Genomic DNA, 115,519 nt, shown 5'->3' with positions numbered 1-115,519 from the left:
TCTATGCATCATATAACAGAGAATTCATAGATGCTTTTTTCATCTCAATTTGTTTACTGTAGAAATCAAATTAAAATGGAATTAAATATATATTTCCTCCTATGCCACAGTGCTTCCTGAGGGGCCACTTACAAAATATGTGACATCTGGAGATCAAATGTTAATTCTTTATGTTCACACGATGCTGAAATTAACTTTTTTTCTGAATTTATTTTTATCCTAATTCTGAAGTCAACTTAACTAGTATAAAAAAGAAGGCTCGCCATAGCTTGTAGTTCACATGTTATTTTTTCTTTATTGACAACCACTGATCTTTCTGGAACGCTGGGTCTTTGGGGAATGTAAGGATATTAACTATTTGGTGAATGTGGCCTTGACAATAAGTCCAAGTTGAAAACTTAGGCTCCTTGCTACTTTAGTGATTTTCCTGGTAACTTTCAGTCTCAGTGATGGGTTTTCATTATTTATCTTTAGGACTTCATTATCTTTTATTGTTACAGGGCAGTGGCAGGAGCACATTGGTATCAGATGGTGCCCTACGTGTGGCAATGTGATGGTGTTTGGAGGTGGGGCCTTTGGGAGGTGATTAGGTTATGAGGGTGGAGCCCTCACGAATGGGATTAATGCCTTTGTAAAAGGGACCCTAGAGAGCTCCTCCACCCTTTCTGCCTTGTGCCCACACAGTGAGAAGTTGGCTGCCTATGAACCAGGATGTGGGACACACCAGACACCGAATCTCCTGGAGCCTTGATCTTGGGCTTCCCACCTTGCAGATCTATGAGAAATAAATTTCTATTGTTTACAAGTCACCCCGTCTATGGTATTTTTGTTATAGCCGCCTGAATGGACTAAGGCAATGGTCTTAGGCTAGTCGGGCTAGGACAATTTGGAGATTCTACTGAGGTTTGACCTAGACCCTCACTGCAGTGAATCAGGACCTTCACTGAATTTATCTTTATTCTTATACATTATAAAATGACTATGAATTAACAGAATGTGTAACTGCTTTGAATGATATAATGTATGTGTATTTTGCCACTTTAAAACCTAACAGAAGTAATCTATAATGTGTACTCATATAAAAATTTAGCTAGACAGTTCTTGGCTTTTTGTCCTCTAGTTTCCTCTGTGGAGAAAACAAGTTTATTACTTTGGTTAAAAGTGGTGATTAATAAAAATAATTAGGAATATACTTGGTATAATAATTACAGAAAAATATGAATATATATATATACACACAGAGGACAATGAGTATGAATTTTTACTTCAGGAAACTTAGTTTGTTAAAGTGGTAATTTCAAAAAGTAATTTCAAAAGTAACAGATACACTTTTTTATTTAACATAATTATATATTAAAATTAAAGTAAAACCTTAATGTTATTACTATTTACATAATTATTACTTAATTTACATATTTTAAACAAATACATACACAGGCTTATAAAGACTAAATTTTTGAAAGCCTACAAATCAAAAAGTTTACTTAAAAGTATTCAACATTAATGGATTGATTCATCAAAGTAAATCCTTTACTAAAAATTAATACATGGATGATATACAAAAAATAAGTACAAAATTCATCATTGAATCTCTGGTTTTTCTTTCCTTGTATCCTGTAATTTACTCTGATTTCCATTTATTTGACCTTATTCATTTAACAAATATTTATTGAGCACCTAGCACAGCAAGGGGTACAGCAATTAACAAAACCAAATCACTGTCCTTGCGGAACTTACATTCTCATTGGGAGAGTCAGACAACAGACAGCTGTGTAAAATGTCCGGGTGTATCTAAGAAGAGCTCTGAAGGAAAATGAAGCAGTGCAGGAACATAGGGAAGAGCTTGCTGTTTTAGAAGAGTTGGTCAGGGAACACCTCACTGATAGAGGATATTTGAACAGAGAGAAGAAGGTAAGGGAAAGAGCCATGCTGGTATCCGGAGGAGAGCACAGGCTCTGGTCATGTGAGGATCAGCAAGGAGGCCAATGTGTCCGGAGGAAAACGGGCAAGTGAAGTAGAGCTACACTGGTGTGGCTCCTCAAGCAAGACCTTGTATTGTAGGTGCTTATTCTGAAGGTTAATTTTTTTTTTAATTTAGTTGTTTAAGGGCATTAAAAATTTCAGATTAAAAAAATTAGTTATGAAAAATTTCAAGCCTACACAAAAGTAGAGATGACAACAACAGTGAATTCACTGGTTGAGTGATTTCAGCAGAAAAATGACATGGCCAGGCTTAAAAGGATCCCTTTAGTTACTGTGCTGGGAATAGACTGAGCAGTCGCAAGGCAGAAGCAGTAAGGTCAGTTAGGCTATTACAGTAACTCCGTCGAGATAGCAGCGCTTTGAGAGGTGGAGAGAAGCTGCCGATTCTGGATCTATTTTTGAACGTAGTTCCCATAGCATATGCTGACAGACTGGACCAGCAGAGTCAAAGAGTGGTTCAAAGTGACATTTTTGGTCTGGGCAACTCGAAGAACGGAGTTTCCATTTATTGGATGAAGAAGACTGCAGAAGAAGGTTTTGGTGGAAGATCATTAGCTCCTTTTTGGACATACTAAGTTCGAGATGCCTCTAAGAGATCCAAGTGGAATCCTCAAGGATGCTGTCTTCTATGTGGACTGGACATATAATGTTTAACATCGAACAAAGATGGAACATTTTGAAAGGAGAAAAAGCACTTGTAGATAGTTCATTATTTTTCCACGTTCTTTACAGGTCATCCTATAGATTAATTATTTTTTCATATTTCTGTAGTAGCATAGATAACAATTTTGCATTTTTTTTTAACGTAAATTCTATTATAAACGTCTCTCCACTCTGCTGTATGGGGAAAACCACCACGTTTAAAGGCTGCATCTTTCTGGGAGCGTGCCAAAACCCTGATTAGCTCCGGAAAGCGTCTGCACTTCCTCTTCCCCGTCGGCAGAGGGCATCCTGGCAGCGGAGGACGCTGCTCGGCTCTGAGAACCGGAAGCTTCTCCCTCTCTCTTTTTTTCTCCCCTCCCTCTCATCCTTCGCCCCTGAAGTGCTCTTCCGGCCCTGGTTGCCGGCGTGCGTTTGAACGCTTCTAGTAGTGGTGCTGGTTGCTGGGCAGAGCCGGAGCTGCGGGACCTTCGCGCCTGTTCTGCGCTCGCCATGAGACTGCTGGGAACCGCCGCCGCCGCCGCCGCCGCCGCCGCGGCTGTGGAGAGCCGGCCGCTCCCGCGGGTCCCCGCCGCCCTGGGCTGGCAATGGAAGCAGGTAGTGGAGTCCGGCGGGGCGACACCGCACCACGGACTGTCCCCGGGACCTTGCGGTGTGTCCGGAGCCAGGGAGGAAGTGACACTCCTACCCTCCCTGGCACCTCCTTACTGGCAGCTCCGAATGGGAGCTGTCGACCTCAGCGCTGAAAAGCCCCTCGGTATCTGCACAGCCGCTGGTTATTAATGAGCAGCGTCCCGGTGCGCTGGGAGGTTCGGCGGCCTCCGATTTACGGTTAAGCCTCTTATTTTTGGTGTACCTTAGAGAGGAGTGAAGGTCGAGACAACGGAAAAATTAGTGTGTCCAGGGCTCGAATCCAGAGCTTCTGACTCGTTATTCCGTGCTCTTTTCACTACAGAGTGTCGTTGGCCTCTGACTGATCCCTCTTTCAGCTGACCCTGGGTTATTCGATTTGGAGCCCGACCCTCCCAGTACCTTTCTTTGGTTCTGTGTCTGCCTTTTGTGGGGGGCGCGGGGAGCGCAGAGTGGACTAGGATTAGGTAGGAGTTGAGCCTTTCCTGTTATGCAAACCTCCTTTGCTTTGCTCGCTGATATCCGTGGGATTTAATCAACCAAGTGCCGATCACCCGGATTCCATTTTACCCAGGTTTTCCAAGTTCTTCCCTTTTCCCAGAAGTGGCTGCAGTGCATTTTGGATGGGCAGTCCTATAGAGAGAAATTTATATTGTGTCCTGTGTATATTGTGTCCTGTTTCCATAAATGGAAACATCCATTCCATCACCACCAGAGTAAAATAAAGTTGTTGTTGTTGTTTTAATGTTACTAATTGTTTTGGGGTGGAAAGGAATTGGAAACCTTTTGTGGGCTGCCTTGAAGCTATTGGCACCACTGCATAGAGCATATAAGTCCTCAAACATCCTTGCTAGCTGTGAACTACAGTAAGGAGGAAGAGGAAAAAAAGTAAAATTTAGAGTAAAAACTATATTTCCTATTAAAGTAGTTGTTGGGAGCTGTTTTTCTGATTTTATCAGCCCCAGTGTATATTTTCAAACCTGTGCCATTCGGTAAAAGTATCTGTCCCCTTTTCTTTATTTAATTAATTTATTTGAATATATCTTTTCTGACTTATTTATTTTTAAGAGTATGTCTTTTCTGTCCTCTCTTGCAGCCTCTTCTTTGGTTACAGGAGTTGCAGGTTGAGACGTTCCTTCTTTTGCCTTTTCAGACAATCTCATATGACGTTTTGTGTCCATTGAGATTTCTTGGAGGAAAGATGTCCACTAAACCCTTTCTAATTGTCCACTGTTTTCTCATGAAAAATGCATTGAATTGAGCTCTCTTATTTTTTCAGACTAATTGGAAGATTTGCCGATGGTGTTCATCAGGGGTGATTCCTAACGAAAAGATACGAAATATTGGAATCTCAGCTCACATTGATTCTGGGAAAACTACATTAACAGAACGAGTGCTTTACTACACTGGCAGAATTGCAAAAATGCATGAGGTGTGTGGTTCATGGTTGATTCCATTAGTTTGACCTTGGTTTTAATTGTTTTATAAGGATTTAAGAAACTTCACAAACCTGGAAGATTAAAAGAGTGGTAACAGTGGATCTTTAATCAGAGTCACAAAATGGATAGATCAGGTTGGCTTGAAATGTTGCTCTGAGGAATCTTTCTAGAGACCATCACTGTGGGTATCCTGAGTAGGCTGTTTTTCAAGAATGTTAAGTCAATATGATGTACCCTTAAGCAGCCATTAAAATAATGTTTACATACTTTTAAATGTTATGGAGAGATGTTTATAATGTTAAGTCGAAAAAGGGTTTAAAATGAGCTTAATAGTTAAAAAATACATATGTCAGGAAAGAATTATTTTAGAAAATCTTCAAACTCTCCTGAAGACATTACATATTATTGAGTAATTCTACTCTCCACTTAAAAATGTTACTTCAGATGAAGATCATCTCATTAAACCACAGACTTTAAAAGCTGAATTCTTCCCACCCAGACCTCAAAGTCCACACGAAACACAGCAGGGAAAAATCTCTTCTCTGCTCACAGACTAACACAGGGCTGGTGGGCAGGAACAGTGCAGAGGGAGCAAGGATGGCTCTAAGACCAGGTAATGCTCAGTGGTAGCAGCTGCTAAAAATGGCAATGAAGAAAGGGTTAGGGTTAATAGAGGGCAAAACCTGTAATCAATTTTCTACTCCATGAGATGATATGGTTTGACAATTAGGTTTCTCTGAAAAGTGCATCAGTTAACTATCTGTGTTCTGGTTCCATCTGTGAAGATTTCTTTCCTTCTTGGAATGCAGGGACAGAGAAATCTGAACTGCTGTGCTTGTGTTTAGGTAAAAGGTAAAGATGGAGTTGGTGCTGTCATGGATTCCATGGAACTAGAAAGACAAAGAGGAATCACTATTCAGTCAGCAGCCACCTATACCATGTGGAAAGATGTCAATATCAACATTATAGATACTCCTGGTGAGCTAAGTTCTTGGTTTTATTGCAGCTTGTTTTGGCAGTGGCATATTTAGTTCTTTCCTCCACCATGATCTAGCTCATTTTTGAGTATCAAATAATACTCAAAAGTGTGACTGTGAATTTCCTATTAGAGAAATCTAACTTGGGACCTAGAATACTTAATCTTTAAGTGGTTTCTTTGAAAAATAGTGCAAAGAAATTGTGAATAGGAAGGTTCTTGCCTTTTACATGTTGCAGCTGATTCCAAAGATGCCCATGCCCTAGTATCTTTTGAAGTGATTTTGTTGAGCCCCTAAACCTTATGTTAAGTGAACAGTATTGGTGGTTTAAGGAGTTCATATTTTAATTAGAAGACTTACGTAATGATCAGAGATAGAAGAACTTTTACTTGTACACGTTGTAAAAATTCATACTGCTTTTTAAGACCCTGACACAGTTCTCTGTCTCATTTAGGGCACGTGGACTTCACAATAGAAGTTGAAAGAGCCCTGAGGGTGCTGGATGGTGCCATCCTTGTTCTCTGTGCGGTTGGAGGGGTGCAGTGCCAGACCATGACTGTTAATCGTCAGATGAAGCGCTACAGTGTTCCATTTCTAACTTTCATTAACAAACTCGACCGAATGGGCTCCAGCCCAGCCAGGGCCCTGCAGCAAATGAGGTATACTGAACCTTAGAACAGAGTGGGGGTAATGATCCGGATAACAAACCTTACATCCAGAAGGACAGTTAATTCAGTGTCATTAAGCTTTATCCCCTTAATTTTTTTTCCTTTTTAAAATTCATCTATGTGTATGACTTATCATAGTAAATGGAACACTGAGGTCCATAGTTTGGTTTGTGATGTGATTTCATCAACTACTTTCTCTGTAAAATGGAAGAAATATGACTTAAATTTTAGGGAGGTTGAAGGTGAATTCAGAAAACCATCTGGCAATTTGTAGTGTTTTGCTGTAATTAGAGAATTTATAATCTAGGGTAGATTCTAAAAGTACTGTGCGTTTATTTAGACAAACCTAGAGGATTATCTTCAATTTTAACCTTCATTTGAGGAATTTTAATTAATGACTTAAATTAGTATGCTATATTCTCTTGCTTTTATTTGTTAACATATTTGTTAAGACAACAGCAATACTTCCTTTCTGAATCAGACATAACCCAGTGGTATTGCTATGATTTTACATTTTGCACAATACTACTTGTTTCACACAGCCTTTGAAAAGAGTCGGAGTTTCACTTTTCACCTTTTGTAGATCTGTAAATGTAGCGGTAGAGTTCCTACCCAAGATTCACATGGCGGAGCTGATGGATGTAGGCAGTAAGGTTTGTGGTAGTGGAGAGACTTAAGAGTGATGTGTCTGATGACAAAAGATACCGTGTTGAGGAACTTTAACTGACAGTATTGCTGTGTGCTCTCTGATGGAAGTGACGTTTTTGAGAACATGAGAGTGAAATTTTTCTTTATTGGGCATTTGTAATACTTTCTTGGGATAACGAAACGTTTTCACTGTTTTTTTCTAATTATATTTTACTTGTGGTTGGCAATAGATGGTCTCTTTGCACCAAGTTTTTTCCTGAATTCCAGGCAGATTCTGTTTCAGCATTTATTTGACTACTTTGGTTCTTTCTTTGCACCACTCCCTTTTACCTGTTACCTCATTCTGTAGCTCCCATTAAACAGATCTTGAAACTTCTGAATCTGGCCTCTGTGTCTTAACTTTTCTACCATACTTTCTCATACTTTCTGTCTCCTTCTAATTTTTACTGGGTTATGAGAGAATTTTTGAGGTCAGTCTTCCAACTCACTAATCTGGTATTCATCTGCATCCCTTCTGTTATTTAGCCTGTTTTTTGTTCTTTTTAATCCCAGCAGTTATGTAGTTAATTTCTATAAACTTTCCCTTTTATTGTGACATCTTTATTAATAGAGGTAATTCCTTTTTAGATCTTTACATTTTATTTTCTTCTAGTAACTTTCTCCTTGGAGGTTAGTACCATTTCTTGAGCTCCCACCTCTCTTTCAAGCTATTGATTTCCTTCAGATATTTGGTGGTTCTTAGTTATCAATCCATAGTTATAGATGGATACCTAGAATCTAGAGCATAATTAGCTAGAGCATATTTCTACTTGAGTGTAAATCCCTGCCAGTGAGTGTAATTTCTCTTCGGTGGTTGTGCCTGATTGAGCGTACAGGCTGATGATGAATGTCTGACTTTAATACCCACTCTAAGGGTTTTCCCCCTAAGGAACTTCCTTTTCAGATAGCTATACTCAGGTTCACTAGAGTCAGCTGATCCAAGAATGAGATGTGGGTACAATTATCCCACCATCCTTTAATTTCCTGGCCAACCACTCAGTGACCTGTTTTCCCCTCTTCTGTTTCTGATCCAGGGTATTCTGGGAATCTGATGGGAAAATACGTATCTTACAGTTCTTTTTGTTGCCCGAATAGGGTTGAGGCTTCCTGAGCACAGTGAGTTTGGCTGTCAGTCTGTTCCCAAATGCTTTTGTATCCTCCGCTCTGACCTGCTGATCAGTTCCACAGATCTGCCATTGATTTCTTTTTATATTTATTTTGTTATTTCAAAGGGACTTGGGGAGAAAAAAAGGGGTAAACATGTATTTTTATTTTTCAGGTCTAAACTAAGTCATAATGCAGCATTTGTGCAATTACCCATTGGTTTGGAGGGTGATTTTAAAGGTATTATAGATCTTATTGAGGAACGAGCCATCTATTTTGATGGAGACTTTGGGTAAGTGTTAAAAATATACTATTCTATTAAAATCTTATATTTTAAAAAGTATCAAAGAAAGGAAAAGGATGAGTGCTTTAAATACAAACTTCTTTTTGAAATGGGGCTGGAAGAATATCCTCTAAGATGATTTTGTTTTAATACTTTTAATCCTAGTTACTTCCCATTTTGCTTAGTATTCATTCCAAGGGAGAGTATGTTACTCTTTGGGTGATATATTTATATCGCATTATGATATACACGGTGTGGTGAGAGGAGACCTTCAGCTTGGGCTAGTGATGTAATATCTCTTTTTCTACTTGTTCATGCATTCATCCATGTATTCATTCATTCTGTAGACTTTTCTGGAACAGCTGCTATGTTCTGGGTATTATAAAAACTGGGAAGAAAATAAGGATCATAAATATTTCGTCTACCTACTTCATGGGATTACAAAAATAAAAAGATTAATATATAAAAGAAGTTAAAACTTGTATACATGTGGTTTAGGCAATACAAAAAGCAAATTGGTAACTTTTGACATGGTTTTGGTCCGTCAACCAACTTTTGAAGAGACCTTTGCATACAAAGCAGAGTAACTGCGCAGTGGTTATCAAACCATGGCATTCAGAAGAATCACCTGGAGAGCTTATTAAAACACAAATCTCTGGATTCACCTCTGGAGATTCTAATTCAGTAACTGTAGGGTGGGCCTGGAATTTGCATTTCTGGAAAGCTCCCAAGTGGTGCTGATGTTTCAGGTCTGCAGACCACAGTTTGAGTGGCACTATTCTAGACAATTTGGGGAGTCATAAATGAACCTTTGTTCTGAAGTGTGGACCCAGTAGCCTGGCAGTTCTCTCCGAAGGTCCTTTATTAGGGGTTTCCTTTTTCTGCTATGGAACTGAGATTGCTGGTCTGGCAGGTGGGTGAAAGGCATTGTGATCAGTTAACTGTATAGAATTTATCCTTATCGACCGTCTTGTAGGCAGGGAAAAGATCAAGCCTATTCAGTGGACAAGGCATTCCTCACTCTTACTTTTTGTTTGACAACTAAGTAATGACAACAAAGTTTATCTCTCACTCCTTAGAATGTAAGGGACAAGGATTTTTACCAGGTTTATTCGCTGCTGTGTACCCAGCCCTAGAACTGTCTGGTACAAAATAGAGACTCAAAAAATAATTTTAAGTAAATGAATAAATCTGCTTCCCCAGAATTACCAGGGCACACATTTCTGTGTACTGAAGCAGAGGCTTTTAAACATTGTTGTACATCAGAACCACAGGTGGAACTTCTTAACATACCTGCCCCCTTTCCCAGCCCTAGACCACTGGGTATGTACATTTTGAAAGGAAGATTCTGATGTGAAAGACTAAGAAGCAGGGAGCTTGCCAGAATGGAAGAAATTAAGTTCTGAAGGCTGTGAAGAGCATTCTTTAGGACAATAAGAATTATTTTCTGACTACTTGCAATTATTTGCAGTTGGCTTCTTTTCCCTTTTTTTTTTTTTTTTTCAGGAATGTGTTTTCTGAAAAGCTTGTTATTTTTCGACATTAGATTCCATTTTTAAAGAAATACTTTTAAAATGTTAAGACTGATGTTTCTAAATATCAAATATATCCATTTCTCTGTTGTGTATTTTATTTGTGACTCTTACCTATCTGGCCCCTAGAGGAACGGAGAACTGAGGTCAAGGTTGAAGAGTCTGTCATAATTAGTAACCTTTTTTTTTTTTTTAACTACAGAATGGAGTGTTCTGTGTTAAAAATTGCTACTAATGAAAAGGAATAGTCAAGTCTCTAATCCTGCTTGTCAGAGACTGTGATATTCTTCTTTTGTTTTTTTTTAAAGATTATGAAAACTACTGATACATGGAGTTGTTTTTAATAAATTTTATTTATTTATTTTTGGCTACATTGGATCTTTGTTGCTGCACGTGGGCTTTCTCTAGTTGCGGCGAGCAGGGGCTACTCTTCCTTGCGGTGCACAGGCTTCTCATTGTGGTGGCTTCTCTTGTTGTGGAGCACGGGGTCTAGGCGCGTGGGCTTCAGTAGTTGTGGCACGCAGGCTCAGTAGTTGTGGCTCGCGGGCTGTAGAGCGCAGGCTCAGTAGTTGTGGCGCACGGGCTTAGTTGCTCCACGGCATGTGGGATCTTCCCGGACCAGGGCTCGAACCCGTGTCCCCCGCATTGGCAGGCGGATTCTTAACCACTGCGCCACCAGGGAAGTCCCGACTGTGATATTCTGATTAATTTGGTTAATAGAATTTTCAAGTACAGTTGACCATTGAACAGTGTGGGGGTTAGAGGTGCTGATCCCCCCGTGCACTTGAAAATCCAAGTATAACTTTTGACTCCCCCAAAACTTAACTACTAATAGCCTACTGTTGACTGGAAGCCTTACCAATAACACAGTTGATTGACACATATTTTGTATGTTACATGTTGTATTCTTACAATAAAGTAAGCTAGAGAAAACAAAATGTTAAAGAAAATCATAAGAAAGAGAAAATACATTTATAGTGTTTTACTGTATTTATCAATATGGAAAGTAATACCTACATTTATCAGTATGGAAGGTAATACCTACATGAGTCAAAGCACTGTAGATGTTATATGTATTACTAACACTAGATATCTAAAATGAAAAGATAAAATATGAAAAGAAATTCATATTTATATACAGGTATTACAGTTCATACATTGATAAGGAAGAAGCAGCACTATATTGCTTTAGGGTAGCCTAGTGTAATTGATGTAATGCAGTAGCCTAGTCTGTATGCTAATGAATGAGTCGTTATAGAATTTTTTATGGCATATCATAAAATCATATTCATAATACAGTATTGGAAACATTGTGACTTTAAAAAAAAAATTACTTACCTGTGATGATACACAATTTATTTAATTATGTGAGAAAGGCATACTGTATGGTGATATAATTCTTTGAAAGCAAAGTTATAAAACAGTAAGAACACTAACACATTATTAATTTCATATTAAATATCACTCCTACATAATGATAGGCTGTCCACTTCAATACAAGTTTTGTACACAGTATTATACACATATATTTTTGCATGTTTATTAAAAAAAATCCGTGTATAAGTGGACCTGTGCAGTTCAAACCTGTGTTGTTCAAAGGTCAACTGTACTCATGGGCTTTGGAGTCAGTTTAGCTTTGAATCATGGCTCATCTGTTTACTAGTAGTACAGCCTTGAGCAGTTTGCTTTGCTTGTTTAAAGTATTTTGCCCACTATTCTGAATTTTAAAGATTCACATTTTTCTTATTTGTGATTTTAATGCAAATATATCAGAGCTCTTATCTAAAAAAATATTTTGGCCATTAGTTTATCTTTTTCATTGGTGCTTATATGTTTAATTGAATATTCTTTTTTTAAATTAATCTTTATTGGAGTATAGTTGACTTACAATTTAACTGAATATTCTTAAAGTACCAAAATAAAACATTTCTACTTTTAGTCAGGTTGTTCGATATGGGGAAATTCCAGCAGAATTCAGGGCAGCGGCAGCTGACCACCGGCAGGAGCTGATTGAATGTGTTGCTAATTCAGATGAGCAACTTGGTGAGATGTTTCTGGAAGAAAAAATCCCCTCAATTTCTGATTTAAAGGCAAGTGCTCTCAAAATTAATCTTCTATTAATAAGAAAAAAGAGGGTTTTTGGTTTGTTTTTTTTTTTTTTTTGCAGGGAGGGGACATGGTGCTTTTATGCAGGGGTTTTATTAATGAAATCTGAGCAAAGTTGTTTAACATAATTGGTTTCTTAAAAAAATACTTGACATGGCAAATTATTCTCTTTTTTTAAGTAGTGAGTTATGTAAAATGGGAAAGGAGTCATAGTTCTAGGAAAAAAGATACTTACACTGCCAACCTCTTGGACATAGTCTTATTAAGAAGAAAGAAGATAAACTAGAAATGTACCCTGTTGTACTATTTGGAAGGCTGTATAGATTTTTTTACTTGATTGTTCAGCTCTTAAAAAATAAAGAGAAGATCCCTGCCTAAAACTGATATTCAGTTTGTAAATAGACAGTTCTCCATAGAAGGTAACAAATGGCCAAGAAGCACATGAAAAGATGCTCAGCATCACTAATCATTAGGGAAAGCAAAGCAAAACCGCAATGAGATACCACTTTACTTATTAGGGTGACTATTATTTAAAAAACAAAATAAGTGTTGGTGAGGATATGGAGAAATTGGAACCCTTGTGCATTGCTGGGGAATGTAAAATGATGCATGTGCTGTGGAAAACAGTGTGGTGATTTCTCAAAAAAAATTAAACCTAGAACTACCATATGATCCAGCAATTCCACTTCTATATACCCAAAAGAATTGAAAGCAGGGACTCAGATATTTGTACACCAATGTTGATAGCAGCGTGATTCACAATAGCCAAAAGTTGGAAACAACCCAATGTCCATCAATGGATGAACAGATAAACAAAATTGGTATATTCATCCACTGGGGGGTATTATTTGGCTTTAAAAAAGAATCAGCTTCTTATACATGCTACAGTATGGGTGAGTCTTGAGGACATTACGTTAAGTGAAATAAGCCAGACATAAAAGGACAAATATTGTATGATTCCACTTCTGTGAGGTACCCAGAATAGTCAAATTCCTAGAGACAGAAAGTAGAATAGTGGTTACCAGGGGCTGGGGGAGGGAAGAGTGGGAAGTTTAATGGGTACAGAGTTTCAATTTGGGATGATGAAAAGTTCTGGAGGTGGATAGTGGTAACAGCAATGTGAATGTACTTGATGCCACTGAACTGTACATTTAAAAATTGTCAAGATAGTCAATTTTGTTATGTATATTTTATCATAAAAATAAAAATCATAAAAAGACTGATATTTATTTTACCAAACCACTTGGTGCCCTTAGCAGAGTTCAGATAAGTAATTATTGTGTGTAAGACATTGCACTCAGGGAGTTTATAGATCAAATGCACAAGGAAAGAACCCTACTGAAGCTGAGATGCTCACTAATATATCTCATAGCTTGAGTTCTTTACCATTCACAAAGGCCTTATCACCTCAGCTCTCTGATGAGTAAGGAACACCACGTAGGAAAGTATAGGTCTGGGCCCTGATTAAAGTCAAGCACTGTATCCCAGGTTCCACAATAGAGAGTTAGGTTTCGATCTATGAAAGGGAATATGTCAGGGGTTCCCAGGACCACTCCCAGATTCTGTGATTCACTAGGAGTAAGGACTCAGCACATAATCACACTCATGGCTATGATTTATTACAGTGAAAGGAGACAAAGCAAAATCAGCAAAGGGCAAAGGCACATGAGGTGAAGTCCAGAAGAAACCAGGGGTAAGCTCCCAGGCATCCAGTGCAGTCTGCAGTGCTTGCCTGTTTCCTCCAGCAGCAAGTTGTGAGTGTGCCTGTGAAATGACATCTACCAGGGAAACTCATTAGAAACTCAGTGCCAAGGTTTTACTGGGGACTGGTCACACAGACACCCCCTGCCTAGCATGTACCAAATTCCAGACTCCCAGAAGGAAAGTAGGTGTTTAGCACACATCACATAGTTTGTACAACAGTATAGGCACAGTGAACCAGTCTTACCAGTTCTGGGAATGCTGGGAACCTCCCAGAAATCCAGATCCCCAGGCCTCAGCCAGGGGCCCAGCCTTGCAAGCAGGCCTTTATAAGGAGGACAGTTTCAGGCCTGCTATGTTTACTGTTTTCTGCCAGGATACATGGGTGTACTTTAGTTTCTGTGTTGTTGTTGGGTATATTGTTATTAGGGACAGTGGAAAGGCAACGGTTTTCAAGTGTGAATGTGATTCTTATAAAAGTAAGGGAAATTTTCGGGAAAATAAAGCTTTTGTTATGCTGGTATAGGGTTAGCTTTAATTTCTCCTTTTTTCTATTTATCAACCACCCTCATGTGTTTCTCTATTCAATGGATGTAAACTTAAGCATGGTAAGATTCATATGTTCCTACTGTTGCATATAGGGAGGGTTGGAAAGTCAAAGACGTGACTTTGTGGCCTAGGGTAGCCTAAGTGATTAGTGACCAAGCCATTTCTGGCTCCTAGCAACAGCAAAGGCAAGTGTTTTAAGATAGCTCCAAATGGTAATTGCTTTCTTACCATGCCTACTTTCTCCTTTTTATACTCCTTTTATTGTGCTCAGCTGTTATCCTACTCTTCATTGTGATGTTTAGAAATTGTGGTTATAAATGTTTTGCTTTAAGCTTTTTAGGATAACTAGTTTTCTGTTTTTCCTGAGGACTGAGAAATAATTGTATGCAGCTGCATATTTCTGGAGTGGTGGGTTGTGGCCACAGCACAGCACTGCTGTTGGCCTCTTCCAGCTGCTAGAGCTAAAGGTCCACTGCTCCCTCTGAGGCCAGTAGCCAGTAAGGAATGAGGCTGGGACACATGGACAGTGTTTGCATGAGGGGTTGGGACATGACCAGGAGGTCGTTATTTTAGAGCCTTGTTACTATCATGGCCCTTAATTTATGAGCAGTTTGTACTGTTTGGCTTCCTGTATGTATATCCTTTAAAAAAAGGAAACAAGTCAGTTAAATGTTTTTTAATAGGTGATACTTTCATATCGTTTAAACATTTAACAACTGTACAAAGGTACACAGGAAAAAGTCTCCCACCTGCCCAGTTCTCTGCGCTGTCCCTAAAACAGATTGCCAGTTAATAGTTTCTGGTGTATCTTTCCAGAGACTTTTGTGTGTGTGTGTGTGTGTGTATATTGCTGTTCCCTCTATTTTACACAATTGTTAACATACTGTTTACACTGTTCTGTGTGTGTGTTTATTTTCTATGTATGTGTGTATATATATATCTTTTTCTTTTTTTTTGCCAAATTGAAAGTTAGTGACATTCCAGGAGTGTTGAAAGCAGTTGCAGTGTTGAAAGTTAAATAGCCTTTTTTCTTTTTTTTGTATTTTGATCTTAAGTTATAGAGAACCTGATTCCAGTCTTCACCAGAGCCAGTACTCCAAAGACTATCAATTCATTTCGTTCATTTGTTGCTTTGTAATTGATCTGAAACACAAAATGTAACTTTAAGATAAACTAATCATTAATTTTTTTCGTTTGTAGCTCGCAATTCGAAGAGCCACTCTAAATAGGTCATTTACTCCTGTCTTTTTGGGAAGTGCCTTGAAGAACAAAGGAGTTCAGCCTCTTTTAGATGCTGTTTTAGAATACCTCCCAAATCCATCTGAAGTCCAAAATTATGCTATTCTCAATCAGGAGTAAGTCTTGGAAATTGATTTTTAATTTATGCACAAAGACTTTAACATTTGTGCACTGGGAAAGTATTTAAGAATGGTTCTTGTAGTTGTGATTGTGGAGTTTTCCCCATAATTTACAAAAATCAATCTCCATTTCTATTTGGGTAACAATTTTGGCATAGAGAAAAATATTTATTATACCTTCCCATATCATATTCTATTTGTAAGTTAGAAATATGATTTATTTCATTATCAAAGTTTACATCATTAGAAAATTTACTCATTTGGAACCAATTGTATTTTTTTTTAATGCTTTAAGAAACAAAAATTTTGAAGTTCTCATTGATAATTTTTCTTTTTCTGCCAGACTATTTTTGTGTTTTTTATTCTGCTCTGGTCCTGTCACAATGCAGTAATTAAGGCCAGAAAAGTTATTCTTATTGATCCCTTTCAGTGAAATTTCACTTATGAATCAGCCCAGAAATGTTTACTGCACATGTGCTTCTTCTTAGATAATATTCTGATGAAACAAATTGATATAAAAGAAATATCAAATATTGCATCTCATAAATGTGTATTTCTTTTATTTTAAGTGACTCACAAGAGAAAACCAAAATCTTAATGAACCCCAAAAGAGACAATTCCCATCCATTTGTAGGCCTGGCTTTTAAACTGGAGGTAAGTTGCTTTCTAATGTATTTAACTGCTATATGTAGAAATTTTCTTTTCTATTAGGCTTTTATTCCTATTATAAAATGACTTAGGAAATATTTGGTTACAGGTTTCTCCACTGTAAAGTTACTTTCCCCTCTACCCCGTTCCATATTGACTCTTTAGAAGAAGGTTCCTGGGCACAGCCCACACTTAAGGGCTGGGAATTATTTTCTTCCTCCTTGAGGGAGCAGTATCTATGTAAGTTATTTGAGATTCTTCTGTATAGGAGAATTGTCTTTTCTCCCCCGTGTATTTACTTATTCAATCATTTATTTTTATCAGTATGGACTCATGGATATTTATTTTGTACTTTGAGTTATAATCCAGTGGTATGTTACTTATTTTGTTGCCAGATTGACCAGTTTTGGCCATTGGAGCTGTTTCACTTGGCTTCTGTGCCCCTTAGACATTCCACCGTATTTTGCTTTTTTGAATACTTCCTTACTTTCTGGCACTACAGGATGCTCCAGGCTTATGTTGTATATTCCCTGCCCCAGCCCTAGAATCAGCCATTTCTCTAAGAGCCCTGATTTCTTTTAATTGTGAATGGTATTAGAAACCAAGATTTGGGGACTAGGTGTGCTTTTTGTTGTGTTATTGCTTCTGTGTATAATATTTTAAGTGGGAAAAAAGTTGGATAAGTTGAAAATGTTAAAGAGTGGTTATTTCTGGGATGGAATTATATTGGGGGGGCTTTTTCCTAGTTTGTATTTTTAAATTTTTACAATATGCTTTTTATTACTTCTAAAACCAGAAAAAGTAATTTTAAATTAAAAAGTAGAAATAACATTGCAGTGACAATTTTTATGCATAAAGCTTTTGAAAATATATATTTAGGAATAGTTTTCTTAGGATCCTCAGAATTGTAATTATTGTGTAAAAGGTATGAAATATTTTAATATTTAATGGTTTATATTGCCAGATTGCTTTCATACTGTCAGAATTAATGTACATGTTAGATTATTTCATTGAATCTTTATCAGCATTGAGTATTGTTTATTAAAAATCATTACTGATTTCATAAATGAAAATAGTATTTTAATACCTCATCTTGCCTTAATTCCTAATAATAGAGAACATTTTTCCATATATTCATTATGGAATTGTATTTCCTCTTTTGTAATTGCCTCTTTATTTTTTTTGTCTTTCCTTTTTTAAAATTAGAGTCAAAGTGTTTTACTTATTTGTACGAGCCTTTCTCTAATAAAGTTTTTAAAAAAACAATTCGCAGTTTAAAATTTACATAGACAAATATATCAGTGTTTGTCTTTAGTCATTTTCTCATTTTTAACCTTATAAATCTTCCTCTTTGATTATATTTTGTAAATATTTACTTTTCTTTCTACTTTTTTGTGGTGGGGTTTCTTGTTTTTTTCATTGTTAATCCAGTTGGAATTTGTTTTGCTGAATGCTGTGAGGTAGGATCTAAATGTATTTCCTCTGCCTTCAAACAGAAGACCAATTGTCTAGTTACCAGTTTTTGAACAATGTTATATTTTTTCATTGATTGTCATGTGTCCTTTATCTTCTGTTGACAAATGAATTAAACATTTTAGATATTTATACTATACCCTATGGGCTGTTCAGTTTAATTTGTGCTAGTTTTATACTATTTATGTTTTGGAGTATTTAATATATTCTTATATCACTCAGAGTTATTTTCTATTTTTATCCATTCTTCTAATTAAATATTAAAGTCACTAATAAAATGTCTAAAAATTCCTCTTCGGATTTTTATTGCTATTGTGTTAAACCTGTAAATTAACATGGGAGGAATTGGCAACTTTTAAATACTTACCTAATAAGTTAGTGTTACTATTCAGGAGGACATGATCCTTGATTATTCATTTTATATTCAGTCACTTTACAGAACTCTTATTTGTATAGCTTTCCAGGTGACTCTCAAAGTTTCTCTAACACGTAGTCTAACTAACAATGTTAGTTTCTCCAACATTGTTGTCTTTCTAATAATTATACCTTATTTTTATGTCTTCTTGTATTAAACTGAACTTATGGAATAACTTCCTTATTATATAAATTTTAAAACTTTTTCTAATAACTTTTATTTCAGAGGAAGCAAAAGTAGTATCTTGGGTTTTGATATCAGAAAGAACAACCATTTAACTTACCTATATTCAAAACTAGTATTAAAGTAGTTTATGACAACAAACTGAAGCATGTATATATGTTGTACTACTAAAACTGATAGCAAATATTTGAAGGTAGTTGTGAAGTTTTCCTCTTAATTTTGATTCCTGGGTTTCTTTTTTATTCTTTCTGCCCTTATCCCATCTTGACTTCTAGGCAGGTCGATTTGGACAGTTAACTTATGTTCGAAATTATCAAGGACAGTTGAAGAAGGGTGATACCATCTATAATACGAGGACGAGAAAGAAAGTACGGGTGCAACGACTGGTTCACATGCATGCCGACATGATGGAGGCGAGTACCTGGGCATTGTTGTGAGATCAGAAATTTCTCTAATGCAAGTGAAATATATCTACCTTCTTGGTATCCTGAGCCCCACAAGAAAATCACTTCTAGTTGAATGTGTTTTCCTAGCTTCTTCCTTTTTAGTTAGGTGGGCTACAATTCTCATGTGGCACTTTGGTGTAGGCTAAATTAGCACATGTCAAGAACACATTTTAAACCACCATTTGTGAGTTAGCTGTATTTCCTCGGTGGCCAAGGTTAAGGAAAAGGGACATTAGTTCCCTAAGATTCAGAGCACAAGATTCAGCACTTTCCTCAAGAGCTATCCTTATGAAGAGTATAATAGGTTCTTAGGACAGTGGAACTGTGGTTCTCAAAGGTAAATGAGAGTAATAAATTCATACGTAACTTCCCACATTGTTCAGTAGATTTACTTCCTGAAATATGGAAGTAGAACCAACCCCCAGAAGGGCCATGTTGATGCCAGAATTCATCTGAGCATTTAAAACCTCTGAAGGTCTAGTCTGGGAGATAAACTTTGGCTTATGGCTTGAATTCTTGAATTGGCTCTGAATCTGTCCTAGCCTTCTGTGGTCCATAGGGTTAAGGCTTGGCAGGATTACCAAGTGTGTGAGGTTGTCTCCTTCTTGCACCCTTTCTCAGTTCAGCTCTATATTCCTAGAGAAATTTATTAGTCTAAGCAAAATGTTATGATATTCAGAAATTTTCAGTGGCCATAACTTTTTTATCTCCTGGAAAATGAATAGGCAGTCTTTCAAAATTAGACATCATTTCTCTTTTTTGAGATAGGCAGCAGGGGGCAGGCTAGAGGGATTAGTGATTGTCACAGCTCTTTCATGGGCCAGAAGCTAGGAGATCCGTACAGCTGTGTAACCATTAAAGCAAGACACACACACTTGCTCATTCACAGCCACAGCTGTTATTAATGAACGTCAATATAAAAAAAGACTAGGAAGTTTAGAGGCACCAATGCTTTATTCTTAGATTTCCTGTGTTTTTTTAACTGCCTGCATCTGTGAGAAATTAAGATTATTTTAAGTACAGTAGACTCCATTCTCCTGCCTTTGTTTTCCAAAACTTCCTTTGCAGGTTTTCCTTGTATGCCTTTGTCATACACATCTCATTATTGGACTGTGGCAGCACATGTAGTACTACATGTTTTTTGTTTGTTTTTCTTTTTTTTCTTTCTGATAGAATTTTATTTTTTTGAATTTATCTTTTTAAAATTTATTTCTTAATTGAAGTGTAGTTGAATTACAATGTTGTGTTAATTACTGCTGTACAGCAAAGTGACTCAGTTATACATATATATATACATTCTTTTTCATATTCTTTTCCGTTATGGTTTATCACAGGATATTGAATATAGTTCCCTGTGCTATACAGTAAGACCTTGTTGTTGTTTATCCATTCCATACTACATGCTTTTTAATTCTATAGAAATAACTTTAGAACCATGAGGCTCTGTGTTCTGTCAGTAGTGCAGATCCTCCAAGTAAAGATGCCATAGCTCGGAGCTTCCATTTAAAGTAAAATCTTGTCAGTTGAGATGTGGTTTAAATAAAGGCCCTGTTGAAGGTATATCTTGCCGTGGTTGATTGTTGGTGTTGCATTGATTCTATCTAATTCCTTCTTTGTGGAATTCATGGTGAGATTCTGCCACATTTGTTTGTGTACAATGTGTTTATTGTGCAATTACTTTTTAGTTATGATGTCCTGGTTTGTATTACTTGCAAGTATCATATTGTGTTCTTTCTTTAGGATATTGAGGAAGTGTTTGCCGGAGACATCTGTGCATTGTTTGGCATTGACTGTGCTAGTGGAGACACATTCACAAACAAAGATAATAGTGGCCTTTCTATGGTAAGTCATTTAACTTCAAAGCTGTTTATCACTTGCGTTTCAAAAGTCTATGTTTTAGTACTTCAGAAAAACAACCACAGAAGTTTTCATTGAGTGCCATGGGCATCAAGTGTAGATTGGTTGTGGCTCTTTTAATATCAACTAAACAAGTGCTCTGTTAGCTAACTTACCTGGTTTTTCTTAGTAAAATCATTCCACCATTCTCCAAGGTTTAGCATGGAGGGAAAATCTCCACCAGGTAACCTGGCATGTGTAGCGCTGACTCCTACCCTGAGATCTGCCTCCCCATTGTGGGCACACCTCTAATTGCTGTCACCGTCATCAGGCTAGTCCCAACCAAGTGCTCCTTCCTTATTAACTCGGCAGCTGGAGATTGGACCCTTCCCTCAATCCCCTAGAGAACTGTAAGAGCAGGCTGTAACATTTAGGCTAGACTCCAGGGGCAGCATGACAGAACGGAACCGTGCCCTGCAGGCAGGATGCAACTAGACAGTCCACCTTACTGTACACAGCCTGCCTTGTGGAACTCACAGGTCCCTTTTTGTCACTGAGGGAGACTGAAGGGAAGAGCATGCTCGGGCAGTTCCCGCCTTTCAGTCCCCGCCTTTCAGTCCCCTTTACTCCTCCCCTTTTTGCCCCCACAGGACAGCAGGCTCTTGCACAGCATGACCATGTGTTCATGTGGGTGCTCCCTCTCCTGAATTCATTCAGTAAAGGACGAATATGAGTACGCAGGGGATAGGTGATTTGCAGTGAAGGAATTTACAGTGGGTTGTTTATATAAGAACTGGTCCAGCCTAACAGATGAGCACTATAATAGCTCCTGTATCTTATGATGAATTCTTGATTTTATAATTTAGCTTTTTTGTATAAAATACTCTCTAATGTCTATGGTTTTACATGTGGAGTTAGGACACTGCAAAAATCATAAATCTGTAAAGGTTTTTGGGTGATCTAGATAAGGGGACTTTTTGATAAGTATTATTGATAAGGCTTTTTCTAAACTTGTCATTACCAATATGAAGGGACTGGAGGTTGTGGGAAGTACTCAGGCGTTGAGGCAAGTAGACCCTGGTCAGTCTTACCTCTGCCCTGAGCTACCTGCTGGCCCTTGGCCAAGTTAGTTATTCTTCTTGCCAAGCCTTTGATGCTTCTATTTGTAAGATGGGGATAATAATATCTGCCTCTCAGAGTTGTGACTGATTAAATGAGATGTCATATGTATAAAGAATCTAGTCCCTTTCTCTGCTTCTCTTATCAGTGATGGCAGTATATTTTGATTAAATAACTTATCAGAAGATAGCTATAGCAGATGTAACCACGAGCTAATAAGTATTCCACATCTCAGCATTTGAATTCATTATATGTAATGATTATGTTAAACTGAAAGTGTCAACAAACTTAAGGGCCTTAAACAGTTAAGTAAGTAAATAGATGCTTTATTTTTGTTATTTTGGGAGGGAGGAGATCATATAAGTGGACACCTTTATATATTAATATATTCATTTATTTAAGGAAAAACAGACCAAGATATATTTGTCTACCCTAAGATGTTGACTAGTATTTGTCTTTTGTTCTATTGTAAAGGAGAACATTAAAATTAATCCATCCCTGACACATACGGTACTGTATTTGAATTCTTCTCTGTTCTTTGAAAAATACTTTAGGAGTCAATTCATGTTCCTGATCCTGTCATTTCAATAGCAATGAAGCCTTCTAACAAGGTAGGAGTTTGATTTAACGCTCAGTATATCACAGTAAAAACTTGAGCTCTTTTTTGTCTGTCTCCACAATGCATATGGTGTCTTGTGATAACCAGCAGTCTTATGGTCTCTATTTGCTCTTTTGGTATTGAGATCACCTTTTAAAATTTACCAATCTATTAGTAGTAAGTACTTCACAGTATATTTGAAGAAGTTGATGGTATTAAAGTATTCATGAGACGGTGCTTTATAACTCTTTACTATAGTAAAAGTATATCATTGGCTCTGGAGTGTTAAGTGTGAGTAACTTCCTAGATTGAGATCATAAGAGATGGAAAAGAGGCAACTGAGGCATTTGTCCTAAGTTGCAGAAAAACCTCACTGTAAAGTATATTAAAATATTGCATAGATTAATTGCCTCATGGATTATAATACATCTCTACATCTGTAGTAGTTATGAAGTAAATGTCTGACTATAACATGGAAGGCCTGCAAATAAGACTGTTTTGACTCACTTTCAAATATAAAGTTTTATGATTGGATTTGATGTCATTTAGCTTTTTAGCCAAAATTGCTTGAATAGGTTCTGCATTTGCATTGCTTGTCCTTGGAATTAGTCCTGATCTTGAAATATAATTGTTTAGTTCTTAAGTTAGTTACATTCATAATAATCATTTTAACGTGATATATTGACATTAACTCATTCATGCACTGAGGGAACATTTTATGATCTCTTGTCATCTGGGTACTATCCTTTACAGAACGTATTCTGATTTATTGTCTTGTGGATATATTAACAGCAACTACTTCATCTATTTTGAGGAACTGAGATTTTCCAGGCCCTTCTCATTATAGAAAAGAGAATGTTGAGGTGGCAGGAAACGTTCAGTCACTCTATCTCAGAAAGTTGAAAGGCGAGCTTTACATCTTACCACAGTGAGATGCCACAGTTTGCTCCAAGTACTTTGCCAGATTGGTTGCTTTTCCCTTCAGAAGATGAAGGACTAGAAGTTAAAGATATTATTCTTCTTTATTCCTAACTCCAGAGTTTATGTAAGACATTTAACTGTTGATAGTTCACAATCATGGAGGGAAATCAAATGCATCAATATTCAAAAGGTTTTTTGGTGTCTTGGGGTTGTCTGCTTCCTGGAGAATTAATATACATCAAATAATGAAATCACTGCATAAAACCCTGAATCTCAGTAGTGGGGCAGGGGTGATCTTCTAGTAAGTTGAGAGTCCCTGGCTAGTGCAGGGCAAAGGGAAAAGACTTTGGAGATAGACTAACCCAGGATTCAAGCCCAGCTAGCTCTGTGGCCTTGAGCAACTTGTTTGTACCTAGTTTCCTCACCTGTAAAACATGGATAATTCTGTCGTGCAGCCTTGTGGTTAGAATTTGAGATAACGTATACAAAACACATAACACATCTTCAGCCACATGTGATAGCTGTTAATATTGGTGATTGGAGCGTGTTAGTTTTCTATTGCTGCCTAAGAAATTAGCAAAAACTTAGTGGCTTAAAACAGCACAGATGTATTATTTTACAGTTGGGTAGGTTACAATTCGGACATAGTTCTTAATGGGCTAAAATCAAGTATTGGCAAGGCTGTGTTGTTTCTTTCTTGGAGGCTCTAGGGGACAGTTTAGTTCCTTGCTTACTCAGATTGTTGGCAGAATTCAGCTCCTTGTTGTAGGACTGGGGTCCTCATTTCCTTGCTGTCACCTGAGGGCTGTTTGTAGCTTCTAGAGGCTGCTCATAGCCCCCTTCCTCCTGTCTTCAGTGCCAGCAACAGCAAAATGAGCCCCTCTCATGTTTCAAATATCTCCTGTCTCTTCTTTCCCTCTTCCCATCTCTCCACTACCCTTCTTCATTCAGCTCCCCCTTTTTTTTTTTTTATTCAACTCCTTTATTCAGCAAGTATTTATGAAGCATCTGCTACAAAGCAGACACTCTTCTAGGTGCTGGGGACATAACAGCATCCCTTTCCTCGAAGAGCTCACGTTCTAGCGAGGGCAGCAAACAGTAAACTGAGAAGGTGTGATTTATTACATGGGAATGATGTCTCGGAGACCACTGCAGGGCAGGGGAGGTGGGAGAGGAAAGGGGCAGTTCTAAATGCAGGCTCAGCTTCCATTTTTATTTTATTTTATTTTATTAAAAATTTTTTTTTTTTGCTGCATTGGGTCTTCGTTGCTGTGCATGTGCGGCGAGCGGGGGCTACTCTTCATTGCGGTGCACAGGCTTCCATTGCAGTGGCTTCTCTTGTTGCGGAGCACAGGCTCTAGGCATGCAGGCTTCAGTAGTTGCAGCACGCAGGCTCAGTAGTTGCAGCACATGGGCCCTAGAGCACATGGGCTTCAGTAGTTGCGGCTTGTGGGCTCAGTAGTTGTGGCTCATGGGCTCTAGAGCACAAGCTCAGTAGTTGTGGCGCACAGGCTTAGTTGCTCTGCGGCATGTGGGATCTTCCCAGACCAGGGATTGAACCCGTTTCCCCTGCATTGGCAGGCGGATTCTTAACCACTGCACCATCAGGGAAGTCCCTCAGCTTCCATTTTTAAAGGCCCATGCAATTAAATTGGGCCCGTCCAGATTATTCATGATAATCTCCCCATCTCAAAGTCTGTAACCTTACTCACATCTGCAGAGTCCCCTTTACCATGTAAGGTAACAGTCACAGGTTTGGGGGGATTAGGGCATGTCCTTAGAAGACCATTATTCTGCTTACCACATAAGGAAGTTACATCTAAGGAGAATAAAGGTGCATCAAACCACATCCAAGCAGATTGTTTTGAAAGGGAGAGGTCTCAATGTGCATTTGCCTAGTGTTGGTCTTAACTGCCCTCTTGAATCTACAGTAGAAACTTGGTAACCATGCTGATTCCTTTGATTATGTATAGGATTTCTAAGATATAACACAGTAACACAGATTCTACTTTCTGCTTTATGGGCAGTTTTCCACAAATGGACAGTTTTTGTCAATATAATAGGAAAGGGCATAGAGTTAAGTCTTGGACTCCTGTATCTTGGTGTGAAAAGAAAATTCTATCAGTTAGCTATTCCCTGCTGTCTTGGTTGTGTGGTATTCAAGCTCTCATATTAAAAGGATATAGCCTAGAAACTAGATGGTAGATCATTTTTATTTTTTAACTGTTCATGTATTTGATTTCATTCATTAAAGTTTTTTCAACAGTTTCATTGCTTATCATGCTTAGTAAAATGTGTAATGATTTTCTTTTTTTAAAGAATGATCTGGAAAAATTTTCAAAAGGTATTGGCAGGTTTACAAGAGAAGATCCCACATTTAAAGTCCACTTTGACACTGAGAGCAAAGAGACAATTGTATCTGGAATGGGAGAATTACACCTGGAAATCTATGCTCAGGTAATGAATAACAAGGAAGTTAAATTCACTTTATTTATGTCTATATTTTGTTAAAAGTCGATAATTCTCAATCTAATGGTTATAAACTAATAGTGGTTCTTCAAGCTTCACTCTGGTTTTTGTATCTAGATGTGGTATACTGCTTCTTCCAGTGTGTGTTACTAATTAATTACTTTTGGTTTCTAAATCTTTTTATTCGTAAAACATTGCAGACTTCTAGAATCAAGGCTCAGGGGATTTGCAGTAAGACCATTCATCCATCCCTAGGTTATGGTTCCTTGGGTCGAGTGTATCCTGGTCTCAGCCTTAGGAAGACAACCTCAGGGAGAAACCTGCTGAGAAAGTCGGCCCACCAGTACCCACTCTTCAGGCCATTTCTTGCCTGTTTTCTTCTCAAGTCAGTACTTGAAGATCATTATAATGGAGATAAACAAGTGGGTAGATGGGGCCCCTGCTTACCTAGGAAAGGTCTTGTGTGTATATGAACGAAAACAAAATATATATGACTTATGATTAAAAATTCTGGTTGTGATTATATCTTTGAAGTTGAGATAGTAGAAAATTATGACAACAGATTCATATACTATTCCAGTGAATATGTAATAAAATGGAGCAAAGATAAAGTTTTATTGGATAGATTAATTGGAGGTAAGTATAAATTAATCAATCTAAATTAGAATTCATTTATATAAAATCTGTAAAAGCAGTTTTATTGTTTAATATCATGTATTTATCCTCATAAGGTACTTAAGTGATTTAAGATTTATCATTTGCTTATCATATTTAAATGAATGCTTCTAAGGTAGTTGAGATTCTTGGGATTTTTCTTCCTTTAGTTCATTATTTTTTTAATTTAAATATATCAAAAAGATCTCTCCTGCTCTTTTTAGAGGATGGAAAGAGAATATGGCTGTCCTTGTACCACAGGAAAGCCAAAAGTTGCTTTCAGAGAAACCATTACGGCCCCTGTCCCGTAAGTATGCAAAACGATTAAACATAAACTATGAGGCTGGAATTTAAAGCTTTTTATTAGGGGATATACATAGCACTGTTACTGTTGATAAGACACTTTTACATTGTGATGCTCTTTATTATGGAAGCTATATAGTTCTGTAGTTCAGGCCATTTATACAAAGGGACACTTATGAGATTTGTCTGACCCTTTAAGCTAGATATCAATGAAGACTGGTATACACATCATTAATAAGCATGTTTATACTTCATCGAATGTTACAGTCTTCATTTATTCCAATTGTGCTTCCTTTGGTAGACGGCTATTATGTTTTACTTTAGTACCATATTGTGGATGCCAGAGAACTTGCATTTGCCAAGGAATAATCTCCTGCAAGTAAAGGAAACTGATGCTATGATAAAATTCAGAAAACATTTAAGAAAACAGAGTTGGGTTTATATTTTGTTAGAAACAAAACAGTCCTCATAAAGAAAGCACAAAACAAGTTAAATTGCTGCAAGTGTAATATATTTCAACCTGGTGCCTATTTGAATTTATATGAATTCTGATTTAGAGTCAAAATTAATAAGGCATACTGTGGCTACAAAATGAGTCTCAATTTTCAAAGTAGCATCAAATAAAGGAAAATGATACTCTACCTGAGATGCAATATCATGAAGTAGAATGGTGTAGTCTAACTCAATGAAGTCATCATTTCTTTGCTATAATAAAAAATAAAAACCTGTGTTTAAAACTTGATATCATTGGCAAAAATGATAATTTTAAGAATCAGCTTTCATTAGTAGACGACAGTAATACTTCCACTTAAGTAAAATTAAAAATTGAATGTCATAATTTATTTAGCCTGGCAGAAAAACTATTCTCTTATAAATAAGATTTCTTTCAAACTACATTTTAAAATCATGATTTTTAAAAAATTTGTTACTCTAAAAATCATTTACCCCTTCTGTTTTTAGTTTCTGAGTTGTGGTAGCTACTTAAGAACATTACAGTCTATAATTTGTCATTTAAGATTCCTTAATGTTTCCATTATTCAGAAAAGCATCGTTTAAGGGATAAACTACTGAAATGAGAGTTTACACTAAAGGAAACCAATTTTATAATAGGAATTCTCTTTTAAAAAACTGAAAATAATAAAATGTAATGTTTGATTTTGTAACTAAAGCTTTGATCTATGCTGCTTATTGCTTTGGACATATAAAGTATTTATACTATCAGCTGCACAGAAATATTGCGTCTACAGAGTTTCAAACCATGGTCATCAGAAATTTGCTGTACTCACCCAAGGCTCTTTAAAGCTTATAACTGATGTATTGAAACAAGCCCTAGACTCCAAGAGGCAGCACAGACTCCTGTGGCTCCTTTGGTTGACAGTAATTATAAATATGGCCCCAGGATCAAATAAAACTATGCTCTTCTCTCCTTAATAGTATCTTGAAGCAATCCCTTCTTTGACTATATCAACAAAGAATGTCCTTTAAGGATAAGGTAAAAATCAGGAAGGTTTCTTACGTGTTGGATCATAATAGGTAAAGATATATAATATATTCACGCTGAAGCAGTGGTTAAACTCTTCTGTTGGGATTTTCATTAATGCTTTAAAACTGCAGTTTAGTGAAGGGTTACACGAAATTTCTTTCATAAAGCAGTAACACTGCATATTTTGCTATAAAAACATGGCTTGAAAATCATGATTGTGATTGTAGATCCTCTGTAACGTGGACCCAGCTACTCAATTATCTGAGCCGCAATGCCCCTATAGGAGTGTTGTAACCAAGGTTGCTATCTACAAAAATGCATTAGAAAAAGGCTCTCTTAAAGTGTTATAAATAGTGATGCTAGGTATTTGGCATTACACTCTGAGTACTGTAATTGGTATCCTGTCCTCCAGTGTCCAAAGGTATCTAATAAGTGGCTGCAAAAGCTTGTGGAGTACAGGTGCTCCAGCTGCCTTGCAGTTTGTTATCAACAAACTGAAACAAGCCAATGGAAAGTGCTTTTCTCTTACAGAGTATTTTTCTTGTATTCCATTAAATACTACTAGTTGACATATTTTGTTTTTCTTTTAAACCTCTTAATAGAGCTAAACTCAAATAATTTATTTTAATCTCTTTAAGGTCTAGAAAGAGGCAGTTTGGAATAGTCATATCAGACTTAAAATACAAGGCTAGCAACAAGTAAGATATGAGGTTGTCAATTATGACTAAATGGGTTATAAAAGATAATTATATACAGCAAGCTTCACAAAGACTGAGTGCTAATATTTTTGTTCCAGCTGATCCTGGGGGAAAAAATGCCAGCCATATCTTTAGCTCTGACACTACCATTTCACTAGAGGAAAAAAGCAGAGGTGGTTTCAGTATCACATGATTATAATAATTTGAACACAAAACTTAGGTTGCAAAAGGAAATAATCTGTATTAAGCTGCACACAAAAACCACTGCCAAATTATTTATAATTCAAGACTTCACTCTCTTGAAACTGCAGCTTCACCTTCTCTGGCCTTGATAACTGACTTCTCCTTCAAATACTGACTTCACTATCTTAAATACAAAATGACTAAAGGGGCACTATTTATCCAATCATGAATTATAACACCTTCAGTAAATATTAAATCTATTAATAGTGTATTTTATAGAAATTACTTACCACTTGCTTGACAGTTTGAATTTTTGCCATTTTATACCATGTATTTTCAGTAGAATTTTGCCATATTATATAACCACAGGCAACCCAGGCTAAATGTTGAACTGGCTTCATTTCCGGAGGTACATTTCCAAAACTGTCTGGTGAGGGAAACATTTATATGATAAATGGAATTATTTTATATATACAGTATTGACCTTTAAAAAAAATCTAAATTCTAAGTCATGTCTTAGTTTTCTTCAAATGCGTACAGAAAGTAATTAATTTAATTAAGCCATAGATTGATCTATAAGGTTCCAAGGCTTTTTTTGTTGTTGAATTAGATTAGTAATAAATATTTTTGCAAAAGTCAATATATTGCCAGCATAATGTTAACATCTAACAATTTTGAGCATAGGTAATTGATATTATCTTAAAGTCGAAAAAAATATTTTTCCGTGCCATATATTTACATACCTGGAATATTTTGTGCTTCTAGTGGTTCCTTCATAGACTTGAGTCTATGATAAAATGTGGTATCTTCCTCATCTGGGTTCTTTCCAATTTCTCCTTCAAATGTGAAGTTGACTTCTGGTGCAGTATCTTGTCCCATTGGAGGGTACAGTACTTCAGCTGTGCAATTCACTGTAACTTGCTGTTTGAAACATTTTGTGAAAGATCTTTACATGTAGATGGCCATCCATTACTAATTATTGTTCTTTGAGATATAACATTTAAAGCATTGCCCCCCTAATGGTGTTGTTTCAGACTTGACTTGAGTGTACCTATTCCAGAGGTATCTAATTGGTGGTGGCCCAATAATTTTCTTAGAGGTATCTAAAATAGGTAACTTATTTTATAACATATAAGGTCTCATAATCTTGTAAATTCATTTTAAAACTATGTATTTCAGTATTAATGGGAAGTCCATTTGTAAGGCAGATTTTAGTCTTTATATACCAACTCTAGACTCTGGTTACTTTTTTAAGTCTGTCCATTACTCTTATTCTCTCCTCCTGAAATAACAGAAATTTTCTCAAACTCAGATTCTGCAGTCTATATCCAAATATAAAATGAGAAGATTGTAGCGTTGGTTCTGCTTTGTAAAGATGACTATCAAGCAGCTCAAATGCCTTTTAATGAATCTCCTTATGTTAGCCTGTATCTCTTTTTAATTATGCTTAACAAAAGGGCAAGCTTTTTTAAATTTCAAGGTGGTTATGGTACAAGTGGCAGTTCCTTCCTTTTAAGTTTGTCTCATTAATAATTTGACAGGTGTATAATTTTTTAAAATTTCCCTGCCCCATTACTGAAAGATTCTTATCTGAACAGAGTGGTACCAGTTGGCCATTCTATTGCTCATAAATATCTAAAAGCACTTGCTTTCTTTAAATAAAAGAAATGAAAAACAGAATGAAACAGACATAAAAAAGTGATGATGATTGTAGAGTTAATTATTACACTTGTTCATATTAGGCATAAATTCATACTGGCCTATGAGTACATAACATTTTTAAAGGAAATTTATTTGAACTGAAGTATATAGAGTCTCTTTTCTAAATAGCGTGATAGAAATACTAAGTGTATCTCAGAATACACAAAGAGTAAAAACTGACCTTTGTATGGTGATCATTTTTTTTGAGGCAGGGATTTTACAACAACTTTTTTAAAAACCAAATTAATCCTATGATTTGATCAACAGAGGTGATATGGAATATTAGGAATCAAATTTTATTTCATAATAAAATGACATTTCACTTACTTTTTGGATAATTTCTTCCACAGAAAATTTAAGGTGATACTTATGTCCTCTTCCCGGAATATCCTAAAATTAAGAAAATGTTGTGTTATTATAACAATAACTCAATTCTTTACATTGTTAGAAGAATCCATTCTCATTTGGTTGGGCGTGGTGCTGACTGTTGGGGGTAAATGGTTAAGGCCTTACACCTTGACCAAGGCATGTCACCATGTTTGTGACATCTAATTTAGCAGGTCCTCTAGCAGGGTTATTTTGGATGAGAACAAGAGGGTGAGATAAAAGCATATATAAATAAAATCGGTTATAATTCACTTTCAATCATCAGAGTACTCTAACCTCTGGATCTGTGATCCTAAATTCCACATGAGAAATTTTGAAAATTTTAATTCTAAAGGTGACAAATAGGATGCACCATTGAAAAGCTTTTTCATAAAGCCTTATGTACCCTGCAAATAGTGTTCAATGAAGATGAATTCCATTTTGAGGCAGCTTACTGCGAAGTGGTTAGAGAATGTTAAGTACTGCTTTTACTTGTATGTTAGTGGACTTGCAAAATGATACGTTAACAAATTTTATAACAGTAAGACAGACGTTTAGGTATTTCACTTTTGAATCAAGATGTAATTGAGAATTTGTACCTAATTATGTTATCTGGTGTGGTTTTGAAATAACATTTACTCCCTGTCAGCTCTTAAAGACTGTTAGCAGTTAAACTTCTGTCAGATAAATAAGGGACAGTCGCAAATCTATTAGATTTTAGTAAAACGGAAACAAGCTTAGTGGTTGCTGAGGTCTTGAGCGTTTAATTTAACTCCTTAGCCAGAGGGGGCCCATCATTCACAGCAGTCAGTGGCAGTAGTGTTTGGATGGTTGAAGTGAAGCTTCAGGCCACAATACTTTTACTCTGCTTTGTCAGTTTCTGTTGCTTTTTGTTTAACCCTTCATTTTGGTCAAAGAGTCTAATAAAGGATTGATCTTAAAATTCAGGCAGTGAAGAATCTTTTGCAAGACGGGAGCTTTTGTTGGCCCAGATTGGAGTAGTATATGCTAAACATAGCGCCAGTTTTAAGATCCTTTTGAAAATGGTTCCTGTAGGTTTCACTTGGGGAAAGGGGAGAAGCCGCCCCAATTGAGAACATTTACCGATTTCCTTATAGCAGGGCTCATAAAAACTACCAGTGTCTCTGCCTTCCCGTAAAAACAACAAACATTCCCGGGGCTGTCCCCAGAGACTGGAGTGTAGCCCAATCCCAGAAAAGCCAACTCCTCTAGAGAGACAGCCAGCCTTGAGGCCCAAAACGGGCATGGGGTGTGGGGGGTCAGAAGCAGGTGGAGCTGAGACCCTTGGCGGTGGGGGGAACGCTAGCAGGTGCCGCCACCACCCTCTGCCCGACTCACCTGCAGGCTGGCTTGTTTGACTGTCTGCACCAGAAACACCTTGTGGGGGCTGCCCTGCTGGTAGTTGATGCAGCTCTCTACCACCGAGGCCGCCCTGGAGGCCGGGTAGTGGGTCGGAGGGATTGCCATTCTTGGTGAGCGGCGGCTGGGCTTGCGTGGGGCTGCTCGAGCTTCACAGGAAGGGAAGGGCACCCCCGTCCTGCCTGCTGCCGAGTCCCCCAGGCGGAAAAGTCAGCCCTCCTTCTTCGGGCTGGGCGGGGCCTGGGGCGGGGCCGCCAGCTCCTTCCCTCCCTGTCTCCCTCCTTCCCTCCTTCCCTCCTTCCGATTCTGCAAGCCGCTGCCTGGGAGCTGGCTCCTAAGGAGGCTGCTCCTGGAGCCCCGCCCTGCTACCGCCTACTGTTACTCTCTGGTCCCTGTTTGGAGAGAGCCCCCTCCTCCTTTAAGGGGGGGTGAGGAGTGAGTCGTTGGGCTGGGTTGTTAGAGACTACATCCTTCCTTTTATTAACCTTTACAGAAGCTTGGGGAGGGGCTTTCGGGCCTTCGCCTTAGTGGAGTCTCTGGGGCTTCAAGTTTCCTCTTCGTGGAAGGAGGCTGGTTGCTTTACTTGCAGACTGGAGCGCAACTTCCTTATACACCACCCGCAGTGTCCGGCACGGGGCAAAGTACAAAGGAGCGCCAGGTAGTGAGTCATTGTGAGTCCTTCTTTTCTCTTCCCTGTCCAGGAACAGGCTTGCTCATACCCAGCTTTCTGTGGTGGTGTATCAGTTCTGCCCAAATCAGGGTACGAGAGACTGCAAACGATAGCATTAATTTGGAGGATTATGTAATTTAGGTCAGGAGAATTTTAAAAGGTACTTGCACTCCTCTCTCCCTTTACTGATCTTCGAAAGATGAGGTTTTGATATCACACCATGCTTCCAACTTTCTGAATCACTTTGAAAATTTTACTTTGAGGATTAAAACTTACTTAAAAACTGAATTTATACAAAGCACTACATTGAAGTAGCTTCTAACAAAAGCAGTTTTTAAAAGCTCCTTAAGCAAGCACAGACTTTTAGTAGGCAGTGCATTTTTACTCTCCAGATCTCTTAATTACCTCCTGTGAGCTTTAAAGGAACTGTAGTCTAGGCTGTTCTTTGGATTTGCTGTAGATCTAGCAGCTAAGATTTCTTTTCATCAAATGTATAGCCAAACTGACACTGTAGCTGGTTGGCTTAGAAATAAAGACTCTTTGCTATTTTTCCCAAAACGGGTTTTGAAGGTTCCTTGGGTAGACATATATATTGTGTTGCTTTTTTTAAAAAAGTTAACAAAAATGTATTTGTAATGTGTTGTTTTCCTCAAATACCCTTTTTATTTGTAAATAAAGTCTTTGGAGTAAGTAGATTTCTAAAGAACAGTAAGTAGTAAGGCATTCCCATTCTTTCTAATTATATTAGCCAACAACCATCAAGTAACTAGAGGATGAAAGGGTTAGTTTCTCCTCAAGGCTTTTTGTAAAAAATTGAAGCTTGTTTTTCTGTTTTTGGGCGGTGTTTGGGGGGGTGTGAGTCATTCATCTATCAGCCAACCTCTTAGTTTGTCACTGTATTTGTGTGTTAGTTGTATGAATTATGTGCTCCTTTGATAGTGTCCAAGAAGGAGTGGCGGAATACATTCTAATTACCCAGAAAGAGCTTTTTTGCTGATAATGAAATTTTAAAGTTTTCACAAGTAGCTAGTTAACATCTGTTTTATTACCAGTTAGAGTTGTGAGGAGTACAATATGTGAGCTTCCTAGATGAAATCACCCTTTTGAAGCTTTACGAATACAGTTAACATCTCTGTAGATCAAGGCTAGTAACAGAGGTTGTGACGTATCAGGCATTTATTTACTAAAAGTACACATACCAGTTTAAGTTCTTTTAAAAATATAATTATTATATTAAAATTTTTAAACTGCTTATTTAGATGTTAAATAAATAAACTGCATTGAGAGAATCTTATTCCTATACTTGAGTCCTTGAAATCTTACTTACTTACTAAAATTTCATTAGTGGTAAGTCAAGAGATCATTATCCGCAAACTTGAATAATGTATGAGTTACCTTGAAAGTAGCAGAATTATTATGGGTCTCTGGGATCGGGCAAATTAAATTATTATTTTAAATAATTGTATGGACATAAAACTTAAAACGCCTATGGCTTGCAACTTTGATAAGACTATGAAGTCAAAATAAATCTACAAAATAGAGATACGCAATAAAACCAACACAATTCTAATTAACAGTAATTTTAATGTGAGAGATGATGATGTTTTGTCAAAATGAAATTGTCTTTTATAAAATTCCAGTGGTCTGACCACAGGAGCATGGATTCTTTTGCCTTCAGCACATCTATTCAGTGCCTACCAAGTGATGTCTTAGTTCTTCCACTTCTCTATTTAAGCTACAGTAAAATCTCTCTTTGTGCAGTGTCTTCTAACAGCTTTTGAAGTGAATGCATCGTGTGCAGATTAAATCAGTTTATGTTCTTACTAGCCTTTTAGAAACATGCTTGATTAAGAGTGTTGGTCTTGGTACAAATCCTGGCTCTGCCACTTAAGAGCTGTATCACGTTTGGCAAGTTACTTAGCTTTTCTGACCCTCAGGTTTCTCACCTGTAAAATAATAATAAAAAAATAGTGCCTACTTCATGGGTCTGTGGTGAAGAGCAAGTAAGACTGTTCATAAAAAGTGTTTAGCACAAGCCTGGCACACGAGTGTCCTGTTATTTGGCATCCACTTGATTATAAACGCAGCCATGGTCCCTGAAACCGCAGGGATTGCTTGTCTGTGAGCTGGCCCTCCAGGGCACTGCTGTCCAGTAGCAGTTTGTGCAGCGATGGAAATGTTTGGCTCTGCTGTCCCGGACAGTAGCCACTCTCCACACCTGCCTGTTGACCACTTGTAATGTGACTAGTGCAGCTGAGGAACTGAATTTTAAATTTTATTTAATTTCAATGTAAATATCCATGATTAGTGATTACCATATAGACAGCACAGATCTAGAGTATGTTGTATGTCATATTATTGTCAAATTGAAAACAAAATTTAAAATGTCTCAGAGAACTTGAGCATACTAGAGAATATGTCAATGGACCACAGTTTTGGAATCCCTTCAGTAATTCTGTGGTGATTTGGCAGTTGTTTCTCTTCTCCTTTTCCTGCTCTTGGTGGTTCTGATGGCTGTTTGTTTCTCTCCCGGGAAAATCAACCATTCAGCATTGTTTCCCAGCCTATCCTGAAGCTCTTGGCTGCTGGAAGATTATTTAAAGGCAGTTCATCAGGCACATTTCACGCTTAGGCTCTCTATGGAAACTGCTTATTCCAAGCTGACATCTACTGAAATTTGCTGTTTACTTCTTCCAAACCATTCACAGATCTGTACGCAGGAACACACACTCATTAATGTCCATTTACCTGCAGTTATCTGCAGACACCTTTGAAAGCAGCCAGCTTCTTCCATCTTATGACCTTGAGGAAGGTTTCAGTTGACAGGAAAAACGCCTTCCAAACAGTAGATACTCATGAAATGTTGTTGTTTTTTTTTTTTTTTTAAATTTATTTTTATATTTATTTTTAGCTGTGTTGGGTCTTTGTTTCTGTGCGAGGGCTTTCTCTAGTTGCGGCAAGCGGGGGCCACTCTTCATCGCGGTGCGCGGGCCTTTCACTATCGCGGCCTTTCTTGTTGCGGAGCACAGGCTCCAGACGCGCAGGCTCAGCAGTTGTGGCTCACGGGCCCAGTTGCTCCGCAGCATGTGGGATCTTCCCAGACCAGGGCTCGAACCCGTGACCCCTGCATTGGCAGGCAGATTCTCAACCACTGCGCCACCAGGGAAGCCCTCATGAAATGTTTTTTCAATGATATCGTAGCCTGTGTTTACATATATTTAGTATGCATGTAAGATGTTTATTTCATCCTATTTATGTTGTCATTAGTAGTTTCAAGTAAACACTGACCTGTGTGTCTATTTGAATGACTTATGTTAATCATGATCATTTTGCCATTAATCATTTTCAGGTGTTAGTTATTCCGCCTGAAACTCCCTTCTCTCGTATTTTCTCAGTCCATAGTGTACAAGTTGTAAAATCAAATAGCAACTATCTGAATGAATTAACTGCATAGCTCCTATTTTCAGGTAATTGTCCTCATAGAGATTTAAGGAGAGAACACTGTCCCAGGGAAGGGAGGCATTCCAAAAGAAATGGGTAAGCTCTTTGGAATGTAGGTTACTATTAATAGAGTAAGAACCTTAGACGGACTTTTTATTTTAATTTGTTGACTTTTACTTTCTACTTGTGAAATTCAGAATTAGTAGAATTAAAACCATGGATTACTTTGGTGGTGTGCCCCACCCTCACCTCCAAGTAAAAACAGAAGGGACAGGATTACTTTTTAAATAAATTCTATAATAATTTTATAGCAAGGCCATGGTATTTGAAGGAAAAAGTAAAAATGATGAGAGGTGGTTTTTCATTTAAATTAGTAGGAGTTATTTCATTTTGGTGATTATATAATGCTATGTTGATTTTTTCTTCTTCCTAAATTACTTTCAGGTTTGAGTTTACACATAAAAAACAATCAGGTGGTGCAGGCCAGTTTGGAAAAGTGATAGGTGTACTGGAGCCTCTGGACCCAGAGAACTACACTAAGTTGGAGTTTTCAGATGAAACATTTGGGTCAAATGTTCCAAAGCAATTTGTGCCTGCCGTAGAAAAGGTAAAAACAAAAAAAAACTTTATTGCATTTAAAAAAAAAATCAAAAACAGTCTATTAGGTATCAAATCACATTGCTATCACGTCTTCTGTGGTTCATTTTCATTACAGTTCTGCTTCTTTTTCTCATTAAGCTTTCCATCTGATTAGAATCTTTAAGTTCAAGAGCTATAAATATATGCTGTGATGATGAGGGGAAGTCATTCTGTTTCTTAATCATAGTTATTGTATTTCTCTTGATAAATTTAAACTACTTCATTGATTATAATCAGCACTTGAAATTTGCAGTAGGCGTTAGGGGTTTATGAAAGTTTTAGGTGTACTGATGTAGTAGAATGGACATTGATTAAGATTCCCAACACCTGGGTGCTGTCCTAATCTCTGCTAGTGATTAACATGCCCTTGGGTAAATCAGAGCCACTTTCTTTTGTAAACTGAGCATATAGTACTTAATTCCCAACCCCTCACAAACTCAAGGATCAGATAAGACTCTGATATTTCTTTGGGAATTGTGAAGTGATTTGCACATATAATGGGGTTACTAGTGATTTGTTGGCTTTCTAGGTCAACTGGCTTTAAGACTGTTGTAAACCTTTAGCAACTGTCTATTCTTGTAGATTGAGATTTTTAGGTTTTTTTAACCTTTTAACTTAGAAATCTTATTAACAGATCATAATTTTGGCTTCAGCATTAATTTTGGTAGCATTTTTTGTGATTAGTGTGTTTCATTCATTATACTTTATTTCAAGACAATATTTTGTCATTCACACACTTTTAAATTATCTTTTATTCTCCAGGATTAATGTAAGTGAAGGAAAGCTCAGATATTTTTCAGCATTTAGTTTACAGTTTTGAATGCCAGAAATATATTGTACTACATGTGCAGCTGTGTGATTGTCTTGCCATGAAAAACTATCTTGAATTGTAGGAGCTCTACGAGTATTTAAGTGACTGAATGAAAAAAAAAATTGCACACTTATCAAATTTTACTCTTTAAATATGTATAGTTTATTGTATATCAGTTATACCTCAATAAAGCTGCTTTTTTAAAAGAAGAATTGCTTTGGAAAAATAAAATTAGCTTTTAATTTTAGTTCTTACTGACATTGTAGAACACTAAAGCTGTTAGTGATCTGCCAATGAGGCAGAGCAGTGGTAGGTATATAGTAGGAGCTTAAGACACAGCTGTTGATTAGATGTCAGTTTTGATTGACGTTTTATTTTAGAGAATTTCTTAGATTTGCCTTTCCTCTCTTTCCTCCTTGTAAAATTGAGATCATGCTGTCTCTGTAATGCATCATGAGTGTTTAGTAATTCTTGAAGATGAGGTTATGAGAAAGCGATTGTAGCACTCTCAGCATCACTTTCAAACCAGCTCTCACCTTTAAGTGATAGAGTTTTCCAAGGGATTGCTCATCTAGATTCCACAATAATAATACTTAAATAGGCTGTTCAACTTAAAAAAAAATTTTTTTTTAAACAATGAAATGTAGCATACATAAAAATGTTACACTTCTGAATACTAAAATGTTTGGGGGTTTTTCATAATGCTTCTGTGAGTAAAACCCACTCACTCCAGAAGTTGTGTTCATTCATTAACAGGGGTTTTTGGATGCCTGCGAGAAGGGCCCTCTGTCTGGTCACAAGCTCTCTGGGCTCCGGTTTGTCCTGCAAGATGGAGCGTATCACATGGTGGATTCCAATGAAATCTCTTTCATCCGCGCAGGAGAAGGTGCTCTTAAACAAGGTACGCTGTGTCTGGCAGTTGCCGCATCAGTGCATCTATTTCCCTGGTGGACCATCAGAGCCGCAGAAGGCAGCACTGTGTTGGTTAGGTCTTCCTCCCATCCCCCCCACCCCACCAGAGCAGTAAGCAGCACACCAGGGCACATGATGGGCTCTGGGCAAGTGTTCATAGAATCAAAGTGAGGATAGATTACTGTGTTTTCTTTCTTACAAAATTAAAATCCTACTTTGTTCTCCTAAATTATCTGGTATTTGTTTGTAAGTTTAAATTCATAGATAATCTGTAAGTTCTACTTTTAATAGAGAAGACGGAAGTGCTCAGAATTATAAGAATTATTTTAAAGAAACATTAATTATAGTCATCCTGTTTTTAGTGATTTATTCAGATGTCAGAAAAATCTATAAATTTGTAAACAACTTTTTCATGTATGACATTGTAGGCTTTTAGGCCTTTGAAAGAATTCAGTAAAACTTATTCTCAGTGCAGACTTCTTGTTAAACTGCTAAAATTGTCAACCTTTCTCACATAGAATAATATGTCTATTAAAACCCTGATGAAACAGAACCCTAAGCAATTGCAGATATATCTGATTCATTGCTTTTAAGAGAGAAAAGCAAATGACGGCACAGCAGTTTGACGTTGGGGGCTTTTACATTGTAACTGGGAGCCAGAAAATTCATTCTCTTTGTCATCTCTTCCATATCCGTTATATGGTAATTCATTAGTTATGTCCATAAGTGGATTTTTGCAGAGAATTACATTATGATTCACAAAACATTTCAGAGATATTTTTGTCAAAGAGGGTCGAAATAGCAGAAAATTAATCCTAACACATCATTTCCAGGCATTCGGAAAATCAGGATTTTATTGTATGAATTTTGGACTTTGTTGTTTTTGGTCTGTTTGCATCTGTGACCAGGTGTGGGGCAATGGCTGGAGAAGGTTGCTCATTCCCTGACCAGGTTGCTAATTCCTTATTTTAGTTAAACTAATGGGAGCCATTAGTAATTTGTTGTTTCGTTTCTCAGTTGTGAAAGGGTGAGAGAATCCTCCATTTTCTTTATGCCAGCTAGCTGTCTATTAAAAATGCATTTGAAATTTATGATCTAGAAACCTTGTCACAGTCTGTCAGTTGTAATAGGAAAAAGGGAAATAAAGTCACAAAAAAAATAAGACTTTATTAAGCATGATTCAGAGTGTATTGATAACACCTGCCTCTTGCCTTCTCGGGGTTCACCACTTTAATAAATCTTCAACTGGCAAATTGGTTTTAATCACTTCATATTCTTTTTTTCAGCTTTACTGAGGTGCAGTTGACAAAATTGTAAAATATTTAAAGTAATGATTTGATAAATGTATACATTGTGATACTTTTTTAAAGTATAGTTAAAACAAATTAGATATCACCAACTGTTCTATGCTGGTTCTTGACTGGAAATTGGTAGCTTTCCTGGATAGAGGTTGCATAAAGCAAGGTAATTGGTAAAATCAATTAACAAAGAGCCTCAACCTTTTAAATTATACCTATATGAAATATAAATAAATATAGATTATATGCCCATAACATACACATATATAGCCATGAAAAAAGTCTGTACGTCTATGCATATTAACTAAACAGGTAGATATGTACCATTCAGTTTGTAAATACTTAAGTGTACAAATACTGTTATGTGTGATGACTGCCTGGTGGGGTGCAAAGGAAAAGCACCAGATAATAATTGAATTGAGGAGTATTGGTTTTTGCCAGATAAATATGTGCAAATAAACAGGTTACAAGCGTGAAAAATGAATTACTTTGCTGTATCATCATCTGATTCTTTTTTCTCCATGACTGAAAGATAAAAGGGTAAAAGGAAATTTTTGCTGGGCTCTTAAGAAAATCAGCTTTTCATGCATACACCTCCACTGATTATCATATGAGAGTTTTAGGGTGGAAAATGTTGATAAATGAGCTTAGTATCAGATTAGCTTATACTTTTGAGCTATTCTCTATTATCAAAATTGGAAGAAAAATAGTCCAAATTCTCACGTAGTTTTCATTAAAAAAAAAATGAAAACTGGAACTATTTTCAGTCACAATGTAAACTTTGCCCCTGAGATTAATCAGTGATGTAACTAAAACTGAAACGTGAAATTGAATGTTCTTTCAGGGACTGTTTCACCCCATAGATGTTAACCGTTGCCATCATTGTCTATGGCCAATTTTTAGACCGCTGTGCTTGGTCTCTGCAGAAACATTGAACTTGTAGCTACTCTACAAGAGAAATAAAGGCCTACCCAGAGTCATGTTAGCTCATTTTACTCAGCAGTGTCCCTTTTCTGATCTCCTGGGCTTTGAGTTTGAATGCTGGCTCTACTTCATACTTAACTCCGTGGAAATGGCCAAGTCCAGGCTGTTTGGAGATAGTAATGCCAAAGTATTAGATGAGAATGTACTTGAAAACACTTGCACACACATATTTGGGCATAATGAAGGCTAATCCCTCTTCCCTTCACATTACCTTTGACCTAGCACTGTGCAATGCCACCCATTTGCCAGCTTTTGGTCTCAGAGTGGTCATAATAACACTTATTGATCACTTTTGTGCTGTGTATTATGCTGAGTACATGAATTATCATATCTTACCTTCAACAGTGGCCTTATAGTTGAGAAAATTGAGACTCAAGAGTAGTTAATCAAATGGCCCAAGGTTACATGTTAGTTAGTGGTGGAGCTGAGAGTTAAAACCAGAGCCTAGCCCTTGACCACCTCCTCACACAACCTCTTTAGCACCCAGCCTGGTGTTATCAACTTTGTCCCTAGGGGACTGAAATAGAAACATTACCACCTCTACGCACCACTTTGGCTTAAAAGGTCCTGTGATGGTGTGGGTATTTTCACTTGCTTTTTATTCTACTTCAGGAAAAATTGCTTGTAGGACTTGGCTGCCATGTGACTATTAAAAAATGGCAGGATGAATTTAGCTCTGGAATCTTGTCATATGGAATGGGACAGAGAAAAGCATGAATAAGGGCGAGGTGAATCAGAAGGTGGATTTAGGAAGAAAGAGGGAGTTAAAAGGAAAGGAGCAGGGTGAGGGAATATGAAACCGAGAACTGGACAGGCCGTCCTCAACAATTATGTACTATACACTATATACTTGGCCCCTTCTTTCTCTTTAGAATATGAGCGTCTTACACTCTAGCTCTTTTATATTACTGACCTATATTGAAAACACTAGATAATGTGTTACTAAATTTTAATATGTCTGTTCACATCTCTCTTTCTGGGTACCTTCTTCTGCATTAATTGCATTTATTTAGAGCCAAGGAAGCTCTGCTGTTGTGGTAACCCAAGAAGTTAACAAGAAATAGAGCTTCTTCTACAGTCTATCTAGAATTTTTAGTCTACTGCTTTAGCTGTCTACGTAGAATTCTGCAGGCTTAGCTAATGAAACTTAGGAGTCTGCAGAGTTCAGTTATTCCTCTTTTCAGAACAAAATTCACTAATTAGGAGTAATGAGTCAAAGTTAGGTCTGAGCTAAGATATGATTTGAATTAGAAAACATTTCAAAGAAATGCAAGTATATTAAATGGCTGTTCTTATAATTATTGCACTTAAGCTAATAGTGTCTTTAGAACAAGTGCTTTAATGAATATACAAGAATAATTGCTGACTAGATTATTATAAACAAATTGATGCTTGGAAAATTATGATTATTTTAAAACAAAATATTTTCTTTGTCACCTTTTCATGTTATGCTTAAAGTCTTTATTTAAAGATAATTCATCCAGTCTGAGGCTGAAGTATTATTCCACACTATCATGATGTCCAAATTAAATATGAGTGTTTGAAGTTTTTTTATATTCTCTCCGCACTGTTACATTTTCAACCTCAGTCAGCATTTGTCACAGTAAGAAGTGTTCTTGTTATGTACTAAGTGGGATTAAAAAAATAAGTTTTTTTTATTTTAAAAAAACACACATAAAAAACACATTGGGGTTTAGTGCTTAAATGGCCTTTAGCATCTAGGCCGATGTCTTTATTTTGTAGGTGAAGAAACATGACTTGGACAGATTGTGTTTTTCCAAAAGGCATATAACTTATTAGAGGCAGAGCAGAAACTAGAAACTTGGTTTTCTAATTCTCAATTGGGTATTGAAATTGTTTAGCCTAGACATATCTCAGGCATGACTTGATTATTGTCTCCAAGTATAAATAACTGTCTGCCAGGGACCAACAAGAAAGAATTGATTTACCTTGGTCAGAGACTTAACAGATAGTGTCTTTATTCCCGAAGGATTTCAGAAAGAATTAGTAACCCTCAACTGCATAATTTAAATGGGAAGGGACTTGATCGAATGTTGTTTTAAGACCCTTTTATATTACTTCTGCAACCTAATGATTTTTAGGATAAAAATATGGTAATGGACATACTAATATTAGAATTAAGTGTTGTCTTACTGGAAGTTCCATTTAGAAGAGTGACTGCTGCTGCTACTAGAAAAATGAGTCCAGATCAAATATTTTAACCTTATCATTTATGTGTGTACCTTTGGGAGAGCACTTTCTATTTCCCTTTTGTATATGTGGATAGGAAAGAGCTCCAGTTTGTTTAAAGATTAATAAACCAATTTATATTTTTTTTAAACCCTAGCCCTGGCAAATGCCACATTATGTATTCTTGAACCTATTATGTCTGTGGAAGTTGTAGCTCCACATGAATTTCAGGGACCAGTGATTGCAGGAATTAACCGGCGCCATGGAATAATCGCGGGACAAGATGGAATTGAGGACTATTTTACGCTATATGCAGATGTAAGTACTGTTAGTCACTGACAACCTTGCTTTTATTATCCACAGGAGGAAATCAGAGTTAGCTTTTGGTTTTGGAAATTGTAGAGCAAATTGGCACATTTCCATGGCTGAGTGTTGAATTTGTGGCTTATATGTATGTGGTAATTTCGGTACTTTGCTGTTAGAGCATCTCTTTAAGTGCAAAATCTAAAAATAAGATTCATTTCAGGTAGGCCTTTTGTGAGTATGTCATTTTCTTAGATGTATAATTACCTTTCTCATTATAGCTTTGTTTGCATAGCCGTTTTATTATGTTCTAATTTATTGGGATAATATTTAATTCCCTTGCCTGTCCCTTACTTAAATCTCATGGGAGAAAGGGTTTATCACGTTACCTAAGGCCTCTTAGAAGACACTCCTCTTGGCATGTGGCCTATCATTGAGGAGTCCAAGGGAAAGTTGTATTCACATTTTCACAGAAGAAACACTTCTGAGTGCTTGAGCTGTAGCTGCGTGGAGTGGGGATGAGAGGGACAGCTGTTACCGGTGTCCGCTCCGTGAAACTGAAAGATTGGGTTTCTAGTTGTGTCTGTCAAATGAAATTATTTTCAAATAGGGTTTCTACTGTGGTAAAACAAAAACAGGTTTCTCTTTGGCTTTTAATTCTTTTAAACCAGGAGTAGTTAGTAGAAACCTGAGTCTAAAGGAGTTAAATGACTAAGTCTTCTCTATATTTTTCTCAAATATTTTTCAATAAGCAATGCTGAAATATCTACTGTGTATGTTTTCAGGTCCCTCTAAATGAAATGTTTGGTTATTCTACTGAACTTAGGTCATGCACAGAGGTAAGCAAGTGTTTAAATTTTACTTCAGTGTTCTTCAAGAGACCATCCTGCAAAATCATCATTTTTGTGAAATCTTGTCTTTGCATGACTTTACTTGATAGTTGTTTTAAAAAAAAAAAAAATCTGCTTTTTGTTTCTGTTTTTGTGTTAAACCCCCAGGGGAAGGGAGAATATACAATGGAGTACTGCAGATATCAGCCATGTTCACCAGCTACACAAGAAGACCTTATCAATAAGTATTTGGAAGCTACAGGTCAACTTCCTGTAAAAAAAGGAAATGCCAAGAACTAACTTTCCTCACTTTGTTGACTAACTTTAACTGTATCTGCAAGGTTTAGATACGTTAATGGATTCATGGAATAAATTCAGCCTGAAAAGAAGTAATTTTAGAGGCCCTTCCTATTATATTCAGGAGCTTCTGTTATATCATAGTTCATTCTGTGTATATCTCAACTGTTGATTGGTTTTATACCTCAAATAAAATATGATTATTACTGAAATATATTTAATATTTATTTGAGGGAGGAAGAGACTTATTTTTGTTATACTTAATAGGCTTAGAACATGTATAAACGTCCAAATTTTTTCATCATAAGAATTTTCAACATACAGAAAAGCTGAAAAAATAGTACAAAGAACAGCCATATACCTTCCATCTAGACTCAACAATGAACAATTTTGTTAAGTGTTTATTGGATAATAATTTGTTTTGTCATATTTGCTTTATCTGTCTATTGTCCATCTATGTTGCATACTTTCATTCTTCAAGTTGTTTTGCTGTATACTTGAAAGTGAATTGCATATATCATGACATTTCTTGGAGTATCACCTTTTTTGTTTAAGAGTGGATTCCTTTGTGACAACCTGGATAGCTAGCCCTAGAGGGTATCATGCTAAGTGAAATAAGTCAGAGAAAGACAAATACTGTATGATTTTACTTAAATGTGGAGTCTAAAAAACAAAACAAGTGAACAAACATAACAAAATGGAAACAGCCTCACAGATACAGAGAACAAACCAGTAGATGGTGGTCAGAGGGGAGGGAGGAGCAGGAGGAGGAGTGAAATAGGTGAGGGAGATTAAAAGGTACAAAATAAATGAGGCACAGGGATAAAGTGTTTTTTTTTTTTTAAAAATGGATTGGAGAACACTTTTCAGATTTTCTTTGGAATATTAAAATGCTAGCTCAATTTCTAGCTGTTTTATTTAGAGCTGATTGCTTCAATCTGTGGCTTCTGCAGATTTTTAACTGCTTGTTTTTAGGAGTATAAATGTTACTTTTTTGCAGACCTGTGAGGTAAAAAAAAAAAAAAGGCCCTTGCACATGCTATTCTTGTCTATGTTCATTTTAATATTTCTGCAGCTTGGAAATAATAAAATATAACCTACAGGGTTGCTGGCTAGTCTATTTCATCCACCTATTAAATGCTAGTTGAATTAGAGTCTGTTGGAATGTATCATATATTGTATTCATTGAGATTGTGAAAGAACAAATGTTAAGCTAGAGTATGTTGGACATTGCCAGGGAGTTAGTTCTACCATATTGTTCAGAATTGCTTCATCCAAAAACCATCTGATGTGAAAGACATATCGTAGTCCTTTCCCTTAGTGGATAATAGACATGAAATAACTGTTTTAAATTCCTTTGTTTTTCTTGATTTGTAGATTTGGCTCTATAACTTCAGGTTCCTAGAAAAAAAGACCTTTAAAAAATATTGAGCAAATGTTTTCAAGGCATTTGTTAAATGCTTTAAATGCATTATCCATTTTAGTTTTCACAACCCTATGAAACTAGGTACTATTATTATGTCCATTTTGTAATAGAGGAGGCAAAAGCACAGAGAAGGTAAATAACTTATCTAAGACCACACAGCTCATTAACTTTTCAAATTGATAATGCAGTTATGATACTCATCAAACCAAGTGCATTTTCCCATGAATATGTCTGTTGCTACAGTAGCATCAAGCCTGAAAAGTTGTGTTGCTTTGGCATTTCATCAGCATCTCATGCTATTCACACTGACTTTGAATATTGTTCCTGATGAGGAAATACCTTCATAGAATTTAGCACAGTTCCTCTTGCTGTTGCTAACAGTCAGAAATATTAGAACTAAGATGTATAAATTTGGAAGTGATTTTAACTTGTTAAACATTTTGGTTATGAAGATACGGTGCCAGAAGAGAGTCGAGATATCTAATACAACACCAGCATTTCATAGGCAACGACACGGGCCCAGCTGGTGGGAGTAACTAGAATAGGATCACATAGGAACCCATCCAGGACCAGAACCCACATCTTTTGTTAACTCATTAGTTTGGTTAGAGTTGGTAAAGACCACATACCAGCCAAAGTCTGTATAAGGAAAAAATTAATGAGAATATTCATAAATGAGGGTTTCTTTTATACTACTGTTGTAAAGGATGATTGTTGGCTAATTTAAAGACAGTATTATTTGTGTTGGAGAATGGTAGCAGCACTAGGTCTGCTGCAGTATCGCCCTGATTCCCAACCCTGGCAGCACTTTAAAAATTACTTGGGGAGCTTTAAAGAGAAATAGCCAGGCCAACCCCTAGATACTCTGATTCTTTGCATCAAGATCAAAAGTTTTCCAGCTTATTCTAATATACAGGCAAGGTTAAAGACCATTGCAGTATAACCTGTACCTCCAGAACATGAAATGCAGGATTTGTTCAGATGTGCCACATTATTAATATTCTTTGGTGTGATGTTAGTGATTGGGCTATTGGTTCTTAGCTTGGTAAGTTTATCTTTAAAGATGTACAGTCAATTTTCTGTTATTCCTTGCCTCCTTGCTCACTCTTAGTTTTACGTTGTGAAGTCACTAAAATTTAATACTGAAATTTTAGGATTTTTCATATTTTAATACTTTTGAAATCTGGATGAGTCTTAAAATTGATGCCAGTGAAGTGAGGCAGCCGCCAGGTAAGTAGTAAATTGTGACATGTAGGAATATATCCCTTAGTAGAAAACATCTACTTGCATTGCTAAAACTATCCATTTTTGAATTAGAGCTTTAATTGCTGCTTAAAGTGTCTTCAAATAAAACTGTAATACATCGTTGAAATAGTTCATGTTTTCACAGGCAATTTATTGTGAGCATGGATTCATTTATCCTTTCAAATAAGTGCCAGGCAGCATGCTAGTGATTGTAGCACTTTGAAAGTTAGGAAAGGTCACAGAACAGGTCATAGAATTTTCTAGGCTGAGAGAAATCAGTGTGATAAACTCATATGTCATGAAGCACTATCATTCAAGGGCCAATATAGAAACTTTCAGTTGACTTTCAAAAGAACTTAACTTCTAACTATTCATAACTCAGGTAGGAAAAACAAAACTATAAGTAGAATCAAATGGAATGCAGGCAAAATCCTGGTGTTAATTTGTATGTCTTAAAATTTTTGAAAATTCTAAAGAGATTAGGAAAATAAGTGTGATGCTCTCTGTTACTGTCATTGGGTCAGAGTGATTCAGAATTCTTTAGACTCTTAATGAATAAAAGAGGGCTTAGGGAATTTAGAGGTTTTCATTTTATGTCAAGGCAGATGAAGTAATTTTTCTCCTCTGTTAGCTAGTAAAATCAAGTCAGCAATTTTAGAGTTTGTGCTAGAAAAGATGTTCTGATGGTGATATTGAGAAATTTTTAGTTGGTTTAACTTATAGGTTTTGTAAATTTATAAATTAGGTAATTTTTTTTTGTATGTCGTATGTGTAGAATTTGCCTTCATAATCTATTATACCGAAATCTGTTAAAGGGTTACCACCTTAGCTTCCGTACCTGATTGAATTATGGTCACATTTGTGAACCTAATCACTAATTTAAAATGCCTTTACAAGGATGAGAGGACTTTTAGAAAGTTGAGACAAGAAAGCTGAAACCCCTTTCTAGCTCTTAACGTGACACTGAAAGATTAAAAATCACAGGACATTGAATATGCTCTTATAATGCTCTTGGCACATTTTTTTCAAGATATTTAGGGAACTTCAGTTAGAGGAGTTTATTACTTGGTTCTGGCATTGTTTATCACTAGATTGTTTGATATCTTAGGGAAAGTATTTTCTCTGTATTATCAAATATGTGGGAGATCTGATGTTTTCTTTAAATGATTGTTTCCAGTGCTTTGGAAAACTTACAGTCCTTAACTCCAGAGGATGTTGGGAAGATGAATGCAAAGGGGTTGGGGTCTTAAACAGAATAATACATGATCTGCCTCTGCTAAAAAGTAACAGTATAATTCATCTTATTTTTATTTTGTAAGAGTCCATGTCTTAAAATTTTTTCTATTTAGTATAAACCTTTTCAGTTTTCTAATACAGACATAAAGGTAACATTTTGGTATGTTTTAAAAAGGCTGATGCTTCCTAACTAATTACTGATCAAGGAACCCTGCTAAAGGTTTTGAGACATGAATATAAGCATTCCATTAAATACTAATTTTGAGAGGCAAATGCTGGCCACGTTTCCTGGATCAATTCTTCCTGCCTTGGGGAGGTACTCCACAAATCTGATAATGGTACGTATTGTGTTTGTTTTTATAAATTACTTAGGCCAACACTGGGTCCAAGTTGTCCTTATAAATGAAAATTGTAAATACTTTACGTACTTTCAGCTACATCACTGTTCCATTTAATACATGTTTGCAGACACTTGGCTTTATCTCTGAGACACTTTTTATTTGTAAAATTTTTATTAATATATAAATATCCTTTAATTCCAGCTTTGCACAGATTTTGCCTATATAGACAAATCTCTACAAACACATGTAACACATTTTATTTAGAAACAAACATTTATTTAAAAGTAGATATCAAATTTAAAAGGAATACTTGCTCAAAATCATAAAAAATAGTAAAGTTCCTTTTAAACAGGTAATATTTTCCCTACAGTTTGCTTTCACTGAAATATATTATCTTTTTTACATACTAGGTAGAAGCAATTTAACAACAGAATAGTTAGCTACAATATGTTCAAAATATTGGGAAATGCAGATTTATAGATGTGACCATCAATTTTATTTTGTTATGTTTTTTAAATACTTACTGGTCCAGCTGCAGCATACACTAACTGACTTGGTTTTACATTTTAGGGCTGAAACCCTGAGGAACCTGCGGAGTAACTGTTTAGCACTGAGCAGAGTTCAGTATGCATGTGCTCCCAGAGTTAAAAACTAAACCAAACCAATTGAAAAACAAAAATCCCAGTATCTTTTAATTTTTGAGTATTTACTTGTAATCACAGGCTTTCCCAAATTATTAGAATGCCTTATACATTGGCTATTTTACTAGAATAATGATTTAGGTTATTTAGTATAGTCATTTTGCTCAGAATTTGGTATAAACAGATCTTTTTTGCTTTTCAGAAATTACTAAGCTCTGTCGGTGCCACAGCTGATCCCTCTTCAGTTCCAGAGGCTTCTTCTGGTGTCTGTAGCTCTTGACAGTGGTACTTCACCTTCAGTGGTTTGCCGGGGTACCAGACCAAGTGAATATGACAGGGAATCATTTCCTGGGAAATAAGAGTTCTGAAATATTATGATCTGCAAAAACTTCTGGTTTAAACAGTTCTATATACCATTTTGTTTTACCTGTGTTGAGAATTCATGGAGTAGAACAGTATAATCAAAATCAATTGCATCTTCATTTGTTTTCTAGAAGAAGAAAGAAAGAGTTAGTGCGATAGATAGTGTGGGTTTATATTAGCTTAGAATTTGGAAGGCTCGTCTTATATCACCTGCCTCCTCTTTGATGCTAGCCTCATCTCCTTTGGTGGTATCCTGCATTAAGATGTGAAAGCTGTTGATTCTTACTGTTTTGCCACTGTCATGATAATCTAGTAAGGTCTTTCTGTCCCTTTTTCTCTCTAATATTTATGGGTTTTGATGGAGATTAAGGTCTATGAGAATAGGGAGAATCTTTTGACAACCTAAGGAATCTAGATACTGTATATGCACCTCAAGCTGATTTATAGCCCTGATATGCCAGGCAGTAAGACAAGGGGCAGGGCAATCAGGATTTCTAGAAGGACACCATGGGCCAGGTTCTCTGCTAGGCACTTTATACATGTTCTCATGGAATTCTCCTGTCTTGCAAGAATATGTATTATGAGCCTTCTTTTACAGGGAAGGCAACTTGAGGTTACAGCTAGTAGGTGACAAGTGGGGATTCAAACCCAGATCTACTGACTCCACCACCGACATCCTTCATGCTGTACCACACTGCTTCTAAAACCAGCACATTTTATAGGTAAGCAGGCAGTCTCCCTCAGCTCTTTTATTCTCTTGATTTCTATAAATTTTAAGAGTGACTAAACTGATTTCCTGCTTTCTTTTTGACAGTTAACTGTTTTGAGGGGAAAAGGTTGGGGCACAAAAGTGCTTATCCCTTTACTAGTAAAAATGGAAGAGAAGGAATAAAAAAATTAATTTGGATTATGATTTTAATCTACCAGGCTTTCACTGAGACTAAGAATATGCAAAAACAAAAAGGACTTGATATTAAGTTTTGTCTTCCCTTTGCTTACATTGATGAAGACTTTTACAAGCCATGAAATTTCCATCAGGTGGAGGGGGTACTGGAGGGATATGATACAAGAGAGGGCCTGGATCAATCAGAAATTGACTGCTTTTCTGTGGTGCTTTGTATCATTGGGTAGGTTTCCCTTCTGCCTAGCAGTGTACCCATGAATGGTGAAAGTAAATATCCAGAACACAGGCTGCAAAGTCAGAGAATTCATGAGAGAAAATTTAGCATCTTTTATCTAAAGGAACAGTTTCTGGAGGCTCCAGTTATCAGTTGGGCGTTGCTGGGTTTTGGGGGGTGGATTTAGCCTTGTCTGACTCTCATTTGGTGACGATGTTGACCTTGGACTATATTGACACAGCTGGTTGCTGTGCTGTGTAATTTTTGTCTCAGACTTTTGTGCTGCTTGCACTTTTTCCTCAAGGTCTGTTTACCATGTATTTCTACAGTTAAAAAATTGGTCTTATAAAGTGTTTTTTCAGGACAGTGCCTCTTTCTGTTTTTGAAAATAGCATTTCTTAAGGAAATCATGGCAATCTCCAGATTTTAGGCAAAAAGGAAGAAAGGCTTGAAACAAATGATGGCGTTCCAAGTCCATTTGACAAACTTCTGCTCAATACAAAGTGTTACCCATTTTTTAATAATCCAAACAAAAATTTGGATTATAATGCTTGGGCACCCTCGACATTTAATTAAGACCTTCCTCAGTAAGGCTACTGAGACACACCGCATGTTTCTGTTCATAGATTCTTCCTCCAGGGGGAAGCGCCCTTAGACCAAACCAAACCAGGGCTTATTAAAGAGCTGCAGCCCAGACATGGCGCAGCCCAGCCTGGCAAAGTACCCAGGGGGCACTGCCCACACCAAGCAAGGCTCTGCCAGGAAGCCATCATTTTTAATACTCAGAAATAATCTCCTTGGTTTTGTTCAAATCATCACATATGTCAAATCCTTATAGTCCAAATTGATGATTTACTGTCACATTTTTCTGATAACTTAGCACTTTAATCTTCCTAGAGATAGAATGAAGTATTTGGTTTCCTTATACTTACTCGTGACCTACCCTTCCCCTACTGCTCCCCTCCCCACTAAAAAAAAAAAAAAAGGAATGATCCCTAGCAGAACCAGTGTGGTTTTAGTAGAGAATAAGTAGGCTTAGGTTATTAATATATGCTATCAAAAGTTGATTATTTTTAATTGAAGTTTAGTTGATTTACAGTGTTGTTAGTTTCTGGTATACAGCTAAGTGATTCAGTTATACATATCCTTTTTAATATTTTTTCCATTATGGTTTATTACAGGATATTGAATCTAGTTCCCTGTGATATACAGTAGGTCCTTGTTGGTTATTTTATTTTATTTATTTTCTAAATTTATTTATTTATTTTTGACTGCGTTGGGTCTTCGTTGCTGCACTCAGGCTTTCTCCACTTGCGGCGAGCGGGGGCTACTCTCCGTTGCAGTGTACGGGCTTCTCATTGCAGTGGCTTCTCTTGTTGCAAAGCACGGTTTTAGGCGTGTGGGCTTCAGTAGTTGTGGTGCGCAGGCTGTAGAGCACAGGCTCAGTAGTTGTGGCGCACGGGCTTAGTTGCTCCACGGCATGTGGGATCTTCCCGGACCAGGGCTCCAACCCATGTCCCCTGCACTGGCAGGCAGATTCTTAACCACTGCACCACCAGGGAAGTCCATATCTATTTTATATATAGTAGTTTGTATCTGTTAATCCCAAACTCCTAATTTATCCCTCCCCCACCCCCTTTCCCCTTTGGTAACCGTAAGTGTGTTTTCTACGTCTGTGAGTCTACTTCTGTTTCGTAAATAAGTTCATTTGTGCCATATTTTAGATTCCACATATAAGTAATAGCGTATGGTATTTGTCTTTCTCTTTCTGACTTATTTCACTTAGTATGAGAATCTCTAGGTCCATCCATGAAGCTGCAAATGGCAAAATTTCATTCTTTTTTATGGTTGAGTAGTATTCTATTGTGTGCGTATACCACATCTTTATCCATTCATCTGTCGATGGACACATAGGTTGCGTCCAAGTCTTGGCTATTGTGAATAGTGCTGCTGTGAACATTGGGGTGCACGTATCTTTTCGAACTATAGTTTTCTCTGGATATATGCCCAGGAGTGGGATTGCTGGATCATATGGTAACTATTTTTAGTTTTTTAAGGAACCTCCATACTGTTCTCCATAGTGGCTGTACCAATTTACATTCCCACCAACGGTTGTAGGAGGGTTCCTTTTGCTCCACACCCTCTCCAGTATTTGTTATTTGTAGATGTTTTAATGATGCCCATTCTGACCAGTGTGAGGTGGTACCTCATGGTAGTTTTGATTTGCATTTCTCTAATAATTAGCAATGTTGAGCATCTTTTCCTGTTGGCCATCTGTATGTCTTCCTTGGAGAAATGTCTATTTAGGTCTTCTGCCCATTTTTTGATTGGGTTGCCTTTTTTTTTTTGTTTACTTATGGCTGTGTTTGGTCTTTGTTTCTGTGCAAGGGCTTTCTCTAGTTGTGGCAAGCGGGGGCCACTCTTCATTGCGGTGTGCGGGCCTCTCACTATCGCGGCCTCTCTTGTTGCGGGGCACAGGCTCCAGACGCGCAGGCTCAGTAATTGTGGCTCACAGGCCTAGCCGCTCTGCGGCATGTGGGATCTTCCCAGACCAGGGCTCGAACCCGTGTCCCCTGCATTAGCAGGCAGATTCTCAACCCCTGCGCCACCAGGGAAGCCCTGGGTTGTTTTTTTGATATTGAATTGTAGGAGCTGTTTGTACATTTTGGAAATTAAGCCCTTGTTGGTTGCATCGTTTGCAAATATTTTCTACCATTCCGTAGGTTGTCTTTTCGTTTTGTTTATGGTTTCCTTTGTTCTGCAAAAGCTTATAAGTTTGATTAGGTCCCAGTTGTTTATTTTTGCTTTTATTGCTACTGCCTTGGGAGACTGACCTAAGAAAACATTGCTACAATTTATGTCAGAGGATGTTTTGCCTATGTTCTTTTCAAGGAGTTTTATGGTGTCAAGTCAAAAGTAGATTTCTTAGCAGAATAAGGTAGATACGATGGTTTCTGTAATGTACTGTTGGCTGATGGAGGCCTCTAGTTAGGGTGAAGACTTGGGCTGGCTGCCAGTGATGGGCTGCCGGTTAGATAGTTTGGGATGCTGACAGTATCTGGTACTGATGAGATTTGGAACAATGCTGGAACAGTAACAGTTTTACTTTTCTCAGTTCACATTAAAGAAAGGCTAAAGGGTGTCAGGAAAGTCCTTATCCGTTTTTTTTTTTTCTAGCCATCAGATATCTCCCCTGCCCTCGGCTTAGTCCTTATGGTTTGGGAATGACATCTGTTCTTCAGTCCTAAGGCAGTAACTGCCAGTAAGATGGGTCTTATATTTGTATTTCAGCTATTTCTTAGCCTACTCTTCTCTCAGGCTGTGTTCATTTGGGGCTGTGAAGTTTATAAGGCTGCACTGCCTTACACAATTGGATTAAAAGGTGAGTTTATCCCTGAGTGCAGAGATAGTAATTCCCACCCAGAAAGCTTTTGGAAAAAACTATAATCCCTATAGATTCCTGAGCTACCTTGGGCCATGGACACCTCCAGTCAGTCACTCCCTGCTTCTCTGTCTTTGCTTTGTCAGCCCTACTGTCCTGCTTCTAGTCTCCAGGGACTGTCCCTAGACTTTCTGATCGTAGTGACTTTTTTAGAAATTGTTGCTTGTTTTGCTTGTTGTTATGTTGCTTATTTTTCTGAAAGATCACAAGAATCTTTAGTAGCCACCAAATAGCAGAATTTGAAAATCTATGTGGGTATGTGCATGCTTTTATTTAAGAGAACGCTAATCTTGGAAGCTAAGCAGGGTTGGTCCTGGTTAGTAACTTGGATGGGAGGCCGCCTGGTAATATTGGGTGCTGTAGGCTTTTTTAAAAAAAAACTCTAATCTGAAATGCATATCAACCTTAATCCAAATTTCCCAATTGCTTCAGTATTTTAGATTTATGTTAGTTTCGAGGGCTTCATTCAATAAGCTTGTTGACCCTCATTTCATAGCCCTAAGAGAAGAAGTGATTTGCCTTAGGTGACCCAACCAAGTCAGCTGCATCTTCAATTATTACTTATTATTTATCTAAAACCCAGACACCACAGGGTAAAAAAATCTAAAAGTCCTGTTCCCCCTGCATTTTTGTTTTCTTAGCTCTACAATTACATTTGTCCCCACTTTCCCACTTGCAGGGATATTAATGGACAGATGATGGACATCAAAGACAGACTGGCTAGAATGAGCGAGAAACGGGGCTGCTGTTTTCAAACCATAGTACGTCCTGGTGTTTACTTAGGTGATGTGTCATTTATAAATGCAAAAGAAGAATGGAAAACAATGCCATTAAAAGATCCTAAGTTTTTCTCTTGTGTCCCTGTTGCTCTATTCCTATTGAGTTTTCCTCTGACATTCATTAAAATTAGTTCTATTATCTTGACGCCATTTTCTACACTAAACAAAAAATTTCCCCTAACTTCTCAGTTAAAGGAAAAGCCTTCTGTTGAGGATGTGATTGTCTTGGTAGACGAGAGAAACTTTTTACCTGCAGCCAAAGAATCGGTGCTGTGCCCTAACTCCTGGTGTAACAGCAGTCAATTACACGGCTGTTTCTATCAAAGCCACTCCATAGGGGAAAGAAACGTTTATTTCGATAAGTAATGAAACTACATTTCAAACAGTTGTCTGCTTTACAAGTGGCCTTTGAAAGGTACACCAAGCTATTACCGGCATGAATAATGCTGACTGGACGCCAGGCAAATCCTTGTACTCAGAAGATACTCACTGATAACCATCCATGGTGAATCTACTGCTTCAGCCACCCGTGAAGAAAACGATGTTTAGAAATTTGTACTTACGGTTGGCTCAGCCTGCCTCTCTGAGTAGTTGATACTGTTTGTTTACTCTGGAAATGCCCCTCTCTCTCCACATGACATTTGCCTGACAAAGCCCCCCACTCAGCCACCTCCTTGTCCACACCCAACCAGTTGACTGGCCCTTCTCTAAATTTGTGACCACAGACCTTCAGAGGCCTGCAGTGCTGCGTGATGCTCGAATCCACGCACTCCCACCCCCCACCACCCCACCTCCTGTTTCATCCTTACGCTCAGCTGGTGACTTTGCCTCATTTTTCACTGAGAAGACAGAAGCAGTCAGAATAGACCTTCCACAGGCTACCACGTGATACCCACCCTCCTACCAGCATCTGTGCCACACCTGAAAGCCTTCAGGTGAACTCTGTGCCCTTGTCCACAGTCATCTCCTGGATGGATCATATCCTCTCTTTATCTCCTCAAAGATATTAACTCCAACAAGTCTTCCTTCTCTTCCCTACAAGTCCTACTTTGCCCCTCTCTACTGGATTTTTCTCATCAACATATAAATATGCTGTTAAATCGCCCAATCCAAAAATACAACGGAAAACCCTCCTTCAACCCTGTGCTTATGCATCCTCCAGCTCTAGCCCCCTCCCTCCCTTTTACTCCCCTTTATAGCTAAATTCCTTGGAAGACATGGAGTGTCCACTTCCTCTCCCATTCTTTCCTGAACCTATTCTAATCAGGACTTTGCCCACACTGTGCCAGTGAGACAGCTCTTGATAAGCTCTCCATCTCCTTCCAGCTTGCCTAAATCTAATGGTCAATTCTCGGTCCTCATCTTTCTTGACTTTCCAGCAGCATTTGATAGTTAGTCAATTCTCATCCTTGAAACACTTTTTTTTTCTATCTCTAAACCCTCTAAAGTTGGAAGTGTTCCAGGACTCAATCCCTACATAACCTTTCTCTGTTTACACTCATTCTCTCATCTCATCCACTCTTGAGGCTTTAAAAACCATCTATGTGGTGATGACTCCAGCCTAGACATCTCCCCTGAACTTCAGACTCTTATGTCCAGATGACGATACAAATTCTCTACTTGGTTATGGAATTTAGAATGCTCCGACTCAAGCTAATTTCCACCCAAATCCGTTCCTCTGTAGTCTTCCCCAATCAGTAAGTGAAAACTCTATCCTTCCAGTTACTCAGGCCAAAATCATAAGAATCATCCTTGACTTTTCTCATTCTTGGATATATCCATATCTAACCCATCAACAAATACTGTTGGTCTACCTTCAAAATGCAAACACTTCTCACCACATCCACTGCTGCCACCCTGGTCCGAGTTACCACCAGGCCTTGCCTAGGCTACTGCAATACATTACTGCTCTCCTTGCTTCCACCCTTGTCTGTCTACGGTCTGTTCTCAACACAGCAGCCAGAATGATCCTGTTGTAAGTCAGATCGTGTCACTTCTCTGCTAAAAACTCTGTAATGAGTAAAAGACAGGGTCCTTCTAATGGCCTTCCATGAACTGATCCCCTCCATCCGATCTCATCTCCCGGCACGCTCCCCTTGCTCACTCTCTTGCAGCCATACCAGCCTCACTGCTGTTTCTGCAACCCATCAGCCACAATGCTGCCTCCGTTCCCTCTGTCTGAAATGCCTTCCCTTCTGGAGGCATGGCTCACTCTCACTTCCCTTAGGCCTCTGCTCCAGTGTCACCTCTGCTCAGATTAGAGGGGCCTTGCTTTAGACTAAAGTTTAATTCTGTCAATACCCTGCATTCCCTTTTCCCTACTTTATTTTTCTCCATAGCACCTACCACCATTTGATACAAATTTACTTGTTTATCGGCTCAGTGTCTTTCTTCTCTCGCTAGAATTAGTCTCAATAAGGGCACCTACACTGAGTTTTTTGTTTAGTGCTATATCCTCAGTCCCCACAACCATACCTGGCATTCAGATATTTATTGAGTTAATGAAATGCAATTAAAACTCTTGCCACAGAACTAGAAGTTCACATTAATTTAGTCTAAGAACATTGCATTGGTTGTATTGCTTGTGGTACAAGTTAATTGTCAGTTTTTCTTACCCACTGCTTCACACTGCTGAGCTGTGCCATGTAGTAGTGTAAAAACTGTGTTGTCTTTTCCCACATCACGTAAGAGCTGCCCAGAAAAGCTAAATCCCAGATGGGTCTCAGAGAGGGATCAATATGTCCATGACTATCTGAGGGCACAAAAAAAGTACATTCATATTAAGACATTTTCAGGACAAAATATTAAAAGTTTCAGTAGTGAAGTGGGACTCGCATCTGTTTCTGCATTGTATGGAATCTTACATGTTTCAACTTGCTCTGCTAAGTAAAGCTACTATAAAACAGTTTAAGGGCTATTTGCTGTACAATATAAATGCAAACTAAGAGCTATAATGATACTCAAAGTTAATCTAAAACCTTTAATCTAAAATCTTTTAATTAGATGGAAACATCTATCAGTTATCTTCTCCACATTACCTTCTGGTTTGGGTCTATAGTCAATGTGCTGGTCTTTGACAATCTAGCAAACGTCTTTGTCCTTCTCTGATCCTTGGTGTTAAAGCTAATCTGTGTATTGGCAGCATCTGTCACTTTTTTGACCACATGAAGAAATCAAGTGGGTTTTTCCTGTGGCATTGTTTTTGGAACTGCAATCTTTTCAATTCAGCAAACATTTATAAAAAATCTACTTAATATCAGATACTGCTATAGGTAGGGATACAATGACTAATAAATTACCTCTTGTGACTTTTAGGAACTCAAATTTTAGCAAGTAATTTATGAGCTATTCATGGACCATCATTTATGCAGTTTGAAAGAGATAGTGTATATTAAAGCCCAATAATAGTATAATATGTGAGGAATACGAACAGCTTATTAGGAAATGAATCCTTCTTAGTAAAATAATCTTTCGCATAAATTCTGCTCTGTATTGGTAGAACTAGACTTGGCTGGTTTATAGTGATAGTCAATTCAAAAGGCATTCATTGATTGCTTGGGTGCTGTGAGATGCAAAGAGAGGCCCTACCCTCCACTTGACAGTGTGGAAATGCAGCTGACACCTTCCTTAAGAAAAAGGGAGGATCAGAGAGCTGAGGGGACACAGGGAAGGGGGAGGTTTCTTTGGGCTGAAGAGGTTGGGGACAGCTTCACAGAGATGAGATTTGAGCTGAGCCTTGAATTCCTGTCGTGTGTGTGGAAGTGAGAGAGTGACAGACTTCCTTCGTCTTACGGTGCCACTAGGAGTTTAACTGGTGAGATCAAAATGAATTACCATAGAAGAAAAATTAGTTACACAAAATCCTGTGAATAAAGAGGACAACTGAAAGTTATAAATGCCAGTAGCACTGCTACAGAGTCACTTAGGACTTTGGTTATTCCCAGGTCCCCAGTCTTTTCTTTTGTATGTCATATACTTGGGCTCATCTATAGGAAGTTTATGAATTCATTAGAAGAGGAGACATTTTTACTCTTCATAAAAACCAGACAACTACTTTTTTTAGGGGAAAAACAGTGCAGAGCAAGGATATCCTAAAATGGATTAGATCTTCTCACTTAGTAGTTATAGGGAAAACTGCTCAACAAATACCCTGAATTGATTAAATACTGAATGGGATCTGCTGAGATCTGAACTGGCTGCTCCAACATAGGTTTTGATTCAACTTATCTAAAACCAAACCTTTTCAGTTTTAAGTAGATAATTTTAGATATACAGGCTATAAGCACCATTAAACATCTCTGCTGAACGTCAAGTGACAAGAGAACTTGTAGATTTTGTTGATGAAGACATGCCCTATGTTAAGCAAACACTTTCTCGAAGCTTCATAGCAGCCACATGAAGTTAGACTGTTATAGAATAATCCTTGTGGGCATACAGGACTTAACTGAACATGATCCCGTTAACCTGCGTTATTAAAAATTGTCCAAAATCTAGAGGTCCTGTGGCAAAAGGACTGAGACCCTTTCAAAGAAAGAGTCCAATACGATTTCTAAAATTTGTGTTTTAAGAAGAATATACAAAACCCTATTTCCCCAACTAATGCTAATGAGGGGACCAATCCCTAAATAACCGTAGATTTTAGGTATTAGTCATTGGCCCATTTATTTCAGGCAGTTAAATATAAACAAATGCTACTACAGTGTAAGATTCTGAATTTTCTTCATAATTCTTTGGAACAGGATTTAATCCAAGTTGTCAAAGAACTATAATGCGAATGAGCCAAGCTTCTGAATTTGAGAAACGCAAGGAGCAGTATCCCACCTCCGGGTTTTTCAGAACACTTAGTCTCAGTAATGGATGGGACACAGATGCAGCCAGAAATGGAGACCACAGGTCCTCCACGCTGACACGGGTCTGTCACAGTCTCCGGGCAAATGAGTGAACTGAGAGAGAGACAGTGGGACAGGGAGCGCTGTGGTGGTCAGATGTCAAGCTTAATACCCCAATGCAAGTCCAGAGATGACTTCTGTGGTTTTGGAGATTGGATTTGCCGGTAAGTGCCGAGTGTCAGCTGCTGTCCACATACCCTGCTGAGTGCCAGCGCAAATGGGCTCTGCTTCACTTCAGCTGAGTCACTTCAGAGGCAGGGCTCATTTCTTATAAGAGACGGCACCACTGCCCATTAGCTCTGGACCTAAAATGAGATCAGCTTGACTCCACTGCAGCCTCCCAGCAAGGCCCTGAGACGGCGCGCCCGGCCCTGGTGCAGAAGGCCGTGATGCACACGACAGAGGCCCTGGATGGGGCCCCGTCACCTAACGTTTCCAAAGCCACCACCAGAAACCTCTAGAATTTTTCTCCTCAGCTTCTGGACTCAACCCTGAAAACTGCACCCCTACGTGTGGGTCCTGTTGCAAAGACCTCCACCTCTTCTCCCTGGAGTCCGGCTCTTGCCCTGCCCTGCATCTGGGATGAGAAGTGGGCAGATTAAAGGGGCACAGATAGTTTTCAATGGAGTCACTATATTGCACTCGAGGGGGAAAATAGGAAAAGGATACTTCTGAATTTTGTTCAAATAATCAGGTGTACCACATTCTGTAGCTGAATTAAAGTGCCATTTGGGGGATACATTTTTAGATGATCATTTTTAAAAAATCTTTATTGGAGTATAACTGCTTCACAATACTGTGTTAGTTTCTGTTGTACAACAAAGTGAATCAGCCATATGCATACATATATCCCCATATCCCCTCCCTCTTGAGTCTCCCTCCCACCCTCCCTATCCCACCCCTCTAGGTGGTCACAAAGCACGGAGCTGATCTCCCTGTGCTATGCGGCTGCTTCCCACTAGCTATCTATTTTACATTTGGTAGTGTATATGTGTCCATGCCACTCTCTCACTTTGTCCCAGCTTACCCTTCCCCCTCCCCGTGTCCTCAGGTCTGTTCTCTAGTAGGTCTGCATCTTTATTCCTGTCCTGCCCTTAGGTTCTTCATAACCTTTTTTTTTTTTTTTTTTAGATTCCATATATATGTGTTAGCATACAGCTTGTTTTTCTCTTTCTGACTTACTTTACTCTGTATGACAGACTCTAGGTCCACCCACCTCACTACAAATAACTCAATTTTGTTTCTTTTTATGGCTGAGTAATATGCCATTGTATATATGTGCCACATCTTCTTTATCCATTCATCTTTCAATGGACATTTAGGTTGCTTCCATGATCATTCTTTTTAAGATGTAGTAATAACATGCATTCCTGAATATAGAAATTCCAGATATTGGTTCATACCAGGTATGCTGACTACATCCAAGAGGTTTTGAAGTTGCTTCATGTACTTGTAGAGCCGATAATCTTCTTCTTGTCTTGTCTTCTTCTCAATGAGCCGAGTACATGTTATATTAATGGCCGGTCTGGGTTTCTCGTTCCTGAAAAACACTCGAGCAGAACATTTCCCCAGACGTTCCTTACCTTCCTAAAATAAAGATTTTGGAATTAGAATGGTTCCTTATCACTCCCCACCCACTCCAATGAACAACACACACAAGATTGGGGAGCTCCTTGTACATGGCAGGTATGCACTGGCATCCATATGTAGTATTCTTTGTAGAAAATGATTTTTGTGCTCACAGCCAAACACAACAATCTTCAGTCTTTGCTGTCGTTTAAAAAACTCCTGCTTTCTGATGGTGCCCTTATGAAAGAATGCTGGGCCTCTTCCAAAGAGATACCACTGACATCTGTGAGTGCTACTAGGCTCAAACCTCTAGCTAGGATAGACGTACCTTCCTCTCTACTGTGGACCAACCAACATCATGCTTACTTGGCCCTCAAGCTGGCCAACTTGAACCAAAAGGAAGCTGATTCCCATCAACACAAATGACAGTGTCTTCATGCTGCCTGATGAATTCAGTCCTCTTACTCCAATTTTACAGTTTAAGACTGAAGTTTAAAGAGGAACCTACTCCATGTCTCACAGCTAGTAAGTGGTAAGCCAGGACCTGAGCTGTGTCTGTGTGATGCCAGGGCCCCAGCTCTGTGAGAACTCCATCTCTCTACTCCGAGGTCTAATCTGGAAGAAGTGGAGGGACAGATCACCCAAATGAGACTGATTCAACTACCTGAGTGACCGAGGGAAGTCTGCTTGCACTCATATTTAAAGGTAGACACACTGAGTGTTCTGGGATCTCCCTCACTTACTTTCCAATCCAGAGACACATGGAGCTGGGTAGCTGGATGCTTTAAGTAGACATCAAGGGTACAACTCATTTCTGGGACGGCGCTTCTCCACTCTTTTAGGTCACTGATTCCTTAACCTGACAATAAAAGCCAGGGAACCGCTTCCCAGAAAAATGCACATTCACTCATGCCATCCACTGGGCCTAGAATCTGAGGAAGTCCGTGGCGGCACTCAAAACCCATTCATGGGCCCCTAGTTAAGAACTCCTGTTACAACATGGTTGGTTGAGCAATTGAGTTCTTTTCACTTTTACAGTCATTTAAACTGGGTGGAGTCCCAGTTAAAACAACCAAAAAGAAAAAGCCCACAATGAAACAAACCGTACTTAAAATTGGATCTGCTAAATAAGCCCCCTCCTTGAACTAATGCAAAAAACTGAAATAGGCGTTCCAATGGGCAACGTCTTCTCCCGTGAGTGCTGGTTTACAGGAGAGCAAATTTAAGTGGTACATTAAAATCCTAATTATCGGTGCAATACAGGAAAACGGTGAAGAGGCTTATGAAAGGCAGAAGACAGGGCTGGTACGTGGGCTCTTTTGATGTCAAAACCGTTTCCAGGGAAGAGAAAAGGCAATAGGTATTGTCCCCTTTTGTTTTTCTTTCCCTTTCCCCCCAAACAGCTCCACAGAATCAAAACAGTTGCCAGAAGATGAAAGAACTCTCCCTACCTCCCAAAAGGAAGCATTTCAATTAGCTAGCCCTTCAGAGAAGCACAGTTGGTCAAAGTAATCTAGTAATTGTTTTCCTTTTAGCTTTAATCTAACACTTCCGTTTGCAACACAGAAACCAAAAGCACCTTCCTTATGCTTTAAGAAAACGTTAATTCTTAGGTCAATTAGCAAAGTTGGCGTAGTGTTTTCTTGTCAGAACTTGTCTGTGAATACTGGTAAGCTTTCTTCCAGAAGCATCAGCCGGAGGGGTTATGCCTTCTCCGAAGCTCCGCCTTCCTGAGACGCCGTAATGCCGATGCTGCCTGCTCATCCCCCGCGCTGACTCGGCGCCACACAAAGGGGTTTGGGCTGGTCCCTCCACCCCGGTTCCAGGTGCTGCCTCCCAGCCTGGCCCAGCACCGGGAAGTCCATCTGGCTCTAATTTCTGTATGAGTCCTCTGTTTGCTCTCTTATTGAGAAGGGGGAGGTGGTGGGGAAAGGAAACTTGGCGACCATGGCCCGCCGGGTCAGAAGGAGAGGCTGAAGATGCCTGCGGCGCACGTGGGCTGCTCTGAGTTGCGGAATGCCTCTGTGCGTGGAAGCTCCTGGGGGCGGCCTCGTGCTATGCTGGCCCGCTAACGAGAAATGCCACCAGCTGACAGGAGGAGAGCAGGTTGGCATTTGAGAGTGAGTCATTCTGGGGATTCGGAGGTGCTAGGGAAGGGCACCGGGTCCAAAGGGGGTGTGAAACGCCCTCCCAGCGGCAGGAGGGGACGACGGCTGTGTGGACGCGGTAAAAGGAACCCTGAGACCATGAAGTGGTCCTGCCTACCGCTGTCTTCAATTCTTGAGAACAAATAGAAGACAAAGCAGGAAAGAAAATTTAAAAAAAAGGCAAACCTCCAGGTCACTTACATATTAAGATTCTCACTTAAAAAAAAAAAATTCATACAAGTTGTTAATAGGACACTTCACAAACCATGGCAGCTTACCTCTGGGTTGTAGAGCTCCGTGGTAAACGCCAGGTCAACTTTATATTCCTTCTTTTGATTAATCTGAAACACAGAAGTAGAACTTTAGCCTCGTGGAAGCTCTGTTAACACCTTCATATCCAAGAACCACTCGCTCTCTGGGAATAACATGACGTGCAAATGGCAGCTCTAGCATTCATACCTGAACAAAATCGGTGATTTTTTACAAAGAGAAAAGATCCCAAATTTGGGGCTGATCACGACACTCTGCTGGCTGATTTGACAGCTACTCACAAGGAGGGAGGCTGAGAGGGGGGAAACAGTGGTCCTGAAGCTACAAGTAGGCTTTGTGGAAGCAGCTAGATGAGAAACAGACATGAGCACACAGGGCTGAGGAACGGGGTCCTTCCTTCCTTCCCCAGCTGTGGAGTGCCCCTCCGCGCCCTGTGCTGGGCGCTGGGCCCCATCAGCGGCCCCTCCTCCTGCCACTCACAGTTGAACACGGGATGCAGCGACAAAGGTGCGCCCAGTAATAAATAGTGGGTTTTCAGATGGTGATGAGTGAAGAAAGAGAGTGGTGGGACAGAGTGGCTACTTCTCTTAAGGTGGTCAAGGAAGGCATCTGGGAGGCGGAGACCTCAGCTGAGGCCGAAGGGACAGTATGGAAGCAGCCACGCCCAGACCCGGGGCAGGCGGGGGGCACCCACACGTGAGGCCAGAAGTGGGCTCCGTGATGGGCCCGAGTCTGGGGCGGGGTGAGTTAGCCACACAGAGGAATCCTCAGATGTTATGGTCTCCCCTTTCTTCGCAGCTTTCACAGGCTGGCATACTTCTAAACTTGGGGAGTGCATGTTTAACCTTGTTAAACCTTTGAACTGACTCCAGTGCATAGTTTTAGAGTATATATACCCATATCATTGAAGCACATTAGACTGTTTAGAAGAACTTTATGTTGTTGGCCTTTTTTTTTTTTTTTTAAACACCACAGTGACCATTCAGTAAATGGAGTGTTTTCTAGGGAAGAAAGGAAACTTCCGCTGCCTGGAGCTGAAGTTATTTCACATAGTGTTGATTAAGTTAGACTCTGGAAACAACAATTTCCCTTGAATCAGGAACACAACAACCAAACAGGGTTAACTTATTTTAAGTAGACCAGATATCATCTATTCCTATCACAGATTTTTAAAAAATTCTGGGAAACCAGAGAATGGAGGGTGAGGATTATGTGGCAATTATTTATGTAAAGAATATTTAAACATGTGGATATACGGACAGTGCTGGGAGACAGGGTGGGGGGCACCCAGAGCACGTGTACGAGAGCAGTTTGCTTAGGGCTCATTTTCAATCTCGAAACAAGCTCTGGTGTAAGCTGAAACATTGATTTCAATCACAAATTCATACAAATTACAGAATTCATACAAGTCTGTCTTCTCATTCACTTTTTGCCACCTATTATGCCAGGCACCAGAGATATCCAAGGAAACAGAACATCCAGTCCAGCTTGACCAGAAACCTACTTCCTGTGTGGAAACAGGCATGTCAACAGCTACACAGTGCAGCTCACCTATGTGGCCAGAGCTGCACGTGTGCCGGGCGCTCAGTTTAGGGGGGCTTATCTAGAGCAAGGGGCCCAGGCGAAGATGTGGGAATGGAGTGCAGGGGCTGGCGTTCCAGGGAAGGCGGCGAAGCTAGAAAAAAGGCTGTCTGGGGAGGCTGGCGCAAGGTCACAAAAGCCTCTTTTTTTGTAAAAAAGTTTGGGATCAACTTGGAACTTGATCCCAAAGTCTGTGGGAGCCCCAGTTAACATAATGCAGTACTTAGGCTGTTGTGGACAGTAAGACATGGCACAGATAGAGCTTCGACTGTGCCTGGGTCGGGGTAAAAGTCCAATGTATGCTCACTCTTTTTATCATTATTAAAACCTATTCAAGCCCACAGCTAACATCATTCTCAATGGTGAAAAGCTGAAAGCATTTCCTCTAAGATCAGGAACAAGACAAGGATGTCCACTCTCACCACTTTTATTCAACATAGTTTTAGAAGTCCTAGCCATGCAATCAAAGAAGAAAAAGAAATAAAAGGAATCCAAATTGGAAAAGAAGTAAAACTGTCACTGTGTGCAGATGACATGACGCTATACATAGAGAATCCTAAAGATGTCACCAGAAAATTACTAGAGCTCATCAATGAATTCAGTAAAGTTGCAGGATACATGGGAATTCTCTGGCGGTCTGGTGGTTAGCACTCGGCACTTTCACTGAAGAGGGCCTGGGTTCAATCCCTGGCCGGGGAACTAAGATCCCACAAGCTGCACAGCGGCAGCCAAAAAAAAATACTACAATGAGGTATCACCTTACACTGGTCAGAATGGCCGTCATCAGAAAGTCTACAAACAATAACTGCTGGAGAAGGTGTGGAGAAAAGGGAATCCTCCTACACTGTTGGTGGGAATGTAAATTGGTACAACCACTATGGAGAACAGTATGGAGGTTCCTTAAAAAACTAAAAATAAAACTACCATATGACCCAGCAATCCCACTCCTGGGCATACATCCAGAGAAAACTGTAGTTCAAAAAGATGCATGCACCCCAATGTTCATTGCAGCATTATTTACAATAGCCAAGACATGGAAACAACCTAAATGTCCATCAACAGAGGAATGGATAAAGAAGATGTGGTACCTAAAAACAATGGAATATTACTCATCCATAAAAAAGAATGAAATAATGCCATCTACAGCAACATGGATGGACCTAGAGATTATCATACTAATGAAGTAAGTCAGACAGAGAAAGACAAGTATTATATATCACTTATATGTGGAATCTAAAAAGATGATACAAATGAACTTATTTACAAAACAGAAACAGACTCACAGACTTCAGAAACAAACTTATGGTTACCAAAGGGGAAAGGTGGGGAGGAGGGATAAGTTAGGAGTTTGGGATTAACATATGCACACTACTATATATAAAATAGATATCAACAAGGACCTACTGTATAGCACAGGGAACTCTACTCAATATTCTGTAATAACCTATACAGGAAAAGAATCTGAAAAAGAATGGATATATGTATATGTATAACTGAACACTTTGCTGTACACCTGAAACTAACACAACATTGTAAATCAACTATACCCCAATATGAAATAAAAATTAAATTAAAAAAAATAAAATGCAAAAACAAAGGAAACAAAACAAAACGTATTCACATCAGGGAGGGAAAGAACTGTGCTGGAAAGCAGGGTCTGGCCCAAGGATGAGGCTAGGGAAGGCTGAGATACAGACTCCATCTAGCTTGTTTTTACGTTGGTTTTCTCCTGCCTAGAGCTCGCAGTGAATCATTAAAGGGTGTAAACAGGGCCTGCACGAAAGCGGCTGCACAAGGCGCCCCATATATCTGTCTCCAAGTCTCCTAAAGTTCAGTGTCCTCGTCGCCCCACCCGAGTTAGAGGAACACATGGAACACTCACCCGAGCCACGCGGGCACCAAGAGCTGAGACTCAAAGAAGGCAACACTTCCGCCAGCCGGCAGGTCTAAAGCCTAAATTGCTTGCTGCGCCAGTCCTAGGGCCCTCTGGCCTGCTGCATGCACGACCTAGGAGTCTGCCCTTCCCGTCCACTTAGGGGCCTAAGCTCAGCCTCCTACACAGGAGTCAGGATGCCCGTCAGGCTGCTAGCTGGGGGTGACTGTGGTGGGTGGTGAGGCCATTCATGAGAAGAGGAGGGGGCAGCAGGGCTGGCGCTGCATTCCTTGTGCTCAGGGACATGGAATACGGCCAGGAGGCAGCTGCACGTCATAAAAATAGATTCAGTAGAGGTGGTGGTTGAAGCCACGGAATTGGCTGCAATCCCCCCGGGGAAGGTGTATACACTTAGAAGAATCTTGAGGACCACCAATCTTCCCATCGGTAATAAACTGGGCACGCTTATTTGCTAGCCACAAGGATTCACAAAAATCTGCCTTATTCTTGATATAACTGTGCATATTTTAAATAAAGTACTTAAGATATTATTTGACTCAACATTTTTTTGAAAACACATGGAGGCAAAGTGATGTACCAGTACCTATTCTTTGCAGGGAAAGAAACAGGTGGATTAACCAAACCAAGGCTGTGAGCTGAATGGAGCTGTCTGGTTTTTTTGGCCGCACTGCACAGCGGCTTGTGGGATCTTAGTTCCCCTGACCAGGGATTGAACCCACGCCCCCTGCAGTGGAAGCATGGAGTCCTAACCACTGGACCACCAGGGAATTTCCCCGAGCTGTCCTTTTGAAGAGTAATTTTTCCTTCCCGATTTGATCTCCTCCTTTTGTTTTAATTAGGCACTCTTAAAGGCATCTACATTCTGTCCAAAATAAGATTTTTATATTTTTGGTTGTACTTTATCCTTTATCAAGACACAGCCCTTTTTGCTCCCACAAAGGCCTCTCCCGGCTCCCTTCCTCTGAGTCACAAGTTCCCCTGAGGCAGCTTTGCTGGTTCTCCTGAGATAAGGCGGCAGCCTCAGGCCTTGGGCAAAGCAGCACCAGCCAGGGCCTTCTTGTCTGGGACAAAGTGTCTCACACTCCTCAGGACATTTTAGGGCTGTGAGCTCCCTTCCGCTGCCTTTGATTAAACTATCCTGTGATAAAAGAGGTCTTTGTAGTTCAACACCTACCCCAGGAGTTGTGAACGTGTGCGCAGGGCTAGGAACAGGAGGACAGGGCACAGACAGTCACAGCCGCCCTCAGGGCAGTCAGGTGACAGGAGGAGAACTTCAAATAGATCGCTGTAGAGCTGATTATTTGATCATGGATGACTTAAGAGCTATGAAAGGATAACTGGAGAAGTGATCTAGTCTGGGGATCAGCGACGTGACATTTGAGCTGAACTCTGAACATTTAGAAGGAATTGACTTTGGGGTGTCAGGGTGAAGGTGGGGGGCTGGCAAACTTTCCACATGGAAGGAAGATGGGGCTGAAGGTGCTGGGGAGCAGCTGGGGGGCAGAGGGCAGGAAGACGGGGGCCAGGATCTGGAAGAGGCTGGCCCTGGCCGGGTGGTCAGGGGCCGTCCCTTGCAGGCTGCAGTAAGAGTTTCTTCCTAAGAGAAATGGGAAGCCACGAACAGGAAGGAGAGCTTTTTAAAGATCCCTCTAGCCCACATATGGAGAACTGGTGGTGCTGGAGTGAGGAGGGGTCCGGAGTGAATGCAGAGACTACAGGAGGCTCGTTGAGGGGGTGGATGAACCAGGGTGGGGACAGCGGAAATGGAGGGAAGTTTACGGTGGACAGATGTGGATGTGAGTCCTAACTAGCAGGTCAACATGACCAGTCACATCACTCAAGATTAGAAATAATCACTAGAATACATGTTTTGTATTAGGACAACATTATTATATGCACCATCATTTAAAGGACGCTTGTATTTATAGAACAACAACAACAGACACCCTCTAGGGCCTGTGCTGGGTGTGATTCTAAGCATATCACATGTTTTACCTGGGCTAACAGAGCTCTGAAGGCCTGTGCACAAGTGAATAATCAGGAGATGCAAGCTAAAGAAGCAGTGAGGGACCATTGTGCAACTGTTAGATTGGCAATAAATGAGAAAATGCATAGGGCCAACCCATTGGCCGGGTTTGGGGGGTTCATGGCTGATAGGGAACCACTGACTGAAACCGCCCACTCTGGCCAGGCACCATAGAAACCATTTGCATGAGTTACCTTGCGACAGGAGGTCCTGGTAAGGAACACAGAACAAGTCACCACCAACCGGAAGAATTCGGGAAAGGTCAAAAGGGGTGAGGAGATGCCAGTCCACGTGTCCTACCAACCTCCCAGAATCCTTCTCGCTGTTATCCATCTTGGCTGAGCAATGCACGTGCCACCAGGAAGGACCCTGAGTCTGAATGATTGGCCAGAGACAACCCGGAAACTAACCCCATCACCATAAAACCTGAGACTGTGAGCCACGTGGCAGAGCAGTTCTCCTGGACTCCCTTACCCTCCTGCTCTCCACCGAGGCCCCCCTTCCCAATAAAGTCTCTTGCTTCGTCAGCACGTGTGTCTCCTCGGACAATTCCTTTCCAAGTGTTGAACAAGAGCCGACTGCCCTGGAAGGGGTCCCCTTCCTGCCACATGGCTGGGGGGAGGTAGCCTGGTGCAGCCTAGCTGGAAGGCAGTCTGGCTGACTTGGTCAAATCAAGACTGCACACACCTTATGATCCAATAACCTACTGCTGGGTATGTATCCCAGACAAACTGTGATGCTGTTACAGGGGACTCGTGGGAGAATGTTCCTTGAGGCATCATCTGTGCGGTGGGAAGTGGGAGGCAATCTGGTGTGTGTCCCTTGGGGGCGGGCAGGTAAAATGGGGTTGCTGTGCAGCAGGGAAAGGGAGCCAACTAGCCATACGTACAGCAACAAAGAGAGATCCTCAAGGCTGGGAGTGCAAACAGAAGCAACAAAATGCATGGCAAAATACCACTTACAAAAATGTTTTAAATAAAAATTTGCATACACACACCAAAAATATCTTTTATAAGAGCACTTACAGACAGAAGAATATACATCAGCCCTTTTCAAAGTGGTTGCCCATGGGAGGGCAATGGAATCAAGGTGTGGACAAAGAATGTCACCTGCCATTTCAGTAAACACAGGATACTGCAGCCATAAAGCCCCTACAGTGCAACCCTGAGGGGAATTCAGGATGGAGAAAAACAGGATACTGGCCCTAGATAGTTAAGATGCATATCAAAGTAATAATTTCAGTGAGCCCAGACTCTTGCATCTTCCCCTACATAGAAAAGCACGAAACTCATTAACTTGAATACAGACTGAAAGTGAGGGGATGGAAAAAAATATTCCATGCAAATGGAAATCAAAAGAAAGCTGGAGTAGCAATACTCATCAGATAAAATAGACTTTAAAAGAAAGACTATTACAAGAGATAAGAGAGGACATAATGATCAAGGGATCAATCCAAGAAGAATATATAGCAATTGTAAACATTTATGCACCCAACATAAGAGAACCTCAATACATAAGGCAAATGCTAACAGCCATAAAAGGGGAAATTGATAGTAACACAAAAATAGTGGGAGACTAACACTCCACTTACACCAATGGACAAATCATCCAGACAGAAAATCAATAAGGAAACACAAGCCTTAAATGACATATTAGACCAGACTTAATTGATATTTATAGGACATTCCATCCAAAAACAACAGAATACACTTTCTTCTCAAGTGCACATGGAACATTCTCCAGGATAGATCACATGTTGGGGCACAAATCAAGCCTTGGTAAATTTAAGAAAATTGAAATCATATCAAGCATCTTTTCTGACCACAACGCTATGAGATTAGAAGTCAATTACAGGAGAAAAAAAAACTGTAAAAAACACAAACACATGGAGGCTAAACAGTATGATACTAAATAACCAGTGGATCACTGAAGAAATCAAAGAGGAAATCAAAAAATACCTAGAAACAAATGACAACGAAAACTTATGACCCAAAACCTATGGGCTGCAGCAAAAGCAGTTCTAAGAGGGAAGTTTATAGCAATAAAATCTAACCTGAAGAAACAAGAAAAATCTCAAATAAACAACCTAACCTTACATCTAAAGCAACTAGAGAAAGAAGAACAAACAAAACCCAAAATTAGTAGAAGGAAAGACATCATAAAGATCACAGCAGAAATAAGTGAAATAGAAACGAAGAAAACAACAGTAAAGATCAATGAAACTAAACGCTGGTTCTTTGAGAAGATAAACGATATTGATAAACCTTTAGCCAGACTCATCAAGAAAAAAAGGGAGAGGATTCAAATCAATAAAATTAGAAATGAAAAAGGAGAAGTTACAGCAGACACTGCAGAAATACAAAGCATCCTAAGAGACAACTACAAGAAACTCTATGCCAATAAAATGGACACCTGGAAGATATGGACAAATTCTTAGAAAGGTATAACCTTCCAAGACTGAACCAGGAAGAAACAGAAAATATGAACAGACCAATCACAAGTAATGAAATTGAAAGTGTGATTAAAAATCTTCCAACAAACAAAAGTCCAGGACCAGTGGCTTCACAGGTGAATTCTATCAAACATTTAGAGAAGAGCTAACACCTGTCCTTCTCAAACTCTTCCAAAAAACTGTAGAGGGAGGAACACTCCCAAGCTCTTTCTACAAGGCCACCATCACCCTGATACCAAAACCAGACAAAGATATCACAAAAAAAGAAAATTACAGACCAATATCACTGATGAACATAGACGCAAAAATCCTCAACAAAATACTAGCAAACAGAATCCAACAACACATTAAAAGGATCATACACCATGATCAAGTGGGATTTATCCCAGGGATGCAAGAATTCTTCAGTATACACAAATCAATCAATGTAATATACCATATTAACAAATTGAAGAATAAAAACCATATGATCATCTCAATAAATGCAGAAAAAAGCTTTTGACAAAATTCAACACCAATTTATGATAAAAACTCTCCAGAAAGTGGACACAGAGGGAACCTACCTCAACATAATAAAGGTCGTATATGACAAACGCACAGCAAACATCATTCTCAATGGTGAAAAACTGAAAGCATTTCCTCTAAGATCAGGAAAAAGACAAGGATGTCCACTCTCACCACTTTTATTTAACATAGTTTTGGAAGTCCTAGCCACGGCAATCAGAGAAGAAAAAGAAATACAAATTGGAAATGAAGAATTAAAACTGTCACTGTTCGCAGATGACATGATACTATACGTAGAAAATCCTAAAGATGCCACCAGAAAACTACTAGAGCTAATCAATGAATTTGGTAAAGTTGCAGGATACAAAACTAACACACAGAAATCACTTGTGATCAGAAAGAAATAAAGGAAACAATCCCATTTACCATTGTAATAGAATAAAATACCTAGGAATAAAAAATAAATAAAAAAAGAATAAAATACCTAGGAATAGGGCTTCCCTGGTGGCGCAGTGGTTGAGAGTCCGCCTGCCAATGCAGGGGACAGAGGTTCGAGCCCTGGCCTGGGAGGATCCCACATGCCGTGGAGCAACTGGGCCTGTGAGCCACAATTGCTGAGCCTGCGCGTCTGGAGCCTGTGCTCCACAACAAGAGAGGCCGCGATAGTGAGAGGCCCGCGCACTGCGATGAAGAGTGGCCCCCACTTGCCGCAACTAGAGGAAGCCCTCGCACAGAAACGAGGACCCAACACAGCCAAAAATAAATAAATAAATAAATAAAATTAAAAAAAAAAAAAAAAAAAAAAATACCTAGGAATAAACCTACCTAAGGAGGCAAAACCCCTGTATGCAGAAAACTAAGACACTGATGAAAGAAATCAAAGATGACACAAACAGATGGAGAGATATACCATGTTCTTGGATTGGAAGAAGCAATATTGTGAAAATGACTATGCTACCCAAAGCAATCTACAGATTCAATGCAATCCCTATCAAATTACCAAGGCCATTTTTCACAGAATTAGAACAAAAAATTTTACAATTTGTATGGAAACACAAAAGACCCCGAATAGCCAAAGCAATCTTGAGAAAGAAAAATGGAACTGGAGGAATCAGGCTCCCTGACTTCAGACTATACTACAAATCTCCAGTAATCAAGACAGTATGGTACTGGCACAAAAAGAGAAATATAAATCAATGGAACAGGATAGAAAACCCAGAGATAAACCCACACACCTATGGTCACGTAATCTATGACACAGGAGGCAAAAATATACAATGGAGAAAAGACAGCCTCTTCAATAAGTGGTGCTGGGAAAACTGGACAGCTACATGTAAAAGTATGAAATTAGAACACTCCCTAACACCATACACAGAAATAAACTCAAAATGGATTAAAGACCTAAATGTAAGACCAGACACTCTAAAACTCTTAGAGGAAAACATGGGCAGAACAATCTTTGACATAAATCACAGCAAGATCTTTTTGGACCCACCTCCTAGAGTAATGAAAATAAAAACAAAAATAAATAAATGGGACCTAATTAAACCTAAAAGCTTTTGCACACCAAAGGAAACCATAAACAAAACGAAAAGACAACCCTCAGAATGGGAGAAAATATTTGCAAATGAAGCCACTGACAAGGGATTAATCTCCAAAATATACAAACAGCTCATGCAGCTCAATATCAAAAAAAAACAAACAACCCAATCAAAAAATGGGGGGAAGACCTAAATAGACATTTCTCCAAAGAAGACATACAGATGGCCAACAAACACATGAAAAGAGCTCAACATCACTAATTATTAGAGAAATGCAAACCAAGACTACAATGAAGTATCACCTTACACTGGTCAGCATGGCATCATCAAAAAATCTACAAACAACAAATGCTGGAGAGGGTGTGGAGAAAAGGGAATCCTCTTGCACTGTTGGTGGGAATGTAAATTGATACAGCCACTATGGACAACAGTATGGAGGTTCCTTAGAAAACTAAAAAGAACTACCATATGACCGGAAAGTACACATATGGTGCACATTTGGCAGTTGGTGGAATAGGCTGGGATTCTGAGAAGTCATTTTGTCTGGCTGTACCAACTCTCAGGGGCTTTGTCATCTTAACCTGTGCAAAAAAGGTCTTTACCTTCTTTGACTATTTTGGGGAGTAAAGTTTTCTCTTTTTTTTGGCTGCACTGCACAGCTTGCGGCATCTTAGTTCCCTGACCAGGAATTGAACCCGGGCAGCCGCAGTGAAAGAGCCAAGTCCCAGCCACTGGACTGCCAGGGGATTCCCAGGAGTAAACTTTCTATATCTTGTGTAGGCTTTGCACTCTCTTGTGGGGATGCCTCTTTCATCTTCCTAGTTTGAGTCACTATTAAGATATATCTTGTTAATGGCCAGATGATGGATCATTTAAATTGGAGAAACTTCAAAATTGGTAAATTTTTAGAGAGCTCTTATTATATAGTTGTTTACTGGCACCTATAAAAAAAACAAATCAGAAGTTGGAGATGTATAGGTATATGTATATATAAAATGGCTAATCAAAAGAACCCCTTTAGTTTAATTTTTTTTAATTTAATTTTTTAAATTTTTGGCTGCATTGGGTCTTCATTGCTGCACACAGGCTTTCTCTAGTTGTGGTGAGTGGGGGCTCCTCTTCGTTGAGGTGCGCAGGCTTCTCATTGCAGTGGCTTCTGTTGTTGCAGAGCACGGGCTCTAGGCACGCGGGCTTCAGTAGTTGCAGCACGCAGGCTCAGTAGTTGCGGCACGCAGGCCCTAGAGCATGCGGGCTTCAGTAGTTGCGGCACGTGGGCTGAGTAGTTGTGGCTTGCAGGCTCAGTAGTTGTGGCTCGCAGGCTCTAGAGTGCAGGCTCAGTAGTTGTGGCACACGGGCTTAGTTGCTCCACAGCATGTGGGATCTTCCTGGACCAGGGATCGAACCCATGTCCCCTGCATTGGCAGGCAGATTCTTAACCACTGTGCCACAAGGGAAGTCCCACTCCCTTAGTTTAAAACAAACAAAAAACCAGTTTGGGAAGTCTTATTTGTGGCCTTTGCTTCCCCTCAGTGGGTCTTACAAATCCTAATAAAAACATTAGGTTAACTAATGTAAATTAGGTTGATTAATGGGGAGGGAGGGAGAAAAAACTGAGGGGAAAGTCTAGAGACTTCTTCCCAACAAGGTGGAAATTTTAAAGGGACTCCTACCAAAAGGATAAAAATCTTTAGGTGGTTATTAAGAAATGGGATAAATAAAACAGATGTTAATGGGATTAAAACAAAAGGTTTTGATACAACACTACCTAAGGTTGGGTAGTTTAAAGGGACCCCTACTGGTCCCCAACATAAAAGGCCCCAAACAAGTCTGCTTTATTTACCCCAGTTATATATATAAAGGCTGGGGCGGGGCGGAATTACATTGAGATACTTGACCAGCAATTGCTTGGGGCAACAGTTAGGCCAATTAATCAAGTTAAAAGATTGACAAAAGGGCCTGAATCTCTCAGCTCAGCCCTTCACTGGGGACCCCAGAGCCTTTTATACAAAAATAGATTAAATGGTTGGGAGATTAAAAAAAAGAAAAGCATCTAAGACTCCTTGTAAGACCAAGACTTATTGATGGGGTCCTAATGGAAACTAAAGTTAAAGGTATAAAAGTTGATAGAATTGAGATGAAAGCTTACATAAATTGGTATGTTTAAATGGGCTTTATAAGATGGTTACATCTTTTTTCCCTAATTATACTGTAAGACAGACACTATGTCTCCCCCTTCCTGGTATAAGACAGGGCATATAAATCTGCCCCTCAGACAATATTAGTTAAACATACTAAAAGAAACCAACACGGTTACCTGAGACCACACAATATGAAATAAAAACTGAGTGCTAATATTCAGGGGCCAATAAAAACAATAATAGAGATTCTTGCTCTGGGTTTAACTTGTGCACTCAGAAAGAGGGCCTCTGTTGAATCCCTTATGCAAACTTTTGAAAGCATGATAAATAAAAGCTTAAAATTCTAGGACATAGAACTCCTGAATTTCAGTTTAGTTGGAAATCTTCTCATTGATATAAAAAAAGCAACTTAAAGAAAATGTTGTTGGACAAATCAATCTTTTAGTATAATTTACGAAGCAGATCTGTTCTCTGGGGTATTAAAAGCAACTGTCTGGTTTCAAGTCTCTACAAATCAGAAATGTAGATACAGCTACAATGACCTGAGACTGAGCCTAATTCACTTAATCAGGTAAAACCTGATACAAATTAAAAAAAAAAGGAAAGAAATGGCCTTTTAAAACTCAAACCATTGGAAAGGCTCCCTCGCTCAAAATCTAATTCACAGCTTCCTTAGGGGATCATCAAGAACAAATACAAATCTTAGAAGTCTTTTCCACAAATATCAATAGTAAAGTCTTGGTCATCTGAGAAAATAAAGTTGACTTATTCCAACTTATTTATAAACTAGTAAGTTTATATCGTAATACCTGATTCAAAACTAAGTGTTAAAGTGAAGCTATGAGATCTCTATTTTTGTTTGTTTATGTCAGTGTGTACATTATACATATAGGTGTTTTTACCTCTGGAAAATATTATCAAAATTAAACTTATAAAAGAGCTCTATTTAATTGACTAAATAGTAAGCACTTACAAATTAAATATTTCCAAGTATAAAGGAAACTGGCCAGAATGAATTCCAGGTTCACATGATCTAGTATGCAAGGAAAGTAGGATGAGTGTTTTTGGCAAAAGAAGGTATGAGGAGTGGAAGTACATTTTGTTAAGGGAAAAGAGAGATTTTGTCCTTGAGCTGGTTGTCTCTGGGCGGAAAAATAAGGGACAAACTAAAATGGATATAGAAAGTGTGAAAGGTTTGTAGAAAGACAGCTCTGAAAAAGTTGTTCCATGCATGGTCGGGCTGGGTTTGGATTGAATTTAATTAGGTAAGTGAATTTTGTTCAGGGTGGGCCAGTGCAGGACTGGAGTTTGGTTTTCTTTCTCTGTTAAGAGAACAGAGTTTTCTTGGAATGTTGAACTAAATACTTTTGGTAACAGATTGTGAGTTTCTTTGCCTTCTAAATGGTCTGTTATTTGCCTTAAAAATCTTTTATTGTCACTTTGGTTGAGTGAATAACTACTGCTTCACAGTGACCTATGATCCTATTTGACCAAGTGTTTTAAAAACTTGACTTTTTTTTTTATAACAAACTTCCCAAATATCAAATTCTAATTAAGATTCTTTTGACTTTCCAGCTAACTTTGGGATGCTTCAAAGGACCCCGAAACATCCCAAGGAGAGATATTAAACTAATTAGGTTTATTTGGCATGTTAAATTACATGGGAAACATTGTCAAATAAGTGTGATAAAACCTTCTTATTTTATGGGTAAATGTCATTAATATAGATATTCCAAAACTTATATGGAATTCCTAAAAATCTGATATGTCCTGATATAATGTTATCAGTTATAATTCTAGTTGTTATCTTAAAATGTCATATGACACAGAAATAACCAAGTCTCTTGTCAGTTACACTGTAAACAGATCTTTAACCATGCCATTTTAAGTCTTTTGTCATTTATAGACAATCACTATTTTACTCTGATGCTTTTATAAAATGAAGATTCTCAAGAGGATTCGTAAAAAAGACTTTTGACAAATTTGTTTCTGATAACTTTTAGATCATACCACTGAACTCAGTAAGAAGTTACAAAACCCTAACGGAAAACCTGATGACTTCATCCAGATCAACTGGAATTAATTACATGGGACTGAATGAATTGATAAATATGATTTATAATTTTATGATTTTTTTCTGAAATATACTGGCTTTTAATCTTTTTTTCCAGAAAATCTTTCCCTTTATGCTAATTTTGATCTACAACAAGCTGATAAAGTGTACCTTTGTAAACAAAGATGAAACATGTACCTTTTTCTCTCTACACGATCCTTCCAGAATTTGGCTTATCCAGCTGGCTCCCCTGTGGATTTGATGGCTTATTGAGACCAGATTACAGCTAGTTATACTAATCATTGTTTTAATTTGTTCTCTTGTTGTTTTCAAATTATTTATGGCTTGTGCCTTTCTCTGCTGTACTTTATTAACATTACAGGTGTATTATTTACATCCTGTCTATTTTATGAGATTATTGTCTCTTGCATTACCCAATGTGTAACCAGGCCTCCAACAAAACTAATGATGGCTAAATGTCTTGAGGCAATCAATCACATATATAACTCTACGTAGAATAATTGTAATAATGCAACTGTAGATATGGGAAGAAGCAACAAGAGAAAACATTTCCTGGATCATAACAGACTAGTAGAACAGGCAATCCAGAGAATTTTAGATTATCAACAGGGCCTAATCCAAAAAACTTAGCACATTGAGTGGCCTATCAACAGAATCCTCACCTGATCTAGGAATGAGCTTTCCTAGAGCCATGGGACAAAATTGGTCATGAAATGCCTCCCAAATGTTGGTCAAATTTATGACCAAGAAGAGGCACTGTGGACAAAGAATGTCGCCTGCCATTTCAGTAAACAAAGGATGTTGCAGGCTTAAAACCCCGAAAGTGCGCCCTGAGGGGAATTCAGGATGGAGAAACACAGGATACTGGCCCTATATATTTAAGATGCTTATCAAAGGAATGATTTACATAAGCCCAGACTCTTGCATCTTCCCATACATAGAAAAGCACTAAAATCACTAACTTGAGATGTTTTTGTGATTAGCAGTAATCTTTTGATGTTGAACTACATGTTGTTTTGTTTTGTTTTTGTTTTTGTTTTTCAGCAAAAACTCCTACATATCCTGGCACCTCCCTTACCTCTTTGGAGTAGTTCCTCAGAGCTATCTGAGAGGCTGCATCCTGGGCTATAGTCCTCAGTAAGTTCACCGAATAAAACATAACTCTCAACTTTTAGGTTGTGCATTTTTTTTTCAGTCGACAATGGGAAAGGGGATAAAAGAGAATAAACAGCCATAAGAGAGGGGTCTCCACGAAGCAAAGGTAATGAGGGTGTTATTCCCTCAGCTTTGTACCTGGAACCAACAAGTGCATGAATGGGCTTTTAACAAGATAGAAAGTCATTTAAAAAACGTTAAGTCCGAAGTAACTCGGCAGGGATGTCCCCACCCCATATCTTAAACTTGTGTTTTTGTCCCTCATGTTGTTGGTGTGATCAGATTTGCAGAGTGAGGTAAACTGCCCACTATAGTGGTTTTGAATCTAGAAGTTCGGTACCTGGGACAGAGCCAAAGCCAAACTCTCAAGGTCAGGTGGTCCTCCCTCTGTGCTTACAACATGTGTTGTGACGGCCAGATGATGCAAAGCTAATCCGTTCACTTAATGACATTTTTTGAAAAGCTAAACAGACATTTTTTAAAGAGCCAAGGCTGTCGCAGGGAAGGTGACAAGCAGGTCTGGCTTTCCTGACGTGAGGAGTGTTCCCACGGAGCGGAGCGGATCATGGGGCTCTGCTCCTCCCATCCCCACGCTGCCAAAACTGCCCACATGCCAAACAGATTAGGAAGTTCACATCCCTCTCCAGGCACAGCCAGGGGCACAGCACCTTGCTCTAATCTTTTCCAGAATAAAGCTTTTTATGTAAAGAAAAAGTTGGCAAACAAAGCAAATTACTATATGGCTGTATAACCTGAAGGAATGAATTAGTAGCTCTTTGCTACAGATTTCTTTTTAATTACGTGTAAAAGAGGACTTATGTACTGTAGCCTAGAACTAAATGCTTTACAGTCACGGACCACCAATGATGTGGTTTATGTTCTAACCTGTTTTTTGTGTGTTTGGTTGATTTTGTAGGTTCCTTGGTTTTTGTCCCCAAAGGCCATGAGGAAGGGCAGCTCCAGGCAGCCGCCCTGCCTCAGGACAGGCTCTTTAGGAGAGTGATCAGCACTTTGATTTGGGGCTTCCCTTGCAATCAGTTGGGAGGGAAACAGGCCAATTTTAAAGTCCTGTTTAAGAAAGTGTACCACAGAATGCCTTCATAGGACAAACTCATCTTACTAGATTTTTTTTTGGGGGGGTCAAAAAAAAATGTTCCTCAAATCCCTATCTAATCAGTGTCAAGCATTTATTCAGCACTTGTGTATAAAGCATTCTGCTAGCCACTGGGTAGAATCATGATAAAAACTATAATATATATGTTAAATATATATATATTGAGCTCTCACTACATGTTTCATGTGGTTTAACACAGCGCCCAGGGACTACTTATCACAGCACAAGAGTCCTTTGAGGTAAATACTGATCTTATCCCCATTTTAAAGATGAAGAAACTGAAGCACTTGCCCAAAGTTAAGGAATTGTCCAAAGTCACAGAGCCAGTAAGTAGCGAAGCCTGGCTCCAGGCCCCTGCTCTCCCCTTATACAGCACAGAGGTGATACAAACAGACCCAGTCAATCCCTTTAAGAGAGGGCGGAAAGAAAGCTGCCTGGTGTGTGTGTGGGAAGTGTGAGTGTGTGTGCGGGCGTGAAGTGTGAGAGAGGGAGGGGGAGAGAGAGAGGAATTGAGAGAATTGGACTGTGCTTAAAACCACAGTTCCTCTAGACAAGACCACGCAGACCTTCTGGAAGGGAGACAGCTGGGCAGGGAGTGTGTATCCATTTCCTAGGGTGGCCATAACAAAGTACCATAAACTGGGTACCTTAACACAACAGAAATCGATTCTTTCACAGTTCTGAAGGCCAAAGGTCCAAAATTAAGGTGTTGTCACGGCTGGCCTCCCTCTGAGGCTCTGGATAGAATCCCTCCTTTCCTCTTCCGAGCTTCTGGTGGTGGCCGTCAATCCTTGCCTTCCTTGGCTTGGAGCTGTATCACTCCAGTCTCTGTCTCTGTATTTAAATGGCATTCTTCTCTCTGTATCTTCACATGACCTTCTTCTTTTTTTTTTTTTTAATAAACTTATTTATTTAATTAATTTATTTATTTATTTTGGCTGTGTTGGGTCTTCGTTGCTGCCTACAGGCTTTCTCTAGTTGCGGCGAGCGGGGGCTACTCTTCGTTGTGATGCGCGAGCTTCTCATTGCAGTGGCTTCTCTTGCTGCGGAGCATGGGCTCTAGGCACACGGGCTTCAGTAGCTGCGGCTTGTGGGCTTCAATAGTTGTGGCTCGTGGGCTTCAATAGTTGTGGCTCACGGGCTCCAGACGCGCAGGCTCAGTAGATGTGGTGCACGGGCTCAGTTGCTCCACGGCATGCGGGATCTTCCCGGACCAGGGCTTGAACCCGTGTTCCCCACACCGGCGGGCAGATTCTTAACCACTGTGCCACCAGGGAAGCCCTCACATGACCTTCTTATAAGGACATCAATCATTGGATTTAGGGCCCATGCTAACCCAGTATAGCCTTATCTTAACTTGATTACATTTGCAAAGGCTCTATTTCCAAGTAAGGTCATAATCACAGGTACAGGGGGTTAGGACTTCAATGTATCTTTTTTGAGGACACAACAATCCACAACAGTATGGAAGTGACGATGATCTGAGACTCTGGAAGGAGTCCCTGGATGCACTCTTTCAGGCAGGGTTTAAGTGGAAGCTTGAGCCAGTGCAGCGCAGGAGGGGGACTCTCCAGGAGGACTAGGCTGGAGACAACTGGGGAGAGAGAGGGCAAGGACACTCAGGAAGACAGGTGAGCAGCCAGGCTGGGGAGATTAGCAAGTTAATAGCAGGGATACTTGGAGTGGAGGTCACCATGGTGGATGGGGCCAGATTAGAGAAGGTCTCTTAAGGGACTTTATTCCAGAGCCATGGATCTCAAACTTGAGCTGGAACAGAATCTCCTGGAGGGCTTGCTAAATAAGACACAGTGTGATGGCTCCACCCCAAGTTTTGATTCAGTAAACCTGGGGTGGGGCCTGAGACCCTGCATTTTCACAAGTTCTAGGGGATGCTGACGCTGCTACCGCTGGTCCAGGGACCACACTTTGAGAACTTCTCTCTAGACACTGAGTGGAACCACTGAAGCTCAGAGGGAGGGACAGGAAGTAACAAGTAGCTCCAGTGACTGTCACTAGAAGACAGATGAGCAGGAGATTGAGGACATGACAATTAATTCTCTCCAAAGGTTTGAGGGTATCATGAGACTAAACGAAACAGAGGAATGTTATCTCAAAGTTTGGTCCACCTGGAGTCTTTGGCAAATCAGGTCATGATGATTCAGGAAGTTCATGGGACAGATCGACCCTCTGCTTCAGGGAGTGCAGGTGATAAAACTCCGTGGCAACATAGCATGTGCTGTTTTTCAAGCAGCAACATTTGGAGAAGGCAGTCTGGATTTAAATCATTTCTGAAGAAAATTCACTCCTTCCTTCTTGCTACATGGATAACGACTTGGCCATGTTATGCCATTTATATCCAGGAAGTTAAAAATTACATGTTCTAATAGCAACTCTACTAAGCCATGTCTCATTTTCAGTAAAAAGCTATTTTCTGTAAAACACAAAGCTTTTGTTTTCATGTCAGTAGATCAGAGATGTCTCCTCCAGCACGTGTCCAGACTATCTTTATATTAGATACTATACAACATTTGCTTGCTTGTTTAAAGTCAAGTCATTGAAATACTGGGTGTGAGTACTGGACATAAAACTGAGGAACTTGATAAGGGATGGAGAATAGGTATTTATTATTCTAAGAGCACATTTTAAACACCTAACACCCCCTTTAAACTCACTCAAAAAACACAACAAAAACCTAGGGCAAATGTAAGAGCAGGGACGGTACCCAGAGAAACCTTGCTGTCGGATGCCGCAGGGGTCACAAAAACGCCGCGACTCTGGGAGTCTCCAAAGATAACATTCTGCCCAAAGCTCATTTACAGAAAGAAAACCCTTGGGAATTCCCTGGCAGTCCAGTGGTTAGGACTCTGAGCTTCCACTGCAAGGGGTGTGTGGGTTTGACCCCTGGTTGGGGAACTAAGATCCCACATGCCTCGCAGCGCAAAAAAAAAAAAAGAAAAAGAAAACCCTGTGCTTTGGGGGAAGCCTGTCTCTTGTTTTTTCTCTCTGCCACTGGTTCCTAGGCATGTTTCCTTCATGTGACCTTAGAGCCGGTGGTGACAGCCTTAAACTTCATGTTTCCACATTGAGGGGGTGGGCAGTGGGGACAGACCAGCTGTCAAGAGCTCAAACGGTGATGCTAATCTCCCCTCGGGCACACAGTGGGCCTCACTGGCCTAACAGACTCGGCTTCTAAATGTCCCCTCCAGCCTTCACATTTGGTAAGAAAACATAAATGTCACGCCATTCCAGGAAAAGCAAACTTCTTCATTTTATAAGGTTAGTTTTATGAGTCAGGCTTAGTTGGAGACAAGTAAACAACTCATCTGTGGACAAAAATTGCTATGCTGCTCTTATACTCTGGACAGAGAGAACATCAGCGTATTACATTATACCCTGGAATTATCTCATTGCATTTTCCTTCTCTCGGGCAATGCCAGATAAGGCGATTGCAGTTTACGGAACAAAAGTCCATGACCTCCAGATCAGGCCCCATCCTGTGGGGTCCAAGGAGATCTTTGCACTGGACACTTCAACAGGCTAAGGAGTAGTGGAGAGAAAGAGACAGAATACTGTGTGTTAATCTGTTTGGCCAACTCTGAGTACGAGTTCTTGACCCTTCTTCCAAAGGAGCCAGGGTAGAAGTGGCCAGCGGCAGTGTTCCCCTCTGCTTCCCCTCTAGCTCAAGGTGGGGCTCAGAAAATTAGAAAAGGCTGGTTGCAAGAGATTTGAGGTATTCGATCTCCCTCCTCCTGTAGGAGGGCTGGGAATGGGTCGGGGCCTGGCCCAGCCTCCTGTTCCTGATGCCCAGTGGTCCCAGCACCCGTCCAGCTACCTTTGTTTTCATCTAATATTTAATATTTGTCTTTAGCAGGTCCCTATGCTAGGACAGTGGAGATAAAGGGAGGCCTTCCACCCTGTGGAAGCAGACACACATGCAGGGCAAGAGAACAAAGCAGCCTACAGTCAAGTACCAACACCGGTTGTGGAGGGTGGGCGTGTTTGGGGGTGACGAGGTTACCAAGGCTGCAGAGATCAGCCAGAGCTGCCATCTCCTGGGTAGAGTCACGTGTCCGGCAGTGTGGTAAACACTTGCATGAGCTCGCAGCCACCTGGAAGCTGGGTGTGTTAGGCTGAGTAATGGCCCCCACAGATGTCCACATCCTAATCTCTGGAATCTGTGAACATGTTTACAAGGCAAAGGGGATTTGGCCAATATGATCGGGTTAAGGATCTTGAGTTGGACAGAGTATCCTGGATTATCCAGGTGGGCCCAGTGTACTTACATGGGTCCTTATAAGGGAGAATAGTGTTATATTCAGGAGATGCTACCTGCTGGCTGTGAAGATGGAAGATGGAGGGCAAGCCAAGGAGTACGGTCGGCCTTTAGAAGCTGGAAAAGGCAAGGAAATGGATTCTCCCCTAGAATCTTCTGAAAGGATGCAGCCCTTTCAACACCTTAATCTTAGCCCAGTGAGACCTATTTCAGACTCCTGACCTCCAGAATTGTAAGAGAATAAATTTGTGGGAGTTTTTTTTTTCCCTACAAAGTCTGTGGTCATTTGTTACAGCAGTGAAACTAATACAGATACAAAATTACCTGTGATCCTCCACATAGTGTTCTGTGTTGGCACCTCCTCTTGGGGCCATTGTGGATTCATATACATCTCGTACACAGCTATGGTACAAGACTCTTTCATAACTCGACTTTACTGGCTAGAGGCGTCTTGAACGATCCTAAGAAGTAACCCAGAGTGGGGAACTGCTATTGCTACTGTGGGACCAGCTCTGTGCAAACCTCTTCAACTGAGGGGCCATCACAAAGGCAAATAAATACCGCGGCTGCAAAAGTGTGAATAAATCTCTAGGGTGATTCATGCTGATGAATTGAGATCAAGGGTCAGGTTGGATCTGGGAGACTGTGTGTGTGCATGTGTGTGTGTTTATGTGTGTGGATTTAACATTCCTTGTCTCATTAAGATTAGTCATCTTAGGGCTATTTACATTCCATCTCCAGCAGAACCACCGAGGCCGTTCAAGGAAGAGTGTGCAGCCAAGCCACACTCCTGATGGTTAAATTCACAACCCACCAATGGTGGTCTTTATTTGGGATCACTACTAATGTTCCATGATCACACGCACCCTTGGCTATGACTCCCCGTGTGGCAAGACAAGTGGAAATGTTGTGGGCTGGTAAAAAAAAAAAAACGTGTGCGGTTCAAAAACAACTTCTTACAAGCTGGTTAAAAGCGTTTGCTCATCCACGTGCAGCTGGCTTGAGCGACTGAGGGACACGCGCCAGGAAGGCCAAGGGCTAAGTTTACCCTCAGGGCCAGTGGCCTTTCCCACCCCATACTGGACCCAGACTCTGCAATCAGAGCCTTTAGACCAGGTGGGCGCCGCGGTGGGAGGTGGGCGGAGCCATTGGGGGCACCTGTGCCATTTCAGCAGTGGCAGTGCCCGGAAAGGAGGGCAGGCTTGGGCCTCGGTTCTGTGCTTTCAGGATTGTTATGTTTCATCCTCACGGCAGAGGGCGCTGAGGAGCGCCACCTGCATCCTGCCAATAGCCACCCTCTACTGTTCTTTCATGAGGGCTGTAAAAGCACTTAGGAGTCTTGCTTGCATGAAAGCAGAGATTCTTTCACTTAAGGGTTTTATTACTTATCTTTCCCCTCCATATTCATTGCGACCTTCTTCAGTCTCCAGTTTTCATTTCTATGGTCTGCTTGATGTATTGCTTTCCTATTCTTGTGAACCATCACCTCTAAATTAGACATTAATGGAGAGAGGCCTTCAAGGAGAGCAGTAATTAGATGAATTGTGCTGTATTAAAGTGCTTCACAGATTGAAAAGGGATAAAAGAAGAAGCTTTTTCTTAGTAGACAAGGCGCTCTCCCAGCTGCCTTGTGGCTCAGCAGACCGGCTCTGTTCCGCCTTCCGACTCACCCGGGCCCGCGGGGGCGGGGGACAGCAGCCCAGCCCACCAGTGCTGGGGCGGCCGGATGCTCACCAGAAGTCAGCTGTTTTGCTCCCAAACTTACCTATGCCAGGTGTACTCATTACCTAGCTGCATCATTAAATGTTCTGGTGAGGAGGGGCCACAAAAAAAGATGTCATGTCCACAAAATCCAAGTTAAATGCAGTAGAAAGAATTGATGAAGTCAAGTCTCTAAAACTCTTGCTGGTAAATTGGGTATGGGTGAGTCATAGGCAAGAAAAGTCAAGAAAAGTAAAAGGAGAGGATCATGAACTGTATTCTTTGCAAGTGCTCCCTCCACTGTAAGTAAACAAAAATGGAAATCACAGATGCCCATTATGGGTGTGTCTTCTTGCTAGAAAGACTGCAAGGAGTGCCAATTAATGGCCTTCGCCCTACACAAAAAGACAGATAGTTTTATATTTACTGATTTTTTTAAAAATTAATTAATTATTATTATTATTATTTTTTGGCTGTGTTGGGTCTTCGTTTCTGTGCGAGGGCTTTCTCTAGTTGCGGCAAGTGGGGGCCACTCTTCATCGCGGTGCGCGGGCCTCTCACTATCGCGGCCTCTCTTGTTGCGGAGCACAGGCTCCAGACGCGCAGGCTCAGCAATTGTGGCTCACGGGCCTAGTCGCTCCGCGGCATGTGGGATCTTCCCAGACCAGGGCTCGAACCCGTGTCCCCTGCATTGGCAGGCAGATTCTCAACCACTGCGCCACCAGGGAAGCCCCCTACTGATTTTAATTTAGATTGAAGCAGTTAAGGTTTGGGCATAACTCCCTCCTGCCCCACCTTTGGTCAACTGTTTCAATTATTGATGTTTCCAACTACTGGTCCTGGCCTGGTCCTTGTGAGCAATCCCCAAGCAAGGGCTGATTTCAAATGGGTTGCCTTTCTCCTGAAGTTTGTGCACACAAAGATCTCGCCAGTCTCTCTAAATGCCAGGGAAGGGCTGGCCTCTCACCGGCTGCTTGGGGCAGGGGCCAGTTGTCGTAGGACTGGCCAGAGGATACTTGCCTCAGTGTAAGAGACAGCCCCAGATCGTCGGGAGCAGGGCTGATCTAGGATACCCTGGGTAGCATAGGAGCTCTCAACACCACCCCTCCATGCTCTGGGTCCTAAGGCATCAGAAAAATAGCCTCCTGGTCGTGGAAGGGTAGTGTATAGTCAGGAAAGAGAGGTCATCAGATAAGGGCAATGAGGGAACACAAATCATGGTCTGTGATCTCTCCTTACAATTAGTAAACAAAACAAAACAGAATGCTCACAAGCTCACCAGCTAGCTCTAATTTCTTCTCAATACTTCCTTGCATTTACTACCACAGCTATTACTGCATTTTACCACTAGAGGGCAACAGTGTTCCTAAAATGAGGGTTTGTTGCAGAACCGAAAAATCACTTACAATCAAGGAATTTCAGAGCTGGAAGAGGTTTTAAAAATCATTTGGTTCACGGGCTTTCAAAATTTTTTCAGCTGAAACACATAGCAAGAACTGCATGCTTCATAATGACCCAGTTCATACATATATGTTTGCAACATTTTGAGGCACTACTTACCCTGTCTTCGGCAATGCACTCTAAACAGTTTGTATTCCAAACTATTTCATTTAAAACAAAACAAACAAACAAAAACCTGCAACCACTAAATAGATTTCATAACCCAATAGTGTGCCATTAGTTTGAAAAACCCTGACTTGGTCCCAGCCTCTCATCTGTAATACAAAGGGATGCACTGACCCCGAGGATGGAGAAGGATGCTATCAGCTACACTTCTCTCGCCCACCCAGCCACCTGCTAACCCCGGGTCAGTCCTAGAGGACTGACAGATATTGTCCAGCAACTCAGTGCTCACTCTAATAATGCACTGATTGGATAAAGAGTTTTGAGAGTCTATCATTTTCCACCTCTTATCAATGCTACAACTGCTCTTGTAATTGAAGCAGAAATTCCTTGCATTGAAGGCTCCTTGCAGGTGGTGTCTATTCTCCTCATTCAAACAGTTTCAATCAATCAAGCAATTTCACTGAATTCCAGGGGGAAACTGAAACCACTTTAGTCTCTAGAGTCTTGGCCCTGAAAATCACTAAGTTCTCTTCCTTGGCTCCTTGATGTTAAAACATTTATAATCACTTTGGGAGGAAATGTAAAGGTAAACCAGATGATGGAGGAAGGTATCGTTTCTTAGGGTCAATGCCCTGGATTCTTCTACTTCTTAACTCCTCCTCCCTCTCATGCATACCTGCCTCTAATTTATTGATTATCCCCCCCCCAGCTTTTTTAGGCCAAAAAAGGAGATCCCTTTAAAATTCAGGATTATATTATTACAGATGAAAACAGTAACTGAGCTCTCTGTGGGTAAGACAGGAAGTTTTTCTTAACTCACTTGGATTGAGTTTATTTTATGAAAGAGGCCAAGTATTTTATTTTTTCAATAAGGGGTTAACTAAATGCATGAAAATGCAAATTATTTTATTATTTAATTCTTTTTATGGTCTTAGAAGGAAGAAAAAAAATTCCTGGGACCTGAAAAATTCCTGGTGCACTTTAGAAATCTGAGCTTAGTTTTCTGTAGGGAATCCTTCCCACTGATAACCAGGGAGGAAATATTCAGGGGGGGCCCTCTTTGGGCTCTGGGAGGTGGCGACTCCCTTACTGTGATAGAAAGTTCTCAAGCTCTGTTCCCTCACTTCTCTGTTGGGCTGGTAAACTGAACTTTTTCCTCCCTGACACAGCAAGGTCTGTTAGAACAGGTGACAAGCACAGGTTGCCTTTTTTTAGGGAAAATTTTATTTCACCATTCAATAAATCTAGACAAGCTGGGTGTAGGGTTAAGTCTTTGAAGAACCAAGGCCGAGCTTCCAAATGGCTTTCTCACACCCTTAACACCACGTCTAGAACAGTCTTAAAGAAAAATCCTACAGACACTCTTTAAAATTCTATTTACACTCTTTACTAAACTCTAGATTCCTTAAGGCTGAGTCTACAGGCTTTGTGGAATATTGGAGGATTACTGGAAAAAGCATCGTCACTTTTGGGACAGACTTAGGGTAGTTCTGTAACTTTCGTAATCTTCTCCTTGATGAAGAAAGCAACGTAGCTTCACAGACACAAAATGGTACCTACAGCCAGTGCCTTGAAATCAGCAACCGAATGAGATGCCACGTTCTTACAAAACAGCCCTGGTTCACTCACTCTCATTAGATTAAAGCAGACGCCAGGATTACGAAGATTCTTGCCCAGGGCAACGCGTAAATTGCAATATTATCCAGAAGCCCTTGCAAGATGGCCTGCAATTAACCAGGGAACGTCAGCGGTTCGGCCTGGGAACTGGCTTAGATTTTGGAAATCCCACCCAGAACTAATGCTCGGTGACCACCCCATAGCAACCAATTCTGGGTAGTCGCAGAAAAGATCAAGCCTTGCCTTTTGGGCCTGTTCCTCAGTTTCCCCATGCACCTCCTTCCCAGGTATGGGAGCTGCCCTGTAAAAAATCTTTATGGCCCCGTAAATGCCAGAAAGAACGAGCCAGCTTTCTGCGGACTCCGCGCACTGACGGGCCTTTCCACGCCTGAACAGTTCCCGGCGCCGAGGCGCGAGCCGGGATCCCCGCAGGCGCCTGGCGCATCACAGTCTCCCTCGCGGATCCGCCGCTGGGCGCACAGGCGCGCGTACCCAGGCGTCACCACCCACGCGCCTCACGGCCGGTCCCCGCGCGCGCCCACTGTGTCGCTCTGGTACTCACCCACGCGCGGCCCTCCTGCACCTCAGCCAGCACTCGAAGGGCGCTGGGCGAGCTCGCGCGGAAGTTGAAGAAGTGCAGCGCCGCGCGCGCCGCCTGCGACAGGACCCCGCGCGGGAGCTCCGCGTCCTGACGCCACCCGGAGTCCTCGGGGTCCCCGGACCCCGCGGGCGCCGCCGCCGCCCCCTGGAGGGCGAGCAGCAGGAGCAGCGCGAGCAGCGGGGCGGCGGGGTACGGGTCCCCCGGCCGGGGCGCGGGAAGCGGTTGCCGGCGGAGCTGCATGGGCGCGGGCTGGCGCGACGCTCGACGGGTCGGGGCTTCGAGCGGGCTGCGCCGGCGCTAGAGGCAATAAAGCCGCGCGGGCCCCTCCCCTCCGCCCCCGGCTGGAAGGAGTCCCGGTCACCCTCGGCCGCGCCCTCTCGGCGCTTCCCGAAGCCCCTGGGCCCCTCCGCCCCGCCCCACTCCGCTTGGTCTCCCGCTCCCCCGGCTCCGGACGCGGCGGACACGGCGGCGCCTCCACGGCGCGGGGCCGGGGTATCTGGCCCGGGCCGCGCGGGCAGGGGGACGAGGGGGGCAGTGGAGACTCCTCCCCCAAGGGAGAGCAGCCGGGTTGGCGCCACCCCGCGCCCCCAACCCAGCTTGGGGACCTGGTTTCTCTCCCCTGAGGCTGCTGTGATTTCGAAGCCCTTAGGGTTTCAGAGCAAACCTGCTTCAGTTCTCCAAGGCTTGGAGCTCATTTCCCAGAAGATGAAATTGGAAACGGGTGGAGAAGGGGGCGGGACGCAGCCGGCATTGATGGGGGTCCTTATAGCACAATGACCTTGGAAGTGGGACAGGTCGCCAGAGAACTGGGGCTGGAGAGGAGGCTGCTGTGGTCAGCAGGGCAGAGCCAGATAAGGCCCCAGAGGCCCCAGTGGACTTAGAAACATTGATAACCCTGGTGCGGCACAGATGGGCATGGAAGCCAGATTCCAGGGAAGTGTGGCATGGATTGGGCTGTAGGGCAGTGGAAGCAGTGAGGGTTGACAACTCTTTTTAGACACCTGGCATGAAGGGGTGAGATGGCCTTGTTTTTAGGCCACAGAGGGAAAGCCCAGGAGAACCAGGAAGTAGATGCACTCCCCTCATCCTTTTTCCCACCTCTCTTTATTTTCTTCAGGGGTCCACCTCTCGCCAGCACCCGCTGACCCCAGCCCCACTGTGGAGCTAAAGGAAGTCCCTTCTCTTTGCCAGTGACTAGTTGAGGCCCCGCATGCGCGATTCTGGATGAGATATACCGGGGGAAGCCTGGGGGGTGATGCGACGGGGGCACCATCTCTGAAAACATCCCCCCTCCCCCACTTCCTCTGGACGTTGTCCATCTCTTGTCTGTCTTTTCTTCTACAGAAATTTATGGAACACATACTCTGCTAGGCCCTGGGGGAAGTGAAGAGAGGGTAATCAGATAAGCATCTCCGTACTCCTGGAGCACACCTTCTAGGCAAGGGGAGCCCAGACAATCAGAGAGGCAAAGGAATGAACCCTATGTTGGATGCAGTTACATGCTGGAGAAAAATTAAGCCTGAAAGGGGATGGGGAGTTGGTTGTAATTTTAGATAGTGTGGTCAAGGCAGGCCTCACTGGGAAGGTGATACTTAGGACCTGAAGGAGATGAGGGAGCCAGATGGACATGTATGGGAAGAGCACTGTAGGTGGAGGGAACAGCAAGTGCAGAGGCCCTGAGGCAGGAGTCCACTGGCATATTTGAAGAAGAGCAAGCAAGTGCAGCTGGAGGGAGAGGACAAGGAGGAGAGTATCAGGGTGCGAAGTCCGAGGGATAATGGAGAGGGGGCAGAGCATGCAGGACTTGGTAGGCCCTTGTTGTGTCTGGGTGTGCCGCGTGGAAGTATGCCCCTATCTTGCTAACAGCCTGGGGATGAAGCCCATCTGAAGAATGTCTGAGCAGAGAGAGGAGGAGACTGGGTTCCTGATGACATTGTTGAGCACCCAAATCAGCTGATCCTGGAGCTTATTTCTTATGTTCCTTGAAGCTGGAGGTTCTGTTTCTGGCCTTCAGAGGCAGTCTAACGCAGATAATTATCTTCCCAGAACTCAGTCATCTTCCCCTCCAAGGGGTAATGGTAGTAGTTTTCTTGAGAATTATCACCTCTAGGTCTTATAAAGACTAAGTATTCCTTATTTTATTTCAGTGCTTCACCCCCAGTGGGTGTTGGGCTGCTTTCAGCTGCACACAACAGGAAAACTGATTTACGTTGTGGACTCTGCAGTGGTGTGGAGTGGGAGGTCTCGGGGATGGTTTGAAGGGTTCAGGCTCTCTCCATCCTTCTACACAGCTCTTCTCAGCTGTTTGGCTTTTTGTCCATAGACTGCCCAGTAGTTCCATAATTATAGAATGGCTGTCACAGCTCCAGACACCACATTGTCACATGCTGCAACCAAAGGCAGGTAGCACAGAGTAGGTTGCCAGGGTGGCAAGAGAGCTCTACATCATGCACCTGTTTTGGTTTTTGTTTTGTTTTTTCATCAGAGAAGAAAAATTTTTTTTCTGGAACTTCTTCCCCCCACCCTTCTCCCCACCTGACCTTCCCATACATCTCGTTGGCCAGAACTGGGTCACACTAGCAAACCCTAGCTGCAAGGGAGGCTGGAAAAGCAAGCATCTGCCTTTTTTCAGCCTCTATCATAGTGGTCTGGTCTATAAGTTAGGATTTAGGCTTGGCTACATAGGACGAAGAAAACAAATGACATTGGCTTAAACAGGTGAGAAACTTATCTCTCACATAAAAGAAGTTGTAGGCAATCTGTGGTCAGTTTTGGCAGGTCCATGACATTGTTAGGGGCCCAGGGTTTTTCCAGATCTTGCTCCCACATCTGAGGGTGTGCCCCCATCCTCAGAGTCCAGGACAAGCTCTAGCCATCAGCAAGAGTGCCCTTTTACAGGCTTCTGAGAAGTCCTACAGGGCACTTCTGCTTATATCTCATTGGCAAGAACTTAGTCATAGTCTTAGTTGAAAAGGAGGCTGGGAAATGTAGCCTTTTTTTGGAGAAGTTGCATGCCAGAATAAAAAAAAAAGAAAAATCAGGATTTTGTTACTAAGGAAGAAGACTTTGTTTTACATTGCCTTTAGAGCCTGCTGCTGGGACACCCAAGGATCATGTGAGAGTGGTTTATGAAGGAAACACTCCCAGGAGAAACCAGTAAGGACCTAGAAAAAGGGTAGCAAGCAAGGATCTCAGACAAAGTTATAAGAAGGGTAACTTCACCTGGTCAGCAGAGGAGCTCCGGAATATGAATTCCTACCCCGGCAGGGGATCTGGGCTTCCATATCTATGCCTGTGGGTTATTGGCTAAGGGCCACCCTGGTTAACATAATCCAGGCACTCAGGCTCTCTATGTGGGTACAAAGGGGCAGTCGTACAGGACAGCCCTCCTGAGAAGTGTCACGGGTACCTCAGATTGGAAGCAAAAGCACACTTAGCGGTAGGGGCAGAATTAGGGCAAGGGATCCCGGGGATCTGGGCAGAGCCCCAACGGGGTCCCTGCAGGGAGAGTGGATAGAGGCAGGCAAGTAGGAATCTGTCACCGAGGCCGGGAGGGGAGGGTGGGAATGGCTGATGGCAGCGTCAGTGCTTATGAGATGGTGAGTCACAGAAAGTCATACACAGGAAGAAAGACAGACACAGAAAGGGCCAGGGGAACAAGGGTGGCTGCCTGAGTGCAGAGGGCTCCTCTGAGGCCACAGCTGTTTTTTTTTTTTTTTTTTGAGGCCACAGCTGTTTTTAATAGTGGTAATGACCACACTTGGGGCAGATTGATGTTGATCAGAAACACACATTTTAAAAGTTTTTAATTAACAGCATTCATTTTATTAACAGATTTTCTGGAACATAGGAGAACATTTGCTTCGTTGAGAACTGTGTTTGTCCTTTGTCCATTTATCTGTGGGGTTGTTGGATTTCTAATTGATTTGTAGAAGTTCTTTAAATACTAAGGAAATCAGGCCTAGGTCATAGGTATCACTAATATTTTTTTTCTCAGTTCCTACACTGTGTGTGTGTGTGTGTGTGTGTGTGTGTGTGGATTGTTCCTCCTTGTCAGATAGCATGTGCATGGGCGATGCTGTTAACTGCACACCATGTTCTCCAAAGGGCCTGTCCTCTTGGGTCACAGGTACCACCTCCCACCCCGGTCTTTCCTCCTTGGCATTGCAGGAGGACTGCCCTACAGGCAGGGAGGAAAGTCTTAGTCAGCAGCGTCTGGCCCCCCTGCCAAGAGTGTCCCATATGTCATGTTTCCTAGTTCCTTAGCCATTGCTCAAGTGATTGTGAGCATTTTTATATGGAGAATTTAGTTTAAGAATATAAAAAATTACAGTGACTTTTAATCACATGAAAAGATTCAGAACAGAGGGAAGAAATTGATACAACATTTTCTCGGGCTATTTGCAATATCTATCAAAATTAGCAATGCATGTACCTTTTGACTCAGCAATTCTACCTCTATAGTTTATAGAAATGATACATTCACACATGTACACAGATGTATGAGAATGTTCCTCTCTGTATGTGGATTGTAAATTCCTCAAATATCTCATTTTCTGCTCTCCATCCCTAGAACAGTGCCTGGCACATCTTGGGCATCAATACAAACTTCAGGAAAGAATGAAGAGTAAGAGGCTGGAAAAAAACCTAAGTCCCACGGCTGAATAATTATGGTACTTCCATCTAGCGGGATACTGTACAGCCATTAAGGAGTGAGATCCAGGCGTGTAGATACTGAACTATCTCTAAGGTATAATGTTAACAGACAGCAAGGTGTAGAGTAGGGCAAATTGTGTGCTACTGTTTAAAAAGAAACAAATGACATACACATATGAGTACATAGATAAATGTGGAAACATGCAAAGATGTCTGAAAAGGTTCATAAGAAATTAGCAATTATAAGATGGGGACAGGGGTGTGAGAAACTTTACTATATACCCTTTTGCAGTATTTTTTTTCTAACGTGCATTACCCATTCTAAATAACTACATAAATGAAATGCTGTGTATGAACGCACTTCGTATCAGTCTCTTCGTCACCATTTCTACAGGGACGTTACAATTCTATCACTCAGCATAGTCAGAGCAAGCCTGACCTCACCTTATACGTACAGTTCAGGCTTGTCTTCCTCCCTCTGCACCTCACCCTTCCAACACCCTTCTTTTGCCTCAGGCCCAGTCGTGTTTCCCCACATTAGAATGTCCAAGAGTGGAGCTGAAGAGCTAATTCATACTGTGGTAAATGGCTGCCATGGCTCACTGCCTTGCTTCTCTTAGGAGTATTGCCATTTTAATAGGGTCAAAGTCTTGAGCCCAAGAGACCTGAGCTCTGATTGAACAGATTGCAGGCACTGGCAGCTATTCAGTGTGTGAAGTAGAGGCATTCAGCAGCCCTGAGCATCTGCACCTGCCCCTTCCTAGCCCTTTGAGTAATAACAGGCCAGAGAGCTGAATGGGAGGGTTTCGAGAGGCATTGACTGTTGACTCCCCTCCTCCAGGAAGGAGGGGCTGGGTTGCATCTTCCCTGGAGGTGGCTAAACACAGGCTTGCTGAAGTGCCCTCACCAGCGGCCTGACGGGACTGGCTCATGACGTGCAGAGAAAGAAAGGCATGGTGACACGGCTGTCATGGCTATTCCCAGCTCTGCTGGCTTTTAGAGAGTGTGGATGAGGACTCAGGAGCCAGTTCCATGACCTGCAGGCCCCATGTTCCTTATCCAAGCCCTGAGAATACACCTGAGAACAGGTGGAGTCGAGTGGGCATTCGGCCTGAGGAGCTCTCATCTGAGGTTACCGAAGCTGGAAGAGCTGAAAAGTTTATTTCTGCACAGATCCAGCCCAGAGCACTGTCCAGATTCTCCACCCTGGGGCCCCTTTGGACAACTTGGGGCGGGGGGGTCTTGTAAATTAATTTTTGATGAAAGTTTCAGTTTAAGATTTTTGACCAGCAGTCTCTTGTGGACATATTTGTAAATACTATCATGTTTCTGTGAAAATGTGTTATCAAATAAAATGGGAGGAAAACACCTTTTCTAGCAAAGAAAAGCAAAAGAGCAAAAAAAAAAAAAAAAAGCTGGGGCCTCCCAGCAGTGTCCCCTCTTCCTCTGGGCGATGCTGCTCTGATTTTCATCACTGCCTGCCCCTCTCCACTGCTGCTGAATACACCTCACTCCAGGGGCCCTGACCGGGCTCCCCCTTCACCCTCACACCCCTGGTCGTTGGAGGGGGCTCAGGCATAGGCTCGGGACCTATTTGGGCAAGTGTTGGGCTGCACCCAACAGGCCTGCAAGCCTTGGAGTTGCCCAGCCATGAGATGGAAGAAAGAGCCCAGACACAGCGACAGAGACATCAAGAGTTTATCAGATAGGGGAAACTTACAAGTCTGAAGCAAAAGGTCCTGGAGAGACACCCCACTGTGTACAGTAGGCAAGACACCGCTACAATCTTCGCTGCTCCGGGGAGAAGGAGGCTACCATTTATAGGGGGAATTAACATCAAGTTGGCTCATCAGTTACCAGGGAAACCGGTGTCTGGGACAGGAGGCAAGCATGTAGGCAGTTCCTGATTAAGCCCTGTGATTAAGAGGACTGGTTGGTGATGTGAGTGAAGCAGGGACTGGTCGAGCAGGGCATGTGCAGAGAGCACGAGAACAGCCATCTTGAATGGCCTGACCAACAGCGAGTGAGTCACGAGGAGCTACTGGTGGGGTCTTGGAGAGAAGCTCTCTCGCTCTTCTGAGACAGCATGTTCTTCCCTCCCTTGCTGGGACTTTGAGAGGAAGCTGTGGCCCCAGAAGTTGCTGGTGCCATCTTGCCATCCCCGGGACAGTGGGCCTCAGGATGAAGGCAGAGATGAGGCACAGAAAGAAGCCAGGTCCTTGGGGATATTACTGACCTGCTGGCTCACGACCTACCTGAAGCCTGCCCCATCCAGACCTTTCCATTATAGGAACCAATAAGCCAACTTTATCGTTTAAGCCAACTGAAGCATGCTTTTGCTGCCCCAGTTGAAAAATTCCTAACGGATTGCTGAGGCAGGTACTACTGCAGGAACCAAAGAGCTATAAGGCTGCCCATGGGGGTCTGCTCATGCCAGGGACAGGGAACACCTCCGCTGCCTCTAACCTGAGAAGACCATAGGCAGCTTCCACCAGCGTCAGGCTGAACCAGGTGGTGAAGGGACACCCTTCCCCCAACGACTCCCAGCCTGGCTGTGGACCTTCTCCAGCCACAGGGGCCAAGCCAGGCCGTGAGCCCAGGTGAGAAGGGACCTGCCCAGGCTGGACAGCTGTCAGCTGCACTCGCTCAGGCTCTACTCTAAGAAGAGCAGACTCAGGAGGAGTGCGAGGGAGAAAAGACCCCGCGAGAGGAGAAGGAATCCCTAAGATAGAGACTGGAGCCCGGGCCATGGCTCAGAGGAAGATCCAGGGCAGCACCACTGGGGTGGATGGGATCTCTCGCAAAGGCCCGAGCACGCTTACTGACAACTTTTTCTCCCCCTGTGGAGGCTTGGAGAGCAAAGTCGATGTCGGTAACTAGAAAAAAATGAAGACGTCCCCTATTTGTACGTGAGTGAGTTTATGTGCCATAACACGTGATGTAATACCACAACTTCTCCTTTCTGGATACTGATGTTGGCACAGAACATCTCTGGAAGGACAGTCAGAAGCTGCTAACAGTGGAAGGGAGCTGGGGGCAGGAGGGGCTAACTCAAACTGTAACTCTTTGGTTCCTTTCTGTTTTCCTTTGCAGGTAGCACAGCGGCTCAGAGCTCAGACTTGGAGCCAGGCTGCCTGGTTTGAAGTGCAGCTGCACCAGTGTGAGCTGAGGCCGGCTGCTTCACCCCCGCCCTGTGCCGTGGGGGTACGTCCTCCCTCACAGAGTCGTTGGTGAGGCTCACGTGCCCTAACATCTACACATAAGTAAAGCACTTCACAGTAATGGCTATGATTGCGATTATTGTTATTAACTTTAAAAATTTAGGTGTAATTTTTTTTAAATTTATTTATTTGGCTGTGCCGGGTCTTAGTTGCGGTATGCGGGATTTTCAGTTGCGGCATGTGGGCTCTTGGTTGCTGCATGTGGACCCAGTTCCCTGACCAGGGATCAAACCTGGGTCCACCTGAATTGGGAGCGCAGAGTCTTAACCACTGGACCGCCAGGGAAGTCCCTGGGTGTTATCTTGAAAAGAATGCAATCAGCTGTGGATTTCTTTTCACAAATGATGAGAAGAGATAGTAGGGACTAAAAACTGCTGGGTCATTATATAAAATCTTAGCTATTACTTTTAGCCTTCTTAATCTCATCTTTTATTGGAGCTATTGGCAAGTCAGAAAATGTGACTCTCTATTGCCTTTTTATTCTTCACCGACCTAGGTGAAGGTCGGTGGAATTGGGAGAATATGGATAATCAATCCTTGACTATTGAAAGCTGCTTAACCGTAGCTCAGGTGTGACGGAGATGACCCTTATCTCCAAGCTGTGGAACTAGAAACGCTTGTGGAGAAAAGCGTTGTGCAGCTCACCTGGTTCTTTGGATTTGCATCTAGCATGCTCGAAGTGACCTCTTGCCTTCCGTTTTAGTTCACCCTGCAAACCTGCACATTTTCCATGGCCCACAACGTCTCTCCTGAAACCCCTGCAGGGAGACACTTTACTGGCGATGGAAAGAACAGAAGTCCTGCTCACTCCATCTGCTGTCCTAGACATCTGGCTTCTTGATCTCTCCCTTGAGGGTGCTTGGGACTCATGGGGGAATTCCCCGTGTCCTCAACACAGGGCTCATAAGCTCCCTGAGGCTCACACTGGCAGCAGCAAGTCCCCAAAGATGGCCTTTTGCTTTGGGAACAAGACCAGTGGAGCTTTTAGTGTCATGCCCACACCCTGCCAGACCCTCAAGGGCAAGGCAGAGGCTGCAGTGCCAAGGGCACTAGATGTAGGTCTAGGTTGCGGTGGGACAGCTGACAATTGTTTTCTGAATCTGTGAGGGTAAGGAGAGAGTGTTTCTAGCTGAACCTAGTGAGACTCACACAACTGGAGACAAGGTTCTTTCTAAAAGAGATGTGAGGGACTTCCCTGGCAGTCCGGTGGTTAAGACCTCACTTCCAATGCAGGGGGTGCAGGTTTGATTCCTGGTCAGGGAGCTAAGATCCCACATGCCTCACGGCCAAAAAACCAAAACATAAAACAGAAGCAGGGGGCTTCCCTGGTGGCGCAGTGGTTAAGAATCCTCCTGCCAATGCAGGGGACACGGGTTCGAGCCCTGGTCCGGGAAGATCCCACATGCCGCGGAGCAACTAAGCCCGCATGCCACAACTACTGTGCCCGCGCTCTAGAGCCCGCGAGCCACAGCTACTGAAGCCTGTGCGCCTAGAGCCTGTGCTCTGCAACAAGAGAAGCCACCGCAATGAGAAGCCCGCGCACTGCAGTGAAGAGTAGCCCCTGCTCGCCGCAACTAGAGAAAGCCCACGCACAGCAACAAAGACCCAACGCAGCCCAAAAAAAAAAGAAATTAAAAGAACAAACAAAAAAACAGAAGCAGTATTGTAACAAGTTCAATAAAGACTTTAAACATTGTCCACTTAAAAAAAAAATTAAAAAAAAAAAAGAGATGTGATAGGAAACAAAGTGGTTGCATTTATTCCTGTTACCGAGGAAAGATTTCACATGACACAGTTTAGGTAGAGACTGACATGGATGTGTTTGGAAGCCTTGAAATCCAAGTGAATACGGTAACCAACACAATCCAATAGAACTTTCTGATGAAAATGTTCTACATCCACACAGTCCAATATGGTAACCATTAGCTACAAGTGACTACTTAATGCTTGAAATCTGGTTAGTGCAAAGAACTGAATTTTAAATCATATTTAATTTTAATTGATTTAAATATACATAGCCACTTGTGGCTGGTGATGATCACATTAGACACGTAGTTATAGATAACTGACTTTCACTACAATAATGATTTGGGGAAAGAAAGAGAAAGTAGTATTTTTGGGAGCTGTGTTTCAGACACAATGCTGGATACTTTCTGTAACAGAATTATCTCATTTAATCCCCACAATTTAGAGGGGTAAACTGGGGGCCAGAGAGAGGTAAGTGACTTGCCGAAGGTTGCATCCCTAGAGGGGTCAGGGAAGGGGTTCACACTTGGGTCTGGCCCATTCTTTCTCCAAGCACCATCTTGTATGTGCCACAACCAGAGAGACTCAAGATGGACTGGAGGGGTTTAGGTTACAGCAACAAAGCTAATTAAGGCCAGAAAATATGACTTTGTGGTTAGGGAAGTGGGGATTATCTTATTTCAAGGTAAGAATACTGAAGGAAGCACTCAATCCTTAGTACTAAATTGAAAGATTTAATTTTTGGAAGAGAGTGGCAGGCTGCCTCTGGCACCACTAGTGAAAGTGGCACTTAATTCTGGTTAACGTGGGGGCCATGGGAGAATGTAATAAAGTCTTAGTTGTATTGTATTGTAAGTCCCTCCACATCTCAATGAGCCTGAGTGGACTTAGGTCCCCGTGGGCCAACTCTGGTGCAGGAGGAACTCGACAGCCTTAGGACACTGTGTGAGCAGCATTTAGGCTAACCAGAAACTGGTGGCTTCTAAAGCAGAAGCCTGTACTCAGATTACATGTAGATCTCAACCCTGGTGTTAGCAAAAGCACACAGTGTGGACAGCCTCTCTGCTGGACTGCTCTTGATGCGGAGTTATTGCCAAGCTTGAGCAGATGAATGGAACTGTTAGGCAATTCTCTGCTCCACTTACCTGTGGGCATGAAACAATTGTTTAAAAATCCGCCATGTTTCACATTTGAAACTAAAAGTAATTTAGATTGTATAGCTTGGAGGAAAAAAAAAAAAACTCATTCTCTTGCAAAGATTTGACAAGCCCATTTTGACACACAATTGCCAACAGATGGTTTTATAAAATGTAATGAAATGAACACAGTCAGTATTGCATGTATTGGATTTTGCAATTTTCCAAAGTAAGCCCTCATTTTTGGCATGTCACACTAGTTAAGAACACAACATCATTGTAGACCAGTTATACATATTCTGGTGAACTTGGCGTGGCCTTTTGTTTTTCCATCACTCCCTTAAGACAGGATGTTTGCCGTTCTGAGAATGAATTAACATTCTATTCGGTGATCTGTAAACTGTGATGTGAAATAAATTACAAATTGGGACTGTTTTAATTTCCCAAGCAAAAAATATTTAAACTTGAAATTATAAAGTTTACTCCTTCCTATTTAAGAATATGCATTACAGAGTGAAATAAAGGAATTTAAAGGTTTTTTTTTTCCTGGCAATAATCTTAGAATTTTACAGTCTTCCAAGAAAAATCTCCAATAGTTGTTAATGTTTGTATACCATAAACTTCCTGGAGCAACTGACTTATGAAACTGTTTATGACACTACTGTTCACCAATCAAACTTGTATAGAGTATGTTATCAGGGAAACCAAAACCAACTTCACACACCACAGAGGAAGGCATCTGCCCACGTATGGCAGCCTAGATAACACAACAATATGTTAGAAAACCCACATTCCATTCTGCTTTTCTTTCCCTCCTTACCATTCTTTCCACAGGTACATTACAGGGCATGCATCTAATAGAACAAAGTGTTGATAAGTAAATCATCTGAGTAATACATAGATAACACAATTGCCTAGACAATTTATATACATACAGAGGTTGGTTGTGTTTCTTAGAATGTAATGATGCAGTGGGTGGATCTTCAAGGCAGGAAACTATTCAAGACAAGCTGGATTTGTGGTGGGTTTAGAAGAGACAGCAAGTTGGGAGAATATCAAGGGGCAGGCTGTTCCAGGCAGAAGGGGTTTCTGAGCAAGCAAACATGGGGCTGCAGTGAGGCTGGCTGGAGTGGCGCCAGGGGCTACCTGGGGTAAAGCCAAAAGGTGGAAGACCTGGTAGCCCAGAAATGGGATTTGTTCTTAGAGGTTCCTCAGAAGTTCTGCACACCTAGGCTGAAAAAAGCATACAAGTTGGATCATAGGAATATTCATTTTTGGAAACAAATGTTCGTGCAAAATAATTTTCATTGGTAATAGAATTATGACCAGGTTTTAGGATAAGGAGGTACTACTGCTGGCTAGAGTGAGATTCTTGTCTTTTGATTCTTAAAGGACAAACAAGTACAGTCTAGCACAAAGGGCTCTTGTCTGAGAGGCAGGAGGAATGAGGTCTAGTCCCAGCTCAACCACCCAAACTGGCTTCAGTCTCTTCTGTGTAAAATGCCAGGTGTGGGATGAATGCGATGATAATCAGAGGGAACTGCCAGTTTGGAACACGGTGGTTGTACCCTCCTTAAGCTGTGCCTACCCAGTGCAGGGAGACTTGCTAAATTGTCTTTTCTTGGGACTAACCTCAGTGACATCTTCCCACCTTCTATAAGAAGCCCTGTGCCCTCTTACTAGCATGCAGGTATCACATATTTTAGGCTTAAAAAAATCCATTCCCCGCCCCCCGCCCATCAGTGGTTTAATGGATAGGCCTATCATCTGAATTCAACAAAACAATTGAATGTTTGAAATTTGGTAAATGAGATGACTCAGATTTGAAATGCTGAGTAAACTGATGTAGCAGTCAGGAGAGGCTGGGTTCCCTGCAATGATGAATATGCCAAAATCTCAGGGCTTCAAATAGCAAAAGTTTACTTGCCGCTCTCGCTACGAGTCCATTACTGGGTTGGCTGGGGGCCGGCCAGGAGCAGGCTGGTGGGACAGCTTACTCAGGAGCCTGCTTCTGGCTGTGGCTGAGGGGAAAGAGAGCAGAGACAACTGTCCTCAGGCTCTTGAAGTTCCTGCCAGAAGTGACATGTCACTTCTGCTCACCTTTACGGGCCAAAGCACATCACATGGCCATGCCTAACTTCTTCAGAGGGTGGGAAGGTACAGTATCGTTACGTTCCCCAGGAGGTAGGGAGCTGAAAGTATTTGCAACAGCACAAATGCCTACCACCACATAAGTGCCAGGAGAGGCCCAACTTCATCATGAGTCTTTTGTATAACGTTATTTGTCTGCTAGGGCTGCCCTAACAAAGTGCCATAGACTGGGTAGATTAAATAGCAAAAATTTTTCTCACAATTCTGAAGGCTAGAAGTCTGAGATCAAGGCTTGGCAGTATTGGTTTCTTCTGAAGCCTCTCTTCCTGGTTTGTGGATGGCTGTTTTCTCCCTGTGTCCTCGCATGGTCTTACCTCTGTGCCTGTCTGTGTCCTAATCTCCTCTTCTTATAAGGACACCAGTCATATTGGACTAGGGCCCACCTTAATGACTTCATTGTACCTTGTCACCTCTTTAAAGTCTGGGTGTTAGGACAGAATTTGGGGTGAGGGGTGGGTGGGGCACAATTTATCCCATAACAGATATCATGTTAAAATTGGGGCTATCTCGTTAATTGGGGCTATGACAATGCTAGGAGTATGCAGAACTTTCGGATACATCTTATCCCTATACTTGGTGCCAAAACTCTAACGAAATAAACTTCAGCAAACAAATCATTTCTTGCTATGACCTTTAAGACAGATGCTGTGATTAGAATTAAAAAAACAATTTTTTTAAAGAAATTTAAATTCAATGGCAGGCCTATAGAGAAAGTTTCCCTAATTCATCGAATACCCTAAACTCTTTCTGAACGTATTAGATAGTACTGATTTAACTTTTCACTGGCTTAGTAATTCTCTTGTGATAGCTATATGGTAGAAAACCACAGACCAGTTAACTCTTATTGAATACTTCCCTGCTATTAGACACTGATCTAGGCTAGAGATTCTCAGACTTGCCTATATATCAGAATCCCAGGCGGTCTGGGATGGGCCTGAGGTTTTGCATTTCTACCAGGTTCCCAGGTGCTGCTGGTGTTGCTGGCTCGGGTCCAGGGACCAGACTTCAAGCAGGGCTGGATTAGGAAGCTGCGGCTCGGGTGATGCAAACCCATCTTCATGTGCCTTCTCATCTGGGTGCCTGTGTGGGGGGGTGCTGGGAGCTACCAGGTTAATGTAGGTACGCACACTGGCACCTTCCAGGCACTGGCAGACAGCACGCCAGGGAGAATCATCTAACCAGGACTAGCTCTTCTGTGTTTCTTCATCACTGCACAAACCATGTAACTAACCTTCCTCACTCTGCACAAGGCCTGCCTCCTCTTGGCTCACTTTTCAGTCATTCTGGTTTTGTTTTTAGAACAGAGGGTCCTGGTAGAACATTCTTTTCAACAGTTATGCCAATTCCACCAGTCTTGAGAAAAAAAAAAGACTTACCCAAATCCTTTTTCCATTTCCAACAGTGCTGTTGTCACAAACAAAAATTTCCTGGGCCCAGGGTTAACTTCGACCAGTTCTGCTTTGGGCGTCACGGAGCCCAGACACAGCATGGCAGCCTGTACTCACTCTCTTCTTGACATCCTTGCCCTCCTATTGGGGCTGCAGACTCCGGCCCTGCCATTAGGACTGGTTGTTTTTTAGTTCCCCAAGGAGCAGGGACAGCCAGGGAGGTGACAGGTGTATATGCCCAGAGGTGGCTGAGGCAGACACTGTTCTCTGCCTACCCGATATCCGTTCTCCTTTTCTTCCTCACTAAGCAGATCCCAGTGTCGTTCAGGGTGGCAATGTGTCCCCTAAATGCCGTGGCAATGCCCTTGCAGCCAGCAGTAGCTGTGTGACCCAGTACTGACCAATGACATCCAAGGAATTTCTGCATGGGGCTGCCAGGAATGGCTTTTAAAAGGTGTCTGGCTCAGCTGGGGTGCTCTTATGCCCTTCCCTTTCCCTTTTTTTCCTTCCTGGAATTCAGGTGCAAGGCTTGGAGTTGCAGCAGCCACTTTGCTACAAGAGCTGCACACTGAGGAAGTTGGAGCAGGAAGAAAGAAGGAGCTTGCCTCTTGAATGACTTCCCTGCAGCTGCTGATCTCCAGACTTCCTCTTCTGTGAGAAAACGAACCCCTTACTCAGCGAGGCCTCTGTCAGGTTTTTGGTTACTCAGTTACCCGCGAGGGCTCTGCCTCAGGCAGCATGGTGTCTGGGAAGGAAAAGAAGTGATTGGGAAAGGACATGAGCATGCTCCCTGCCACCGATGATGATGACGATAAGTGGTAACCACCATTTCCTGAGCACTTACTGTAGCTCAAGCACGATGCCAAGCCCAGGACACACAGAACCCTGGAGTTGAAAGGAGTCTCGAGCAACATCCAGCCTCACCCTTTCCCCTGAGGATGGCAAACTCGGAAGTGGCGAGGGGGTTGGAGGACTTGCATGGGAGCTGGGAGCCGAGCATTCTGTATAGAAAGGATAAATCATGTCTCCCACTTTCCAAATGTATCAAGACACTGTTGTGATTAATGTAATAGAATAATATATATAATAGAATAATATATATTAATATGTAGAATGATATATAATATAATATATATTAATATAATAAAAGCATCGCTGAATGCAGAGGTTGTGACCATGATGAATTTTCTGGTGCGTGTGTGTTTAAAGGGTTTTCATACCCCAGGAGTCATGACCACCTCCTCATGCAGACCTGCCCTGTGCTGTTCCTTCTCCTGAGAAAGCTCCCTGGGAATCTCAGGGCCTTTCTTACCTTGAGTTCAGCTCTGCCTCTGGGTAAGTTCTACCACTGATCTGGTCCACATGAGGGCAGTTGAGAATAAGCCCCTCCAAATATTTGGAAATCAGCAGTCGTATGTCCTGGTACCTCTTACCCCATTGTCACCTCGACCTAGGGTGACAGCTTGTCCTGGTTTGCCTAGGATTATCCCAGCTTTAAAACTGAAAGCTCTGGGACTTCCCTGGTGCGCCAGTGGTTAAGACTTCAGCTTCCAATGCAGGGGGTGTGGGTTCAAACCCTGGTTGGGGAGCCAAGATCCTACATGCCTTGTGGTCAAGAACCAAAACATAAAACAGAAGCAATATTGTAACAAATTCAATAAAGACTTTAAAAATGGTCCACATCAAAAAAAATCTTTTAAACAAAACAAAACCAAACCAAACCCTGAAAGCTCTGTGTCTGGAAACCTTCTCAGTCCTGGGCAAATCAGGATGGTTAAGGGCCTAACCTGTACCTGTCTACCCCTTTTCAGGCTAAGCAATGTGTTTCCTAAAATGCTGGTAGTAGAATGAGGTGTCTCCTCCCATCCTGATCCTCCCCTCTGGCACACTCCAGCTTGTCAATGTCACTCGTAAAATGGCAGCACCTGGAACCAGAGACAATAGTGTTGAGTTCAGCAGACCTGTCAATGCAGTCAATTTGTAACCAACTGTACAACCATTGGCTCATAACTGTACATGTGGTCAATTAAAACCATAGGGCTTATTTCCCTCAAGTCTGGTTTGCCTGCTCACACCCTGGATTTGGCAATTGGCTTTTTTGAACTAATGGCAGTTTGTTTTTTAATTTATTCTAGTTTAACATTTTGGCTTGGGCCCAGGCATCATTCTTGTTCAGGTGATGTGAATTGTGAGCATGTAGCATCTCTTACTGGTGGTCTCAACCCTGTGTGTGACTTCTGAATATTTGGTAAACACTTCTTCTATGCTCTCATCCAAATTGTTGATTATGTTTGACAAAGAGCCCTGGGGCACACCACCGAGACATCCTTTTAGAGTAACAACAAGCTGTCAGTCAATAATCTGTAGTTTTCTTGTTCAGCCACCTAGGAATCCATCTCACTGTGTTTTGGCCCTTGGGGGTAAACCACAATGACTTTGAGCATATGCTCCTGAAAAATAAAGATACTTTAGGGGCTGAAGCCTTTCCCAAAAAGGCGAGGGTGTCACCAGGTCAACCCCACCTGAAAGAGCACAGATAGTTGAGGCACTGACCCTATAATTACGTGGGTGGTTTACTCCCTGCAAAGCCCTAATGGTCAATTGACTCCCTTTGGTCACTGACAGGTCCCTGAGTCTCCTCCTCTCACCAGAAATTATTTAGTAAACTCCTGGGGAGTTCAGATCGATTTGCTTAGTATTCCAAGATTTTATTCTGTCACATAAAGAAATTGATACCGTGGGATATATTATACTTTCAAATGTATCCTCTTAGAACTTGTGTTTTAACTTTTCTATTCCTCTACCTGTTCCTATAACCTCGATTACAACTGAGCTATGGCCTACAGAGAAATGCCCGGGTCTTAAATGTGCAGTTCCAAGAGTTTTGACAAATGTATGGATCCACATAACGAGCACCCCAATCAAGATACAGAGCATGTCCGTCACCCTAGGAAGGTCCCCTCCTTTACCCTTCACACAGTCTAAGGCTCTAACACAGCAACAGATCTTAGACAACATGCAAATATAATTAGGGTGGAGTAAATAAGCTATAAAAATAAAATTAAGAGATATACATGATTTGAATGTCCCTCCTACATTCAACTGTCCCTCCAGTTTAGAATGTCCCTCCCTCTCCATGGGGCAAGGTAACCAAGTGTTTACTACATTGTTTCCCCACAATTCCCATTGCATAATTTTTTTCAAATAGCTCAATATGTCATAACAATTAAAGCGTTTATTCTGTGTTGTAACTTGTAGTATTTAACAAATATGTATGTAAAATTGAATCTGTTTGGACATGAGTGTCATTAGGTATGTAAGGACCAATGTCATGGTCATTGGTTGGCAGAACTGACCCATGAAGCCTGCAGCCAGCAGAGGTGCAGGAGTGGCTGCCGGCTGGCCTCCACCACTGGTTTGTGTCGGCTGCTGTTTAAGGAGACCTGCCTTTGCAAGTGCATCGCTGACTGCTGTGGCTGATACACCCGCAGATGTCTGGTGAATGTGAGTGATTGGTGGGGCCTGACTTTGCAAATAGTGAAGACTTCTTTTGTTGCCAGAGAGGAACTGGACTGGCCCATTCATCATAAGTGGACAGAAGACAACTCTCTGTAATTCCACCTCGTAAAGAGTGTTCAACATTTATTATGATGGTGACGTTAGAAAACTCTGGGAAGTTCTTTAAGTCGGATAGCAAATTATGTTTTAGGAATCCTGTCTCAGGTTCAGCTTTGGTGTTTTTGCCCAGCTATGGTTAGGTACTACTCACATCACTGAGTAGCAATGAAGAAATATTAGCAGTAACGTCAGTAATAACCACCACCATTATGACAGCAATAGCAACCGTTACTGTCTGCTCATGTGCTGGGTGCTGTGCTGCGGAGCTTATGTAAGTCATACTAACGAGTTCCCATGGCTGCACCATTTATAGATGAAGTAATTGGAGTCAGACAGGTTAACTAACTTGCCTAACAGGGCTACACCACATTAACAGCAGCATTTGTACCAGGTTTACTAGTCAGTGTCCCAGGGGAGAACAGATGGCCAACTTAAATTGGGCGATCAGAAGTGAGTATACATAAGGTGTGGGCAGGGTTTAAGGAAACCATAGGGCTACTAACAGTGGGGCCCTTGGACCCCTAAGCCAGTGGAGCAGAGGAGAAAGCTGGGGACAGTGAGGCTGTGTGGAGAGGGCTGTTTCAGGAGCTGCGGTCTTTGGTTGAGAGTCACAGTCAGTCATGGGGACATCCACGGATATGGGGAGGATAGATGCTCTGACCTCAGGGCACTTGCCTGCCTCCACTCCACTGGGCTCTCCATTGATAAACCCAGTGGAAGCAAGCGGTGGAGCCCCGTTGACGTAGTCGAGTATTGGTATTGAAAACTTCTTCTTTCAGTCTATGGCTTGTTTTTTTCACTTCATGTATGCTGACTTTTGTTCTACATATGTTTTGCACTTTAATGTAACCAGAGTTAGATTTTCTTTCACGGTTTATGCTTTTATCTCATTGAAGAAATTCCTTTCCTACTCTGATGTCATAAAAACAGGCTCTTATTTTCTTCTACATGTGTTAAGATGTTTTCCGCATTGGGTCTCTAGTATCCATAATTTTGTATGTGCAGGTGAAAAAGTGATTTTTCCCCCCAATCAATAGCCAGTTGTCCCAGCATCATTCACTGGTCTAAACTGTAATGTCACCTTTGCCATGAATGGGGTTTTCACACGTTTGGGGACCTGAATGTAAATGTGTTCCTTGGTTGATTTGTCTATCTGGGCTTGTTATTTTACAGACACCAGGCACTCATTATTTTAGTGTCTCCTTCTTAGCAAGTTATATTATCCCGAAGTGTGAGTCCCCATTTCCTTCTCTTCCCCCTCCTTCTTCAATTTTTTTCTTAGCTGTACTTTTCCTTTTGTTACTTGCTATTAATCTGAGAATGAACTTGACAAGTTCCATGAAAAAGATTTGTTGGGGTTTTGTCTGGAATTGCATGGCATTTATTGATTAATTTGGAGAGAACTGACTTATTTAAAATATTAAGTTTTGGGGAATTCCCTGGTGGTCCAGTGGTTAAGACTTGGCACTTTCACTGCTGTGGGCCTGGGTTCCATTCCTGGTTGGGGCACTAAGATCCCACAAGCCGCGTGGCCCGGCCAAAAATAACCCAACGGAACGAACAAACAGAAATATTAAGTTTTGCCATTTGTGACTGTGGTAGATATGTCTACTTGTTTAGATGTACTTCATTTTCATGTCCTTCATTATAATTTGATAATTTCCTCTGGATCATGTACTATTTTTGTTAGAATTTTTTTCCTAGTTAAATACCTGGAGGTTTTGTTTTGTTTTGTATTAAGATTGGAAACTTCTTTTTTATTACATTTTTTATTAGTTGACTCTTGTCTAAATACTTTTGTTTTTTTATCTGTTGATCTTTTCTATTTAGCAACCTGTTAAAATGTCATATTAGGTATAATAGTTTTAAAGAAGCTCTTAGATTTTCTATGTTGTGGTAGGCAAAAGTCTAAGAAAGTCCCCAAGATTTTCACCTTCTGATATACACCCCCATGTAATCTCCTCCACTGAGTGTGGCAAGATCTGTGAATATGGTGGAATAGTCACTCCCTTGAATAGGTTATTTTATACGGCAAAGATGATGGGATAGTCACTCCCATTATTGTTATATCATACAAGACTCAGTCTTAGCCCATGGAAAGGAAAGACTCTCCTGGAGGCTTGAGTAAGTACACTGTCATAGTGCGGGGCATGTGGCAAGGGACTGCGGGCAGCTTCTGGGAGCTGAGAGCAGCTCCCAGACGATCAAGGAGATGGAAACCTCAGTCCTACAACCACAGGAATTTAATTCTGCAAACAACTGCATGAGCTTGGACGAGGACCCTGAGCTCCAACTGAGAATAGAAACAGGGTGCCACCTTGATTTCTGTCTTCTGAGACCTTGAGCAGAGAACAAAATTTTACTGAACTATGAGGTAATAAGTGTGTACTGTTTGAAGCTGCTATACTTGTGATAATTTATTACCCTGCAACAGAAAACAAATACATACATAAACAATTATATTGTCTGCAATTAATGGCAAGATTTTTTTATTCCTTTCCAACCATTACACATTTTATATTCACCTCTGGTCTTACCGTGGGTGCTGAAACCTTGGGTTAAATAGAAGAGCTGATTTTGAAAATCCTTGAATTTTTCTTGATTGTGAGGAAACACTTCCAATGTTTCATCATTTAGTATAATGTCTGCTGTAATTTCTTGTAGGACATCTTTTATGAGGTCATAAGCTTTCCCTTCTATTCCTAATTTTCTAAGAGTTTATTTTCTAATTATAAATGCGTTTTAAGTTGTTAAATGAGTTTTCTAGATCTATGGAAATAATTATGTATTTTTCCTTTTTTAACATGCTAACTGGCTCCTACATTGATAGACCTTCTGAAGCTAAACCATTGTTTCATTCTGGCAATGAACCTTACTTTATTTTTTATTTTTTAGGTTTCAATATGTTGCTGGATTTAGTTTGCTAACATCTTATTTAAGATTTTTGTTATCTTTCTTCAAATATTTGGAAAACTATCAAGGATTGTTCCTTTTTTACTTTTTAAATAGAATTTTTCTTTAAGAGCGGTTTTAGGTTCACAGCAAAGTGGAGATCACAGAAAGTACAGAGTGTTCTCATAAACTCCATCTCTCCCCACCCTCCAAAACTCCCTTGTTATCAACATCTTTCACAGAGTGGTACATTTGTTAACAACTGATTAATCTACGTTGACACATCATTATCACCAAAAGTCCATAGTTCACATTAGGTTTCACTCTTGGCGTTGTACATTCTATGGGTTTTAACAAATGCATAAGGACATGTATCCACCATTATAGTATCATACAGAGTACTTTTACTGCTCTAAAAATCCTCTGCAATCTGCTGATTCATCCCTCCCTACCTCCAACCCCTGGCAACCACTGATCTTTTTACTGTCTGCATAGTTTTGCCTCTTTTAGAATGTCATATAGTTGGAATCATACAGTATGCAGCTTTTCAAATTGGCTTCTTTCACTTCATAATATGCATTTAAGTTTCTTCCATGTCTTTTCATGACTTGATAGCTCATTTCTTTTTAGCACTCAGTAATATTCCATTGTCTGCATGTACCACAGTTTATCCATTCACCTACTGAAGGACATCTTGGTTGCTTCCAAGTTTTTGTAATTATGAATAAAGCTGCTATAAACATCCATGTGCAGGTTTTTGTGTGGACATAAGTTTTCAAGTCCTTTGGGTAAATACTAAGGAGTGTGATTGCTGGATCATAGGTAAGAGTATGTTTAGTTTTGTAAGAGACTGCCAAACTGTCTTCCCAAGTTGCTGAACCATTTTGAAAGATCATTGCCTTTTTTCAGCTGTTGAATTTTTTTTTTATTACTGATTTGACTTATTTTTTTAAATAAGTCTATAGATCTTAAAGTTTATAGATCTTTTCAGGCTTTTAAAATTCTTGTTTGATTTTTTAATATTTTTCTAGAGAATTGTCTACTGCATCTAATTATTTATTGTTCTATTGTTCACAGCTTTCATGAAAATTTTTTAAAATTTCCCATATCAATATTTATATTTAATTTTCATATTTAGTATTATTGATTTGTGCCTTTTCTTGTTTATTACTGACTAATTTTGGAGAGTTTTATCCATTCTACAGGTCTGTAAAGAGTCAGCTTTTGATTTTTATTAAACCTAGTTAGTTAGCTTTGTTTTTACTCCATTCACTTCTGTTCTTACATTTATTAGTTCCTTCTTTCTACTTTGTTTTATTATTTTTATAACTTCTTCAACTGAATGCTTTAGATCATTAGCTTTTAATTTTTCTTCTTTTCTACCATATCTAATTTTTTTCTCTAAGCATTGTTGCATTCCACATATAGAATGGCACCCAGTTCTAAATATTTTGTAATTTTTATAATGGTTTATTCTTTAACACATGAAATATTTAGAAAACTATTTCTTATTGTTCAAATACATTGATTCATTTAAAAAATTTGTTTTTGATTGCATTTTCTGGGTGGTACTGAGTTTTTGTACTTACCTGAGATTCCTTTTGTTGCTGTTCAGTGGTCAATTTTTGTAAATATTCAACTTTTATAAATGTTTTAAGTGTGACAGGAAAAAAAATATGTTCCTAACATTGGGCACATGGTCAGATTATTCCAAATTTTTGAAATACTAATTCTTTCTGGTATCCTTACAGGGCAGTCTGCCTTTTCTTAGACTGAAGGGCTTTTGGAGTCCCAGACTAGCTCTCAGTTTAATTTTTTTGTTTGTTTGTGTTTTTGGTTTTTTTTTGAACATCTTTTATTTTTTTATACAGCAGGTTCTTATTAGTTATCTATTTTATACATATTAGTGTGTATATGTCAATCCCAATCTCCCAATTCATCCCCCTCCCAACTTCCCCCCTTGGTGTCCATATGTTTGTTCTCTACATCTGTGTCTCTATTTCTGCCGTGCACTCAGTTTAATTTTTTGGATCAGGATTCCTGTGCTCTGGGAATAATGTAAACGTGACTCCTATTTCTGTGAGTGAGTAAGCCTGGGGATTTGATTTCATGTGAAAGACTTACTCTTCTTTATCCATAGCAGCAGACAGATGACAAACTCGCTGGATATCCATAGTCCTGGGGGAATCACTTATATTTATGTGTATAGTTTTTCTAGCCCCCTTTTCATGGAAGGGTTCACAGAGAGTTACAAAACCTGTGCTACATTTATTAGAAATTTGAGAGGTGACTCAATGAACACTTGGTTGAATGATACAGAAGTGCCAATTACAAGGGGAAAAAATATATAACAGTATAAACTTAGGTTTTCATTGTAGTGTTTATTCTAGCACCTATTTCCAACACTACATTTGAGTTTGATAGAAAGACTTCAGTCATATATAATATTTTAAAATTATCTTTTTAAAAATTCTATTGAGTTGGCTGCAGGTACTAATTAGGTTGCTCAGCTATCTTAGCCAACTTATTCTGTATTTGAGAAATTAGGAACTAAAAGGAATTAATTATTCTCTATTTGTGCCACTGTCTACAGAAAATGAGATCAGCTTTGACTAAGTTTGTTGTGTACCAATGGTTTGAGGATTTTCCTTCTGCTTTTACACAAAATAAATTTTATAATATGTGGGACAGGGACTTTCCAAATTTCTCACCTACTTATTACTACATCCTACTGAGCTGATTACAGTATTTTTGATCCAGCAGCCCTACAGATGGAAGGCCACTGAAGACTTTAGTAGACCCCCATTTGGGACTATAATCACTCTGAATGAAGAAACCTAAGTTTTTTTTTTAGGCTGTAGTATTCACGTTTTATTTTTTATTTTTTTATTAAAAAATTCTTTTTAACATCTTTATTGGAGTATAATTGCTTTACAATGGTGTGTTAGTTTCTGCTTTATAACAAAGTGAATCAGTTATACATATACATATGTCCCCATATCTCTTCCCTCTTGCGTCTCCCTTCCACCCTCCCTATCCCACTCCTCTAGGTGGTCACAAAGCACCGAGCTGATCTCCCTGTGCTACGCAGCTGCTTCCCACTAGCTATCTATTTTACGTTTGGTAGTGTATATATGTCCATGCCACTCTCTCACTTTGTCCCAGCTTACCCTTCCTCCTCCCCGTATCCTCAAGTCCATTCTCTAGTAGGTCTGCATCTTTATTCCCATCTTGCCCCTAGGTTCTTCATGACCTTTTTTTTTTAGATTCCATATATATGTGTTAGCATACGGTATTTGTCTTTCTGACTTATTTCACTCTGTATGACAGACTCTAGGTCCATCCACCTCACTACAAATAACTCAAGTTTCGAAGAAACCTAAGTATTAATAACTAAAGTGTGATGTATTTGGAGGAAGTAGAATTGGGGTGAGATAAAGTCTTTTTTAGGTCTAAAAACAAGATTGCCCTTTGACTTCTTGATGAAGGCAAGACATCTTAAATGCTTAAACCATCTGACTTAATATTTAATAAAGATGTACCTTTAGTCTATGTTAATCCACCACAGTTCTGAGCTCAGTTACTTTTGACTCATTTATTTTTCTCAGGCTGTGAAAGAGGACGGGTGGAAGGGTGCCACTGAAGCACGCCAAGTGTCTCCCATTCCTCTGAGCTGGCTCACCCCCACCTGCTGCCAGCCCATCTTTTTCCTCTGACTCAAAACAGCACCTTGTGACTTTTATAAACATTTTTATCAGCAACATTAATTCTTGAAATCATTATTTTAATTATGTGACAGGCAGGATTGTTTTGTTTATACTAACCCCCAGATTGAATCATAATACTGTACATATTGTAGGTGTTCCATAAGCTGGTTGGTTCAGAAAGAAGTAACTCTACTAATGGTCGATAATATTTTTTGAGCACTTGCTCTATGCCAGGTGCTGGGATAAGAGCTTTAAATGGGCTGTTTTTTGATCATCAGGCCAATTGTATAAGGAGGAAGCAAGTCGTTTATTGTGAAATTTAGAGCTCAGCAAGATTTGAATCCTCATTAACTGTTGTTCTGCTGGCTTGCAC

At 40.7% G+C, this 115,519-nt stretch overlaps 3 protein-coding genes and 1 long non-coding RNA gene across 10 annotated transcripts; 1 reads left to right on the top strand and 3 right to left on the bottom strand.

Annotated features, from left to right (window-relative positions):
• The first annotated feature begins 3,001 nt into the window (after positions 1 to 3,001).
• On the top strand, positions 3,002 to 55,590 carry GFM1 (G elongation factor mitochondrial 1). Of its 7 annotated transcripts, XM_082394357.1 has the most exons (24): positions 3,003 to 3,240; positions 4,553 to 4,705; positions 5,558 to 5,690; positions 6,144 to 6,348; positions 8,324 to 8,440; positions 11,903 to 12,053; positions 15,520 to 15,674; positions 16,247 to 16,331; positions 18,672 to 18,809; positions 20,583 to 20,684; positions 22,352 to 22,408; positions 25,636 to 25,773; positions 26,664 to 26,746; positions 37,109 to 37,271; positions 38,871 to 39,015; positions 43,656 to 43,816; positions 44,587 to 44,640; positions 44,800 to 49,173; positions 50,020 to 50,141; positions 50,779 to 50,902; positions 51,190 to 51,307; positions 52,480 to 52,509; positions 54,590 to 54,680; positions 55,420 to 55,590. In XM_082394357.1, the coding sequence occupies exons 1-18, from the start codon at positions 3,136 to 3,138 to the stop codon at positions 44,929 to 44,931; spliced, it is 2,277 nt and encodes a 758-aa protein (XP_082250483.1). In that variant the 5' UTR covers positions 3,003 to 3,135; the 3' UTR covers positions 44,932 to 49,173; positions 50,020 to 50,141; positions 50,779 to 50,902; positions 51,190 to 51,307; positions 52,480 to 52,509; positions 54,590 to 54,680; positions 55,420 to 55,590. The 7 variants fall into 7 exon arrangements, with proteins under 7 accessions (XP_082250485.1, XP_082250483.1, XP_082250481.1 ...); XM_082394355.1 differs by lacking the exons at positions 51,190 to 51,307; positions 52,480 to 52,509 and having other exon boundaries at positions 44,800 to 48,882; positions 49,011 to 49,173; XM_082394354.1 differs by lacking the exons at positions 51,190 to 51,307; positions 52,480 to 52,509 and having other exon boundaries at positions 44,800 to 48,913; positions 49,011 to 49,173.
• LXN (latexin) lies at positions 26,784 to 33,171 on the bottom strand. The gene is made up of 6 exons (XM_082394496.1): positions 32,533 to 33,171; positions 31,135 to 31,197; positions 29,850 to 30,027; positions 29,397 to 29,533; positions 27,385 to 27,447; positions 26,784 to 27,115 (listed from the first exon to the last, which is right to left on the bottom strand). The coding sequence occupies exons 1-6, from the start codon at positions 32,659 to 32,661 to the stop codon at positions 27,017 to 27,019; spliced, it is 669 nt and encodes a 222-aa protein (XP_082250622.1). The 5' UTR covers positions 32,662 to 33,171; the 3' UTR covers positions 26,784 to 27,016.
• RARRES1 (retinoic acid receptor responder 1) lies at positions 49,180 to 90,936 on the bottom strand. Its single transcript, XM_082394486.1, has 6 exons — positions 90,593 to 90,936; positions 64,403 to 64,465; positions 61,812 to 61,995; positions 58,135 to 58,271; positions 50,245 to 50,307; positions 49,180 to 50,165 (listed from the first exon to the last, which is right to left on the bottom strand). The coding sequence occupies exons 1-6, from the start codon at positions 90,869 to 90,871 to the stop codon at positions 50,016 to 50,018; spliced, it is 876 nt and encodes a 291-aa protein (XP_082250612.1). The 5' UTR covers positions 90,872 to 90,936; the 3' UTR covers positions 49,180 to 50,015.
• LOC309629953 lies at positions 72,361 to 90,462 on the bottom strand. Its single transcript, XR_014245322.1, has 2 exons — positions 73,661 to 90,462; positions 72,361 to 73,335 (listed from the first exon to the last, which is right to left on the bottom strand). It is a non-coding gene; the product is annotated as an uncharacterized lncRNA (long non-coding RNA).
• Positions 90,937 to 115,519: the final 24,583 nt, after the last annotated feature.

The sequence above is a fragment of the Balaenoptera borealis genome (genome assembly GCF_965194805.1).
Source record: "Balaenoptera borealis genome assembly, chromosome: 5".
In the NCBI taxonomy this organism is placed as follows: Eukaryota; Metazoa; Chordata; class Mammalia; order Artiodactyla; family Balaenopteridae; genus Balaenoptera; species Balaenoptera borealis.
The sequence above is the reverse complement of the archived record's forward strand: the minus strand, read 5'-3'. Positions and strand labels throughout refer to the sequence as shown.

Excerpts from the sequence above, each read along its gene's own strand:
- RARRES1 (XM_082394486.1), bottom strand. The coding sequence starts at position 90,871 with ATGCAGCTCCGCCGGCAACCGCTTCCCGCGCCCCGGCCGGGGGACCCG. Across the intron at positions 64,466-90,592 it reads TGCAGGAGGGCCGCGCGTGG|ATTAATCAAAAGAAGGAATA; the intron begins GTGAGTACCAGA and ends TCTGTGTTTCAG. Across the intron at positions 61,996-64,402 it reads CGGAGCTCTACAACCCAGAG|GAAGGTAAGGAACGTCTGGG; the intron begins GTAAGCTGCCAT and ends TCTTTATTTTAG.
- GFM1 (XM_082394355.1), top strand. The coding sequence starts at position 3,136 with ATGAGACTGCTGGGAACCGCCGCCGCCGCCGCCGCCGCCGCCGCGGCT. Across the intron at positions 20,685-22,351 it reads ATAATAGTGGCCTTTCTATG|GAGTCAATTCATGTTCCTGA; the intron begins GTAAGTCATTTA and ends AAAATACTTTAG. Across the intron at positions 39,016-43,655 it reads AGAAGGTGCTCTTAAACAAG|CCCTGGCAAATGCCACATTA; the intron begins GTACGCTGTGTC and ends TTTAAACCCTAG.
- LXN (XM_082394496.1), bottom strand. The coding sequence starts at position 32,661 with ATGGCAATCCCTCCGACCCACTACCCGGCCTCCAGGGCGGCCTCGGTG. Across the intron at positions 29,534-29,849 it reads AGAAGCACAAAATATTCCAG|ACAGTTTTGGAAATGTACCT; the intron begins GTATGTAAATAT and ends TTCCCTCACCAG. Across the intron at positions 27,448-29,396 it reads TTCAAACTGTCAAGCAAGTG|CAAAGAAATGATGACTTCAT; the intron begins GTAAGTAATTTC and ends TTTTTATTATAG.